This window comes from Pseudorasbora parva, chromosome 6 (assembly GCF_024679245.1).
Source record: "Pseudorasbora parva isolate DD20220531a chromosome 6, ASM2467924v1, whole genome shotgun sequence".
Classification (NCBI taxonomy): domain Eukaryota; kingdom Metazoa; phylum Chordata; class Actinopteri; order Cypriniformes; family Gobionidae; genus Pseudorasbora; species Pseudorasbora parva.
Window position 1 is genome coordinate 40,259,573 of NC_090177.1, and position 109,771 is coordinate 40,369,343.

The window sequence follows — 109,771 nt, forward strand, 5'->3', positions numbered from 1 at the left end:
ATAAGCTGTTAACCCAAAAAACGAGCATTTAAAGACATAAAAGTGCATACAAGCAATAGACACAGATCCGCGACATGCGAGATTACACTGAGAACTACACCCACTGAAGGGGAAAGTGATCAGAGACAGGAAATATAATATATAAACTGACAAAACATGTTTACTGCACACATAGGCATACTGAGGGTCAGGACCTTTTTTAGCTTGTTTGCTGTACACCTTGTCACATATCAGCTTTTAGACATTGTTCTGTTTTTTGTTATAAGTGAAAAAAGACGAGGCGACTGCTTCACCCCCCCCCCCCCAGTGTGGGCGTGGCCTAAATATGCTCTGTCTCTATACCAGCAACAACAAAACAAGACAATCTCACGCACTGAACATGTCAGAAACTGTCAGTAGCAGTGTTCATGTTCACTCTAAAAAATGACCGTGATTTTAACGGTGTAAGGTAGTAAAATTCTACGGTTAAAAACTGTTATTTGGTAAACAGAAAGTTTCCGTAAGAAACAGTACAGGTTCCGTACTTTATACAGTGAATAACTGTAATAGATCTAACCTTATGCCTGTAAAATTTACAGAAAAACAATGTAAAATCCCAACAGAATATTATTAGAACCCCAAAAACATATATTTTTTTGTTTAAATCACAATGAACTTTTGTAAACTATTAAACAGAATATTGTGTTATATTTACAACAATATGTGATTATAAACAAATTTGTTTGTTAAACCTACAAATATTGGTATCAACAACAGAGAACTACTGTAATACTGTAAAAACTATTTTGTTACTTTGATATCTAAATATTGTAAAAATGTACGTTTTAGTCAGTTGTTCTTAGAAATGTAAGTCATTTTACTTTAAGTTTATGCACTTAAAAAAATGTCTAAACATGTATTTGAATTGCATATAAATGTTCCATGCATTTTGATTATGTAATTTTGACAAACAAATTAATAAACTTAATGAAAATCTTATTTGTAAATCAAACATAAATGAAACAGGTAAGATTCTCAGATGAGAAGCTCACTACTGAGTTAAAGTACTATTGAACCAGTGTTGAAGTTAATGAGATAATTAAGAGATGATTGAGCATTAATGATGAACACCTGATGATAATGAGCAGAATCACTGAAGGAAAGAGAAACACGAGAACTACGACTGACTTCAGCCACAGCTTTAGATGAAATCAACTGAAGATAAAGAAGACATTAAATCTCTGAAGATCTCATCAGAGGATTAAACAACTCCACAAACAGCATTACCAGCTTCATGCATTACTAACCAGACTGACTTTATTGGTGTAATTTATGTTTTAATGAAAATAATAGTTTTATTTGAAGTCACCATGATGGTGAGCAGTGTTTGCTTTAGTTGGGCTCTTGACCCTTGACTCTCCAACATTAGTTTTCTGGTTGCTTTAACTGTGGTTATAGCACTATTGTTATGGCATGGAAAGCAAAGCAAAGCAAAGACATGGCCAGGTGATTTGTCTCTTTGTTCATGATGCTATAATCATCATCTATTGATCACTGGTCTTGCTCATAGTCTAATGTCCTTGTTATGTGTGTTAATTTTGCTTTATTCATAATACTGGCCAACTAGCTATTTCGATTTACAGCATGAGTTTCAGCAATGTTGTGGCAATCTAATAATATGCAGAGCTAAAAAATAAAATAAAAAAGTGTGCAAAAGGTTTTAATCTATGGCAATTATCAGACACAAACAGATATCAAGAATCAGTGTATAAATCTCAACAATGGTGACAATCAATGAAAAGCTTCATGCTGCAGGGCATGCTGGGTACCACCAATCAAAACTCTCCCATGGGTCCCAGCATGCATTGCGGCATGAATAAATTATCCATCTGACAAATTTTCTTTGATTCTTACTAGTTATTTTTTTACTTTTGCTGGTTTTCTTGTGACGTTTTATAGTAGCTTGTTTCATGTTAAGAGTAGATGTTTATCTGAATTTTTTTTTTTTTGCTTGTCACCATTGTAGAGATACATATACTGATTCTTGATGTCTGTGTGTGTCGAAATTATGCTGTAGTTTAAAACTTTTTTTATAAACCTGCATATTGTTTGATTACGACAACCATACTGAATATTGTACTGCGAACCACATGGCTATTATTACACATACGACACATCACCTTTATAACCAGAGCATTAGAATCTGAATGAGCTCAGTGATTCAACCACTACATGACGATTATATCATCATCATTAAAGAGCCAAATCACCTGGCCATGTTTCTTTCTTGGCTTTCCATGCTTTAACAAAAGTGCTTTACAAACACAGTTAAAGCAGCCAGAAAATTAATGTGAAAGAGATAAGGGTCAAGAGCCCAACTAAAGCAAACACTGTTCACCATCATGTTTATCATCAGGTGTTCATCATTAATGCTCAATCATCACTTAATTATCTCATTAACATCAACACTGCTTCAATGGTACTTTAACTCAGTAGTGAGCACACACATGAACACCGGGAAGTGTTAATTTAACATGGGCGTTTTTCGGTGTGCTTTTCCATAATTCTTAACTGTTTAATTTACGTATAACTGGCATATATCAATCACATTCAGTTTATTAATACAATTACACAAATCTTACCCGTTTAATCTGTGTATACTTAGAAATATGAATCACATTAAGTTTATTATTTTGTTTATGTAAAAAAAATCCAAATCCATTGAAAATTTATATGCAATATAAATACATAAATCTAATGCTTTTTGTTTCCTTTTTTCTTTTAGTCTTTACATTTTGATGTAATACTTACTGGTTTTATATTTATATTTATGTAAAAAAAAAAAAAAAACAGTGCCTCCTCTAACCACGCCTAATTTTGAATTTCATAGTGCGCATAGTTTCATAATTCTCTGGTAACAGCAGCTGCCAGCGTTTTCCCGTAAAAACAACAGTTTTTCCCCATAAAATTTACGGTAAAAAAACGGCAGCTGTGGTTGCCAGAACTTTACCGTAAAAAATACGGCAGTTACGTTTTAGGTTTTACGGGACAGCACCATATAATTTAAAGGTTTATAATTTAATTATTACGGTTAAAAACCATTTATTTTACAGGTTAAAACTGTATAATTTACAAATGTTATACATTTTATTTTATTTAACAGTAAAACACTGTTAAATTTACAGTTTCACGAAGTGAAAAAGAACAGGTCATTGTGTAATTAACAGTGAAAAACCGTAAATTGAAATTCCCAGAATTCCCCACATGACATTTCGCATTTGATGCATTTTCATTGAATTAACAATGTTTCTTCTTAGTTTTTTCTAATCACTTATGTACATTAAGGTTTTATTTTACATCTAATGTTGTTAAATTAATGTTTATTGCATTTTTTTAAAAGCCATATCTGTTACCATGGTGGTGTTTGGTGTTTAGTGTTTGTGTGTGCACCTTCTATATGTTAATATTGTCTCTCCAAAAGCTGCGTGTGATGAGCTTTGATTCATCATGTGATTCTCATCACCACTGTCATTGGTGGCTGTCAATCTACATCAAAGGTACATAACAGATATTAGTGGTAATTTAATATTATTTCAGTTAAATATTTATTTACCGTAATTGTTTATAGTGCACTGTGTAACAATATAAACGTTCAAATTATATGGTTTTGAAATGTAAAATAAACAGTTTTTAGCCGTAATTACCGTATTTTCCGGACTATAAGTCGCTCCGGAGTATAAGTCGCATCAGTCAAAAAATGCGTCATGACGCGGAAAAAAACATATATAGGTTGCACTGGACTATAAGTCGCATTAGGGCAGAGCTGGAGCCACGCGCATGCGAGCACGCGAGCACCCGCGCGCGCATGCGAGCACAGGCCTGCTCGCGTGCACTCGCTCGTGCCCGCTTCACTGCATAACCTGAGCAGAAGAAAGAAAGTTTGAAGTGAGTGAGAAACTTGTAAGGGACTGGCGAAAAGCAGAGGTTACTTTAACTGTGATGAAGAAGAAAAAGAAATCTACTTGCGGACTGTAAGCAAGATGGCCAGAGCTGAAGGAACGAGTCCACAGACGATTGAACTCTCTGCCGGGAGAGGCGCAGCCGCGCGAGACGAACGCTGTGAGACTCGTTCTCCGCTGCATATTTTACAACATGCGTTTGTGTTTTGCAGAATAACATTTTCTTTATGGGGGCATTTTGTTTGTGTTCAGTCTTTCTAAGTTGTTGTCTATAAGTAAATATTAGGCTACAGGAGCAGCATAGAGCGCATTCTCGCGGCTATATGTTTATTCTTGTCAGTCAGTATGAACTAAATTTGATATATAAGTCGCACCTGACTATAAGTCGCAGGACCAGCCAAACTATGAAAAAAAGTGCGACTTATAGTCCGGAAAATACGGTACCACATTATAAACCTTTAAATTATATGCTGCTGTCCCGTAAAATCTAAAACGTTGCTGCTGTATTTTTTATGGTAAAGTTCTGGCAACCACAGCTGCCGTTTTTTTACCATAAATTTGATGGGTATTTTTTTACAGTGTACAGTTTTGAATGGTAAAATAAACGGTTTTCAACCGTGATTATTACATTATAAACCTTTAAATTATATGTTGTTGCCCCGTAAAAACGAAAACGTAACTGCCGTATTTTTTACGGTATAATTCTGGCAACCACAGCTGCCGGTTTTTTACCGTAAATTTTACGGGGATTATTTTTACAGTGTTCAAACCAGAGTCTGACAATGATAGAGAGAAGTGACAAAGTGGAATGCTACAGGACGTTTCTGAATGATCAATTAATGTATTCAATTCAATTAATCAATTAATGTAGTCATGTTCCGTCATTTTAAAATGGCTGTACAACACGTGGGAACTGTTGTAAGATGACTACAGAGCCAGAGAATATATGCTGCATGAAGAGAACAGGTAAAGTTGAGTTTTTTCTTGCTTTTATGACATGATACTATTGCATTTGTGTTGCGTGCTGTATTGCAAAAATGTGAAAAGACTGATGTGACAGCTTGACTCCTAAATGTATGAATGAACATCCTGGACTGGAGCCTGTTTGTTCAAATGTGTATTCTCTTCAGGACGCATGTAATATTTGGCGCAGTCGTTGTACAACTCCAGCTGGCAGGGCTTCACCGGCTGTGGGCGGAGCTTCTCCCTACAATGACATCATTATAGGGGAGATTCAGAATCAGCTCATCTGGAGAGACAGCTTTTGATTTATGGGTTAGTGAGTGTGTAATTAACATTGTAGGCTAGTTGTTCTCACACACTGTGGACATGTGAATGTTTTTATAACTCATTTGTTTACATTATATAAAGCAGGGCTATTCAGATCTTACCCTGGAGGGCCAATGCGGTGCAGAGTTTAGCGCCAACCCTGATCAAACACGCCCACCTGTGATTTTCTAATGATCTTGAGGACATTGATTAGCATGTTCAGGTGTGTTTGATCAGGGTTGGAGCTAAACTCTGCACCGCATTGGCCCTCCAGGGTAAGATTTGAATAGCCCTGATATAAAGCTTCATTATAAAAAGTTTGCATAATTAAGGGCGTGGCCACTTTGAGTGACAGGTGGATAGCCGATTGTCTGCTGTCTGTTACCCTGCGTCTCAATTCGCATACTATTCATACTAAATAGTATTCGAAATTGGATTAGTTTGTCTGAAATCGTAGTATGTTGAAAAGTTTTCCAAAGATACCCGGATGGTTTACTATTGCCAGTCCGAATTCTAACGGCTGATATTACCCACAACCCACTGCGAATCGGACGAGGATTCGATTAGTTCTACAAAGGTGGATAAAAAGAGTTAAAAAACTAAAAACATGACGGATGTTCGAGCCCGACGGTTAAGTAGAGCGGTTTAGATAAAGGGGTTTGAGTGACCAACTATCAGAATTTAACCTGACAAAAATATTTATTCAGTGTAGTCCACATTATATTTCACCTGCAGCAGCACTGAGCACTTTTATAATGACACGTTTGGCCATTAACTTTTAACACTAGAAGTCCCAGAGAGCAGCCATTTGGCTTTTCTACCTATAAAACCCGCAGGACAGCCGATGGGCTGGAAGGCTTTAGACTAATATCCTTAATCAGCTGTGAACAGTTGCTTTTGTTATGTAAACAATGTGGGGCCATGCTGAGCCACTTCAGGGAAACTTGAATCTTAGGGAGCCATCTTAGGGAGAAATCAACACACATGTTTTTTTTTCCTTTGTTGCTGATAAAAATAGTACAAAATAAAATAAAGAAACCAACCAAAGACACCAATAAAGAAACCAACCATTTCATACAACACGATTTTACCATCCAGCTAGGTTCATCATTGATTACCCCTTCAAAGTCGGTCAGAAAGCTTGGAGTAATATTTGATGACCAGCTGTCCTTCAAAGACCACATCTCATAGACGGCTCGGTCATGCAGGTTTGCATTGCACAACATCAGGAAAATCAGACCGTTCCTTACGGAGCATGCAACACAGCTTCTTGTCCAAGCCCTGGTCATTTCTAGACTTGACTATTGCAATGCGCTTCTGGCTGGACTTCCATCTTGTGCAATCAAACCGCTGCAAATGATCCAGAACGCTGCGGCACGTCTTGTCTTCAATGAGCCCAAAAGGGCTCATGTCACACCTCTATTCATCTCTCTGCATTGGCTACCACTCGCTGCCCGGATCAAATTCAAAGCTCTGACTCTTGCTTATGGATCTTCCACAAGCTCAGCACCCGCATACTTCGACTCACTCCTACGAGTCTACACCCCCACCAGAAGCCTTCGCTCAGCTAATGAGCGGAGGCTTGTGGTACCATCACAGAGAGGCATGAAATCCCTCTCCAGGACTTTTTCTTTCATTGTTCCTGGTTGGTGGAATGAACTTCCGTCCTCCATACACACGACAGAATCACTCGCTTCATTCAAAAGACAGGTAAAAACTCATCTCTTCCATGAGCACTTAATCTTAGATAAAAAAATAAACAAAAAAAAACCCTCCCCTCTATTTCTCTTTTCTTATTCCCTTCTCTGGTTTTTTCTACTCTGAGCGGTATACAAATTTTGGTATTTAGTGCACGTTTTGTGTTTTCTGCCTCTTCTTGACGGATCGCTTCCTGTACTCCTGAGTTGTAAGTCGCTTTGGATAAAAGCGTCTGCTAAATGCATAAATGTAAATGTAAACCATTTGCACACATATTTACAAATAATATTAAAAAGTGAGTGAGTACGTTCCAGCAATCACTCACAATCCTGGCACTGCCATGGTATCTCCCGTCTGCATTTACCACATGTGAATCTGTAGCAGTGAACACATCGCGCAGTGGCATGATTGTTCTTGCATTGGTGTTTGACCTGACACATGGCTCTTTTTCCAGGGCTAGGTGTGGAGGGTTGTGTCCGAAGCAATTGTTCTTTTCTTGCCTTCTTCGCACACATATGAGAGTTAGCCAACTCTCTTGCAAGCTCCACCAGGAAGTCCATCCATCTTTCCGCCCTTCCGGTGCATGCTTGATACAGCACATGTGCATTCAGTGCAGCCATGTCAATCATGTTATAGAACACGGCAACTGGTCTGCGCCGTGTCCCTGTGCGGACAGTGTACTCCCGCACAATCTGGTCCATCACATCCACGCGCACTTTGTGGTGTTGTAAAGGGTGAGAGTGTTTGGCTTCCTTTTGGTGGTATCATCAGTCTAAAACATGCTGTGCATGCTGCTAAGAATGTAGACAGTCTTCTTCTGTTTGGCGCATACGCCGTCAGCGTAAAATTAGAAACACATAAACATAGAACCACAAAAGACCTTCAAGATACCTGAGTGGTGAATTCATTGCGATCTGTGTGTCTAGCGGATTGAGGGGTTTCCCGGCAAATCTTGTTGACTGTGCCGAGGATGGTGGTTTTCCGGCTAAGAAGTTTATGCGCAAGTGACAGCGATGTGAAGAAATTGCCCATGGTAACATTTCTGCCCATGCCCATGTGAGACATGGTCAATCAAGTTCTCTGCTTTTAGCAGCCCTCCCTCCCCCACACATACAAACAAGCCACCAGCAACCATTCACACACACACCCCCAACCCCCCTGCAGATTGCTCAGGTAATGACCATATTTACACATGAATTGATGCTAATGATAGCCAAAAGACTAGCCAGTTAGCATCCACTTGGCTAAAGGAGGGTTACAAATCTCTGGGACTTCTAGTGTTAAAAGCATCATTATACTTAACCCTCTGGGGTTCTTCATTTATGGGTCACACTCAGGACCTTCGGGTCTAAAAGGACCCGGAGGGCGGGATTAAGATAAAAACATTTTTGAGTAAAATCATTGAAATATATTTTTGTTCAATAATAATTTTTCTTTTCTTTTTTGGTGTTTTGAGATAATTTTATGATTTATAATTAATATTAATGCAATAACTTTGACCCATTTTTTCCCACTGAATATAATTTAAAAAAAAATCTTTTTTTAAAGCTGTATTTTATTTTAGATTCAAGCCTAGGCCTCATGAAAGCTATTTTTTTTTATTTGATTGGTGCCATCTGGTGGACACATTGAGCATTTTTATCACGCAATAGCACATTTTTACCACTATAGTTGATTTACCGTGTGTGTGTGTGTGTGTGTGTGTGTGTGTGTGTGTGTGTGTGTGTGTGTGTGTGTGTGTGTGTGTGTGTGTGTGTGTGTGTGTGTGTGTTTTGCGCTCTTGATGTTTTAGAGATTCACCCCTTCACTGTTGAGTCCTTTTTTTCTGCATCCTGGCTGATTTGTGGATTATACAGGCCCTTTTAAAAAAAAATTGCATATTGTGATAGTTCATTATTTTCCATAATGTAATGATAAAAATTTAACTTTCATATATTTTAGATTCATTGCACACCAACTGAAATATTTCAGGTCTTTTATTGTTTTAATACTGATCTAAAAAAAAAAAAAGCATATTTCATCCGACCAATAAAAGAAAAGTGTTTTTAATACAAAAAAAGTCAACCTTCAAATAATTATGTTCAGTTCTGCACTCAATACTTGGTGGGGAATCCTTTTGCAGAAATGACTGCTTCAGTGCGGCGTGGCATGGAGGCGATCAGCCTGAGGCACTGCTGAGGTGTTCTGGAGGCCCAGGATGCTTCGATAGCGGCCTTAAGCTCATCCAGAGTGTTGGGTCTTGCGTCTCTCAACTTTCTCTTCACAATATCCCACAGATTCTCTATGGGGTTCAGGTCAGGAGAGTTGGCAGGCCAATTGAGCACAGTAATACCATGGTCAGTAAACCATTTACCAGTGGTTTTGGCACTGTGAGCAGGTGCCAGGTCGTGCTAAAAAACCAAATCTTCATCTCCATAAAGCTTTTCAGCAGATGGAAGCATGAAGTGCTCCAAAATCTCCTGATAGCGAGCTGCATTGACCTTTCCCTTGATAAAACACAGTGGACCAACACCAGCAGCTGACATGGCACCCCAGACCATCACTGACTGTGGGTACTTGACACTGGACTTCAGGCATTTTGGCATTTCCTTCTCCCCAGTCTTCCTCCAGACTCTGGCACCTTGATTTCAGAATGACATGCAAAATTTGCTTTCATCTTAAAAAAGTACTGACCACTGAGCAACAGTCCAGTGCTGCTTCTCTGTAGCCCAAAAGTGTCTTGACCTGGGGAATGTGGCACCTGTAGCCCATTTCCTGCACACGCCTGTGCACGGCGGCTCTGGATGTTTCTACTCCAGACTCAGTCCACTGCTTCCGCAGGTCCCCCAAGGTCTGGAATCAGTCCTTCTCCACAATCTTCCTCAGGGTCCGCTCACCTCTTCTCGTTGTGCAGCGTTTTTTGCCACACTTTTTCCTTCCCACAGACTTCCCACTGAGGTGCCTTGATATGTCTTTCTGTGTCTTCCCCTCTCGCTTGAGGGTGTCAATGATGGCCTTCTGGACAGCAGTCAGGTCGGCAGTCTTACCCATGATTGTGGTTTTGAGTAATGAACCAGGCTGGGAGTTTTTAAAAGCCTCAGGAATCTTTTGCAGGTGTTTAGAGTTAATTAGTTGATTCAGATGATTAGGTTAATAGCTCGTTTAGAGAACCTTTTCATGACATGCTAATTTTTTGAGACAGGAATTTTGGGTTTTCATGAGCTGTCTGCCAAAATCATCAGTATTAAAACAATAAAAGACCTGAAATATTCCAGTTGGTGTGCAATGAAACTAAAATATATGAAAGTAAAATTTTTATCATTACATTATGGAAAATAATCAACTTTATCACAATATGCAAATTTTTGAGAAGGACCTGTATGCACAAAAAACTCAACAAAAAATATTTTTGCCAATTTCCCATTCATTTCCTATGGGGTCATTTTTCACCCGAAGGCCCTGAGTGTTACTATTTTTTTTACACTTAGAATTTTCAAATCCTGTCCCCAGTTTTTTTGGATGATCATATACCAAGTACCAATAAAGTCACCAAGTTTCATACCATTCGGATGAAGCTACGATTTTTAACATTTCTTTAAAAAAAAAAAATTTGGGGTCAGAAATGACCGAAGAACCCCAGAGGGTTAAACTGCAAACACATGAGGAGAGTCTCTGCATTAAAGACACACACATGGCAGATCAACGAGCGGCTGCATTTCTCTCCGGTACGGCAGGAGATTAAACTGAATGTGGAGGATTTGAACTGAGTCCATTAAAGATGACGAAGTCGTAACTTATGTCCGAAAGCTGGCATACTCTTCTGCTACACACTCCAAAGTATATTCTTCACAAAAAGAGTACATATTTTAGGACGTAAAATAAGTAGGAGAATTAGGACGCAGCACTAGTCATCGTCACCTCAGCTCCGCCCACGTCCCGCCTCTTTTCCCATTTTCTGTTATCCGGGCGTGACGCGCTGCCACTCATCTCTACTTTACGCTTCAGAATGACTCTCAGACACTACGTCCATATTTTTTACAGTCCATGGTTCAAAGTTCACCTTAAAGTGAATTTTACATAATATGTTGAATTTAAAACATGTCATTAACAGGACTTTTAAACGATAAGAAATTACATTCAGAAATAACGTTACTAGACCCGTCTTTGTTTTGTATTTTTGTTAGCTGTGGATACACATGTATGACTTTTACAAACAATTCAACAGATCCTCAGATGGGAAAAGCTATAGAAGAATGGAAAGACGGTCTCAGTGAAGGTGGTTGTGAATGTGTATAGATGTGTGTTAGTTACAGGGTCGGAGAACGACACCGTTCCTCTGTCGTAGTTCAGCTGAACTCTGACCCGCTCGAGCTTCTGTTGGACAGGAAAACCCGACTCTTCAAACAGCCTTTGCTGCACACTCCACACACCAGTTTCAAAGAAATCACATCCCTTCCTCTGGTTGGATGCCGTAGTTACTCCCAGAGCCCAGGACGAACTGTCTTTAACCTCCACGTCCCAGCAGTGTGTTCCCGAGTTAAACCCCTCTGAGCCCAGGACACAGGAATGCTCGTCGAATCTCTCTGGATTATCAGGAAGCGTTTGGCTGTCTGACCTGCATGTCAGACTGGTCAGATCATCAGACAAGACGAGATCTGGATGAGCTGTATTTGGATCCAGAATCACAGGAGCTGATGAGACACAATCAACAGGTGCTTTAATTCAGATATTCATATGATCAAGAGTGATATGAACTGTATAATCACTGAAATTAGGAACACTCTGAAACATCATATATACATATACACACACACACACACACACACACACACACACACACACATATATATATATATATATATATATATATATATATATATATATATATATATATATATATATATATATATATATATATACTCATATACATCACATATATCTATTCAACTCAAAGTTTAACTGAACTGAACTGATTTAGAAATGCTTTTGAAATTAAAATTTTGCGTTTCCTTAAAGGTGCACTATGTAGTATTTTTGCAGTAAAATATCCAAAAACCACTAGGCCAGTGTTATATATTTTGTCCAGTTGAGTACCTACAATATCCCAGATGTTTCCAACTATTTGTAAATTGTGAGAAAATTGCTATTTTAACCGAGGAACCGGGACGTCTGAGGGAGTCACCTGTCAATCGCGTGATAACTGCGCTACCCTCGGTTTTATTCTTGCGAAGCGCTTTTCTCTTAGCAGTGTGAACAAGTCACAGCAGCGCCGAGCGAACACACAGAGGAACGTCATAACATCATTTTAAACACACTCAGATGTGTCTGATATGATAAACAGAGCTGCGTTACCTTATACTCATGACCAGAAAAGCGGAAGTGCGCGCCCCCCCGGCGACTGTGTCCCGTCCCGTCATAATCAGTGTTGGGTAAGTTACTCTAAAAAAGTAATTTATTACTAGTTACTAATTGCATCTTCAATAGTGTAATTAGATTACTGTACAAATTACTCTCTGCAAAAAGTATTTAATTACTTATTACTAATTACTTTTTAATTACTTTCTAAATCAACCCTCGAGTTAAGCAATTCAAGGTTCGACATGAAACGTCTCTTTCAAATACATAATATAAAACTACAAAAAATTACTCTTATTAACTGACCAAAGTATTACAAATTTGAGAAGGATACATAAAAACATGCATTTTAAAGTTAGACTATAAATGTTGATGTTAAGTCCACTATTGAATTATTGTCACATGCCTGTCCTGTCTTGTGTGCACATGTGGGTTTTGTCATGTCTCCGGTCTACTGTCAACCCCGCCCTTCTTGTTATCTGATTATTGGTTTATTTGCCCCACCTGTTCTCCCTCATTATCTGCCTTGTTTGTTCCCTTATAATCTCCTTGTGTTTGTCAGTCTGTGTTGGATCCTTGTGTAATGTCTGCGTCTTCCGTCCTCCCCGTGATTCTGTTGGTTTGTTTAAGTTTATATTTTATTAGTCTATTATGTGTTTTTCCCCCTCGTGGGTTGTTGATTTGAGTTTTATGTTTTGTTTTTGTAAATAAATAATCTTTCTCCTGCATTTGAGTCCTCGCACCAATTTCCTGTTTCCTCGTGTCCGTGACGTGACAGAAGGATCCAACCATCTGAGGACTCAGCAGGACTTGTTCTTTGTTATTTGTTTTCCTTTTTTTTCTCCCTTGATGGAGTTCGGGAAGAGACTGCGGGTGATGCGACACCTCAACTCGAAGTACATCCGGCAACAGGGGTCGGATGTACAAGAGTTTGCAGGACTGTTCCTCAAGGAGGTGGAACATCTTGGGCTCAACGAGGCAGAGTGGAAGGAGACTTTTAACCTCTGCCTCGACATGCCCCTCTCTCCAGGGGTGATGGACAGGATGGGGAATCTGGGGTTCTGGGAGTTCGTCTACTGCCTGGGCCCCAGTCCTTCCATGGTGTGTGTTTCGGTGGATCGTGCTCCGGTGGTCCCTTTGCCGGTGGATCGTATTCCGGTGGTCCCAATGCCGGCGGATCGTATTCCGGTGGTCCCAGTACCGGCAGATCGTGTTCCAGTGGTCCCTGCTCCGGTGGTCCCGAAACAGAGGAGGAGGAGAAAAGCCCCCTCCGTGCCTGCTCCGGTGGTCCCGATTCCAGGGGTTCCAGTACCGGTGGATCGTATTCCGGTGGTCTCTTTGCTGGCAGATCGTATTCCGGTGGTCCCAGTACCGGCGGATCGTGTTCCGGTGGTCCCTATGCCGGTGGATCATGTTCCGGTGGTCCCTGTGCCGGTGGATCATGTTCCGGTGGTCCCTGTGCCGGTGGATCGGATTCCGGTGGTCCCAGTATCGGCGGATCGTGTTCCGGTGGTCCCGATTCTGGAGGATCGTATTCCGGTGGTCCCAGTACCGGCGGATCGTGTTCCAGTGGTCCTGAAACGGAGGAGGAGAAGGAAGTCTCCCTCCGTGCCTGTGCCGGTGGATCGTGTTCCGGTGGTCCCTGTGCCGGTGGATCGTGTTCCGGTGGTCCCTGTGCCGGTGGATTGTGTTCCGGTGGTCCGTGTGCCGGTGGATCGTGTTCCGGTGGTCCCAGTTCCGGTTGTCCCTAGGCCGGTGGACTCTGTTCCGGTGAACGCCGCTGGGCAGGAGATGCCTCCCAGGTGCCCTGCTCTCACCGTGCCTCCCAGGCGTCTGGCTCTCACCGTGCCTCCCAGGCGTCTGGCTCTCACCGTGCCTCCCAGGCGCCCTGCTCTCACCGCGCCTCCCAGGGGTCCGGCCCTCACTGCGCCTCCCAGGCGTCCGGCCCTCACCGCACCTCCCAGGCGTCCGGCCCTCACCGTGCCTCCCAGGCGCCCTGCTCTGCCCGCGCCACTGAGGCGCCCAGCTCTGCCCGCGCCGCTAAGGCGCCCTGCTCTGCCCGCGCCGCTGAGGCGCCCTGCTCTGCCCGCGCCGCTGAGGCGCCCTGCTCTGCCCGCGCCGATGAGGCGCCCTGCTCTGCCCGCGCCGCCCTGCTCTCCGTGCGCCGCTGAGGCGCCCTGCTCTCCGTGCGCCCCTGAGGCGTCCTGCTCTCCGTGCGCCCCTGAGGCGTCCTGCTCTCCGTGCGCCCCTGAGGCGTCCTGCTCTCCGTGCGCCCCTGAGGCGTCCTGCTCTCCGTGCGCCGCCCCGGCGCACTGGCCTGCCCGCCCAAAACCAGCACCCTGCTCTGACCACGCCGCCCTGGGTGCCTGAACTTTGTGGGCCACCATGGCCTCCTGAAAATTTTGTTTTCCCTATTCCCTTCTTGTTGACCCTTCCCTTGTTTGTTCCTTCCTTCTCTGTTTCCCCTGTTCCTCCGGTCCCGCCCTGGTCTGTCCCGCCCGTCCCGCCCTGGTCTGTCCCTCCCGTCCCGCCCTGGTCTGTCCCTCCCGTCCCGCCCTGGTCTGTCCCGTCCGTCCCTAGTGGAGCGTCTGGTAGCCGCTCCTTAAGGAGGGGGTAATGTCACATGCCTGTCCTGTCTTGTGTGCACATGTGGGTTTTGTCATGTCTCCGGTCTACTGTCAACCCCGCCCTTCTTGTTATCTGATTATTGGTTTATTTGCCCCACCTGTTCTCCCTCATTATCTGCCTTGTTTGTTCCCTTATAATCTCCTTGTGTTTGTCAGTCTGTGTTGGATCCTTGTGTAATGTCTGCGTCTTCCGTCCTCCCCGTGATTCTGTTGGTTTGTTTAAGTTTATATTTTATTAGTCTATTATGTGTTTTTCCCCCTCGTGGGTTGTTGATTTGAGTTTTATGTTTTGTTTTTGTAAATAAATAATCTTTCTCCTGCACTTGAGTCCTCGCACCAATTTCCTGTTTCCTCGTGTCCGTGACGTGACAATTATGCATAATTATATATAGTATTTAGTTCAATTACATCAGAAGTAACTGTAATTAAATTACAGAAAAAATAAGAGTAATCCCTTACTTTACTTTTTCAAGGGAAAAGTAATTAAATTACAGTAACTAATTACTTAGTAACTAGTTACACCCAACACTGGTCATAATAAACGTCCCGCTGCTCGTGAGCCGTGTGTTTGTATAACAATCGCTCCAGCGGCCGTGCTCAGCTCCACAACACTCGGTCCTGCTCTGCTTCACTACAGTAACGTTAATAATCTCATCCATGATCATGATTTCTGCCCGAGTCCTATTTTCCACCGGCTGTGAGGTGAAGACCACATGTCCCAAGATACTGCGCTTAACCCTGGCGTCATCAAACTACGCCTTTTTTTTGAATAGGCGCCCTACAGTGAATGTAAAGTTGCATAGTGCACCTTTAGCAAAATCCTTATTTTAAAATAAAGAAAGAAAATGTATGGAAACTGCTAGCCTGACTTCCCCATTCTCAGCTCTAGTCAGAATATGAGTCTGATGCTCCATTGGGCTGTGATTATGGGCCGTGTTTCAACCAAACCAGAAAAGACCACAATTGGACAGACCTACAACCAATCAGAGCAACGGAGCGACGCATAGTTGTCGACAGAGCTCAACTGCACGCACACTGGAAGAAGTAGAAGAGGATGAGTGTAAACAATCTTTGCTGGTGTTGTAAAATAATTTAAGGAAACACGGAGTACTTACCAACACGATCAGCATTTCTGAGAGAGATAGTAAAGGTGAATGCAGATATGAACACGTTCTCCAAGTGTTTAGAGAAACTAATATTTCCTCCCCATGCACACAACATTGTTATAAAAAATGTTGTTGTTTACATCAACCCACAAAAATATGCCATCAGACGCCATCATAACTATGCCAAACCTATGGGCCGCAGTGTAGGGAGAAGGATAAAACCATGCAAGCCAATCAGAATCCTCAAAATCAACAACAACGAATAGCACAAGCAACTTCCTGTTCCTTTCAAAACAGCAGACATGTGGAGAGGTTCGTTTGTGTGGACGGACAGCGAAGTGGAGTTAAAAGCGTTTGCACAAAAGCAAAAATGAGTTCCACTTTAACAGCATCCATGATTAAACAAACTCTAATCATAGGGCGCTCACATGACGTACGCATTTTCTGGCGTATAATGTGACATTTGAGAAACTAAAACCCTGTTTCTCTAAGTTCACTCGACAACACATAACCGGCGTTTTCAGAAATCTCCACTTTGGCTGGAGTTTTTAGAAATAATCTTTTTCTGGGATAAAAACGGCCTTATTGTGTAAATGACAGGCCAAAACGCAGGGAAATATCTGTGTTTTCCCATCGTGTAAACGGGGCCTGAACTTCCCGACCTCAGATTCTGTGGGCGGAGCTAAGTTCGGCTGACATCCAGGTTACGAAATTGCTGTTTGTGAATCAAAGAAAAAAATCTTACTAATCTCAGTTCTTTAAATATCTGCAATTATTAAATGTCATTATTTTAATAATCATTAATGATATAATTGATTTTAATATACATACAGTCTTGTTCAAAATAATAGCAGTACAATGTGACTAACCAGAATAATCAAGGTTTTTCGTATATTTTTTTATTGCTACGTGGCAAACAAGTTACCAGTAGGTTCAGTAGATTCTCAGAAAACAAATGAGACCCAGCATTCATGATATGCACGCTCTTAAGGCTGTGCAATCGGGCAATTAGTTGAATTAGTTGAAAGGGGTGCGTTCAAAAAAATAGCAGTGTGGCATTCAATCACTGAGGTCATCAATTTTGTGAAGAAACAGGTGTGAATCAGGTGGCCCCTATTTAAGGATGAAGCCAACACTTGTTGAACATGCATTTGAAAGCTGAGGAAAATGGGTCGTTCAAGACATTGTTCAGAAGAACAGCGTACTTTGATTAAAAAGTTGATTAGAGAGGGGAAAACCTATAAAGAGGTGCAAAAAATGATAGGCTGTTCAGCTAAAATGATCTCCAATGCCTTAAAATGGAGAGCAAAACCAGAGAGACGTGGAAGAAAACGGAAGACAACTATCAAAATGGATAGAAGAATAACCAGAATGGCAAAGGCTCAGCCAATGATCACCTCCAGGATGATCAAAGACAGTCTGGAGTTACCTGTAAGTACTGTGACAGTTAGAAGACGTCTGTGTGAAGCTAATCTATTTTCAAGAATCCCCCGCAAAGTCCCTCTGTTAAAAAAAAGGCATGTGCAGAAGAGGTTACAATTTGCCAAAGAACACATCAACTGGCCTAAAGAGAAATGGAGGAACATTTTGTGGACTGATGAGAGTAAAATTGTTCTTTTTGGGTCCAAGGGCCACAGGCAGTTTGTGAGACGACCCCCAAACTCTGAATTCAAGCCACAGTACACAGTGAAGACAGTGAAGCATGGAGGTGCAAGCATCATGATATGGGCATGTTTCTCCTACTATGGTGTTGGGCCTATGTATCGCATACTAGGGATCATGGATCAGTTTGCACATGTTAAAATACTTGAAGAGGTCATGTTGCCCTATGCTGAAGAGGACATGCCCTTGAAACGGTTGTTTCAACAAGACAATGACCCAAAACACACTAGTAAACGGGCAAAGTCTTGGTTCCAAACCAACAAAATTAATGTTATGGAGTGGCCAGCCCAATCTCCAGACCTTAATCCAATTGAGAACTTGTGGGGTGATATCAAAAATGCTGTTTCTGAAGCAAAACCAAGAAATGTGAATGAATTGTGGAATGTTGTTAAAGAATCATGGAGTGGAATAACAGCTGAGAGGTGCCACAAGTTGGTTGACTCCATGCCACACAGATGTCAAGCAGTTTTAAAAAACTGTGGTCATACAACTAAATATTAGTTTAGTGATTCACAGGATTGCTAAATCCCAGAGAAAAAAATGTTTGTACAAAATAGTTTTGAGTTTGTACAGTCAAAGGTAGACACTGCTATTTTTTTGAACACACCCCTTTCAACTAATTCAACTAATTGCCCAATTGCACAGCCTTAAGAGCGTGCATATCATGAATGCTGGGTCTCATTTGTTTTCTGAGAATCTACTGAACCTACTGGTAACTTGTTTGCCACGTAGCAATAAAAAATATACTAAAAACCTTGATTATTCTGGTTAGTCACATTGTACTGCTATTATTTTGAACAAGACTGTATATATATATATATATATATATATATATATATATATATATATATATATATATATATATATATATATATATATATATATATATATATGTAACAACAACGACTCATGAGTTTAATGTCTCGGGGAATAATTAACTCAAAAGGGATTTAATATTCAATATTCATGAATTTATGAATATAATTTGCCAGTTGTTCATTACGTATTAAAATTTTCCGATAGGGAAAATTGTTTAATTAAATACAAGTAACCCTTTATGAAATTGCCTGAAATTATCCTACTAAGTTTGTCCTGCAAATTAGTTATAGACTTTTCAAATCAATTCTCAATAAAGGGATTACTGCTTTACGAGCGCATAAGAAACATTAACTTTACTGATCAGGATAAGTTCAATATTTCAAATGGTCATACAGTTTACTTTACTAACATAGTAGCATAAGCAGTTAGGTAACGTTTAGATCGCAAGTTTCATTGACTTTGTGTATGTGGCAGAATAACAGACTCAACTCATTAAATGTCTTTCGGAGGTTTAATAAACACAGACTAAAAATAACACTACAATTCACACAGAAAGTACATACTAAATATGCAACAAGAGAGTAGAAGTATAGATATTAACGAAAGAATACATAAAAGAGAATAATGAATAGACTGAAGTTAGAGAGAGATAAAAGAGAGAGAGAGAGAGACAAAGAGAGTGAGAGAGAGAGACAAAGAGAGTGGGGGAGGGTAAGAAACAGCTTTCCTTCAGTTCAACCAAATACAACCTTCACGGAGTTAATTTATCCCAACGGGAGAATAACACACCCTCTTTACAGCAGTAAGAAATAGAATACTTGCATTCTTTTTGGTTTCGTTTTGGCTTCTCGCTTGTGTGCATGTGTGTCTGCGTGTCCGGCGGTCCGGCGGTCCGGCGGTCCTTTCCGAGGTTGGGAGGGAAGCGGCTGTTTGCTTTAGCGATGCTTCGTGTTCTTGAAGATCGGATTGTAGAAGAGAAGATTTTTGGAAGAGATGAGGCCTGCTTGGAGGGCCTGCATTGGTGGCATGGCTTAAGTGCCAGCCCCCCCCCCCGTGGGTGTTGGCTCCCACAGGAGAGAGTTGAAGAAGTGAACAGAGCGGAGTAAGAGAACAAGAAGAAGAGGGAAGAGGCTGTCTTCACTGGTCTTTTTAAGGTCTGGAAATAGTCCCACCCTCCAGGGTTAGACTTAACCAATGAGAGTGTTGGGATTTCCCGGCGGGAAATTCCTCAGCAGAATTTATAGCTCTTTGTTTGAAGGTTCGACTCAGTGGGTCTCTGAGTCTTCATACTATAATTAATGCAACAAACACACACTGCATTTTCTGAATAAGTGATATACATGGAAGTGTAAGTCGTGAAGTGAGCATTAATTTGATAGGAGACATGACATATATGAGGTTATCGGAACTAGTACTTTGTTAAGACAACGACAAAAAGATGCAAAATACCATACAGAATAAACATTTTACAAGACAGTTATGTGTTTACATATAATGTCCTGGGGTGCATGTTCATTTATAGATGGTTTGTCTATAATTTGAGGAAAAAGCTCTGTGTCTCTGTGTCAAAAGCTCTGTGGCCACATTCTTTCCGGCCATAAAACACCTTATCAGATGGTTTCCAGGGTGACTGAAGAATCCTTCTCTGTTGTGTTGGGGGAAGGTCTGTCCATCAGCACACTTTCAAAACATATTTGTTAGATGTAACTGGCGATTGTGTGTTTGATTCGCCTGAGTCGCTACATAATCCCCCCTTTCGCTAGTTGTTGTCCCTCCTATGGACAACAACGAGCGATATCAAAAGTTCAGGAAGATCAGACACACCATAGCCATGTTAGGCTCCAGTTGTTTGTGTCTCCTGAAGTGATGTTCGTTCCACGGCAGATAAGGCAGACAGTAGCCCAGTTCAGGTCTCTGTGCTTGTGCAGCAGGTGTCGAGGCAGCAGGTGCCCTGACGGTGCGTCACCTGTCATCCAGAAGTCCGTTTGTGTGGTGCAGGTGTGCTGTGGGCTTTCTGCAGCCCTGGGTGGAACCATGTTCCTCGCAATGGCAAGTCAGTCCTTTAGGTCTCCTGCCTAGGAAGATGGACTGTGCATCTTGACACTTTTATGTCCTATGCTGACTAGGAACTTTTCAGAGGGTGCCTCGCATTGTGGCCAGGCTGGGTGCCTTCTGGTGATCCACTTTGGTTTCTCTGTTTCAAAGTTCAAAGTCATTGGGGTTTTGAGAATCCCTTCAGAGGCGGCCTTGTGTTCGTTAAAGGCCTTCTTTCTCAAATCACATGCATGACATAGTGTGGGGCTTGGCAGTATTGCCTACAAGGTGACTACCTGGTGTTGGAGGAGAAGGTTCTTGAAGCTGGTATAAGGTTAGGCAGAGGGCTTGGGCTCCTCCCCCCTTTTGCGTTTGTGTGCAGGGCTGGAGGAGCTTGCGCTGCTGATGTGAAGTTCAGGAGAGTACGTCTTTCTTTTAAGGATTCATTTGCAGTTGGTGATCAGCAGTCCAGGTTGCTCTCTCAGTGCGATGCCCGAGGTTGGACCCGGTGTGATGATGTCTGGTGGTGGCTGGCCTCTGATTGTCTGGAGGCACAGGAGCATGATCACGGCCGCGTTTCTTAGGCATTTCCAGATCTGTTGCATGGCCTCAGTAGTGAAGTGGATGCCTCTGTCTGAGTTGATTCTCAGTGGCAATCTTGACAGGAAAAAGATGTGATTCATCAGGTGGTATGCCGTGGTCTGGGCGGTGTCGTTGGGTGCTGGTTGACACTCCACCCACTTGGTAAACTGGCACACCACTGTGAGAAAGTACTTTTTGCCTTTTGTGGACCTGGGCAGGGGTTCTACCCGGTCGATTTGTAGGTTTGACCATGGGAACGTGGTCCCTCTGTGTTGCAGTGGGGCTCTGTGGTTCGGGTTTGCTGGTTGGAACCGGCAGCGAACTAGCCCTTCTCTAACATACTCTGCCGCATCTTGATGCATCCCAGGCCCATATGCCACCTGTTTCAGTGTGTCATACGTGGCTCTGGTGCCGTGGTGTCCCGCACATGGTGTGTTGTGGGCGTACATTAGCATCACCCCCCTTTGCGACCGTGGCACTACAAGCTGTGGCGCTGTGTTGCCATCGGGTGCACACCAGAGAATGTTGTCCATAATACGCATCATGTGTCTGGAGTTATGTAGATGCTTGTGGCTAGAGTCATCAATGAGCTCATAGTCGGTGATAGGGTGGTTGGAGGGGTCTGAGAGGTGGTCAAGAATTGTCTTTATTGCAGTGTCAGAGGTTTGCATATCCGCAATATCGTTGTTGGAAATTTGCGGAGTTAGCGATAGCAGCTGCAAGGCCGGCATTGTAGCCGGTGTCGATCGCTTGCTGTGGGTTAGCACTGCAACAATGGGGCTGGATGTGGGGTTCGGGGGTGCCCACATGTCGCCGTGTGTTGTGTTTTTACTGATTGCATTGCACAGTGGTAGACTTTTGGTTGAGTTGTCTGCCCACAGTGCAGGGATACTGTTCGTTGTGATAACGTCATTCAGCTGTAGGTCATTCATGACCTGGGGGCAGACGGCATCAGAGTCTTTGGATAGCTGAAATGTGCAAAGTAGCGAACTTGAACTTGGCTTTGGGGCTGAGGCTGTGTTGTCACAGTGTGCCGCAGGGGGTCCCGTGGCCTTTGTGACCTGGCAGTTTGGCTCTGTGGGAGTTCCCGTGACCTCTGTGACTTGACAGTCTTGCTCAGACGGTGTGTGTGTCTGAAGGGGCAGAGGGTCACGCACCTGAGCCCAGACTTTCAGCTGTTTGAAGTCCAGTACGGGTTCGAAGCGGTCCAGCAGGTCTTTTCCGATGAGAAACGGATAAGTGTTCATAGGGGAGATATAGACTGGGTGTATCAGCCTCATAGGTCCAATTGTCAGGTGGATGGAAGCTACGTGCTTGAGCTGGATGTCGTTTTGGCTATACGACTGCACATTTAGCTTACAAGTGTGAAGGTTAAGGGTGCGATTTTTCCTCTGTGCTTCAAATCTGAGTCTTTCAAACAGTTGGGCGGATATAAGCGTGAGGTCGGAGCCAGTGTCAACTAGGGCTTCGAGCTTAAATTCCCTTTCCATAGTGATAGTCAGATAGAGTTTTCGAGCCATCCCCTTCTCGATTAGGTTTCCCAGGAGTCTTGGTGTGGGGACCTGTGTGTTGCTTGATAAGCCGTCTGGATATGTGTCAAGTGTCTCATTATGCGTGCAAACAATCAAAGCAGCGCTTTCTGGTACGCTGGGCTGTCCCATGATGCTGTCTTGATTAGAGGCTGTTGCTGTCAGCTGTCGTGTGGGTGTGCTGCTGACGTGTGGGGGTGCAACAGTTATTACACTAGTCCGTGGTTGGAGGACATTGTTCAGGGTGGATGATTCAGTTGCAGGAAGGGCGGGAAGGTTGATTTCAGGTATCATGTCTAGTCGTGCTGTACCTGGTCCGTCCTTCTTGTCTTCCTTGTGAGGTTTCTGTCGGAGGAGCTCTTTCAGGATCTTTATGAGCTCTGTAACTTCAGAAGCAGCTACACTTTCTTTGCCAGACGTGGGTTCAGGTCTGGGCCTACCATTGTCCCGTCGAGAGTGGCCTCTTCGCTGGCTTTCTGGGCGAGGCGGGTCCCAGGATCCTTCAGAGCGATCGCTCTGGTACCGTGGACGGTTGCCATTATGACCACGCTGCCCCCTGCTGGCTTGGAGTGGTTTGGACTCTCTGTTGACGGGTCGGTAACTGTGGTTCTGTTTGGCGCCCTCTAGGGTTAGCTCTGGGTGGTGCACAGAGACAGGGCAGATGGTGGGCTGTTTTACAGTCTTTTCAGAAATGGTTTTCTGTTTGACGTAAGCTTTGTGAGCCAAGTCTCTTAACTGTGGCGTGCCCATGCTGCGCGGGCACGCCAGCACCCCCAGGTGGTAACTGATGGTAGGGTGCAGGTTTCGGAGGAAAAGAGTTTTGAAGTTGATGTCCTCTTCCATGCCTGGGTCGTTACGTGTCCCGAAGTAGGCACGTCGCAGTCTGTTATAAAAGTTCTGTGAGGTCTCACGTCGAGCTTGCTTGAGGTCCATGGCAGTGATGAACCCCTGGTCTGACTCGGGATCGGAGTACTCACGAATTAGAGCTTGTCGTAGATGCCAGTAGTCCGCTTTGATGGCCTCTGGTTGTCGATCCAGAAAGCTGCGTACGTCACGATTAGACGTGGCCCTGAGCAGGTACAGTCTGTCCCAGTTGTTCGCGTGAGCGACAGTTTGCAAGTAAAAGTCTATGTCTTTTAAGTATGCGTGGACGTCGTGTCCTCCTGCCGGGTCTGGGCTGAAGGTAGGAATATTTCTGGCCAGCTTGTCAAGGTTCTTTGAAGCTTCGTGGCTGTTGACCTTGACTTCCTGGAAGGGCGTCCTTTCCTTTGCTGCTGACGGGGATTCGTGGAGACTGGCAGGTGATCTTTTAAACAGGGGGCTGTCGTCCCCCTTTGTAGCTCTTGCTTCGTGGCTAAAATGTGCGGAGTAACTGGTCAGGGGAAACTGTGTGTTGTGTGTTTCCCCCTTCCGGTAACGTTGCACTATATATGATTGTCTCAGTTCTCTTTGCACCATGTCAAGTTCATTTTTGAGCTCGTGTCTTTGCTGGATGAGCTCGTCGATCTCGGCTTGTGCCGACTGCAAATGTTTTGCATAGACTTTAGCTTTAATGTCTCTGTTTTTAAGTTCATCAGTGGCTCTCTCCAGGAGGGATTCGCCACGCCGAAGCTTTTCGTCGAGGTGTTTCCTGGCGTCTTTCTCTGACTGTATTCGTCGGTCGGTGTCACGACGGAGCTCCTTCAGGGTCTTTTGAAGTCTTTCTATTTCTTTTCTTTGTTCTTTGTCTGTTTCGTCATCTTTCTCTGTGTCTAGAAGCTGATCTAGACGAAGCTGGGTGAGGGCTTGGTCTCTCCGGGCCTCCTTGGCTTGAAGCTTTAGCGTTGCTGCCTCCTGTTCCAGGTTGTCGTAGCTCCCTTTGCTTAGACGTGCCTGTGCGATGAGGACGTGGGCGAGGCTTCCGAGGATCTTGGCCACTTCCTTGTTGGAGTAGCTGTGCGTGGGGTCGTGTGTCATCAGCTGGTCTAGCTCGGTGTCCAGTTGTTCCTGGTTCAGCTGTCCCAGACTTCCTTGACTGGTGGCCGTTAGCGCTTCCAGCCATGTCGTTAGGTGGTCCCACGGGACGGCGGAACTGGGTGCACGGAACATTACTGCGGACGAAAGAAACACAGCACACACACACACACAGAGAGAGAGCCAATGCAAGCTTGTTCTAAGCTAATGAGCTATCGTACGGATAGCTGGGAATTTTGGCTAACTGATCTAGACAGTTAGATAATTAGACAATTCAGACAATTAGGTGGGCGGTAGCCCTGGGGGGTCACTTGGTGAACTGCTGCTCGGTCGTCCCGGGACTATTTAATTCTCCTTGGGGTCTCTTGGTGAACTGAAAGAAACACAATCGGGATAGTCCAACAGTGAGGATAGGAAAGAGCACAGTGGAAACAAACACAAGATGAATTGGTCTGTAATGAAAGGAATGTCAGCGTGCGCGCCGGGAGTGTTAGGGAAATTAATTGGCTAAATGCTCAAGATATACTAAAATTCGGCTTGTACTATGGGTTATCCCATTTAGCTCATCCGGGGTGAATTGAGGTCGCTTAAGTGGAAGATTAAATATCAAGAGCAATTTAGAAAAAGGCAAAAGTTTCTGTCAAGTAATGATAAAACAAAAGCACTTTTGATACTGTTTGTAATTACCAGACTGAGCTTTATTCCCAATGGGAGGGGAAAAGAAAACTTTTGCAGAGAGAAAAATAAAAAATAAAATAAAAAATAAATAAAATAAAAATAAAATAATAATAATAATTTTTAATTAAAAAAAATTAATTAAAATTAAAAATTAAAATTAAAAATTAAAAATTAAAATAAAATTATAAATAAAATAAAATAAAATAAAATAATAAAAAAAATTAGAAGCTCAACTTAATTCAAATTAAATTCAAAGCAAGTTTAAATGAAATTTAAATAAGCCTGTAAGGAAAATCAAATAAAAGAAAGCCAATCAAAAATCTTATCCTATAATGATTAATCTCTAAGTGGGAGTTATCCAAATAAAATAATTAATCAGAAAGGGAGTAGGGATTTAGTGTTGCGCTGACTTAACAGGGTATAGCCACACGGTGGCGTCCTTCCTTCCAATTTGACTGTCTGTGACTTAAACCTAATTTCACTTTGGGTTAGAGGAAGTTATGTTTCTTTTTAAACTTCAAATTCGAATAAGGGTGTTTAATCAGCGAGAAAGGAGATTTGGTTGTTGCTAGAAAAATTGTATAAATGAAACTGTGTACAACAGTAAGCAATAAACAATTTATAGGCTCAAACTTATTTTGTTAAGGCAGAATCACATAACGGAGAGTGAAACTATCCGAATTTATCCACACGATGGCGCTATTGCGCCCGCCCTAGACTAGAGTTAGTTAGGCGGAAATGCTCACCAGATGGCTTTGTCTGGTTCTAGAGTCGCCCTCTGGCGGGTTGCAAGCGGCGTTGCAATTCTTGAGTCGCCTCTGGCGGTTTGCAAGCGGCGTTGCAATTCTTGAGTCGCCCTCTGGCGGTTTGCAAGCGGCGTTGCAATTCTTGAGTCGCCCTCTGGCGGTTTGCAAGCGGCGTTGCAATTCTTGAGTCGCCCTCTGGCGGTTTGCAAGCGGCGTTGCAATTCTTGAGTCGCCCTCTGGCGGGTTGCAAGCGGCGTTGCAATTCTTGAGTCGCCCTCTGGCGGTTTGCAAGCGGCGTTCCCTACACTCTACTGGCTTTTGCACTCATTTAAAAATGACTGCACTTTATGTGCACGAGCAACGAAACGGGTGACAAACAGGAATTTATCTTCTGCCTATTCACGCATTTTACATGGACTCCAATAGACATTTATCAATATGGCTGACGGTTTTCAGCATTTTTGATTCAAATGTTTTAGGTCTCAGGTCTTTGGTTAGCTAAGCCAGACTTAAACCAGGAGTTATCGTTTATCTTAACGATATAATAATTATTCTGAGGCCCCTTATATTGTACAGGAGAGTCTCGTCCTGTCCCAATCTTCCGCACAGATAGAAACTTTTTGTAGTTCAGATCAAGCGGGATAACGCAACGTACGTGTCTACAGACATCATCAAAATCTCATTATTTTGATGGAACACATAATATATTGCTCGAGTCAAATGTATGGATTTTCTACAATACATTCGTTTGGAAATCACGCGGATAAAACCTATTGCGCCTACGGCCTGCAGAGTTTTTCGGAGATCACGCGGATTTTCGTACCGTTCATATTTTTATTAATATAATCCGGCTACTTCAACATTTCTCAGCATCTGTTTATGCTTGGGTTCGCCTTGCGCGTACCGTTCAATTCACAAAACAACACCAAAACAAAACGAAACAAAAACGCGCGTGCAGGTTATTAATACTCCAAAAATACACAATGAATAGAATATGAATATCACTCACACATACACAAACGTTTGAAACTTGCCCGCATTTTTCTCCACCAAATACATAGTGCGAGAATACTAATGAGTTTAATGTCTCGGGGAATAATTAACTCAAAAGGGATTTAATATTCAATATTCATGAATTTATGAATATAATTTGCCAGTTGTTCATTACGTATTAAAATTTTCCGATAGGGAAAATTGTTTAATTAAATACAAGTAACCCTTTATGAAATTGCCTGAAATTATCCTACTAAGTTTGTCCTGCAAATTAGTTATAGACTTTTCAAATCAATTCTCAATAAAGGGATTACTGCTTTACGAGCGCATAAGAAACATTAACTTTACTGATCAGGATAAGTTCAATATTTCAAATGGTCATACAGTTTACTTTACTAACATAGTAGCATAAGCAGTTAGGTAACGTTTAGATCGCAAGTTTCATTGACTTTGTGTATGTGGCAGAATAACAGACTCAACTCATTAAATGTCTTTCGGAGGTTTAATAAACACAGACTAAAAATAACACTACAATTCACACAGAAAGTACATACTAAATATGCAACAAGAGAGTAGAAGTATAGATATTAACGAAAGAATACATAAAAGAGAATAATGAATAGACTGAAGTTAGAGAGAGATAAAAGAGAGAGAGAGAGAGACAAAGAGAGTGAGAGAGAGAGACAAAGAGAGTGGGGGAGGGTAAGAAACAGCTTTCCTTCAGTTCAACCAAATACGACCTTCACGGAGTTAATTTATCCCAACGGGAGAATAACACACCCTCTTTACAGCAGTAAGAAATAGAATACTTGCATTCTTTTTGGTTTCGTTTTGGCTTCTCGCTTGTGTGCATGTGTGTCTGCGTGTCCGGCGGTCCGGCGGTCCGGCGGTCCGGCGGTCCTTTCCGAGGTTGGGAGGGAAGCGGCTGTTTGCTTTAGCGATGCTTCGTGTTCTTGAAGATCGGATTGTAGAAGAGAAGATTTTTGGAAGAGATGAGGCCTGCTTGGAGGGCCTGCATTGGTGGCATGGCTTAAGTGCCAGCCCCCCCCCCCGTGGGTGTTGGCTCCCACAGGAGAGAGTTGAAGAAGTGAACAGAGCGGAGTAAGAGAACAAGAAGAAGAGGGAAGAGGCTGTCTTCACTGGTCTTTTTAAGGTCTGGAAATAGTCCCACCCTCCAGGGTTAGACTTAACCAATGAGAGTGTTGGGATTTCCCGGCGGGAAATTCCTCAGCAGAATTTATAGCTCTTTGTTTGAAGGTTCGACTCAGTGGGTCTCTGAGTCTTCATACTATAATTAATGCAACAAACACACACTGCATTTTCTGAATAAGTGATATACATGGAAGTGTAAGTCGTGAAGTGAGCATTAATTTGATAGGAGACATGACATATATGAGGTTATCGGAACTAGTACTTTGTTAAGACAACGACAAAAAGATGCAAAATACCATACAGAATAAACATTTTACAAGACAGTTATGTGTTTACATATAATGTCCTGGGGTGCATGTTCATTTATAGATGGTTTGTCTATAATTTGAGGAAAAAGCTCTGTGTCTCTGTGTCAAAAGCTCTGTGGCCACATTCTTTCCGGCCATAAAACACCTTATCAGATGGTTTCCAGGGTGACTGAAGAATCCTTCTCTGTTGTGTTGGGGGAAGGTCTGTCCATCAGCACACTTTCAAAACATATTTGTTAGATGTAACTGGCGATTGTGTGTTTGATTCGCCTGAGTCGCTACATATATATATATATATATATATATATTTCCACTTCTTGTTTCCTTGTTTCCGTGAACAGTACTGTTCAAAAGTTTGTGTTCAGTAAGGTTTTTTTTAATGTTTTTTCTTCAGCAAGGGTACATTAAACTGATCAAAAGGGACAGTAAAGACATTTATAATGATAAAAAAGACTCCCATTTCAAATAAAAGCTGTTCTTTTAAACTCTTTATTCAAAGAGCTTTGGTGAGCAGAAGACCCGAGCTCTAGCATATCTTAGCCTACACAGGGGACCATTGAATATTGTCTTGGGGACTTAGGCCCCGTCCACACAAAGCCAGCGCTTTCGCAATCTGATCTTTTTTTCCCCCTCGTTTCAAGAAATATCTGCGTCCACACGAGATTACCGGAAACGACTAAAAACGATGTAGAACATGCCAGGCCAGTGTGTGGCGCTGTAATTCTGCCTCAGAAATACACTAAAAAGGGAGAAGAAGAGTTGTGGCTAGCAGGGGTACAGCAGTGGTCGGAGGTGAGGCAAAATCTCACAATAAAATAACAATAAATACATTTGCTACTTAACAGATGTGCTTTATTAACGTCTACACCTACCCCAACCCAAAACATACCCTTCCAATAATGCAGATACGGTAATTAAATGAGGCGATATTGATGTGCGCATGCCCAGTGCCCGTAGCTTTATCCCTTAACTCTTTCACCATGCTGGACGTAGTGTGAGGACATCACCGTTTCAGAAAATATAAGGATTCGCTGCACACACGAAAACGGAAGATGGTCGTTTTCAGATTTACCCACTTTGGGACCCGGTTTCAGAAAAATATCGGATTCATGCTTCTAAAACGCCGGAACCGTGTGGACGAAACGCTGATACGGTACAAAATTTATATGTATACAGCTAAATGCGTCTCCATGTGGACCTTGGAGTCAAAATATTTGAATCACTTTTCTAAAGACTCACTGTTTTGGACAATGTCTTGCGCCTTCTTCCAGACTCTGAAGGACAGGTTGCCCACATGACGCGCCACATGAATCAAAGCTCCAGAAGCCATCTGTGGATCCGGCTGCGATCTCTGGACTCTGGAAGAACATTCAGGAGTCAGAACGGCAGTGGTTTTGGATCAGAGGCCTGAAACACCAGCACATTACTCACCTCTCCATTGTGACTGGAAAGTTCTGCAGAACAAACAGATAATTTATTACCTCCTCCAATGATAGGTAACAGAATCAAGATCAATAATCTGAAACGAGACCTTTAGAAACTGGACTTCGCTGGCTGTCATCATCTCCTCCATGTCTCTGAGAGTGTGTGAAAGAGCTGAGAGGTGCCTGTTCATCTCCTCCAGCTTCTCCTTCATCGTCTGCTTCTTCCGCTCCTCTTCCTCTCTCAGTGCAGTGATTGCCAGTTCTTCTTCATCTCTGAGAAACTGATGAAGCTTCTCAAACTCCGTTTTAATCTGACAGGCTGTGCGCTCAGCTTGAGACTGAAAGTGAATAGCATTCACTTAATAATAAAAATTAATAATACATCTGATATGTAATGCACTTTTCTTACATATTAAATGTTATGCAAAAATATAACACCCAAGTTAATAAACTACTGCCTTAAATAAGTCTTAATCCACTTCATAAAACATTCTCAACACACTTGAGTACACTTAAATCGTTTCTTAACACACTTGAGTACACTTTAATCGTTTCTTAACACACTTGAGTACACTTTAATCGTTTCTTAACACACTTGAGTACACTTTAATCGTTTCTTAACACACTTGAGTACACTTTAATCGTTTCACACTTGAGTACACTTTAATCGTTTCTTAACACACTTGAGTACACTTTAAACGTTTCTTAACAGACTTGAGTACACTTTAATCGTTTCTTAACACACTTGAGTACACTTTAATCGTTTCACACTTGAGTACACTTTAATCGTTTCTTAACACACTTGAGTACACTTTAATCGTTTCTTAACACACTTGAGTACACTTTAATCGTTTCTTAACACACTTGAGAACACTTTAATCGTTTCACACTTGAGTAAACTTTATACACTCTGCTATAGTCAAATTAAGTTTACTTTAAAGTACATGTAAGAGCCAAATTTCAGAATTTATATTTTCATGTTTATTATGGAAATTTGGTATAATATTGAATTAGTATATTAAGTTAGTTAGTACATTGAATTAGTAATTTACTGTTGAATATATTTCTTAGGTTTATGTGTGTTCTTACGGCACATGATCAGGGATGTCATTTTTGTAGTGCACTTAATAATTTCAGAAGCACTGTGGGAGAACACAGATCTTTTGACTGTTTTTCATAATTGCAATAAAGCATAAATTGGCTCACAAATATAGTATCTTTACAAATAAGTTGTCGAGAAGACGTCCCAGCCTAAAATTTGATGTCCATCCATGGGCGTCAGAACCATTATTTGTTCGCAAAACCACTTTTTTCGACCAATGATGTTGGACCAACTCACTTTTATCGTCTCTAATTCAGCACATGTCTGTTTGCCTACGCCTAACTGATAAACACTTATTATTAACATGTTAGACGCTTTATTTCCACTTTTCTAACATTTTCTTAATATTTATTTTTAAATAAATGCCTTTCCGATCTGATATGTGATGGAAAAAAGGGAGTACAGCGAGTTCGGCAAAAGGCGGATTCGAACCTTTTGACGATTTGCGTCAAAACTAGATGCCTCTTATTACACGGCTCTGTGAAATACTTGATTCTGATTGGTCAATCGCGCATTCCAGCGGTATGTTATTTCCAGATAACACCCGCTCATATGGGTACTACGAGTTCCCTTTCGAGAGAGGTTCCTCGTATTACGTATGGGAAAAACTCCTTTTCTCGAGAATATGAAGCAAAACTTTAATAAAGGTATCCATGTAAAGCGCAGTGCCGCTGAACGGCCATAGCTCAGCGCGAGGAGCGCTCTGATTGGCCGGGCCACGGCAACTGCAGGAACCTATGGTGAGGCGGCTGAGAGGAACGAGCCAATGGGGGGCGTTCCAGAAGCCCGCCGAAAAAAGGTGCTTATATTTGCATACAGGAGGCTATATAAAGCCCTAATTTCGCCATAGGTGTCAGATTTTATCTCCTTCAGCGATACCTTCGCTGACCTCCGGAAGAAGCAACCGCCGTCGAAAAGGCACCAGCGGAACCTGCAGCTGAGGACGACGGACTCCCTCTCCGCCTTCTCTGCCGTTCCAGCTACGCCATCCGGCGATCGTATCCTTTTTACTCTCTCTCCTAAAAGAGCGCGGGGCGTTGTTTCAAATGCCTCGCATTTCCTGCGGCTCTTGCAGAGCTCCTCTCCTTGGTGGCGACCGTCACGTCATCTGTGTAGCATGCCTTGGACGGGACCACGCGCAGCTCGCACTCTCTCAGGGCGGCTGCCCCGAGTGCGATGAGATGGCGCTGCAGACCCTTCGGGCTCGCCTCGCCACCTTCGACCAGGTCCCTCCTCCTGCCGCTGGGCCGCGCCGCAAGAAACGCCGCGACCAGAGACTGCCGGAACGGTCTGGCGCCTGCACGCCCGATGACTCCCCGCGTGCCTCGCCATCGCCGGTCACCTTCACCCAGGAGGAACAGCGTCCCTCTCATGCAGCAGCCTGTTCGGTTTCCTTCGGTGGCCCGTCGCCAGAGGATGATGAGGACAGCCTCTCCACAGCCGCTTCTGGTAGCGAGTGGTCAGCTTCTGTCTCGGAGCCCCCCGCTTCGACGCAGACCGCCACGAGCGCCAAATCTAATGTCGACGCGGAACTCATCCGCGTGCTCTCCAGGGCCGTGGAAGACCTCGGGCTCGAGTGGTCCCAGCCCGATGAGCCGACGCGCAGCAGATTGGACGAGTGGTTCCTGGAAAGCCGCCGCCTCTCTTCTCCTCAGAAGCCCGCGCCTTTCTTCCCTGAGGTACACGACGAGCTTACGAAGTCGTGGAAGTCGCCCTACTCTGCTCGCGCTAGATCTGCCTTTTCCCCAGCGCTCTCCATCGTCGACGGCGCTAAGGAAAAAGGCTATGAGTCTCTTCCCCCCCTCGAGGAGGCTATCGCCGCGCACCTCTGCCCGCCCTCCTCCTCCAGAGGATGGCAGTCCAGGGCTCAGCACCCGTCCAAGCCCTGCCGCACCACTTCTGCTCTCGCTGGCCGGGCATATGCCTCCGCTGGCCAGGCTTCCGCGGCTCTTCACACCATGGCTGTCCTTCAGGTGTTCCAGGCCAGACTTCTCCGCTCCTTGGATGAGTCTGTCCCCGACTCCGAGGTTCTGAAGGACCTTCGCAGCGCGACGGACTTGGCCCTTCGCGCCACTAAAGCCACTGCACAAGCCATCGGGAAAAATATGGCTAACCTGACGGTCTTAGAGAGGCACCTTTGGCTGAATTTGACCGAGATGAAGGACGCGGATAAAGCCTCCTTCTTGGACGCCCCCATCTCCACTACCGGTCTCTTCGGCCCGTCAGTCGTGGGTTTCGCGGAGTGTTTCACCGAAGCGCAAAAGGCTTCGCAGGCTATGAGGCATTTCCTGCCTAAGCGCTCCAGCTCGTCTTCAGGCCAGGGACGCTCTCGAGGTAGACCCCCGCCTTCTCAACCCGCTAAGCCGGCTGCGCCACCTTCCCGGCCTCGCTCCTCTTCTGGACCGCGCCAACGTTCCCGCTCCGCGAACCGCAGCAGTCGGCCTGAACGCCGGGGACCTCGACCCAGGCTTGTGTTGAACCCCGAGCCTCCGAAGCCGTCCTAGCCACAGGGATAAAAAGGAGATGGTCAGGTCTCGCCTCGGCTGGACCCCCATCTCTCCCTCCCGGTCTCCCAGTTCCCTGCACCCAGGTGACTGCCGACCTCAGTTTAGCAGCCAACGAGCCCGTTGTCAAACGCACTCGCCTGCACACAAACGCTGTTATCACGGCGATCCAAATAAATCTCAAAAAGAGCTTTTTCTCTGTAGTAAATGTGCCCACACATCAGTCTGCACTCCTACACTCATTCACCCCTCCCACCCATGCTATAAATGTCCCGGCGCCCACTCCACAGTGCACGCCGCCACACATAAGCACTACCCCCTCTATGTCTCAAGCACAAAATGGCAGCGCTACCGAGTTCCCTCTAGTAGGCGACCCTTATCCGCGCCGGCTCCAGCCGCTATCGTGTCGGGCTCAGGCCTGGCAAGCCATGCCCGGGGTATCAAATTGGGTTATGAACATAGTAAAAAGGGGCTACTCGCTACAGTTCGTTCGCAGGCCCCCGCGCTTTCGCGCCGTGGTCGAGACCTCGGTGAGAAGCAGCGTCAGTCACGTGCTTCGCACCGAGATTTCGAAACTGGTAGAGAAGGGAGCGGTGGAGCCCGTTCCCCCTTCCAAAAGCGAGTCGGGCTTCTACAGCCGATACTTTCTCGTTCCGAAGAAGGACGGAGAGCTCAGGCCCATCCTAGATCTAAGGCATTTGAACAAAGCTCTAATGACTCGCTCTTTCAAAATGCTAACGGTGAAACAGATCCTCGCGCACATTCGCCCTGGGGACTGGTTTTTCACGATAGATCTGAAAGATGCGTACTTTCACGTGCAGGTAGCCCCCCACCACAGGCCATTCTTGAGATTCGCCTTCGAGGGGCAGGCTTATCAGTACACGGTCCTGCCATTCGGCTTATCCCTGGCGCCCCGCACGTTTACGAAATGTATGGACGCGGCATTAGCCCCGCTCAGGCTGAAAGGGATGCGGGTGCTCAACTACCTCGACGACTGGCTAGTGATAGCCCAGTCTCGAGCAGAACTACTAACACACAGATCCTGGCTCCTCAACCATTTAGACTGTTTGGGTCTCAGGATCAATATCGCCAAGAGCTCGATGTCACCCACTCAAAAGATATCTTTTCTGGGCATTGTTCTAGACTCGAGACTCATGAACGCGCGGCTAACGACACAGCGCGCGCTATCCGTCCAGAACATGGCGACTTCATTCAAAGCCGGAACTCGCGTTCCCCTGAAACACTTTCAGAGAATGCTCGGCCTTATGGCCTCGGCATCGTCAGTGCTCAGGCTGGGACTGCTACACATGCGCCCCCTCCAGCGTTGGCTACGCGCCCGTGTCCCTCCTTATGCATGGAAATGGGGCCGTTTTCCCGTCAAAGTGAGCCACAGCGTTGTCAAAACTTTGGCTCCTTGGACGAGGACAGAGTGGTATCGGAGGGGCGTGCTTATGGGCACGGTTACGAAGTTGAAAGTGGTCTCGACAGATGCCTCCACTCGGGGGTGGGGAGCCCTGCACGAGGGCAAGCCGATCTCTGGCCTGTGGGCAGAAACAGAAAAGCGGCTGCACATAAACTGTCTAGAGATGAAAGCGGTCGCCTTATCGCTGAGAGCTTTCCTTCCACATATAAAGAACCACCACGTCTTGGTTCGTTCAGACAACATGTCGGTGGTAGCGTACATAAATCGCCAGGGCGGCCTGAGATCATATTCCCTTCACCGCATGGCGAAGCATCTCCTTTTATGGGCAGAGCACAACCTGAGCTCCCTGAGGGCGGCTCACGTGCCAGGTATTCTGAATGTGGGTCCGGATATGTTATCCAGGGGAACCATTCCCCCAGGGGAATGGTCTCTTCACCCGCAAACGGTTCTCTTAATTTGGAACACCTTCGGCAGAGCGAAAGTGGATCTCTTCGCCTCAGAAGACAACACTCACTGCCCAATATTTTTCTCCAAACGCAGGGATGCCCTGGCCCATGTCTGGCCCAGCCTCCCGCTATATGCTTTTCCCCCGATCGCGATGCTACCACAAACCATCAAGAAAATCAGGGAGACAGCATCCGCGGTGCTTTTAATAGCCCCGCTCTGGAGGAACCGAACGTGGTTCTCAGATCTGATCCAGCTGTCAGACACAGCCCCATGGCCCATTCCGCTGAGGAAAGATCTCCTCACGCAGGCGAAGGGGGGGATCTGGCATCCCAGCCCCGAACTATGGGCCCTCCACGTATGGCCCATCAACTGGTATCGGGAAACCTCTCTGACAGAGTTATGAACACTATAGCGGAAGCTAGAGCCCCCTCGACGAGGCGGCTCTATACTCTGAAGTGGTCAGTGTTTTCTAACTGGTGTGCCGTCCGAAATATCGACGCACGCTCATGCGAAACAACAGAAGTGCTCGCTTTTCTCCAAGAGCTACTGGACGCGGGTCGTTCCCCCTCCACGCTCAAAGTTTATGTTGCCGCCATAGCAGCTAACCAGGCTCAGGTTGCGGGACATTCACTAGGGAAAAGTGAGCTCATTGTACGTTTTCTTAAAGGGGCCAGGAGATTGAACCCCCCTTGCCCCCCCTCGGTTCCTATTTGGGACCTCGCGGTGGTTCTAGACGCTATGAAGGGTCCCCCCTTCGAGCCTCTCCAGACCGCGACCATAAAGCTTTTATCACTCAAAACCGCGTTTCTGCTGGCTCTGGCCTCGGTTAAACGTGTGAGTGACTTACACGCACTCTCAGTGAGTCCGTCCTGTCTCGAGTTCGGGCCCAACAACTCCAAAGTTGTTCTTAAACCGAGACATGGTTTTATACTGTTGAAGAAATTTTTATAATTTATGTTTGAATTCACACAGAAGTCAACATCTGTCTCTGCCATACAGAAACACCTCAGTATGGAGTCACAGGACAGCTAGTTTGGAGACACCGGGCCTTAGGTGTCGTTAATTAAATCACAGCCACAGCCACATAGATTAGATCTTCACACAAACAAATTCTCTACTACATTTACATCATAAAATGTATGCCAGCCACACCTCACATTCCTATGCACAGTCATAAACCCTCCCCATCACCACTTGAGGCCTTGACACAAACACTGATGGAGGAAGACAAGGGGGGGAACCATCGTGTCCCTTGTTTTCTTATTCGAATTAGTTACAGAAGGGTGGGGGGGAAAGGCATTTGCTTCATCTTTCCTTTTGTTTCTGTAAAACACTGACACAAGAGTATAAAAGGTTGGACCTTCTTTTGTCTCCTCAGTTCACACTCGACGCAGGCATTGCCTGGTTGATTGTGGATTCATTCTTGCAAGGATTAAATCTTTATAAAGACACGATTGGCAAAGGTTTGTCTCTTATTCAGAAATGCAACGGAGTTAATATAATTTTGCCTATACATTTGGTGTCAGAAGTGGGATTCCTTGGATGTGTCTTCCGGACCCTGAGAGCGGACGGTGACCGATCATCCTGGACGTTAGAGTCACAGCCTTACCCCGACTGATTCAGGGAGAAGGGCCGGCTGCTCTAGGGGTCCTGGAGGGCCCAACCACTGGAATTAGAGAAAACGAACCCGGGGTGGCAACGGGACGCTTCTGGTAAGAGACAAACTTAAAAATTTGGGGAAGAATTTTAAATAGAATTTGGTTAAATTGAAATTTTAATTGATAGGGATTAACCATACTGGGGGTCTGAATCTGTGGCAAATGCATCGTGAATTTATGTGTTTTACGGGGTGAAACTGAAATCACGAGGGCGAAAATCGGGCGTTTGGGTTAACGTCCGTCCCGTCTGGTCTGGGTGAAGGATCAGTAAGGACGCTAGGGTTAGCGTCCTCCCGTCTGGTCTGGGTGAAGGATCAGTAAGGGCGTTTGGGTTAACGTCCGTCCCGTCTGGTCTGGGTGAAGGATCAGTAAGGACGCTAGGGTTAGCGTCCTCCCGTCTGGTCTGGGTGAAGGATCAGTAAGGGTGCTTGGGTAAGCGTCCTCCCGTCTGGTCTGGGTGAAGGATAAGATCTGTACGGAGACGTCCGACAGATTACTAGCGTGCACGCGAACAGCCACAAACTCAGACTGCCAATATGGGGAAAATCCCAAAGCAAGCTAGCAGAATATGATACACCGGTGTTTTTGTCAAATGGGAAAATTATATGGCCAAAAATGCATGCAAGGTATAGAGAAATTAATTGAATTAATCATGATTTCCAAAAGAGGGAATGCTGTGTTTCACCAGGCTGAAAGTGGTCTGTTGGAGAGAGGAGATTAATCAAAGGGCTGTTGTGGGGGATGTGTGTGAGAAATGCAAAATAACAGTGTTGAATGAAACTGATAGCAGGGAAAGGAAAATGTTGTCTGATCACACAGAAGCCACAGCTGTTTAAAGATCGCTGGTGAGTATGAGATTAAGCAATGGATAACAATTTATGATAACTAAATTAGAGCTAAAAATTTGAATGGCATGATGAGTAACTTGATTAGTCCGAATAAAGATTTTGAGACTAGAGAGCAAATGCTGTAAGCAGCTCTGCTCTGAAGATAGCAATTGAAATAAATAAGCAGAACGTATTAAGAAAATGGCCAGCAATGTTTAAATTATGTTTAGAAAATTATATGGCAACTTAACTGGCTACAAATAAATTGAGAACAAAAGAAATTCAAATTTCTAGGTGTTAATGCTTATTCATGGGTTGTAAAATGGGTGGAATGCCATTAAACCCTGAAGGAAAGATCCCAGTAACTGAGGGATTGTATAATCTGATAACATTAAACCCTGAAGGAAAGATCCCAGTAACTGAGGGATTGTATAATCTGATAACATTAAACCCTGAAGGAAAGATCCCAGTAACTGAGGGATTGTATAATCTGATAACATTAAACCCTGAAGGAAAGATCCCAGTAACTGAGGGATTGTATAATCTGATAACATTAAACCCTGAAGGAAAGATCCCAGTAACTGAGGGATTGTATAATCTGATAACATTAAACCCTGAAGGAAAGATCCCAGTAACTGAGGGATTGTATAATCTGATAACATTAAACCCTGAAGGAAAGATCCCAGTAACTGAGGGATTGTATAATCTGATAACATTAAACCCTGAAGGAAAGATCCCAGTAACTGAGGGAATCTGATAGCTAAATGTGATTTTTGTTTTGAAAAAGCAGATGAATGATACCATTAATTGCAAGACATTGTATGTTTTATTGGACCAGAGCTCTTCTCTGACTGTCCGAGCGATTGTCGCTTTAGACACCGCCTTACAGACTGGGAACCAGACTGAAATGTCGATTGCTGAATAAAATGTGTGGTCAGCGGGGCATTTTTGCACATAACTGTGTCCACTCACCCATAAGGTGTTGAAAATGTGGCAAAACGAGACCACCAGACTAAATTTTGAAAACGAAACTAAATAAAGAATAAATTAAATAATTATTTTTTGGAAAGAAGGAGTTGTGATAATTTTAATTTTAATTATGAGATAAAATTAAAGACGATAAAATATGTTGCAAAGATACATACATTTTGATGTAGAGGATTTAAAATAAATATGCTCTTGCTCTTCTCACTTTTGCAAAACTTTGATAATGCTTATTTGACTGAAATTGGATTGTTGAAATAACTATAGGTGAGTTAATTTGTTGGAAAACCTAGAAGCTGATGTTTTGGGTTGATTATTTGAAAATATGATCTCAGTCCAAGAATAGAGTTAAAAGGAAAATGTCTGATGTCTATTTGGAACCAATTTTAATTCATAGCCAGATCTTACACTGAGGTAGTGTGAAGAGTGAAAAGTTTGTGAGAATGCAGTGTGCCAGCCCTGAAGGCCTCAGAGTCTCTCTCTCTTCCCAAATTAGCTCAAAGCTGATATGTGGACTAATGTCACAGTATGTCATAGGATAAAGACACAAGGCATCAGCTGACAATCATAGAGACAAAGATTTATTAAAAATAAACGATTGCCAATGGGAGGGCAATGATAAATATTCATGAAGAATATTTCAAATTTTTCAAATATAGTCTACAAAATGAACTGAAATTTGAGACTAATCTGTTATATGACCAGTAACTTCCATGCCTGCTCTTAGCCACCACCATGTACAGAACTGATGGCTTTGGTCACAGAACATTAAATTGTTATGACCAAATGTACTGAGTATAATCTATTAATTTTAATGATTAAGTTGTGTTGTAATTAACCTGTCTCCATGTTTTACCAATAGTAAGCAGACCAAACGGCTCTAGTGACTGAATGCACTTTCCCCAAAGTTCCAAAACACAGCCGATCCTGTTGAGGGTCAAAGAACTCAAGCGGGGAGTGGGCACGAAGTGATTTTCCCAATGACGGGTAAGATTCTGTGTGGCCTGACGCAGAACAACCTAAGCCAGGGGGATCACGCTGACACTCAAGCTCCGCCCCCAAAAGGAGGGTGGAGTCTATGTGAGGTGTGTAAAGTTGAACAGATGTCTGTATGAGGCAATCAGACTCACTGTGTGGGGGGAGCTGTGTCTTGTAGGGGCCGAGAGTCCAGACAGAGATACAGCAGTCTGCCCCAAAGAAAGGTTCTTCAATACCGCTCACCAAAACAAAACAAAAACCCGCATATATTGTGTTTGAATGCCAGGGAATGCCAGGGAGCACCCTGAGGGAAAGTTATGATGGTAAGGGGCATTCAAGAGCCAGCTGAGACCATGAGGTGATTGTCATTAACTTTTCTGGAGATCAGAACAAAATGTATTAATTGGTATCAGTAAAACTGTGTGATATTGAACTAATATGTCTCTATCATAGTTTTAAATCCTGCAGGTCATTAGATATGGCAGAGGATAATTCAGAGACATGGTGATGGCTTTGAGATGAGGACGAAATTTGAAGTTTAAAAAGAAGGTCTGGATAACAAAGGTATTTAAACTCAAGATAACTTGAAACAATTTTACAGAATTTAATACTATAAGTTGCTCTGAGTTAAAGTCTCAGAAGCTGTTGAAAAGATTATCTGTGTAAGAGACAGAGAGAGATAAAGTGAGAGAGAGAAGCTGCTTGTGGAAGCAGGGATGGCACAGTGTCTGTTAAAACTGAGACAGAAAAATAAATAAATAAATAAATAAATAAATACATTTGGAATTGGCTGACTTCTAAAAGACAACTTAAAAGTGAACAGACATGATTTGAAACTGGTTGAGAAACCAAGTAGAAGCAAATTTTGAGAATGAGCAGTTCATATTTATGTGTCCTGATTAAGGTAGTGTTTTAGCACTACATATAATAAAGTTAAACAACAAACTTTAAAAGAAGCTGATTATTCTGAATCTGATAAAGAAGATGATCCAGAATTAAATTGGGACGAGCTTTAAGTGGATTGATATCCAGCTCTGTCTATTAAGGGTAGTTATGACTACTTTTGTCATTTATGATGTTGAATTACACTCTGGATTAGTAAATGCTATAGATTTAGAGGCAGAGACAAGGTGACAGATTGGCTGAAGTCACTATTGAAATTATCCAGAGACTCCATCGCATTCATGAAATGCTGGAGGGTGAACAAAGGAATAAAACCTCTAAAAATAAAATAAAATAAAAATAGTAAAAATAAAATAAAATAAAAAAGTTTAAGTTGTATGTTTCATAAGAAGGAAAGCATGACATTTGACTTATAAACAGAATTACAATTACTGTAAGAGAATAATAAAAATAAAAAGGACTGTGATGCTCTCTGTGTGACTGGGATTGAGATGAGGTAAAAATAGGGATTGTTTTAAAACAAGTTTAAAAGAAATTTTGGAATTATAGTACAAATTTGAATACTTTCTTAAAGTAATTTGTATGACAGCAGGGAGCAGGTGGGGTAAAGTCTAGAAAGGTGGAGGTTTTGATATGGAGAGAAGAGGAATGAAGGCAGCAAGACAGCATACATGTGTATGAATGAGAGGAAACCAAGTGGAACAGTGAGGTTTACAGGGAAAAGAGAAGTAGGGGAAGAAGTCTGTGCAGGCAGGTTGGAATGGGTGGAGAAAGGTGTCAAGTCTGTTGATTGATAAAAGAGGAAGGAAAGGTGTACGGGACAGTTGTGAGAGACCAGCGATGGTGTATGGTTTGGAGACAGTTGCACTAAGGAATTGAGCTAGATGGAGGAAGATGATTCGTTTTGACAACCCCTGAAGGGAACAGCCGAAAAGAAAAGAAGATTAAATAATATAAAAACCATTTGTAAGTTCTTGGTAAAATTATGATAATTTTGGAGTTTTAATTGACAAAACATTGGATGAAAAAAAATTTACTTTGAAGGAAATCCTAATTATTATATCATATTATACCTTATTATATCCTAACTGATAAAGAATTGGGTATTGAATATGATTAAACATTAATGTCACAAGAGAAAGATGAGTGAACGAGCTAATTGAATGTGATACAACCACATAATTATGTCGTTCTGATAAAGTTTTCAACATTAATACATTTTGATTTATGTTCATAAGAATATGATGTACAGTGAGAAACTGTACAGATCTAGATATAAACATGAATTTGAGGTTGAGGATAGCGACCTCAGACATTTGAGCTTTAAACATAAGTCATGCATGGGCAGAGGAGTCATCTGAACTGTGGACAAAGCACAAACATAAACTGAAGGATGTTTATATATACATATATATAGACTTAAGGGCTTAGATTAATTATTATCTATATATTACTTATTTTTTTTGTTGTTCAATTTGAATTGGACCTCTATTGGAGTCTGTGATGATTTGGATTAATCAAGAGAAACAATGATTGTTTCTTCCTTCATGTTTTCTAAAAGTGTGTATTTGGTCTCTGAGGAGGGACTGAGGATCTGTCCAAGGAATGTTTGATGTGTCACTAAACAGTTGATAGCAACAAGGTGTCGTGTGCTGGATTTTGAAGGTTTCACACCCCTTAAATGACAGGAGTGCAGTGACAGTGCTTACTCACTTAGCCCGGCTTGCAGATATGAAATATAAATCGTATATTTACTTTCACTGAAACACGAAAGAATCAAGATAAAGATTGCCTGGTTAAGACTGAAGCCCTGACTGAAGCATGTTGATGAAAGGTACAAGTGTAACAATATACACACAATTATGTTTTGCGTTCGGAGTTGCGCATGATTTTGGGGCATTGGGAAAACACTGGAAACCGTCTCGCCATTTTGCGAATTGTGTCTGTTCCTCTAGACGCAATTTTTCTTGCCTGGCCGGGTTGATATCTGTAAATGCGCAGCGCACACTAATAACAAAGATTTGATTTCAACAGGAAACGCGAGAGCAGATGAGGCTGCAAAGGCCGGGGCAGAGCAGCAGTCAAAGGAACCATAATGTCTTTTGATATATGTGAAATTAACAAAAATGCTTTCACTTTACAGAGTATGGAGACCTTCGTGATGGCAAGCCTTGTTTACCCCAAAAATGATTCGATCATTACCCCAAAAATGATTCGACCAGGCACCCAAAGGGGGAATTATATGAAATTTTTTGAAAACTAACACTGCATGAAAAGTGGGATTTTCGTCAGTAAGCGGCACTGTAGATTGTCGTGGAAGATCAGGTTTACGACTGTACACGGCAGTTTGCAGGCGACACCGAAAACTGCCGTGAATTGTCAGAAATTGACGTGGGCCTTGCTTGGCAGTTGTCCCCCCCAAGACCCCCCTTCCCTTAACTCCAGGGGAGGCTTTAACATGTAAATGAACATGCTGTGAGCTATACAAATGCAAATCAGGGTAGCAGGAGTTTTAACCCATGTGACATTTTTCTAAAAGGTATGAACTTCCTTCTAAGAAAATCTCTAAGATAGATCAGGCTCAGTATAGCCTAATTGTAAAATCTTAAACTTAAGCTTGAATTTATATATTTGATGAAAGTATTCTAGATTATTTATTGTGTGTCATTTGCAATCAGTCCCCGTGAATTCAGTGCGACTCGCAATTTTGACCAATCACCGCAACTTTTACCAATCATTGTGGTCTCCTGCTAATAAGCCGCGTCATACATCAGCAAACTTTATATATCATATATCATTGCCTGTCAAAATTAACGTGTTAACGCAAATTAATTTTAACGGCACTACACACACACATATATATATATATATATATATATATATGTGTGTGTGTGTGTGTGTGTGTGTGTGTGTGTGTGTGTATATATATATATATATATATATATATATATATAGTGGCTAGTGGTTTTCCAAAGTTACTAGCCACTCAGCATTTTCACTGGCCACAATTTTGCTGTTTGGAAATTACATTGTATATGTTTAAAGTTGACTTTGGCATATATAAATTACTTGATTTTGAATCATTTTACTTAATTTAGAAGATTTAAAACCCTTTCAAACTTTCAAATGCAGAATGACCCCCCAAATCTTGTATATCAGCTGGGATGTGCAGGTGGGCAAGGGGTGGGCAATATAATAGATTATAATAGAATATAATAGGCTAATATGAGAAAGGTAATATGACAGGCTATGAGTTATTTTAGTTAGGATATATATATATATATATATATATATATATATATATATATATATATATATATATATATATATATATATATATATATATATATATATATATAATTTAAAAAATACCCTAAGCAAATTACAAAAACAATAGTTATTAAAAATAAAATAAAAATTCCGATATAATACGACACAATGTAATTTATTGAATGTAATTGTCATTGGATACGACTTTCATCGAAAAGAATGTAACAAAATGTGGGCGTGGTCTGTGTTGTGAAATGAAACCACATTAAAAATTCCCTTAAACTGCGTTTGAAACATACAGCAAAGCAGCGACAGAGGAAAACACAGAGCCTGATATTATGCAAACATTTACCAATAATGTGGAAAGCGTTTTAAATCTGTTCAGTGGAAAATCCGCTGTGACGAATCTGTCCTCGTCTAACATCTGCTGTAAATCCAGGTAAAACTAGCTGCGTGCACGCGCCCGTGCGCCCGTCCCCAGATAACATTATCCCCAGTTGATCCGTAACACCGGCGGGAAGAAACAGCTGAATGCAATCAGTGGGCTATCTCGTCAGCTTGCTCAGTTTGCTGCCGATTTTAACGAGCATTTTACTTTAGTAATCTCCAGGTTGCTGTCCATAGATGATAGGTTGCTTGCTTTGGAGTCGAAAAACTGTGTGGAAGATACTAACTTTAAGAAGAGAAGACGAGTGCCTAAGAGAAGACCAGTCCTAAGATTGCGGTAAGACTGTTATCTAAGCTAAAGTAACCTAAAGCAAAGCTTTTTAAGTAGCACAAGCTGAAATTAGCCTTGTAAAAGAACAAATGTAAGTTGCTTTATAAAAGTGTTTTCTTTTTCTGGTCATTTTACAGGAAGCAGTACGCCGTCTTCACAACTTCGTCATAACACTCATTTAATTGTTTTCCAGCTGCATGTAAGACATAGAGACAGTACGCAGGAGGTACAAACATCCAGTTCTTGAAAAGCTGCGAAGAGTTCAACTCGGAGTCGATTGAGAAGAAAGAGGGTAAGATTTATTAGATTAGATCCGTTTTTGGTCAGTGTGACTATTTTTCAGGTGCATTTTACGCAGTACATCGCGCAATACTTATTGTCTTTATTGTTTGTTTTTACAGCTGCTACAAGCAAGAAAGAGTGTGTTAGCTGAGGATGAGGTGGGCCTTTGGAAGTGCGCTACCATAGACCTGATGTCTGATGATGAAGACGGCATCGTTCGCGCGGTGTCTGGATGGACTGTTCGCCGAGCTCTGTGCCACGCTGCAATCGAGATTAGAGGCGATTCCAAAGAACAGGGCAACGCACGACAGACGTCTGAAAAATGGACTTAAAACAGACAGAATGGCGCTAGTTACCTACAGCTCTGAAGCGGAAAACAGAGACTTCATGGTGCTGTAGGATTTTGGGCTTCTCGTGAGCTTCCTATTGTTGTGTGGGCAGATCTCAAACGTTTTGCATTTGGTTGTGTGTTTGTGTTTGTTCTAATAAAGCTCTTTCTTTGAATAAACTGCACGTCCCTGGCATATTTTCCTTTCCTCAATAAATGAATGTCCTTGATGGTTATAATAGCGTAGTCCATAGGATAACAATGACATGAATATAAAACATAATAGCATATCACATGAATATGAATATATACAATTAAAAAATAATATGCAAATCATAATTTTATATATATATGTGTGTAAAATTATTATAATTTGGGGGTTTAAATTTATTAATTTATTACCCAGGTTGACCAATAGTAACAGATCTGCCAACCAATCACGAGTGATATTTCTTGTTTCAATGTAGTAGTTTCAACCAATACTGAGTGAGGAAATTCAAGCCATTCCGGCAAATCGCGCCGCCCAGAGCTGCTATTCATATGCTAATTAGAGCCATTAGCGCCGGCGCCAGCATGCCTCCGCAAGCTCCACATACGTCATGGTTCGTTTCCGTCAATATGTGGCACAGACGAACGCGACGTTCACAGGCTGTAAACTGACGTTAATTGTCGAAAATCAGGGAGATTTCCGGCCGTTTACGGGGACGAAAATCCCACTTTTCATGCAGTGTAAACTGTCTGCGGTACAGTATTTGAGTATTTGATGAACATTTTTGAAAAACAACAACAACAACAACAACAACAAAAAACAACAACAACAGAGGCCTACAGCAAATCTGAGACCATTTGAAAAAGTTTTTCGGAAAACCACCATTCATAGGAATGGAAGGGGGGTAAACAATAGCTTACATCAATAGAATTGCGAATTATTGCAAAAGAAATGTCTTTGCTGTTTGTCTAAGATCTGTGTGCAGGTTAAGGGACCCGATATGGTGATATGGGACCTTAGAGCTGGAATGCGTAAAAGTGGCTAGAGCTTTTGTCATGCTGATGATGACACAAATGGCCGTCAAGGTTGCTGAGAGAGAGAGACGTGGGTGTATGCGAGCCATTGCAGACTGGGAGAAGGAGCTGAGAGGAGAAGAGCAGGAGGCACACGTCTGTGCGGGCCGAGATCAAACACAAACATCACTTGGCATTATGATCTGAGGAGCAGAGAAACTGGCAAAACGTGGCGCTGAGGCAACCATTTCTCAAGTTAGAACCTATTGTAAGCCAAATGAATCGAGACGCGCGTAGAAGGTGATTGGACAGGATATAGAACCATAGTTGTGCCATCTGAAGAGAGGTGGTGCCTTTTCATTAAGAGAGCAGAAAAGACTACAAGCACATCAAAGACCAATCCTCCTGACTTTCTGGGCGTACAACTGTGGGATTCATCTTGGCAACTAAAAGGACGGAGCAAGCAAAGCCGTGACAACCTTTCCGAGCGCCTGGACTGTGAGGCTTGAAGAGAACAACATTAATACACATTTTAAATTTTTCTTGTGAGTTATCAAAGAATGATAAAAGGGGGAATTGTTGAAGAAATTTTTATAATTTATGTTTGAATTCACACAGAAGTCAACATCTGTCTCTGCCATACAGAAACACCTCAGTATGGAGTCACAGGACAGCTAGTTTGGAGACACCGGGCCTTAGGTGTCGTTAATTAAATCACAGCCACAGCCACATAGATTAGATCTTCACACAAACAAATTCTCTACTACATTTACATCATAAAATGTATGCCAGCCACACCTCACATTCCTATGCACAGTCATAAACCCTCCCCATCACCACTTGAGGCCTTGACACAAACACTGATGGAGGAAGACAAGGGGGGGAACCATCGTGTCCCTTGTTTTCTTATTCGAATTAGTTACAGAAGGGTGGGGGGGAAAGGCATTTGCTTCATCTTTCCTTTTGTTTCTGTAAAACACTGACACAAGAGTATAAAAGGTTGGACCTTCTTTTGTCTCCTCAGTTCACACTCGACGCAGGCATTGCCTGGTTGATTGTGGATTCATTCTTGCAAGGATTAAATCTTTATAAAGACACGATTGGCAAAGGTTTGTCTCTTATTCAGAAATGCAACGGAGTTAATATAATTTTGCCTATACAATACCCAAAGTGCTTTCTACCCCTTTTAGAGCACAGGTTATTACTCTGCTTCCTTTACCCGCATCTCAGGGTGAACAGGACGCGAATCTACTCTGCCCGGTCAGAGCTTTGAGACTGTATCTGGAGCGCTCCTCCCCCTTCAGGCAGTCGGACCAGCCGTTTGTCTGCTTCGGCGGCCGCACTAAAGGTTGTGCTGTCACGAAGCAAAGACTCTCACTCTGGATAGTGGACGCTATCTCGCTGGCTTATGAGTCTAAAAACCTGACTTGCCCTATAGGCGTTAAAGCCCACTCCACTAGAGGCATGGCCTCATCTTGGGCTTGGTCGTGTGGCATTTCTTTGGAAGATATCTGTGCGGCGGCAGGCTGGGCCTCTCCGTCCACTTTTATCAGATTCTATAAATTGGAGGTTCCAGCTCTACAAGCAGGGCTTCTCTCCATCTAGGCTCTATCTTGACCCTGGTAAAACAGATTGCCTTTAGTTTTGGCCTGTACACATCAGTCCTTAAGCACTTTTCATTTATCATAAGATCCGACTATGTCCGATCAGCTGTTCAAACGAACCGACTCTTCCGGTTCTTCATCCCCCCTTATAGCCGCCTCTTCGGTGTCTCGGGGGTTATTTACATGTGCTTTGGGCATGCTGGGTCAGTCAGCACACACGGCGCTTTACATTGTGTTCCCATACGTAATACGAGGAACCTCTCTCGAAAGGGAACGTACTCGGTTACTTTCGTAACCTCGGTTCCCTGAGAGAGAGGAACGAGTATTACGTTCCGTGCCGTGTTTATGCTTCTCAGGTATCGCTTCAGTCGATCTAAAAATCTGACACCTATGCCGAAATTAGGGCTTTATATAGCCTCCTGTATGCAAATATAAGCACCTTTTTTCGGCGGGCTTCTGGAACGCCCCCCATTGGCTCGTTCCTCTCAGCCGCCTCACCATAGGTTCCTGCAGTTGCCGTGGCCCGGCCAATCAGAGCGCTCCTCGCGCTGAGCTATGGCCGTTCAGCGGCACTGCGCTTTACATGGATACCTTTATTAAAGTTTTGCTTCATATTCTCGAGAAAAGGAGTTTTTCCCATACGTAATACTCGTTCCTCTCTCTCAGGGAACCGAGGTTACGAAAGTAACCGAGTACGTTATCTTGACCGGTACAAGTTCTATGCTTAACCCTGGCGCCATCTTGTGGCTTAAACAGCCGTGGGTTACAATGGGAGACTTCAAGGCAGGTTTCCTTTATAATGTTTTTAATATAGATATTTTTCTTAAACAAACGCATCGATTCGAATCAGAAGGCTCTATTAACCCATCGGAGCCGTGTGGAGCACGTTATTTGACGGACAGCTGCATTTTTTATGGACTTCAAACACAACTACAACTACTGCTGGGATTAACGTTAGCCTGGACTTTTTAAATATAACTCTGATTGTATTTGTCTGAAAGAAGAATGTCATAAACACCTATAATGACTTGAGGGTGAGTAAATCATAGGCTTGGTTTCATTTTTGGGTGAACTAACCCTTTCAGCATTCATTTCAACATTTAGCAGCAATAGATAAAGGCTTAAAGCAGGTTGGAACTGTTTTTCTTCGCGGAAGCTTTGCGTAAGAGCTAATAAAATATTTAATCTCAAGACAATATTTTGTGTCTAATAATTATTTATTTGAGACTATTAGCCGTGTAATAAGCGGGATAATGTCCACCCAGCCGGATATTATCGCAGAATAAACCCCTTCAGAGTGATGCTCCGCTTCGCGTCGGGGTCCTGATCACTCTGTCGGGGTTTATTCGGCGATAACAACCGGCTGGGTGTATCCCTTACTTATAAAAGGGTTCAGTGATTTTTGTAATTTTTTGTAAACTATTTTAAGACCGTTACGAAAATTAAGGTTGACAAATACAAACATGACATGTCTATGAAAACATGAACATATGACTACAAAAAAGAACCGCTAGATTATGATGAATAAATGTCTTTGAAAAGGAAACATCAAAATGACCGTCTCAAATAATTTTTATTTGAGCTAAAACTGTGAATACTCAACCAAACGCACCCTATATTAGATTATTCAGATATATGTTTATTACAACTTACATCAGCACAAAAGGACTGTGAATGCGCACGTGAACTTGGCCATGCTAGTTTTTTTACAGGCTATGGTTTGAAAGGGAAACTCATTTTGAATGCACTCTTCCTTTAAAGGGGTACTTCACTGCTGGGAAGGTGAATGTGTATTTAAATTGGGCCATTTATGTAGAAGAAAGGTCATTATGTTATTAGAATTGTATCAGTTAGTGCCTTCTAGACTGAAAAGACAGAAACTGTATTTTTGTCTCATATGGATAAAAGACAACAACTCCCTGAATGCACTTGCTTCGCTGCCCAATGAGGCCCCTCCCACCGGTTACATTACTCGCCCACCTCGCACCACCCCACCGTTTCGATTTTTATAAAGTATAGTATCGGATGCACTTTTTTGACCTTCAACATCTCATTTACCATTCAATGCCATTATAATGTTTGGATTAACCAGGATTTTTAAAATTTTATATATTATTTTATACATACATACATACATACATACATACCGGTATGTGTGTGTGTGTGTGTTTATATATATATATACACACACACAGTTATGCAACAATACAGTTAGTCCACGGTTCAATACATACCTCTGTTTTTAACCACGGTTTTTCGGTTTGTTTTTTTGCTATTCTATTCTTAGGCGACAGGAACAGAAAAAGGTTAATGAGAAAATGTTTTTATTTCAAAACTCTTTCTTTATTTTACTTAAAAGACTTGAAAACCCTTACTTAAACTTAAAACTTTACTTTAAAAAACCCTTGTACACATTCCTAGTGTATTGTATAATATAAAATAAATATTTATAAAGATACAGTGGCAGCTCAGAGATGTACAGTAGCATTAAAGTATGAATTTGAATGAATACATGTTAGGCTAAAGTTAAAACTACAGTCTTCAGTATACAATATTGATTAAAAGCTACTGTATTAAAAGTCTTTTTTTTTTGCCTTTTTTTATTAAAATCATTTTAGAGGTGAAATGTCCCTAAAGGACAGTGTGTGCTACTGCTGTCAATTGAAGACCTGCTCACATCTCATATATCGACGCACGCGATTTACTTTCACTTTAGATTTAACCGACTGCGTTTATATGTTAACCTTGTGTGTATTTGACAGTAGGCCTATTAGCGCAGTAAGACTGTCCAGTAATCACGCGTGTTTGACAGATGTTTAGTGCGCGCGCTCAATGCAAAACAGTGGATGCATTGAACAGCCCGTGCCTTGCCGGTTAAATATATTCACGCAAATGAAATGTTTAACCAGCAAGGCTTTAAAACGCGGCTAACACCCCTTAACTTTAGTGCATATGATTGGATATTTGCTCCTATCAGCACGAGGGAAATATTTCAAACGGAGAGAAATTGAAATAATTAATTAAATTCAAAACCGGAAAAAAAAAGCGCAATTCACCAGCGCGTATTGAACTGTGGATGCCGTACTGAACGGTTCAATATTATATTGAGTATTGTGACAACCCTAATATATATATATATATATATATATATATATATATATATATATATATATATATATATATATATATATATATATATATATTACACTGATTGCAATAGTCTGAAAGAAGAAAGTCATATACACCTAGGTTGACTTGATTATGGGATCATTTTCATTTTTTGGTGAACTATCCCTTTAATTGTCATGTTAAGTAAACATGAGTTTGCACTTATGCATGCAAAAGTAGCCTACTTATTTTCCCACAAGGATTAACCTGTTAAATTGACTTTAAAGAATTCATTGAAAACTGGGATGAAGAGTCATGCTCATGAACCAGAAGCAGATCGTCTCATATCACTTTCAAAACACTTAATCAGGAATTATCATAATAAACTGGACGAATGCATGAAGTGGTGTACAGAGATCCTGGCCACACATGTAATGATTCCGTATCCTCACCTTGATGTGTTGAATCGTTTTCACACACTCTCCTTTCATTTTCTCCCTGTGTTTAAGTTTCTCTTTTAAGAACCTCAGGTCCTCCTAGAATTAGAAAAATAGAAAATAGAAAAAAAAAAAAAAAAAAAAAAAAAAAAAATATATATATATATATATATATATATATATATATATATATATATATATATATATATATATATATATATATATATATATATATATAGGCATATAAAGAGAGCAGCAGAGAGAAATACTGAGTGCATGAATGTGATGATGTCTATGAGATAAGAGACATGTCTTCTTACCTTATAAGATGAAAGCACCTCAGCGATGGGTCTGAATGTGTGTTTGGCATGTTTCTGTGAATCCCTGCACACCACACACACAGGCAGCTTGTCCTCCAGGCAGAAGAGCTTGAGTCTCTCGCCGTGTAAGCCGCAGAGCTCCCCGGCCTCAGAGCCTGCAGAACGGCCCTCGCTTCTCCCCTTCAGGAACGACTCGCACAAGTTCTTTAACACCAGATTGCTCGGAGGATCGTCCCGTGAGGATCTTCTCCTGCACACAGGACAGTCCCTCGTGCTGTTGCTTCTCCAGAACTGCTGGAGACAATCTCTACAGAAACTATGACTGCACGACAGAAGAACAGGATTCTTGAAGATTTCGCAGCAAACTGGACACGACAGTTCCTTTGCAGGGAGAGAATCCATTTTCACTGTTTTAGAGCACCAGCGAACGAGTATATAACGAGAAATATAGCCTATATATATTTATTCAGAATCACATAAAACCCTGCTGTCTATTTAGAAATAAACGTCTGAAAGCATTTCTCGTCTTCTCTTACACTTAGAGAGACACTAACTGAGAAAAAAAGAGTCGCTATGACAGAAAGTAAAAACACAGAGACAGTCAAGTCCGTGCACGTTTTTAATCACCCTTGGGTGTTAAAGCAGGTCAGAATCAGAATTTCTCTCCTGTGACGTGGCTGGACGAGCGCAGTTTTCCTCCATGTTTTGAACCGAGGTCAAGTCGGGACACAGAACTGTTCAAGGGGGTGGGTCCTCAATAAAAGGCTTGGCAAAACCAATGGTATGTACCTTGGCTTAGATGTATGTACGAGCAATTTAACAAAATTAGATGGCGCAAACAAACGGAATCACACCGTTAATACAAGACTGACTATTGTTAAAGCTGCATTCCTTAACTTTTTGTGGTTAAAAATTATCAAAAATAATTGTAGGCTATCCAAATAGGATCAACATTTATAAAATATTTCTAAAATAACAGGTTTAAAACATATTTAAACGGCTCATATTAAAAAAACACACACATGCAAATAAACAACCAACAAATAATTATCTTACAGTTTTTCTCGATTGCTTAAAGCAGCACTAGGTAACTTTTCAACCTTCATAATATATTTTTTAAGACGGTAAAAAGAATTTTAAGACTCTTGTGATGATAAATCGACTTACAATAGGTTGAATGACACGTCTGCCATAGCCTGATGGGGTCTTTATCGTTTTTAATCGTACTTTTAAACTTCGGGTTTCAGGTAGTAACCCGAGAACAAAAAGAACGTCCCCAGTTACGACTGTAACCTTAAGCCCCGTTTCCACCACAGGAACTTTACCCAGGAACTAGGAACTTTGGGTGGTACTTCGTGTGTTTAGACCGCAGGAACCAGGGTATAAATGAAGTTCCGGGTAAATATTTCCCCCTCCAAACGGCCCTGCTCGCGAGGTAGTACTTTTTCAAAGTTCAGGAACTTTCGAGGGCGGGACTTGGGCGCTGAACATGCTGATTGGTTGAGCTCACGCAGCATTTTTAAGTTCAACAGGCATTTTTAAAAGCCTTTTGCGAGGTTCGTTCTGCGTTCAATAAATATCAGTCTTGCTCTCTGTCTGGTGGCGGGCGGTCGTCTCAGCCATCTCACGTTCAATGTCCGTAATAGCTGATAATAATATATTGTCATTTTAAATCTAGCTTTACAAGCTTTCTGAATATGCTGCATGCTGCTGAATCTGCATATTAGTGCTCTTTTCTGTCGTTGTTAATTACCTCGTAAACCTATACATAACCAGCAAAAGCAGCACAGCTTGAATCTCTTCCATACTCGTTATTAATTTTTTTTCACCATGTAAACGACCTGACCGATTACTTTTAAGTGTGTGTCCTTACATGACGTGGCGGCGTCACGGCGCGCGCCGCGCTCATGTTGACAAGAGAGGAAAGTAAATTTTTCTGAGGGGTAAACTTTTTATTTCGTGAGTTATGAAGATAATGTTGGAGTAATGACACAACGTATATTGCCCCGGGCAGTTTTTACTTTAACTGCGCCTGACAGAAGATTTTTTTCTCTGGGATGATTATTACACTTTACAACAAATAGATATAAATAATACTGTATTAGTCCTGGTGGCCGTTAAGAGTTGCTATGGCTACAGTAATCACATTCAGCTGCTGGAGAAAACAGCGGCGACATTTTTGATGCGGCAGACAAACTGCATGTGACAAAATGATTGCGATTGAAAGTCATCACATGTAAACATCAGATCGGTTTAGATAACGTCTCATGTAAACAGTCCTTTCAATCGGTACACTTAAAAATGATTACATGTCCTTCACTGATTTGGAGGAGCAGTCGCGTGCAGTCCTAACGTTACATCACCGGACTAATTTGCCTAATCTTCTCGGAACTTTATCGCGGTCGAAACGCAGACAGCTGCAGGTCTGGGGGGGAGAAAAGTTCCTGTAAAAAAGTTCCTGGTACAAATTGTTCCAGGTAATTTTGGTGGAAACGGGGCTTTAGTTCCCTGAGAACAGGGAACGAGACGCTGCGTCAGCTGACGCTATGGGGAACGCCTCCAGCGTGACCGGTGTCTGAAACGTTTATCCAATCACATCAGTCCTACTGACCGGCGACAGCCTCTGACGTCATCGACGTGCAACCAGGAAGTATAAAAGGGCGCCTCGCAAACACAACCGCATTCAATTCGTCTGAAGGGACTGTTCGCAGGCAGGCCCCGAGGCATGGCAAAAGTGACGCAGCGTCTCGTTCCCTGTTCTCAGGGAACTAAGGTTACAGTCGTAACCGGGGACGTTCCCTTTCGAAAGGGAACTCGAGCTGCGTCAGCTGACGCTATGGGGAACGATATACCCACGCCGCCATGCCGAGGGGAGTGCATGCCTACTGGCAGTGACATCTGTCAGGACAAGCAAATTCAACTGAAATGCCTGAACCACTCCACCTCTGGTCACATTAGGCTGTCAGTGACAGCATTCCCTACGGTCATAGCCCGAGCTGTGGCCTTGGGGCACCTTCATGTACCCTACCCCGGCCGCTCAAAGGCCTGGAACCAACCTGTTCGACAGAAGGGGTTCTTTTAAGGGAATGTGGCTAGGGGACCCGAGAGCGCCCCAGCCAGTCACTATTCGGGGAGAACTTCACCGAATGCCACCAGGGAGGCTTGATCTGGCGTCACTATGCGGGACGCTTCCGTCTGCCAACCCAGTCTGTTAACAACAGAGCCTCTGGAAACTCGCCTCCGGAGAGGCATCAAGCTGAGGGACTGCGAACTGGCAGTGTCCGCCTCAGGCCGGAACTCAGAGACGGGCTATCCAGGAGAACAGCGCTCAGCGTAGTGCTTTCCCACCCTTGCTAGCGAGGGGAGTCAGCTGCTCGATCCTAGGATCTACCGAGCACATACATTACAGGGGTGCTCAGGAGGCCTGAGAAGGCCTACGGGCTGATCTAACAGGGAGGCCCCGAGGGGCCTACGACCAACTGACCAGGCCCAGGCGGCCGTAAGCTCACAGACAACCCTCATAAGAGGGGAGCTCTTAAGCCTGCCTGGTAGGTACCATGCTGTAGGCAACCTATGCAGGTCCCTGTCCTGTAGGGACCGCATAGCAGCAGTGTAAACTCGTCGTGCTAGAGTATCCACCCGCCATCAGGTGCTGCCGGCTAGGACCGAAGCCTGATGGCAGGAACCACTAGCTGTCAGCTTGAGTTCCAGTTCTGTGTCTCCTTCCAAGGAACCCGTTCCCCCAGGGAGGCCCCGCAGGGAGGCCCCGCAGGGCCTACTACTTGCCAGGCTACTCGTAGCCGGCACTGCGGCCGGGGAACGACCTCAGGGAGGCCTGGTGAGGCCTGCTACCTGATAGCAGATCATGCTAGCCGCTCTGGCTAGCAACCATGCTCACTGCTCATCCTCCGAGAGGCCTAGCGAGGCCTAATCCCTGTCACCCAGTGGCCGAGGCCCTGGACCACCCCCTCAGGGGAAGCCAGATGAGGCCTGCTGCAACCCAGCAGGCCCTCAGGGAGGCCTGGTGAGGCCTGCTACCTGCCATCTGGTGACTGGAGCCCAGGAACTGTTATCCAGCGCTAGTTCCCTGGAGTACCCCCTCAGGGGAAGCCAGATGAGGCCTGCTGCATCCCAGCAGGCCCTCAGGGAGGCCCCGCGAGGCCTACTACCTAATCCAGTGACTGAAGCCCAGGAACGACCCCTTGGGGGAAGCCAGACGAGGCTTACTGCTACCACGGCAGGCCCTCAGGGAGGCCTGGTGAGGCCTACTACCTGCCGTCTAACACCTGAAGCACGGGAATACCCTCTCAAGGGAAGCCCGGCAAGGCCTGCTGCACCCCAGCAGGCCCTCAGGGAGGCCTAGGGAGGCCTACTAACTGGGCTTGTAGCCATGCCAGCGACGAATGCTCGCTGGCAGGTCGGATGAATGCTGGCCGCTCCACGTCGGGCTGACAGTGGCTGTCTGCTTGGCTGACGAAGAACTAGTCGTCCAGTTACTACCTGGGGACTCATCCCCTGGGAGGCCCTACGGGGCCTGCCTGTTGACGAGACACTGCTGTTTGTGACAACAAAAGGGAAGATTTTTTTTTTTTTTTACCATCCCGCACACGGGCCCCGATGTCGTCACTCCAACTAGAAGGCCTGTCGAGGCCTCCTGTTCAGAGTCTACTGCCTGGACTGTCCGGGCTGGCTGCTCACAGCTCACAGCTGGCTTCATTCGGAGGCTCACGGGGTCCTCCCTGCGAAGCCCAGTCTCCTCCGGCAGAACCTACAACACAGACCTAATTGCATCGCCAAAGCGGTGTACTCAGCACAAACATGCTCTTACAACCCCTTTAAGTGAGGGGAGTTCACCTTACCACACCAGCCCTGTGGAGACCGCTGCTATTTCCAGCGGCCGGCCGTTTACTCCAAGGCGTCAGCCATGGCGATGCTTGGCTTCCCAGGGGAGCATCCAACGCTGGGCCCTCAAGAGGCACGCAGGTTGTGCGTGTCCCTCACCCCGAGCCCTATGAAAGGTGGAGCAAAAACACAGGGCAAAATTATTGCAATATGCAAATAATGGTTACCACAGTCCCACATCCCTTGGATGGGATAAAAGTATTTGGCCCAAGTGACCCACAAACCTTACTTACCGCCTTACAGGCTAAGTTGCAAATCTATAATGCTCTCACCTTTTCCCATCTGCATTACCGCACCCCCGAGGGCAGACCCGGGGGCGGGCCCTGGCCAGGCGACTCTCACATGAGAGGAGGCTGAATAGGGGTTATCATCCTGTAAAAACACAGCCTAAGCTAACTGTGCTCTCTTTTTGTAGCCTGACCATGGCATGCCTGTATACCAGTCTCTGCTAAGGCTGGGAGCACCCACCCTAGCAACTTAACGTCCCAAGCCCATATCTCGAGGGTTGGGTACACATATGCTTCGTTCGTGTGTTAGCCTACTCACCCCCGCGCTTACTTACGTCCGCAGGGGTTAACGCTACAACACTTGCCCTCCGGTGGCCCGGAGCTTTTAGCCGAACCGCTAGGGACACCCACACTCGCTTAGTTTCTCCTCTTGAAACATATTTCCGCGAAAATGAGCGGTAACCACTCTCAGCGCACTGAGAGAACACACCACAGTAACATGTTTACTTTGCTGGCTTAACGTGACGGCTACTCTCCACTAGCGAGGCTAGCTCTCACCAGCCGTCTCACGGCTTCCCTCAATAGATCGTTCCGGCCACCAAACGGGGAAAAATCTGTCACAACACACCCTCGGCGGGGAGCACACAGCATTTTAAGAATATAAAACGTCCCTCATACTGAGGGCTTACCCGCTGTCCACCGGCGCGTGATGTCATCCATGCACAGGCATATACTCACAGCATCCAGCGTGCGGACACACCGCCCGAGGGTTGTTTTCCGATGAGGCGTCCAACGCTGAATCTCCCTCTACGACCCCTCATGCCCACTCAGGGAAGCGGTCGAGTTTACTCAGACAACTCCTTTCCCACGAGGAAAACGCCACTTTTCCGCTTCTAGTGCTACATGATAACTTCTCTATAAGCTCATAAAAGAAAGCACCCCAAACCTGACGGGGGCGCCTGCTCACCAGACCAGACGGGCCGTCAGAGTCTCACGTCCGCTCATCATTGGCCCCGCCCGGCCTGATGTCAAGCGCCGAGGGAAAGGGTGGAAGGAAGGGCTCACCTACTACCTCCGCTTCGCCCTCGTAGGTGGGGTTTCCCCCCGCCTACGCTGGTTCCGGTCTTCGGCACCGGCACCCTTCCTCCAGTTCCGGGTGTCCCGCCTCTTTTGCGCCCTACTCCGCCATGGAGGGGGCGCCCGAGAGGCCACGCTCGCACGCTGGTCTTGTCTCCGGTCCTCAGACCGTGACGTACCAGGGACACCCGCCTGCCTGGGCGCGGCCCCGGACCTCAGTGGGATGCAGGTCTTAAAAGCCGCTGAGCGCGCCTTCGCCTCTCTAAACCTTCCCACCACCGCCTCGACGGAGGTGCCGAAGAGCTCAGAGGGCGAAACCGGGGCATCGAGGAGAAAGGACCTCTCTTTCCCCCCGATGTCCGCAAGGTTCAGCCACAGATGTCTCTCCGTGGCCACCATAGCCGCCATCGACCGTCCGATGGCGACTGCTGTTTGCTTGGTGGCCCGGAGAGCTAAATCCGTGGTGCGGCGGAGCTCAGCCATCGCCTCAGGGGGTAGGCCACCCTGGCGTTCCCCCTGATCGAGGTCCCTCAGCAGGTCGGCTTGGTAAACCTCCATAACCTCCAACAGCTCCCCGTACACGGGGCAGGATGGCTGGGAGGGTTCGGCCAACTCCTCCTCCGGCGGCCGCCCTTCGTGATCTGGCCCTTCGCCGAGTACAACCTCCGTCTCTAGACGGCGGGCCAGATCCAGCTGGGAGCCCCAAGACATGAGTCGCCGCTCAGCCTCGGCCGAAGCGGGACCACTCCCAGCCGCTGGACCCCCTTCCCTCGAGAAGAGGGCCAGACGAGAGCGGAGCGTCTTCAGCGACAGACGCTCACAGTTCGCACAGGAGGCACTTTCCTCAAGAACCTCCCGTGCGTGCTCCTCACCCAGGCAGAACACGCAGAGTGTATGTGTGTCCTCAGGTGTGAGGAACCTGGGACACGGGTCTGCACACTTTCTGAAGCCGTGCTTCGTCTTGTGCGTACGCTTCGACATAATGCTCTTGTTTTTGACTCAGACAAACAGTCCCTGAAGACGAATTGGATGCGGTTGTGTTTGCGAGGCGCCCTTTTATACTTCCTGGTCGCACGTCGATGACGTCAGAGGCTGTCGCCGGTCAGTAGGACTGATGTGATTGGATAAACGTTTCAGACACCGGTCACGCTGGAGGCGTTCCCCATAGCGTCAGCTGACGCAGCTCAAGTTCCCTTTCGAAAGGGAACTACAAAATTCGACTGCTTTACGGCATATACGTCACTTCCACCAACACACACACTTCCTTACATTCGGACATGCGAGCCCAACTTTGTTCGTCGGATAATATAGTCATTTCCGAAGCAGTACAGAAAATGCTGAGAAAATAAGAAAGAAAAGGTTTTGTTGGAGGAAAGCAATAAGAGGAAACGAAAAAGTGATGGGATTAAAGGCAGGACGAGGATCAACATGTGACCAGCGTTTGCTCGTCGGCGTGAGCTGAAGGAGGCGTGCCCGACCGATGCTGTCCTGCTTGTTACGGTGAGCTACCACTCAAACACTGAACTGAAGTATCATATAGATTCTGTAAAACTGTAACCAATACACTGTAAAAAAATTGTGCCGTAAAATAACGGTAATCTACTGGCAGCTGTGGTTGCCAGCAATGTACTGTTAATTTACAGCCCTCTACTGTTTATATACAGATCTCCTTTATTTTACAGTATTTTACCGTAATAATACCATGAAATGTTACTTTTCATTTGGAAAACTGATCGCTTCAAACAGTTCTCATTTTAAAACTAGTATTTATAGGTGTTTGTATCGTAAAACTTAATTTGAGTCATTTCACATGTGTAAGGTGTAGAAGTAAAATAATTTAGAAACATGACTTTAACTTCAATTTTTGCGGTTCATTGAGCAATAGCACACACGTATGTGATAAATTACTCAACAAACGGCTCATAACTGGATCAGCAAACACAGTCACTGCCGTTAAATAAAGCATCAGGCAGCATATCATCAGTGTTTCTCTGCTCATCCTGGACTGAAGCACAGGCTCTACTCTTCAGCACAATGGTAACCCACAAAACTAATGAATTCACCTGAAAGATCTCTTCTATATCATCTTGTGCAACAATACATAAACACAGGTCATTTTAATATCTACTCTCCTTATTAGTTACTGACTTTGCCCAACTTTTTTCTAATAACTTTCACTAATATTTCAGTGAAAATATATTGATTCATCTGGTAAATTTGACTGTTACATTTTACAGTATATTACTGTTTTTCATTGATTTAACAGTAATCTACTGGCAGCTCTGGTTCCAGTAAAGAGCCGTTTTTTTACAGTACTTTTCTGTAAAGGAATTTACAGTTGCTTACTGTTAATTTACGGTTCCCTCTGTGGGTTTTTTCATCTAACCCCTTTAACCCTTTTAACCCCACAGCAAAATCTTCAGTTTTAAATGAACACTGAAGAGTGTACACACTACAGAGTGTTAGAGTAATTGAAGCATTGATGAAGTTCATGAGATAATTAAGAGATGAATTAACTGATAACTGAGAACACCTGTTAACAAGAATCACTGAAGGACAGAGAAACACAAGAACTACAACTGACTTCAGTCACAGCTTTAGATGAAATCAACTGAAGATAAAAGAAGACACTAAATCTCTGAAGATCTCAGCAGAGGATTAAACAACTCCACAAACAGCATTACCAGCTTCACACATTACTAACCAGACTGACTTTATTTCTGTCAGACGACTACAGAAGCTCTTATTGGGAATTATCAGATCTTTAGGTGTTGATGTTTAACTGAAAATATTTGGTCACCCTTATCGTGATCAGAGTTTGCTTCAGTTGGGCTCTTGGCCCTTGACTTTATAATGATAGTTTTGCTTTATCTGCTATAACTGTGTGTTTCTTAAACACATTTGTTTTAGCAAAAAAGCCAAGAAAAAGAAATGGTCAGAAGTTATTGACTTTGTTTTGCTATAATTGTTAGAGGTGGGCAGATCGATACTAATATCGATAATATCGATACCAACGTTGGTATCGGTATTGATCGATACCAACGTGAAAATATCGATACTTAAGTTTCAGTTTCTCTCGTTTTGCGACCTGGCCGTGTTTGTCAAAATGCTACTGCTGTCAGAGAGCAGAGGAAGCTCTCACGAGAGTGCTGCTCGTGCTCGACACTGCTCTCCTCCCCCCTCCTGTTTTGTACCGTCACGTGACTCACCACTATAGCGCTACCACCAGCAGTCAGGCGCGCGCGCCGCTCAGCCGCGCATTTTAATTTTCAGCATTATATCGTATTACAAGGAGAATTTGTTTTACATTTTTTATGTTTATTGTGAAGTAAAACTTTGTGACTGTTTATTTAAGAAAAAAATCCTGAAAAGAAGTGCACTAAAGAGGAGAAACATTTTTTGTTAACATGCTACTTGAAAAGAGAATGTTTTTACATTTTTTATATTTGTGAAGTAATCATTTTGTAACTTTGTTTATTTAAATAAAGCAGAAGCAACCAAAAGTTGTTTCTGAACAAAAGCTTTTGTAGCACTGATTAATAACTCAAAATGCAAATCACAAAAACAAATTAAAAGTCATGAAAATTCATTTTGATTTAGGTTGAAGACGCATCCACCTTAATTATTAAAAAGTATCGGTATTGGTATCGATATCGGCGATACTGGCCCTGTATTTACTTGGTATCGGATCGATACCAAATCTAGCGGTATCGCACACCTCTAATAATTGTAATAGGATGTTTAGTTTGTTAATCTGTCCAGTGTTTCTTCCCTAAACAAACCCATTCTTTTAAAAACACATAAATTTACCCTTATTTGATGTTATTAAACTGTGACCCTTCTGAAATGATTAGGAATTAGTTATGAATGATTTATAAAGTCATGATTTTAAAAAATTGTTTGCGCTCTGCTGTTATTTCGACTTACATAGACATGAAGAATCAGCATATGAATCTCAACAATGGTGACAATCAATAAAAAAAAACCGAACAGATCAACTCTGAACCTCACAAAACACTACTTAAAGTCAACACAACAACAGCACCAAAAATAAAGGCAAATAATAAGAATTAAAGAAAAGAACCAGGCTGTTCAGCAGCATAATTTATTCATGCCGCAATGCATGCTGGGAGTTTTGAGTGTCACCATGGTTGAAATTCATACGCCGATTCTTGATGTCTATGTGAGTCAGATTAATTCAGATGTTTTGACCACAAGCTGTTTCCATGCTCTTCAAATTATCTGGTTGTGTCAATACTGATGTTATAAAATTATAGGGTTCAAGTTTTACAAAAAATTAAGCATCAGCTATATGTTTATAGATAAGACTTGTAAATTATTAGTGAATTAAACCATTATTAAATAGTCAACATAATCTACTCATGTTTTTTTCTCAGCTTTGTTTGCTATAACAAATGTATTGAAAACACACCGTTACAGCAGCGAGAGAAAAACTAATGTTATTGTGTCAATGTTCAAGAGCCCAACTAAAGCAAACACTGATCACCATAATGGTAACGTCAGAAGAAACAATCAAACATCATCTGATAATTCTCAATAAGAGCTTCTGTAGACGTCTGACAGAAATAAAGTCAGTCTGGTTAGTAATGTGTGAAGCTGGTAATGCTGTTTGTGGAGTTGTTTAATCCTCTGCTGAGATCTTCAGCGATTTAATGTCTTCTTTTATCTTCAGTTGATGAAATCATGTTTCTCTTTCCTTCAGTGATAACAGCAGGTGTTCATCAGTGTCTGAATTCACTCTCTTCTTTCCTCTCTCTCTGTGGAGTGGTCTATATCAGTGAACTAGTGTAGGGAATAGTGAATAAGGGGATAGGGAGTGATTTTGAACACAGCCTCTGAGTGTCGACTTTAAGCGTGTTAATTCACAGTATATTACTGTTGGCTATTTTCTCGAAAATGACAAATATTACCCAGAATGCATTGGTTTCTACGGTATATTACTTTTTTAATGGAAAACAGCATTTTACTGTCAAAATGTGGCCATTTTTTTACAGCATTTTTTTACAGTGTAGTGATGCGCGAGTCGCCTCATAACCCGCGGAACCCGTATGTCTATTTAATGGTCGCGGGTGTGGGGCGGGTTGTAAAAATATTTACAGTGGTGCGGTGCGGGCCAAATAACTTCATAAAAGCGTCCCGCGGGTCGGTGCAGCACTAACAGTTCCCCTGAACACTGCAGGAGGAGTTCTTCTGGCGTCGCGTGTGAAATGTCTTCATCCCAGGTAATGTTACAGTCAGTGGCATATGCTTCAGCATGTCATATGAATATAATTTCATGGTTTTATTTTTTTCAAATGCCAAATAATCACCATGCTCACGTTTACAAGCCAGCGTCATTATAGTAGTCTACACTGTAAATAATTGTGCCGTAAAATAACGGTAATCTACTGGCAGCTGTGGTGCCAGCAATGTACTGTTAATTTACATCTACTGTTTATATACAGCTCTCATTTTTTACAGTATTTTACCGTAATAATACCATGAAAGGTAACTTTTCATTTGGAAAACTGATCGCTTCAAACAGTTCTCATTTTAAAACAAGTATTTATAGGTGTTTGTATCGTAAAACTTCATTTGAGTCATTTCACACGTGTAAGGTGTAGTAGTAAAATAATTTAGAAACATGACTTTAACTTCAATCTTTGCGGTTCATTGAGCAATAGCACACACGTATGTGATAAATTACTCAACAAACGGCTCATAACTGCATCAGCAAACACAGTCACTGCCGTTAAATAAAGCATCAGGCAGCATATCATCAGTGTTTCTCTGCTCATCCTGGACTGAAGCACAGGCTCTACTCTTCAGCACAATGGTAACCCACAAAACTAATGAATTCACCTGAAAGATCTCTTCTATATCATCTTGTGCAACAATACATAAACACAGGTCATTTTAATATCTACTCTCCTTATTAGTTACTGACTTTGCCCAACTTTTTTCTAATAACTTTCACTAATATTTCAGTGAAAATATATTGATTCATCTGGTAAATTTGACTGTTACATTTTACAGTATATTACTGTTTTTCATTGATTTAACAGTAATCTACTGGCAGCTCTGGTTCCAGTAAAGAGCCGTTTTTTACAGTACTTTTCCGTAAAGGAATTTACAGTTGCTTACTGTTAATTTACGGTTCCCACTGTGGGTTTTTTCATCTAACCCATTTAACCCTTTTAACCCCACAGCAAAATCTTCAGTTTTAAATGAACACTGAAGAGTGTACACACTACAGAGTGTTAGAGTAATTGAAGCATTGATGAAGTTCATGAGATAATTAAGAGATGAATTAACTGATAACTGAGAACACCTGTTAACAAGAATCACTGAAGGACAGAGAAACACAAGAACTACAACTGACTTCAGTCACAGCTTTAGATGAAATCAACTGAAGATAAAAGAAGACATTAAATCTCTGAAGATCTCAGCAGAGGATTAAACAACTCCACAAACAGCATTACCAGCTTCACACATTACTAACCAGACTGACTTTATTTCTGTCAGACGTCTACAGAAGCTCTTATTGGGAATTATCAGGTCTTTAGGTGTTGATGTTTAATAGAAAATATTTGGTCACCCTTATCGTGATCAGTGTTTGCTTCAGTTGGGCTCTTGGCCCTTGACTTTATAATGATAGTCTTTCTTTGTCTGCTATAACTGTGTGTTTCTTAAACACATTCATTGTAGCAAAAAAGCCAAGAAAAAAAATGGTCAGAAGTTATTGACTTTGTTTTGCTATAATTGTAATAGGATGTTTATATTGGAGTTTGTTAATCTTGTCCAGTGTTTCTTCCCTAAACAAACCCATTCTTTTAAAAACACATACATTTACCCTTATTTGATGTTACTGGGACCCTTCTGAAAATATTAAGCAGTGATTAGGAATTAATTATGAATGATTTATAAAGTCATGATTTAACAAATTGTTTGCTCTCTGCTGTCATTTAGACTCGCATAGAGATGAAGAATCAGCATATGAATCTCAACAATGGTGACAATCAATAAAAAAAACGAACAGATCAACTCTGAACCTCACAAAACACTACTTAAAGTCAACACAACAACAGCACCAAAAATAAAGGCAAATAGTAAGAATTAAAGAAAATAACTAGGCTATTCAGCAGCATAATTTATTCGTGCCGCAATGCATGCTGGGAGTTTTGAGTGTCACCACGGCTGAGATTCATACGCCGATTCTTGATAAATGGACTGCATTGATGTCTATGTGAGTCAGATTGATTCAGATGTTTTGACCACAAGCTGTTCCCATGCTCTTCAAATTATCTGGTTGTTGCAACGATGTTATAAAATTATAGGGTTCAAGTTTACAAAAAAATTAAGCATCAGCTATATGTTTATAGATAAGACTTTTAAACTATTAGTGAGTTAAACCATTTTTAAATAGTCTACATAACCAACTAATGTTTTTTTCTCAGCTTTGCTTGCTATAACAAATATATTGAAAACACACCGTTACAGCAGCGAGAGAAAAACTAATGTTATTGTGTCAATGTTCAAGAGCCCAACTAAAGCAAACACTGATCACCATAATGGTAACGTCAGAAGAACCAATAAAACATCATCTGTTCATTCTCAATAAGAGCTTCTGTAGACGTCTGACAGAAATAAAGTCAGTCTGGTTAGTAATGTGTGAAGCTGGTAATGCTGTTTGTGGAGTTGTTCAATCCTCTGATGAGATCTTCAGAGATTTAATGTCTTCTCTTATCTTCAGTTGATGAAATCATGTTTCTCTTTCCTTCAGTGATAACAGCAGGTGTTCATCAGTGTCTGAATTCACTCTCTTCTTTCGTCTCTCTCTGTCGAGTGGTCTATATCAGTGAACTAGTGTAGGGAATAGTGAATAAGGGGATAGGGAGTGATTTTGAACACAGCCTCTGAGTGTCGACTTTAAGCGTGTTAATTCACAGTATATTACTGTTGGCTATTTTCTCGAAAATGACAAATATTACCCAGAATGCATGTATATATGTAACATTTAGGACTGTCCATTGTTTACTATAATTGCTCAACATCTTTAAATGAGTATTTTTAAATGTATTTTTCTTAGTACAAATTCATTCTTGAAAAGTGGAGGAGCTGCACCTTTTAATTTGAATATTTTAGATAAAAGTTCCTCCAAATACATATTAATGTTGAAAAATGTCAATAACAAACATCATTTTAGATAAAACTATATTAAACATTATTGAAACAAGAAATTTAAAATAGAAACATCAACACCACAAGAAAATAAGAAAATGCTAAACTTGTCGAAAAGAAACATTAAATCTGGATAAGACAAAGTATGAAGCATATTGTTTTATTAGAGACGAAATGTCTGAAACATGCATAAGAGGTGATAAAAAGGTAATAAAAACATTTGGGGTTACATAAAAACATTATATTAACAAAAAGAAAAATGCTTATTTGCTTAAATTCAGTCAATATTTAGTTGTAATTTTCCTTCATTTTGTAATAAAAGAATAGAAAAAAATCATTAAAATGACATTTTATTCTGAGATAATGCAGAATTAAAACAATTATTCCGAAATTATAAAAACATAACATCTCAAATGAAATAAAAACGCATTAACAAATTGTCCTTGTGAAAACGTGAGCTCTTGAAACAACATTAGGAGTACAAAATTGTAAAATAAAGTAGTGAATTACTACACTGTAAAAAGTTGGTTTCACTAAAAAACGTAAGTAACCTGGTTTCCTTAATTTTTAGTTTATTGAAATTAAAATTTGAGTTGATACAATGAAGGAAATTAGTTTAATAAATAGAAATTCAAAATATTGTATCTGAACCACATGTCATCACACATAAAACACACACAATTACCCAATATGCTTACAAAATCTTTTAATAATATTTGAATAAAGGTTGTCGACTCAAAATGAACTCCAAATTTTAGGGCAAACAGGTAACTTATTTTTTAAATATTTTTTTAAAGTGTAGTTAATGTAACAGTTCAAGTTTATGTGCGCATTTGTGTGAAATGTGTATATCTGAATAATCTCATATATTATGTACAGGTAAGTTAGTTAAGTTTACTTGTGTTCATTCAATTAAATCAGGTCGATTTCTTTTTTTGAATTATAAGAAACAACCACATACTTATAACACATTGTGGTCATTTTTAAATTGATTTAATTGAAAATTCAGATGTTTAAGTGTCATGCTGTTTCTCATTGATATGTTGTCTTTATTGTTGATAACAAATAAAAATAAAACGTTGGTAGCAACCTTTTTCATCAGTAATTTCATTGACAAAATTAACAGTGTTTGGAGAAATTTACACAAAAGACAACGAGGAGTCAATAAAAACCCTAAATCCAGCACAGAGGGGTTCGGTGAATTTGGAGTGAAATGTGTATATGTGTGTGAGTGTGTGTGTTTTAGCGATGCTGTAGAAGGACAGAGTTCCACCGGGACAGTCCAGATACACTCCTACTCTCTTAGAGGGGTATGAGTCAGGTATGTCAGTGCTGTTTTTGTTGTGCCAGACAGTGAAAATGTCACCAGAACAATCAAGGCTCCAGGACTTTTCATTGAATCCAAACCTACAATCGTCACTTCCTCCTTTCCTGCTCATTTCTTTATGTGCCACTGCTATAACAACCCCCCTCCACCCACTCCATTCAGCCTCCCAGTAGCAGCGTCCTGATAGACTCTCTCTACACATAACCTGAGGAAAGTAATCAAATCTCTCTGGTTGATCAGGATATGACTGCTGCTCCTCCAAACGTGTCACCTTTCTGTTCTCCTCAGACAGACGGAGATGAACGTTTACTGTGTTTGGATCCAGTGTGAGATTACAGGCATCTGACCACAAGAAGAAACATTAGAGGAATAACATTTAGAACAAAAAGCAATAGCAAAAGGTGTGTGTGTGTGTGTTCGTGTGTGTGTGTGTGAGTGTGCGCGCGTGTGCGTGCGTGGTTGTGTGTGTGTGTAGGTTTAGGGGTAGAGGCAGTTTAAGGGGATAGAAAATATGGGGTGTACAGTAAAAAAAATCATTACGCCTATGGAATCTCCCCGCAACTTCACAAACGTGTGTGTGTGTTTGTGTGTGTTCATGAAGACTTACACTTGTGTAACCCTGCTGTAATCAATACCTCCCCAGCATGATCCACACTATAAAAAAAGATCACATTCAAGTTATTTCTTATTTCTATGTATTTTGATACAAGAAAATACATAGAAATAATCAGCAGAGCATGTTGGTAATAATGACAAAGTCATAGGTTAAATTCCAGAAAGATGGGAAAAAAGTAGATAAAAGTAAAAGTTTTCACTCACACACTTGTTACTTATATAACACATATCCTGTAATGACTGTACAACGAGCTTTTCATTTTTCAACACAACACATGACCACTAGCATTTCTATCATTTTAGTCTCTTGACTCATAATGTAAATACACATAATGTAATAAAAATATCATTATTATTGTAATAAATAATAAAATGTTAACGATGTAATTTTCTTAAAAATGCAATAAAATCTTGAGTAAAAATGGTAATTACATTATGTGCTCAATATTTTCTTTTGTTTTGAAAATAATAATTTTTGAACATTTTATTACAACAATAATGATATTTTTATTACATTATGTGCATTTACATTATGAGTCAAGAGACTAGAATGACAGAAATACCAGTGGTCATGTGTTGTGTTGAAAAATAAAAAGCTCTTTGTAACAACGTTCGTAGATATGGGAAGTAAGGAGGAGGGAACCGGCGAACATTCAAAGCATTTAATCAAATAAATAAATACACAAAATGAAAGTAACGTGGGCAGCCGCTCACGGACGACTGCCTGCAAACAGATAATAAAACATAATCAAAACCACAACATTAACTCCAGGCCTGGTCCTCTCTCGTCCTTGACTGGTGTCGTTCGTCCTTATATGCCTCCAAGCTCCCTCATGAGAGGACTCGAGACCTGTGTGCCTCGCAGGTGTCGCTCATTCGCCATCACATACCGGTCTCGCTCGCTCCTTCCACGTCTCTCTCTCATCCACCTTGTCACACTCGCCTTCTGGATGATATTTTCTCAGCTGTCGGCGCGAAAGTTTTTGAATGTTGGAGCTCCGAAACGCCACAGACATCGCAAATTTGCGTCGCGGCTGATGTGAATGGTTTTGACACGAACCATTCGCACGCAAAATATTCACTTTTTCACTTCACTTTTTCATTATATGTCCGGTGTGAAAGGCCCTTACAACTGAAATATGCTGTATTAACTCAGAAGACAGTGGATTACATGTCATAGCATCCACACACATTCACATACATTTCTTTACACCCAACATAAACACAGCAAAAGGTGAATATTAATGCCCAACATACTTGAGATTCTCCAATCTACAGTGTAGATCATTGAGTAAATCAGAGAGCAGCTTCACTCCTGTTTCTCCTGGGTTATTGTAGCTGAGATCCAGTTCTTTCAAGTGTAAGGGGTTAGACCTTAGAGCAGAAGACAGATAGCAACAGCCCTCCTCTGTGACCATACAGCCGGACAATCTACAAAGACACACAAAACACTTTTTACAGTCTCTAGTCTGTGTGAGACCAGAGAATATCATCAACATTCTAGGTAATGTCACGCAGTACACAAAGTTACTGTAGATGTGGTCAGCAAGTATGTCTTCTTACAAACTTTAGCAAGTTCTCATAATTTTCTTACAAGCCATCTTAAATGTTTAGACAAAAGTTTCCGTTTCATACTAATTTCTGTCATATACCTTCCAACCTTCAATAAATGGCCCATTGTTTATTTAGCAGATATTTTATCCATCATTCACTACAGATTCATCTAGAGTAAAGCTTAGCTCTCAGACACACTTTAAACATGTATCATATCAAAAGACACAGAGAGAGAACAGGATATTTCAGTGTCATTTTACATAAATGTACATGCCAACAAACACTTTGATATGTAAACTAAAAATTAACTTCAGAATCTAATTTCCAATCCAAATCCAAGTAATGTTCTTTAATACCTCAGTATCTCTAGTGTGCAGTTTGGACTCTTCAGTCCAACACAGAGCAGTTTTACTCCTAAATCCTGTAGGTCATTCTTACTCAGGTCCAGCTCTCTCAGTGAGTTTGATGATTGTAGAATTGAGGCCAAGCCTTTGCAGGATTGATCAGTGAGATTACAGTTGCTCAATCTAGAAAAAAAGCAACAAAAACCAAAAGGTCAAATATGTTAAATTAATAAATCTCACAATCAAATAGGAGAAATCACTGGAGAATGTAAAGAATTACAGAGCAAGTTTTACAAAACAGAGACACAAATTAGATCAAAACTATAAATACATTAAAAACCCTCCTGTATGGTTTTTCTGTCTGGCCATTGGACAAGTAGAAAAAGCCATAGGAAAGACTGACTGACTAAGACGGATCCCCAAGTTGTAGTGTTCAGTAGTAGTAGATATTTCTTTATCGTGCAAAGCATGCAGGACAGAGTCTGGAAGATAACTGCGGGTTGATCAGTCCAAAAGCACCACTGAATAATTGTAGGGGTTAATAGGAATGTTAGAGCCACTAATCTCCCTCTCCCTCTCCCTGATCATTTGGGTAAAGACATTGCAGACCTCTGGATTTGTTTAAAAGCAAGGGTTGTTGGTGGAAGGGGATAAAGTTGCCTTATTGTGACTTTGCTTAAACAATAATAGTCAATGGAGAATTGATACCTCTATCCTCCCCACAAAGATGTACAAAGACTTGGAACATCGAATTAGGCCAGCAGCAAATGAGAACTGAATGTACTTTTCCATAGTAGTAGCTTCAGGTCCAGAAAGTGGGGCAAAATGTGAAATACAACAACACTGACATTATGTAAAAGGGGTATAAATCAGGGGTGGGTTGAGGTCCCCTGTCCTGGGTTAAGCTCAAACTGTCTTAGTTTGGTTACAAATGGTAACAGAAGAGTACTCTTTCTCAAAAATATTGCTAATGATTTTCTTTTTTTGGGTGGGGACTTTAGTTGGGACAGAGAATTACAGATTAGACAGAGATTATACAGAACCCAATGCAGCTTCAAGTTATATATGAAATGAATTAATTGAGACAAAAGGCTTATGTGATTTATGGAGGGATCTAAATAATAATGTAAGACAAAACATGTCGGTACAGAGCCATACAAGTAGCCAGATTGGATATGTTGTATTGCTTTAGGCAGCATTTGTGTTAATGTTGTGTTTAATGTTGTGAAAAGTTGTTTTATTATTCCAACTGTATTTTTTTTTTTAAAGATTGTCTAGTCACATGTAATGAATATAAAGTGAAAGTGCATATTGGCATTTTACCACTTCCCTGTTAAGCGATGTGAATTTCAGAGATGTTTTTTTTCTTTTTTTCTAGAATAATTTTAAATTGGCCCGCTTGAAAGAGGTGGGCCAGAGCACGGTTCAGTTGGACTCGGGTGTGGTTTGCATGCAGTGTGAGCGCTTACTGTGCTGGAGTCCGTAATCAAAGCTGCAAAGTCCTTGCTGCCCTTCAGCTGGTACCTTGCAAACCTCCTCATACAAGCAGCACGATTACATGAAAATTTTTGCGCCACTACGGCGACACCTCTGTTTAACAACAGGCTGTGGGAGGGCTGTGGACCACCGTGGACCAAACGACACAAAATGATCCACAAAGAAAACCGCTCTTCCTGTTTATCCTGAAACCGTTGCACCATAATAACGTAAGCGTGTGCCGGCATGAATGCTGAAACCCTATGTGAGTGCAGGCCAGAGGGGGAGTGGGGAGGGGGGACAATCGTACTCGGGCCCGGTTTATGGCAACCATGCCTAGTGTGAGTACACCCTAAGTGTCTTTCGGGACATCACTAGGTCAATTATTTATTTTTAATCTGAAATAATGGAGGCACAAGGGTTAGCAGAGGTTAGCAGGGAAGGAAGCGACATCGAGACACTTAAAACTTAAAGCTCAGAATTAAAAGCACAATGGGCTCTGGTCTGATCTCGCTTCCAGAATTTAATGCGAACGGATGGCCCATCTAAAGTTTGTCTTTAGTCTTGAATTGGCAGTCGTTATATTCACTCCTTTAACAATGGGCAAGAATTAACAAAGATATCTGATACTAGAAAACAATCTGTACAGTTCTATGACAAATTGTATAGTAGTGAATATAGAAAGGAAGAGTCTGTTATCTGTTGGCTTCTATGAAGGTCTGCCAAATGTATTGGAGGACTCAAAGGCAGAGCTGGAGAGTCCTCTTTCTGAAGAGGAGCTTCTGACTGCTCTGAATGGTACAGAGAGTGGAACAGCTCCTGGGAAAGGACTCCCTGCTGAGTTTTATAAAGAATTTTGGGCTGTGCTGGGCGAGGACTTGCTGGCAGTCCTAAATGAATGTCTGGCTGATGGCTCTTTGTCTTTGAGTTGTAGGAGAGTAGTAATCACATTGCTACTTAAAAAAGGGTGATTTGCAGGAGATAACAAACTAGCAACCTGTGAGTTTGCTATTTTCTGATCTTAAAGTCCTTTCTATGATGATAATGTCTGTATAATACAAGATGTTTTATATATTTCAAGTCTTTTAGGGTTAAATTTGGTGTTTATCTCTATTGACCAAGAAAAAAAGCATTAAATAGAGTTGAACACCTGCATCTATGGGACACCCTATATAGTTTTGGTTATAGTTCTGGTTTTATTGGTATGATAAAAGTGTTGTACCAGGACCCTGAAAGTTTAATGAAAGTCAATGGGGGTTTGAGTGTCCATTTAAAAGTTAGTAGAGGGATCAGAAAATGTTGTGTGTCTGGTATTCGTAGCTATTGAACCAATTCTGAATAAACTAGGAAACAAGATTAAAGGTTTAATGTTGTATCACAATATACTGTACCTCAAATTTCAGCTTGTGCTGATTATGCAATGGTTATGATAAATGGGCAACAAGACATTAACCAGCTCTGTTGAACGCTTCAGTTCAGCTGCAAAAGTTAATTGGGAGAAGAGTGAAGCACTGGCTGTTGGGAAATGGGAGGAAGGGCTACCAAAATGACCTAATCGGGTGATTTGGAAGAAGGAAGGTTTTAAATATCTAGGAGTACATCTTGAGAATTCAAATACCCAACAAACTGGGAAGGAGTGACTGAAAAAATAGAAGGACAATTTAAATTAACGGGCCCGATCCGATGGCACCGCCACCCCGGTGGCTTCAGGGCAACTGTGCATGACAGGCAATATGCATTTAAACAGGATAATATTTGAAAATCGCTCAAATATGCCCTCTCTCTCTCGCGCGCGCGCGGATGATCTGAAAACAACAATAAACAAGTAAGCTGCATTTCAGCAATCTCCATTTGAGATGTTCTGCTTAAAGTGTCATTCAGTCTACATTTGAGACTTGTCTTCATCAACGATATTGCATGTTTATATAAGGTTAGTCACAATGTAGTCAGATGGACACGCCCTCCAGCAAAAACTCAAGATCTTCACAATTTAATGTCACAAAGGCCTTTAGATTAGACTGTCAAATATGATGTTGAAATAATTAAATCTCTTGGAAGAGTTTGTTAAAGTACAATGTCTGGCAATGGCAAAAACTGCACCAATTTACCAAAGAAAATTCTGCATTTTGCATTTGTTACTCAGTCAGAAAACCCAAGTAAACATTACTTGACTGGTTTAAGTAACATTTTGTCAAAGCAAAAAAAAAAAAAAACAGGTGGGCGGGCAAAAGGTTGAGGCATTTCTTAATAGACTTTTGCGTCATTTCCTCCACTTCTGCAGTCATTGTTCTTCTTAGTTGCATTCGCTCATTTTCCATTCATGTTGAATGTTATTGACAATACAACTAAATACTTTGGGAGAGCGTCACATAAGATGACTTCATAAATTTAAGTTTTATAAAGCAATAAAAGATATAGAAACTTTTAAACTACAGTGATGTTAAAATTTCTTTTTGTTGTACGGTTGTGGAGGAGGAGTTATTTTTTTGATCTTGTGTGGATTTGAAATTGGTGTAATATTTACGTTTTTGTTATTATGATTGAATAAAGTTTGTTATTAAAAAAAACTCAACAAAGAATAGATTATGCATGCCACTCTTGGACATCATGTGGAATTAAAAAAATGTTTTCCCCCTGAATAGAAGCACAGGCTCTAAGGCAGAGTTGTTCACTTTTCTGCAGAGCTGGACATTGCAATATTGCCATGTCTTAGGGGGCATTCATTTAAGGTGGTAAGAGTAACAGGGCACTCAAGATTAGAGAATGGGATCAAGTGAGATCCACAAACAGATCCATGAAATTGCTGGAATAGGCCACCGAATAAACCATAAACCTTAAGGAGTTTTTCTTTTCCAGAAGAGAAAGAGGCATCCAGGATGGTGGTTTGGGAAGTTTCATAGTCTGCTCTAACACACCTTTCTTCAATTATTAAATGTTCCCGAAGAACATTAAATGTTCTTTGTTAGCTTCAAATGTGTTTGATTAGGGTCGAAAATAAATGTTGCAGGAAGGTAGAGCTCTTATGACTCCCTCAAAACAACACAGAACAAGACTGTATTTTGCACGTACCTGGTCCTATCCATTGGTGGTTGCATACGTAGTAGGCAATTTTTCTTACAGTTCTACTGAAGTGGTCTCCTACTATTACTCTTCTATTCTGTAACATGGCTTACAACATCCTAGGTAAGGAACAGGGCAGAAGGCATTTGTGTGCACGTTTAATTTCATAACAAATACCTCAGTTTTTCTAGTTGACATTGTGGACTCTTCAGTCCAACAAAAAGCAGCTCCATTCCTATATCCTGCGGGTGTCTCTCTCTCCGGGAGTAGTTTAAAAATTGTAAAAAAAGAATTTCTGGATTCTGCAGGTTATTATTACTTAAATCCATCTCTCTCAGGGGGCAGTCTGGTGATTGTAGAACTGAGGCCACACTTTGACAGCATACATCAGTGAGATTGCAGCCTGCAAGTCTGTAACATAAATGAAATATATAAGCACAAAAGGTCCAGGGCACATAAGGAAGACAAAATGTGCAGCTTTGCTTTTGAATCTATTTGATATCATTCCTTGTTGTTTATACTGTTAAATCGAATTTACTCATCACAATGTTGTCTAATATTGCCAATAAAATTAAATCTGACATCTTTAGCTTTAATAAATCACCATTGCAACGTGTTCAAAATTTAATAGCCTGTTAGCCTGACATCTGTGCATCCCGGTCTCCTGTTTTTCTTTCTAACGCCTTATCCAAGTCCATCAAACAACTCTGGGGAGTTGGATTATTCAACAAACATGGTGAGTCATGCCATCTTTTCCTGTTATTGTCACTTGCACTGGCTGTCACATGTTTAGTATAACCTTCTCAGTCAGCGAACAGGCCTTCACATGTGATAAATGCAGGAAGATAGTCAGGCTGATACAGAAGATTTCAGAATTAGAGACACGCATCCAAACTTTAATTGAGAATAGTAAGAATGCAAGGGCTTTAGACACTGCTTTGAATGTGACTAGCTTAATGAACTGTACATTGTTCGTTTCCGGCACCAGAGATAAAAAAACAAAAATAAAACACTCTTCCGTTACGATTAGAACATTAAACAGGTTCTCCCCATTTAGTGCACACCCACTGAGGATCCTGTTGAAAGTGTCATAGTTATTGGCGAGTCTATTACACAGAATGTAAAAATAGAGACACCAGCCACCATAGTCACATGTTTACCGGAGCCAGAGCGCCTGACATCAAAGTAAAATAGCTGGATAATGCTAATTGTTAATTCTCTAAGATTATTATTCATGTCAGCACTAATGATGTTAGATTTTCTATCAGAGTAAGCACTGGCTGCAGATAAAGTACTTATTGTTGGTGATTGTAATATATCCATGTAGACAATGAAAAAGACACATTGGGATTGGCATTTAGAGACATTCTAAACTCTACTGGAGTTAGACAACACGTCAGGACCCACTCATTCCTTAATCATACTTAGACTTAATATTGTCACATGGAATAATGGACTGCATTTATGGACTGCATTTATATAGCGCTTTTATGCAAAGCGCTTTACATTTTTGCCTCACATACAGCCATTCATACACCGACGGCGATGTCAGCCATGTAAGGCACCATCCAGCTCGTCGGGAGCAGCTGGGGTTAGGTGTCTTGCTCATGGACACTTCGACACTTGGTCAGGTGGAACCGGGGATTGAAACCTTCTGGTTTGTAGACAACCTACATGAACCACTGAGCCACTGTCGCCCCATATTGAAAATGCTGCCACGAATAAATGTTGATACCATTGAAATTATGCTGCAGAGCAATGATATCTCAGATTATTACCTAGTATCATGTATATTTAATTTAACTAAGGCCCCAAAGCCATCCTCTCGCTTCAAATATGGCAAATATAACTTGATGTTGCAACAGAAACTATTGACTCTCTCTACCAGCAATTTAGACACAGTTGCTCTGTGGCGCTTAAAGAAGATTAAAGAAAAGAGTCAAACGCCAGGGTACAATGAGCAGACCCATGCCCTTAAAACAGCAGCCAGAAAAATGGAGGGCAGCTGGAGGAAAACAAAACTGGAGTTTTTTTTGCATTTAGTGGAAAGAGAGCATGATTGCATAAATAAAAAACCTCCTTGACGTCATGTGCGTATGACGTTACCGTTATCACGTGAGCAAACACAACCTGAGCGCCAGTCTGAACTCCGTCTCCAATATATATGTGTGTTTTAATAAACAGTTAGGTCCAGTCTAACGATTCTGATTGGATTATGTTGGTAATAGACACTTTCCTAGAGCTAAAATAAGTGTTGTGCCTCTAAGTGCTTTTGATCTTCTTTTTGCTTTACATAAAATGCGGAAAATACTGGACATTTGCCACAGATTTGTCCCACCACCTACAACGCAACCGAATGCTTCAAGCGCCTCCATGGTCGCAAAAAGTGCTCTTTTTTAACTTTTAAACAGGAAATGACGGAATTTTACCATACATTTTTACAGCAGGTCTATTCGAACGGGATTAGTATTACCCGAGGTAATTTTTCCGGACCTTTTTACAGAAGGTTAAAGTCTCGGTAATCTTTACTGACATTCTCCGTAATGATTACCGAGATGGCATATTCGGACGGGACTAAAATCACCGAGAACCTCTGGTAATAATTACTTTACCCCCACGTCCCCATGTTAAACTAATCCAGTCCGAATAGGGCTTTAGAAGATAACAAAAATACAACCCTAGGTATTTATTTGATACAAACAATTACTCTAAAACTCAATCAACTGCAGGGGGTCCCCTTATGAAACAAAAATATATTGCAATATATTTGAAAATATCATGCAATATATTCACATATGTGGGATTTAATATTTATATTTTCCAATATATTTCAATATATTGAAAGCGCCAATCATTTGTATATTTTGCAATATATTGCATGAATATATAATATATTTTATAATACCATCAATATATTATTCCATATATTAAAATATATTTCAAGAAAATATATTGGTAAATATATTTTCCTTTCGTAAGGTTCGATCCTTTTATTTAGCACCTAAACTCTGGAACAGTCTTCCTAACATTGTTCAGGAAGCAAACACACTCTGTCAGTTTAAATCTAGATTAAAACGCATCCCTTTACTATGTCATACGCATAAAACATTATCAATTTATATTATTCAACAATCAATTTATTGTTAGGCTGCATTAACTAGGTCAGCCGGAACCGGGAACACTTCCCATAACACCTGATGGACTCGATACATCATAAGAGAACAGCATCTACACTAATATTAGTCTCTTTGTTTATCCCGAGGTTTACTGCAGATCCGGGCCAAATCAAGATCAAATGGTGGACCAAAGCCTGGACGCAACCAACCTATCCCTGAGTGTCTGCCGAGACCATGTCGACTAGACTCTCCCCTGTGAAGGCCTCACCGACAGGACATCTAGCACTGATCCTCAACAAACCCGTCTCCTGTGTGATGATTCTGATCTTCAATCAGATGAAACTGGACAAATACTCTGAATGTTCGGATTTAACATGACTTCTGATTTGTAATGTTGCCAGAATCATAATCATACACTGCTTGTTTGTCAGCCAGAGAAGAACTGGCACTTCAACTGAGCCTGGTTTCTCATCTCCATCTCCATCTCATTCTGTCACCTGATGGAGTTTTGGTTCCTTGCCACCATCGCCTCTTTTGCCTTTGGCTTGCTTAGTGTGGGACACTAAATATTCAACTATATTACTGAACCACCCACATTGACACTATATGATAATTGAAATGAGCTAGATGACATATTTTTCTCCGGAGTGGCTGTACAGCCAAATCAAATTCTGTTGCATTATCCTAATACACTTTATCCAGCTACACTTAAAGTTTCCCATTAGCTCCGTAATATGTTTGTGATCGCCTCAGTCACCTTTAAAACTTATATGAAAACCTATTTCCCCATATTTTAGTCAGCATTATTCAGAGCATTCTTCAATCCATAGCAGTGCCACTATCAAAATGTATTGATAAATTATAATATCTGCATCTGTGTAGTTCTTTGTCTACATAAATCCAGTTTACATAATTGATTCGGTAACAATTTAAGACGGTTTGCCATCCATCGTAAAAAATCTAGGCGTATGAAATTCCTTTCATGTAAATGGCATTAGACTTTGTGATTTTAATCTTGCTACACACTTCAGTGCAATAAAATTGCTAAAATTGTATGCATTTATTTTATAATAAATCCACAATCAAAACACATGAAAAGTAAATAAACTATAAAAAGGAAGTGGAAATGGCAAATGAGCTAATGCGTGGTTCTCCTCTGCCATCTGTCATTTTCATGTTAACGCTATATATTGTCACATACCTGTCCATGTGGGTTTTGTTAGTATGGCCATTTGTGCTTCTGTCATTGTCTGATCCCTCCCCCTTGTTATCTAAATAGTGTTTGATTTCTCCCACCTGTGTTCCCTCGTTCCCTGCCGCATTTGTTCCCTTTTATAAGCTCCTGGTGTTTGTCAGTCTTGGTCAGATCGTTGTCATGTTTTCGTCTCCCGTTCTCTGTGATTTCCAAGTTGGTATGTTTTGAGTTGTTTTGAGTTATGTTTGATTATGTATTTTGCCCCCTCGTGTGTTTTGTTTTGAGTTTATGTTTTATGTTGTAAATAAATCACCTTTCCTTGCACTTGAGTCCTCGGACCATTTTCCTTTGTGTTTGTGACGTGACAGAACGATCTGACCATCGGACTCAGCAGAGAAGGTCTCCCTCGGTGCCAGTTCCGGGGGTCCCAAGTCCGCGGGCCCCGAGTCCAGACATGGCCTGGAGGGCTGTAATGGGAGGCTTTGTGGTGGCAGTCCTGCATGCTTGGGAGAAGAACAGGGTGTCATCCACAACTCCGGTGGTCCCAGTTCCGGTGGATTGTGTTCCGGTGGTCCCAGTTTCGGTGGATCGTGTTCCGGTGGTCCTGGTTCTGGTGGATTGTGTTCCAGTAGTCCCGGTTCTGGTGGAACGTGTTCCAGTGGTCCCTGTGCTGGTGGATCGTGTTCCGGTGGTCCCAGTTCCGGTGGTCCCGAGTCCAGACACAGCCTGGAGTGCTGTAATGGGATGCTTCGTGGTGGCAGTCCTGCATGCTTGGGAGAAGCAAAGGGTGTCATCCACAACTCCGGTGGATCGTGTTCCGGTGGATCGTGTGCTGGTGGTCCCTGTGCCGATGGCTCGTGTTCCGGTGGTCCCTGTGCCGGTGGATCTTGTTCTGGTGGTCCCTGTGCTCGTGGATCGTGTTCCGGTGGTCCCTGTGCCGGTGGACCGTTTTCCGGTGGTCCCTGTGCTGGTGGATCGTGTTCCGGTGGTCCCTGTGCCGGTGGATTGTGTTCCGGTGGTCCCTGTGCCGGTGGATCGTGTTCCGGTTGTCCCAGTTCCGGTGGTCCCGAGTCCAGACAGCCGGTAGTGCTGTAATGGGATGCTTCGTGGTGGCAGTCCTGCATGCTTGGGAGAAGCACAGGGTGTCATCCACAACTCTGGTGGATCGTGTTCCGGTGGATCGTGTGCCGGTGGTCCCTGTGCCGATGGCTCATGATCCGGTGGATCGTGTTCCGGTGGTGCCTGTGCAGGTGGACCGTGTTCCGGTGGTCCCTGTGCCGGTGGACCGTGTTCTGGTGGTCCCTGTGCCGGTGGACCGTGTTCCGGTGGTCCCTGTGCCGGTGGACCGTGTTCCGGTGGTCCCTGTGCCGGTGGATCGTGTTCCGGTGGTCCCTGAGCCGGTGGATCGTGTTCCGGTGGTCCCAGTTCTGGTGGTCCCGAGTCCAGACACAGCCTGGAGTGCTGTAATGGGATGCTTCATGGTGGCAGTCCTGAATGCTTGGGAGAAGCACAGGGTGTCATCCACAACGCCGGTGGAACGTGTTCCGGTGACTCGGTGCCGGTGAAATCTCCTCTCGCACCACCCAGGCATCTTGCTCTGCTCCTGCCCTGGCCGCCTGAACTGTGCAGGCCATCATGGCCCCTTGAACTTTTTATTTTCCCTATTCCTCCCTTGTTTACCCCTCCCTTGTCTGTTCCTTCCTTGTCTGTTTCCCCTGTTCCTCCAATACTGCGCCCCATAAACATTAAAACATCTGTTTTATCTGAATTAAGTTGCAGGAAATGACTATTTATTAAATTTTTTAATTGAATTCCGTCAATTCCGTTAATCTTGTGAATTGGTAAGTTTCGTCAGGGCGTGAAGAAATATAGAGCTGAATATTGTCAGCATAACAATGAAAACTAACGCCATGCTTCCTAATGATATCTCCCAGTGGTAGCATATACAGGGTGAAAAGCAACGGTCCTAACACTGAGCCTTGCGGTACCCCATACTGAACTTGTGATTGGTGTGACATCTCTTCATTTACTGCTACCAACTGATAACGGTCAGATAAGTATGATTTAAACCATGCCAATGCAATTTTACTAATGCCAACATAATTTTCGCATCTATTCAAAAGAATGTTGTAATCGATAGTATCAAATGCAGCGCTAAGATTGAGTAACACTAATAGAGAGATACAACCACAATCAGATGATAAGAGTAAATCATTGTAACTCATTAAAATCATTTATTTCTAAAAAGGAACATAATTGTGAAGACACAGCCTTTTACAGTGTTTTTGATAGAAACGGTAGATTCGAGATTGGCCTGTAATTGACTAATTCTTTAGGATCAAGTTGCGTTTTTTAATAAGTGGTTTAATTATAGCCAACTTAAAAGTTTTCGGTACATAATGTCAAGGATGAATTAATGATATTAAGCAGAGAATCTATGACCTCTGGAAGTATCTCTTTTAATAGCCCAGTTGGTATAGGGTCAAGCATACATGTTGTTGATTTTGATTATTTAAAATGTTTAGCCAATTTTTCTCCTCCTATATCAGTGAATGAGTGTAATTTTTCCTTAGTGACACTGCATGGTTATAATTTGTTTCCTAATATTATCAATCTTACTAGTGAAGAAGTTCATAAAGTCATTACTGCTGTGCTGTTAACAAATATCAAAAGTTGAAGCTTTATTTTTTTGTTTATTTAGCCACTGTATTGAATAAATACCTAGAGTTGTGTTTGTTTTCTTCTAAAACAGTTGAGAATGTCTAGCAGTTTTATGGCCTTTCTGTATGCAATCATGCTCTCTTTCCACAAATTGCGAAAAACCTCCAGTTTTGTTTTCTTCCAGCTGCGCTCCATTTTTCTGGCTGCTGTTTTAAGGGCCCGAGTGTGCTCGTTGTACCACGGCGTTGGATTATTTTCTTTAAGCATTGGGGAGCAACTATGTCTAAAGTGCTAGTAAAGAGAGAGTCAATAGTTTCTGTTGCAACATCAAGTTCCTCTTGGCTATCTGCAATGCTGAGGAGATGGAACTGATGAGGAAGATTAAGGAAAAAGCAATCTTTAGTCGCAGCGGTTATAATCCTGCCATATGTGAAATGTGAGGGGATGGCTTTGCAGCCTTAGTTAAATTAAGTATACATGATATTAGGTAATGATCTGAGATGTCATCGCTTTGCTGCAGAATTTCAAAGGTATTAACATTTATTCCATGTGACAGTATTAGATCTAGAGTATGATTACGGCGATGAGTGGGTCCTGATACCCGTTGTCTAACTCCAATAGAGTTATGTCTATTGAATGTCTCTAAATGCCAATCCCAATGTGTCTTTTTCATTGTCTACATAGATATTAAAATCACCAACAGGTAGTACTTTATCTGCAGCCAGTGCTGACTCTGATAGAAAACCAGCAAATTCTTTTTTGATAAAGTCTGTATTGTGCCCTGGTGGCCTGTATACAGTAGCCTACACAAATGTCAAATGGGATTTATCATTTACACACAGCGTTACATAGAGCACCAAAACTTCAGAGGAATTATATTTGAAACTAGACTTCTGAGTAAGACTGAAGATTATTTTAAATTACAGCAACACCTCCCCCTTTACCTTTCAGATGTGGCTCATGTTTATAACAATAATCTTGGGGGGTGCACTCATTTAAAGTAGGGATGTCCCGATCCGATCACGTGATCGGAAATCGGGCCCGATCACGTGATTTCAGACTCGATCGGAATCAGAGGTCACATCCCGATCAGGACTCGGATGTATATTCCGGGTTGCCGAGTAAACGGTGCGCACTTGCACCGCGGTTCATCTCGCATCTGATGACGCATCAATATGGGTTGTAACTTGAAAATAATGGATTATGTATGTTTCTGTAGATGGATACACATGCTGGCTCCTTAGTGATACATTACTACAGCACTAATAAAAGAAAAACGTGGGCAATACGGTCTATCTGTGTAAACTTTGTTCAATGCATGCGAGTGCTGCCGTATGTTCGAATATGAGCAGTAATTTTCACCATCATCATCCATTCGCCAGAATACGCGAATGAGAACGCGCGCGCTGATCTGTCTTTGTGCATCATCCGGAAGCGCGCACTCGTCTCACAGCGCGCATATATTGAGTTCTCTTTCAAGTCTTGTGCTTAAACGGACAAACTCACACAAGAAGTATGTCAACATGTCCATCTTGATGAGTATCCAAGCAGACATAGTCTGAATATGCCTTAAGAGGACTTTATATAGTCGAGAAAGACGACGCAGAGCCTTCCATTAGGTCTTAAAGGGGCAGTAGCCTTTACTGCTGTCTGTTTAATGTCAAACAAAAGATAAGGAATCACTCACTGCTCTTGATTGAATAGCTTTTGTGAGAATTATTCTTTCATTTAAACAGTTAAATATGCAGCTATTTTACATTTCATTAGCCTACTTTATTCAATTTCTCTTCCTAAAAACTAATGTTAGACCTATAAAAACCTGAAAAGCATTGGTAATTACACTTCAATCAAATTACACTTCAAATATTTTTTCCCCAAAGTTAGTTTATGTCATTGTAGGCAGTTATCATCACGATGATTTCATTTCAAGTGTTTTCTTTTTTTAAATAAGTTTAGTTTTAGTTAGTTATTTGATGCTATAAAACCGGCTGTGATGTCATGATTGACAGCGGAGATCGGCGGCTTCTAACAGACTAACAGACTTTTTTCGGGATTTTTGGGAGCAGATTATTTAATTTCCATAACTGTTTATTTCACACCAACATAATTAATTGTTCTGCATCTGTGAGAGTATGGGTGTGCTTTTGATATTGCCATTGTACTTCCTGCTCTGCGCAACTTCGGTCCCAGACTTTTTAATATTTAGGCCTAATGTTCCACTAAAATCCAAAAGTGAAGTATTTTTTGTTATTTATTACTTGATTGTTCAAGCTACCTCACAGAAGTGCTCTGTTTGTTATAGAGTTGTTGAATGTTAAAATAAGGTGAATAAAAAAAAAAAATAAGGAACATCCTGGTTCGTTTTTTCGCTCTTCTTTATTCTTTTTTTATGTATTATAGAAGTATCGGATCGCGACTCGGTATCGGCAGATACTCAAAATCAAATGACTCGGACTCGAGGGCAAAAAAACCTGATCGGGACATCCCTACTTTAAAGTAATGTAGTTGTCAGGTTTTAGCCAGGTTTCTGTCAAACACAGCACATCTAGGTTATGGTCTATAATCATATAATTTACAATAAGCGCTTTTGGATCGAATATTCAGCAACCCGACCTTTTTACATTTGTTCATCCGTATTATATTTGTTGTTTATTTGTTGGACATCAATAACATTTTTACCGTTGAATGGTTTTGATGTTTTTTTGTATATACTAATCCAGGGAACAGACACAGTCTCTATGTGATAATATCTAGGTGAAAGAGTCTCTATGTGCTGGGATTTAGCTGACTCTGGTGACGTGACACAGCTAGCAGATGGTTGGTTTAGCCAGTTTGTTTCCTGACTTTTGGTCCCCAGTGAGTCAAGATTTAGGTCTAAGACACCTGTCCACACCTGTCCACAACCTCAAACAGTCAGACTTAAACTTCAGGCTGGGAAGACTGAATCTGCAATAGGAAAACAGGTTGGTGTGAAGAAATCAACTGTGGGAGCGCGTATTAGAAAATGGAAGGTGAGACCACTGATAATCTCTCTTGATCTGGGGCTCCATGCAAGATCTCACCCAGTGGGGACAAAATTATCACAAGAACGGTGAGCAAAAATCCCAGAACCACACAGGGGGACCTAGTGAATGACCTGCAGAGAGCTGGGACCAAAGCTGGGACAAAGGCTACCATCAGTAACACACTACGCCACCAGGGACTCAAATCCTGCAGTGCCAAATGTCCCCCTGCTAAATCCAGTACATGTCCAGGCCCGTCGGAAGTTTGTTAGAGAGCATTTTGATTATCCAGAAGAGGATTAGGAGAATGTCATATAATCAGATGTAAAAAAAATAGAACTTTTTGGTAAAAACTCAACTTGTGTGTTTGGTGGAGAAAGAATGCTGAGTTGCACCATACCAGTTGTGAAGCATGGGGGTGAAAAAATCATGCTTTGGGGCTGTTTTTCTGCAAAGGGACCAGGACGACTGATCCGTGTAAAGGAAAGAATGAATGGGGCAATGTATCCTGAGATTTTGAGTAAAAACCTCCTTCCATCAGCAAGAGCATTGATGATGAAACGTGACTGGGTCTTTCAGCATGACAATGATCCCAAACACACCGCCCGGGCAACAAAGGAGTGGCTTCGTAAGAAGCATTTCATGTTTCTGGAGTGGCCTAGCCAGTCTCCAGATCTCAACCCCATTGAAAATCTTTGGAGGGAGTTGAAAATCTGTGTTGCCCAGCGACAGCTCCAAAACATCACTGCTCTAGAGATATGCATGGAGGAATGGGCCAAACTACCAACAATAGTGTGTAAAAAACTTGTGACGACTTACAGAAAACGTTTGACCTCTTTCAATGCCAACAAAGGGTATATAACAAAGTATTGAGATTAACTTGTGTTATTGACCAAATATGTCAGGGTTCTGTCACTTCGGTCTAGCTTTCTCTTGGTTTGGTGACAGAGTCCTGACACTTCTGTATTTTGTCTTGTCTTGTGTGAGCACACAGCTTTGAGCATGCTCAAGCTGAAGCTCTTCTGTCCCTGTCGTTTTCTGTGTAGGGCGTGGTGTTCGGGTCCCAGCACTTCTGTCTAGTTGGGTTTCGGTTTTGTGTTGGGATTCGGACATTCATGCTCCTTGTGTTTTGTCTTCTGTTGTGAGTGCACAGAATGAGCATGCGCTCATTCTTGTGCACTGTGTTGTTGTGTGTGTCTGTGTGCGCTGTCCTGTCTGTGTTTTGTGTTGTGTAGCATGCAGCTGGTGTTTTACTTGCTGCATGCTTTCTTGTTGTCGTGTTTGTGTGAACATGCAGTTTTCATTAACTGCATGTTCATGTCACGTTTGGTGTGAGCACATGTTCATGTGTTTCTTTGTCCCATGTGCTCTCATGTCGATTGTCTAACCCCACCCACCTTGTTTCCTGATTATTGGTTCATTTGCCCCACCTGTCTTTTCCCATTACCCTCGTTTGTTTGCTCCCCATTTAATCTCCTTGTGTTTGCAGTCCTGTGCTGGATCGTTGTCAAACTTACCTCATGTTTCCCTGCTAGTCAAGTCAAGTCAAGTCTTGTTTTCCCCCCTCGGGGTTGTTTTTGTTTATCTTGCTTTGTTTGATTTTTATAATAAAGAGCCCATTCATTCTGCAATTGAGTCCTCGCTTCTCATCCATTTAACCAACCCTGACAAAATACTTATTTTCCACCATAAATTTCTGATAAAATCTTTAAAAATCAAACAATGTAAATTTCTGGAATTTGTTTCATTCTGTCTCTCATAGTTGAAGTGTACCTATGATGAAAATTACAGGCTTCTCTCATCTTTTTAAGTGGGAGAACTTGCACAACTGCAAGCTGTTGAAATGCACCTCTGTCAAATTCAAGTCACTGTTTCTTGGCCAACGTTATCAAACATTAAAGTGAATCAATGTATAACATTCACCCAACAGGATATTCATAAAACTACCTTCTTTAGTGCTATGCAGAAGAAAGTAATTTTGAACAACAAGACAACTCTCATTTTGGTGTAAAATAATTTCTTTAGCTGTTGTGATATTTAAAACAATTATTTCCTTTAAAAACATCCCCAGATTCTTTAAATGACTGTACATGTAAAAGAAAACAATGTCAACTTGATAAAGGATTTACATTATTGAATACATTTTGAAGTCACATAAAATACTCACAGAGCTTTTCTGCAGTTGTTCACAGCTGGTAAGAGTCTTCTCCTGCCCTCCGCTGATGTGTTGTATTTCTTCAGGTTCAACTCATCCAGCACCTCCTCTGACATCTGAAGCATGTAGGCAATTGCTGAGCAGTGAGCAAGAGAAAGTTTATTCTCTGAGTGTTTGTCTGATCTCACAGTGTTCTGAATCTCTTTGTTAAGATTCTGATCATTCACTTCCAACAGACAGAGGAGAAGATTGATGGTTCTGTCAGCTGAGATATCTTCAGCTCTGATTGTGTATTTGATATATTGAGTGGTATTCCTGATGCTCTCTGAGCTGCTCTCTGTGTGTGTCAGAAAACCCTGCAGGAGTCTCTGATTGGACTCTAGTGAGATGCCCAGCATGAACCGCAGGAAAAGATCCAGGTGTCCATCTTCATTCAACAGGGTTTGGTCAACTAAGAATTCTAGCAGCTCACAAAGAGAGATCTTCCTAGAACTGAACCACTTAAACTGAAGTTTCAGTGTTTGCATGCTGTTAGCGATATATGAGTAAAACACATAGAAAGCAGCAAGAAACTCTTGAAAGCTCAGATGTATGAAGCAATAAACTTTCCTCTGAAAAATCACAGATTCCTCCTTAAAGATCTCAGTGCAAATCCCAGAATACACCGAGGCATCAGTGACATCTATGCCACTCTCAATTAGGTCCTCCTCATAGAACATCACATTGCCCTTCATCAGCTGTTTGAAAGCCAGCTCAGCAAGTTTCACAATCATTTTTCTGTTTGACTCCAGGAGCTTCTCCGGATCGCTCTCTTCATACTTTTGATTCCTTATTTTTGTCTGAATGAGCAAGAAGTAGATGTACATCTCAGTCAGAGTTTTAGGGATTTCTTCACTGAAGTCTTGTTTAAGGATGTTTTGAAGCACAGTGGTTGAGATCCAGCAGAAGACGGGTATGTGGCACATGATGTTAAGGCTTCTTGTTCTTCTAATGTGTGAGATGATTCTGCTGACCTGATGCTTGTCACTGATTTTCTTTCTGAAATATTCCTCCTTTTGAGTGTCATTAAATCCCTGGATTTCTGTCACACGACTGATGTATTTAAACGGGATCTGACTGGCTGCTGCTGGTCTGGAGGTGATCCAGATGTGAGAGGATGGAAGAAGATCTCCTTTAATGAGGTTTGAGATCAACACGTCCACTGATGAAGTCTCAGTAACATCAGAAACTTTCTGTCTGTCTGACAACATCAGAGTAATTCTGCTTTCATCCAGACCATCAAAGATGAATATAGCTTTACACTCCTCATAAATCTTTGAGTCCAGATCCTGAAGTTCGGGATGAAAGTCTAACAGAAGTCTGTAAAGACTGTACTGGTGATCTTTAATCAAGTTCAGCTCTCGAAATGGAAGCACAAACATGAAATCTACATCCTGATTGGCTTTTCCCTCAGCCCAGTCCAGAATGAACTTCTGCACAGAGACAGTTTTTCCAATTCCAGCGATGCCTTTAGTAAGAACAGTCTTGATTTGGTATTTCTCCTCATATCCTGGTTCAGGTGAGGCTTTAAAGATGTCATTGCAGTAGACTGGAGTGTCTTGTGAGTGTTTTGTTATGGCTTTTTTCTCCATCTGTAGCACCTCATGTTCTTCATTCACTCTTTCACTCTCTCCCTCTATGATGTAGAGCTGTGTGTAGATCCTGCTCAGCAGGGTTTGATTCTCTTGTAATTTGATTCCTTCAAATAAAGTCTCATACTTGTTCTTCATTCTGGTTTTGTGAGACTCTTTTACTCTGTGCAGGACATCATCTGCTGGTGGCTGAGAAACCTGCAGCAGGGTGTGTGTCTGCAGAGCTGCTGCTTTGTTTTCCTGCCTGATGTGGCTCTGACAGTTGGAGGAATTGCAGCTCAGATCATCTCCCTTGCCACTATAGAGACAGGAGAAAGAAATAAGACAAGACAAAAAAATACCTAACATTATGAGATTTTTATTGTTGGTAAGAAAATCAGCTCATCAAAACATGGCATCAAGTGTTAAGGAAGCCTAGAAATCTAGAAGCACCCTAGCGGCAGCAAATTTAATCTGCCCGCAAGTGTCGTCTAGCAACTCTCAATACCCTTCTGAGCTGTATTCCCCTAACTCTTGCCAGACCAATCACATCGTGTATAGAGTCGGTGGGCGGGGCCATAATGACGACGGCCGAGTTGCGTTTGCGTGCTTCTAGTAAACACAGAAACTGGCGAACAGCGGTGGTCTTTCGAATCAGCTTTGACCGCGAATCGCGATTCTGGAAGACTTGGAGTTAAGCTTTTCTCTGAGAAAAGAACAAAGAACGGCACTGAAGTCATTCTTAAGAAGGGAAGATGTGTTCGGAGTTTTGCTGACCGGATACGGCAAATGTTTAATCTGTCAACGAGCTCCGTTTCACCTTCGTTGCTCTGGTTGGTGTAGCGCTATCCTATCGGGTGCAGAGGGAGTTTGAAAGACGACCGTTTATCCGCCCCTCGGATTGAGCTGTCAATGGAGAGTTTCCAGACCAAACATCTTGATGTGGCTTTTCAGGGTAGTGTTAAGGTGCATGAAGACTAACAATTTATTGTGTAATGTTATATTCATTATTATTATTTATTAATGTTATTAATTATTTGTATAATGTATTTTGTGAAGTCAGGCTGTGTCTGTATAAGTGTCCCGAGGAGAGACATTGGATGAGCTATATTTGGTACAGGAATGTGTGTACATTTAGCATGTTTTCCGCTAATGCATTTGTTCTATGATATACACGTCGACTGATGTACAGTATTCTTTATGTGGGAAGTAGATTGTGCCACATGTAAGCATGATGTATACATACTATTTTAAACACAGGACGCATGTTTCTTCACCTTCTAAAGAAATCTCTTCCTAATGAGTTTCTCTGTTAGTAGTATATAACATCCAAATTGGGTGTACTGCCCCAGATGAGAAGAGAAGAAGACAGCAGATAGAGGGACAGAGGGAGGATGGGCAAGGGAGAGAGTAGAGGAACGGAGGAATGGAGAACACATAGGCTACAGCTAATAATAAATTAGAGATCTTGTGATCAAAATGACTGGGTTCCGTTCCTCAGATTCAACCATAATGAGGACAAAGCTTAATTTTAAGATCAACAGTAAGGTTTTATAGTTTCTTTCTTCTCAGTACAGCAGTATTTAAATCCCAGAACAAAATGATATCTTCATGTTAATACTCACACATTGTCAGAAGGCACTATTCCATTACTGAGATTAGGAGGGTGACAAATGGAGTCACTACTCTTCATAGACACACAGCTGAATACTGGAGATGTTGTTCTCCGTTTCATTCTAGTGATATAATTAGTAAAACCTAGAAATAATTCAGGCACTACCTGCAAAAGAAAACCATTTGTTATGTTATTATAAATCAGTTTCTTGTTTCCAGTAGAGCACAACAGTGACCACTCCCTTACTCAAGTATTTAAGCCGCGTTTCCAAAAATCTAATATTTTCAACTCACTTGTATAAATATACACATTATTCTAATTAGAGACCGTTTGAAAAATGACAAATCATATATATGATAATAACTGTGAATGTATTTGTTTCATATTTAATTGTCAATACTTATGTCTCTTCCCTGTGCATTTGTTAATACCAGACTTCCTGATATCCATATTTGGCATCAGCAAATGTCATAAATTACATCATAACTCCTGTTTTTGTGCATGAGCTCCCTCTGATGCTCAGGCTGAAAGGATAATAGTATAGTGAGACAGGAGACCCAGTGTTGGGGGTAACGCATTACAAGTAACTCGAGTTACATAATCAGATTACTTTTTCAAGTAACAAGTAACACATTACTTTTAAATTGATAATACAGACATTATCAGGGGTTGAGGCAAAATGCCACTGTTTAACACAATGGTGTTCATAAATCAGTTCAGTGATTCAGTGACCCAGTCATTTTGTTCCAAAATGAATCAGCCATTGTGAACAAATAAGTTGAATGAATGCTTCTATGACTCATTAAGACAGTGAATCTTCTGTCGTGAAATCTTGATGGTCCTTCATCCAGCCAGAAATGTCTGTCAGGCAGGTTGCAATTGCAATACGAACACTGTTGGATCATCTGATTGAAAAAATGGTTTATGAACAACCTGGTAAACACAACCTGGAGAGGACACGCTGTGTGTAAATCATGTCACGACAAATAAAATATGCAGGGGGTATACCACTAACTTGAGAAACCATGTCAGCCGTTTTCATCCTGAGCTGTTAACACCTGTCAGTGCCAATGTGGACCCAGCTTAGCCAAAAAGCCGCATGTGACAATAACGGCACAATACATTAGCGAGGACTAGAAGATTTTGTCACGTGCTGCAAACGAGAGCCTCTCACGGGAGCTCATCTGCAGTTCTATGATCTCATGTCATGGATGAATGCAGCTATCAGATGAAGATGTAGTGCTTGTGACAGATAATGCGTTGAACATGATCGCTGCAGCTCAGTTCGAAGCATTCCCTCTCGTAAAATGCTTCGTGTATGCACTGAATCTCCCGGTTAAAGGGGCCGCGCTCTCCAGGCTTTTGGGCAGAATCCCTGAATGCAGTGCATCTAATATCGAATTGAACTAAATCGATGACATGATAATCGTAATCGAACCGAACCATGAGACCAGTGTAGGTTCACACCCCTAAAATGTATAGTTATGAATCTTCATCATTTCTGAGGGAAATTTGAGGCCAATAAACTCTGTTTCTGTTATCGTTACTTGACTTAACTTGACTTGTTTGGTTTGTGTGCACTGTGACTTGAGACTTGCTTGAGTCTTGATGGTAGGGACTTGAGACTTACTTTTGACTTAATTACGTGTGACTTGCTCCGAACTCTGCTATGTATAACACAGGATATACACCTGGGAAAGACAATTAAGGCGGAAAAAAGGCACATGAGACAGAAAACAGGAACTACTCTATAACAAAAGTCCATAGATGAATTCAGAGAACATATGACAATTTTTTAAAATTTGAATTGTAAATGCATCATAACCACAGAGATGGAAACATTTATGGCGTAGCCATGTGTACTCACTAGACTGACCTACAATCCTCCAGAGAGCTGGGCCAGTTGCGTAATCTGGTTAGGCTAGTTTTACAAGTTAGCCATCCATTTCTTTTTTCTACAAGATGGGAAAAGGTAGATTGGTCTGATTCTGAAAAATAAGACTGATTATCAATTGCTTATCCCTGATAGTTCGTCAAATTATGTTTATTTTACCCATAAATTAAGTAACCCCATTATAGAACCCCATAGGAAAATCTTGAGGGATCCAGTGGTGAATTAGTCTTGGTAGAATATTTTTACTAATATGAGCTAATAAAATAGTTTAGTGAATTATTATTGTAATGTCTTCTGTACGTCCTGCAAGTGACTACAGGTGATCTGATCACTGTATATAATTCACATGAAAACATTAGATATCCTATAAGAACATTAAACAATCTTACCGTGAATTATGGGCTGTTCTCTCTCTGAAATGGCAACTTTTGGTCTGTTGGTGAATGTAGCAAGAGATTTGGTCCACCCAAAACACTACCGTTTTGTAGTAAGTAAACTCAACCTTCGCACACCAAATTCTACCTGCACACAAAGAGATATGGAAACTGCAGAAGCAGGTTATATGAGCTGTTATGATTAGATCAGTCTAAAGCAGGGGTGCAACTCAGCTCCTGGACGGCCACGGCCCTATAGAGTTTCGACCCAACCCTGTCGTGAATTCATTTGAAAGGTGACAGCTATTATGGGAGTGGCTTATGCAGATAACTTAAAAATTAAAAGTTAAATGTATTTGACCTTTAAGAAACTTTAATTAAGGCTGTCACGTAACAAATCTGCTTCACAGGTAAAACTAAATCCCTTCTCATCACAAAATTGAAATAAAAAATGTATGGTCTGTACAAAGTACACAGCAAAAACTCCAGTGTTAAAGCTACACTGTGTGATATTTTCCCCCATCTAGTGGTGAAACGGTATATGACCATCCAGTGAATAATAGTTTCTGTTCCTCTTAATTTCGATTTCGTTTCAACTCCTACGGTGGCCGATTTAGTCATGGCTTCCAGTTCGACCCCTTCGGTGAGTGTTGCTTCAAGTGATGAGGTTACTTTTGAAAACTATTACAATTTGCAGTTATTTAATTTGCCAAATGATCTATGATCAAATTAATCTATGTAAAATGAATAATAGTTTTAGGTTTTCGTTATTTTTTACCATTTCATTGCTAACATCAGCTATCGGGTTCCAGACGAATGCAAGCTATTCTTAGTAAAGGAACTTTTTTTATCAGTGCTATTGTTATTCTGTATATTATATGACACCACTAGCGTAAGGCAAACAAATTATAATGCAATTCAAATATTAATCTCATGTTATCCGTCATAGAACACGGATTTATGTTATAAGGTAAACAATACTTTTTCATCATTGACGCGAGGAAAACTATCCTAGACGTCGTTCTAGTGTTATGCACAGCACACCATGATATAATTAGCCAAGCAACAATAAAACTTCCAATATACACAAATAGGCTGAATTAATATTACCTGTCGAGAAGAAAGCAGGCAACGTCGGCGTTCTTTTTAAAATCGTTGCTCCTCATGAGCTCTTTCCATCTTGGAAAGGCCACTCCAACATTTACTTTTGTCTTGTTGATTTGCCTGTTGCGTTGCCGTCTTAATTCTCTTTTCCACTTCCTTGGCGACTCTGATACATATCCCGCAATGTTACTAGGTCCCCGACCCGGGTCGAATTTGGTAATCAATTCCGGGACGTGGTTGCTTTCACACAGAAGGTGACCCGGCAATGTTCCGGGAATATTGCGGGTCCGACGTGCATTTAGAAAGGGGCTTAAGAGTGATCCTCCATCATCATATAGCAGCCTCAAGCAATCCTCCTCTTCACATGCGACACGGTGCCATCGAGTGTAAAAACGCGAAAAGCGAAGCTTGAATTTACGGGTATGTCCCTCTTTGGCAAATGTACTTTCAAGATGGAGGAGCAACATGGCCACCGCCATCCGAACCCCTAACACTTATGCATTTTCAATGGTATACTATAAAATTACGAGAATGCATTATTACTTGAAAGAAGTAAATATACATTAATGAGCACATATATTTTTGAAAGAACTAAGTGATTTTAGCTAAGAATAAACTAAAAAAGTTACACAGTGTAGCTTTAAATTAACTCTCCTTAGAGTTTATTTGGCTCCACACTCAAGAGTGTTAAAAGTAACTCTGAAGAAGTGTTAAAGATGACAAAGACTAATGTTATAAAGTCAAGAGCCCCACTAAAGCAAACACTGATCTCCATAATGGTGACTCCGACAAACCGTACATTTTATTTCCTGTTTCCTTATAAATGTGCAAAAAATCTTCTTTTTTTTTGTTTTTTTGTCAGGTGTGTGATTTTTTTTTTTTAATGTTATGATGTTATTACGTTGCTGTATTGCCGTCAGCCAATCTTTGCATTGCTGATCATGGTTTCGATTAGTGATATATCTGCCCTTTCAGAATCGAAAATCCCGCATCTGTTAAATCATAATCTCAGATATATGAAGCGAGGTACAAACAACGGACCCCAGGAACTGAGTTCTTCACCCCTGGTTTAAAACAAGGAGTGGGGAATTGTGATTCTGGACAGCCATAACCCTTGCGAAAAAGAAGTTTACATCAAGTTAATTTCATGAAGAATATTTAATGTTCAAGTATATTTTGAGTATACTTTATGTAGTAAGTATACTAATATCAATGTGTACTAGTAGTAAACTTGTGAGTGTACTATTTCAATACTGCTTGGGACTAAATTTGCCGCCTTTTAGTATATAAAAGTATACGTTTATGTGTACTATAATTGTAACAGTAGCCTACTCAACTTTAAGTGAACAAGGTTTCTCATTTGTACTGCATCTGTACTACTAGTGAACTTATAAGTATATTATTTTAGCATTTTCACGAGTTCACACTTATAATTTATAGAGAGTAAATTTAAATGCGTATTTGGCGTGCTGTCCACGGGAGGGCCTCAAGCTCGGACTTTGGCCTGAACCCAGTGGTTTAGAACTAAAAGAGAGCAAAATGTGGAGAAGGTGGAGGGATGCTGATAAACTGTCAACAAAATGGAGGTATAAGACGGCTGGGTAGGCCTATATATACACCTCTTTTGTTGATTAGCTGTAGGCTACTCTCCACCTGTGTCAATTATCTGAACGAGCTCGTCCCGAACCTTGTTTAATAAAAACATCATTTAATACAACTAGTAATTTTTTTAGTTTATGAAAGTACACTTTTTAAGTACACTAGTTTAGTGGTTTATACTGAAACTGACCTGATTGAAGCCCTGAGGTCAGTAATTTTGCTTTATTTCTCTCCCTCTTTAGAGCTTTCCCTCAATGCCGCCGATTCCTCGAGTCCGTCGCACTAATGATTATTATTATCTGAATATCTGCTCGAAACCACTGCGGGCAGTGGGAATTCTCCGCCGAAGCAAAAAGATCTATCTCTGCCTTCCCATATACCTTCCATTGGAGCTCCACCACCTCTGGGTGGAGTCTCCATTCCCCGGGCCTCGGTCCCTGCCTCGACAGGCTGTCTGCTTCCTGATTCAGGACCCCTGGGATATATACTGCCCTGATTGACAGCAATTTCCCTTGGGCCCACAGGAGGATCCGATGCGCCAATTTGTCCAGCGGACGGGACCTCAGACCCCCCTGATGATTTATATAGGCGACCACCGATGTGTTGTCTGACCTGACTAACACATGGTGGCCCCTGAGGTCGGGCAGAAACTGTTTCAATGCAAGAAACACTGCGAGCATCTCTAGCCGATTTATGTGCCAGTGCCGCTGATGTTCCTGCCATAGACCCTGGGATGAGCGACCACACATGGTCGCCCCCCAGCCCGCGAGAGAGGCATCTGTCGTTAGCGTTACGCGACGAACATGAGCCCCTAACACGGGACCCTGAGATAGAAACCCCGGGTTTTTCCACATGACCAGAGCACGTAGGCATCGCCGCGTGACTTTGATCGTGCGGAGAGGATTTCCCCTCGGGGAGAACCCCTTTGTTTTGAGCCACCACTGCAGTGGCCTCATGTACAGTAGGCCAAGAGGTATTACGTTGGACGCTGCTGCCATGAGACCTAACAGTTTCTGGAACTGTTTCACAGTGACGGCCCGGTCTAGCTTCTGCTCTTTGACTGCTGCCAGGATCGATGCTATGCGTGTTGGCGATAATTGCGCCCGCATAATTACCGTATCCCAGTTCACACCTAGAAAAGTGGTTCTCTGAGCCGGAGAAAGCACACTCTTCTTGGCGTTCAGCCTCAACCCCAACTTCGACATGTGCGCGAGAACAGCATCTCGATGCTGAACCGCCATCTGCTCTGTATTCGCTAGAATCAGCCAGTCGTCGATATAATTCAGTATGCGGATGCCCTGCAGACACAACGGCGCCAGAGCTGCATCCACACACTTGGTGAATGTGCGGGGTGACAGTGCTAGACCGAAAGGAAGTACTCGATATTGGTATGCCTCTCCCCCGAAGGCAAACCTGAGGAACTTCCTGTGATGTGGAAGGATGGAGACATGAAAATACGCATCTTTGAGGTCTATGGTGACAAACCAATCCTCCAGTTTGATCTGCGACACAATCTGTCTGAGTGTGAGCATCTTGAACTTGAGCTTGGCCACTGAGCGATTTAATAGACGCAGATCTAATATCGGGCGTAAGCCCCCATCCTTCTTTGGCACGATGAAGTAACGGCTGTAAAACCCAGACTCCCTGCTGGGAGGAGGAACCCTTTCTATAGCCCCTTTTTGCAGGAGTGTCTCTACTTCCTGTGCCATTACCAGAGCCTGCTCCGGGCCCACCTCTGTAGGTAGGACACCGCTGAAAGGAGGTGGCCGCCTTTTGAATTGAATGGCGTACCCCCTTTCGATTATCTGCAGGACCCAACGAGATATGTTCGATAGACGTTTCCACTCGTCTAGAAAATCTACTAAGGGAACCAGCCTCTCGAGGCTGGCCTCTGGTGTACTTTGAGCAACAAGCACAGTGCCCTGAAGCGGCGGACCGGCAGGGAACAACTGACTTGACTGCTCGGGGGCCCCCCGAGGGGGGCGCAGACCACCCTCGGGTGGCCCGCGGAGACCGACTGCGGCCCGGCATTGCGGCGGGGTTGGCAGCGCGGCCCCCAGAGGGTGCCGCAGGGAAACAGGTACCGTTGGCAGGGGTAAACACCGTTTCCCTACGGGGGGAACCACCCTCAGATCAGCCCTGCCCCTCGAAGGCCTCGTCTGAGAGCGCCGCCCCTTGTCCCCGCGCTGAGGGGGAGTTCGGGTGGCGACGCTCTGTTTTTGCTTTGCCCTGTGCGAGGCGCTCGTACTCGGTTTGGGCTGCTTGATGTCAGCAGCAGCCCCAGGGACCTGGACCCGGAGAGGGAGGAACTGCTTGAGCGCCGCAGCTTGCTTTTTCGACTCCTGGAACCTCTCGGTGACAGTATGGACTGCGTCACCGAAGAGGCCTCCAGGAGAAAGCGGCGCATCGAGCAGAAAGGCTTTCTCCCTCTCCTTGATGTCTGTGGGGTTTAACCAGAGATGCCTCTCCGTGGCCACCAAAGCTGCCATAGAGCGGCCCACACATCTGGCCGTCTCCTTGGTGGCCCGGAGAGCTAGATCAGCGGAGGAACGCAGCTCTGTAATAATATCTCCCCCCACGACACTACTATCCAGATCCCTCAGCAGGTCAGCCTGGTACGCCTGCACGATTGCCATCGTGTGCAGGCATGCAGCCGCCTGACCCGCTGCCGAGTACGCTTTGCCCACCAGCGCCGACGTTGTTTTTAAAGGTTTGGTGGGCAAAGTCGGGGCTTTAAGGGACAATGCCGAGGAAGGCGAGAGATGGCTCGCGAGCGTCTCCTCGACCTTTGGCATCGCCCCATAACCATACTGTTTCAGCCCAGCGATCTTACTATAGACCGAAGTCTGTGGGCTGAAAACACGATATGATGCCGGTCTCTTCCACGACCTTGCCACCTCAGTGTGCAAGTCGTGAAAGAACGGCAAGCCCCGTCGCTGAGGCTCTGAGGCGCGAGAAGGCAGAAATCTCTCATCTAATTTGCTTGTACGCTTTCTTCCTGCCTCATATCTCTCGGCTGGCTCGAGAACCTCAGAACCTCAACGAGCTCCTCGCATGCAGGGGACTGAAGTGGCGAGTCTTCAGTCTCGATGCTTTCAACGTCCACCTCCTCAGAGCTGGACATTTGAAGCACCGGCGACTCTATCAGGGGGGAAGAAACCGCCATGCGTGGTTCCATGCCCCGAGAAGAGCCGCTGGATGGTGCAGGTGAGGGCAGAGATAAGGCAGCGCCCGTCTCTAACCCCTCTGCAACATCCAATTGTGATCCCCACGACTGCAGCCTCCGCTCCGCCTCGGCGGCAGCGGGACCAGAGCCGCGGGGAACACGAGCCGAGGCACCCTCCTCAAAGAGTGCCCGGCGGGAGCGCAGCGTTCTCAGTGGTAACTTCTCACAATGCTCGCAAGCAGCCCCCTCAAGGGCTGCCTGGGCATGCTGCGCTCCCAAGCAGGCAACACAGAGAGAGTGTGTATCCCCACCCGTGATGTAGCGTGGGCATGGATGAACACACTTCCTGAAATTGCTGCTATCGCTCGCCATTTTCTATCTATTTTATTTTCTCTTTTTTTGTTAATATATATATGGAATATTTAACAAAAGGGTGGAAAAACTCTTGCAATAGACAGACAAAAACACCAAATAGACAGACAGGTTCACACAGATCGCTTGCTGAAGGCTCAGAAGCTAGTTCCTGTTTGTTTTCACGGACGCTTTATAGCTTCCGGTCGATGACGTCATCACGCCGACGATCAATCTTTTTTTTCGATGGAATGGTTCTACAGGCGCTTCACGACTCATTAACGCAGAGGCGTTCTCACAGCATTTCTATGTAGCTCGAGTTCCCCGAAAGGGAACTCAAATACACCATATATCATGTGTGTATTTTCTTCATGTTTAATCAAAGCATTTATATCTCCTTTTTATTCAACACACACACACACACAGCTCTAGCTTCACATTAAGGATTTCCTGAAAACGTCATTATACTTTATATACGTTATTATAGGCTGTGTCCGAAACCTGGAAAATGCTGCCTTCGGAGGACACATTTGATGGCAGGAAGGTGTAGCGACTCAGGCGAATCAAACACACAATCGCCAGTTACATTTAACAAATATGCTTTGAAAGTTGTGCTGATGGCAGACCTTCCCCCAACACAACAGAGGGAGATTCTTCAGTCACCCTGGAAACCATCTGATAAGGTGTTTTTATGGCCCCGAAAGGAATTTGGCCACATGAAGTTTCAGACACAAAGAGCTTAAGACACAGAGCTTTTGCCTCAAATTATAGACAAACCATCTATAGATGAACATGCACCCCAGGACATTATATGTAAACACATAACTGTTTTGTAAAATGTTTCTTCTGTATGGTATTTTGCATCTTTTTGTCTGTGTCTTAACAAAGTACCAGTTCAGATAACCTCATATATGTCATGTCTCCTATCAAATTAATGCTCACTTCACGACTTACACTTCCATGTATATCACTTATTCAGAAAATGCAATGTGTGTTTGTTGCATTAATTATAGTATGAAGACTCAGAGACCCACTGAGTCGAACTTTCAAACAAACAGCCATAAATCTGCTGAGGAATTTCCCGCCGGGAAATCCCAACACTCTCATTGGTTAAGTCTAACCCCAGAGGGTGGGACTACTCCCAGACCTTAAAAGAGGTGCTCGGATGCCCTCTTCCTCTCCTCTCTCTTCTCTCTCTGGCTGAACCAACACGTCATCGTGGCTGGCCCTTGAGCCATGCCACCAATGCAGGCCCTCCAAACAGGCCTCATCTCTTCCAAAAATCTTCTCTTCTACAATCCGATCTTCAAGAACACGAAGCATCGCTAAAGCAAACAGCCGCTTCCCTCCCAACCTCGGAAAGGACCGCCGGACACGCAGAGACACGCAGAGACACGCAGAGACACATACGCACACAAGCGAGAAGCCAAAACGAAACCAAAAAGAATGCAAGTATTCTTATTCTTACTGCTGTAAAGAGGGTGTGTTATTCTCCCGTTGGGATAAATTAACTCCGTGAAGGTCGTATTTGGTTGAACTGAAGGAAAGCTGTTTCTTACCCTCCCCCACTCTCTTTGTCTCTCTCTCTCCCTCTCTCTTTGTCTCTCTCTCTCTCTTTTATCTCTCTCTAACTTCAGTCTATTCATTATTCTCTTTTATGTATTCTTTCGTTAATATCTATACTTCTACTCTCTTGATGCATATTTAGTATGTACTTTCTGTGTGAATTGTAGTGTTATTTTTAGTCTGTGTTTATTAAACCTTCAAAAGACATTTAATGAGTTGAATCTGTTATTCTGCCACATACACAAAGTCAATGAAACTTGCGATCTAAACGTTACCTAACTGCTTATGCTACTATGTTAGTAAAGTAAACTGTATGACCATTTGAAATATTGAACTTATCCTGATCAGTAAAGTTAATGTTTCTTATGCGCTCGTAAAGCAGTAATCCCTTTATTGAGAATTGATTTGAAAAGTCTATAACTAATTTGCAGGACAAACTTAGTAGGATAATTTCAAGCAATTCCGTAAAGGGTTACTTGTATTTAATTAAACAATTTTCCCTATCGGAAAATTTTAATACGTAATGAACAACTGGCAAATCATATTCATAAATTCATGAATATTGAATATTAAATCCCTTTTGAGTTAATTATTCCCCGAGACATTAAACTCATGAGTCGTTGTTGTTACATGTATTTGGTGGAGAAAAATGCGGGCAAGTTTCAAACGTTTGTGTATGTGTGAATGATATTCATATTCTATTCATTGTGTATTTTTGGAGTATTAATAACCTGCACGCGCGTTTTTGTTTCGTTTTTGTTTTGTTGTTGTTTGGTGAATTATGAACGGTACGCGCAAAGCGAACCCAAGCATAAACAGATGCTGAGAAATGTTGAAGTAGCCGGATTATATTAATAAAAATATGAACGGTACGAAAATCCGCGTGATCTCCGAAACCCCCTGCAGCCGTAGGCGCAATAGGTTTTATCCGCGTGATTTCCAAACAAATGTATTGTAGGAAACCCATACATTTGACTCGAGCAATATATTATGTGTTCCATCAAAATAATGAGATTTTGATGATGTCTGTAGACACGTACGTTGCGTTATCCCGCTTGATCTGAACTACGGAAAGTTTCTATCATTGCGGAAGATTGGGACAGGGCGAGACTCTCCTGTACAATATAAGGGGCCTCAGAATAATTATTATATCGTTAAGATAAACGATAACTCCTGGTTTAAGTCTGGCTTAGCTAACCAAAGACTTGAGACCTAAAACATTTGAATCAGAGATGCTGAAAACCGTCAGCCATATTGATAAATGTCTATTGGAGTCCATGTAAAATGCGTGAATAGGCAGACGGAAAATTCCTGCATTCACCCGTCTTGTTACGCGTGCATCTAGAGCACCAGTCATTTGTAAATGATTTGCAAGAGCCAGTAAAGCACAGAACGCCAGGGCGACCCAGAAATTGCAACGCCGCTTGCAAACCGCCAGAGGGCGACTCAAGAATTGCAACGCCGCTTGCAAAACGCGAAGGCGACTCAGAAATTGCAACGCCGCTTGCAAACCGCCAGAGGGCGACTCAAGAATTGCAACGCCGCTTGCAGCACGCCGGAGGGCGACTCTAGAACCAGACAAAGCCATCTGGTGAGCATTTCCGCCTAACTAACTGTAGTCTAGGGCGGGCGCAACAGCGCCATCGTGTGGATAAATTCGGATAGTTTCACTCTCCGTTATTTGATTTTGCCTTAACAAAATAAGTTTGAGCCTATAAATTGTTTATTGCCTACTGTTGTACACAGTTTCATTTATACAATTTTTCTAGCAACAACCAAATCTCCTTTCTCGCTAATTAAACACCCTTTATTCGAATTTGAAGTTTAAAAAGAAACATAACTTCCTCTAACTCAAAGTGAAATTAGGTTTAAGTCACAGACAGTCCAATTGGAAGGAAGGACGCCACCGTGTGGTTATACCCTGTTAAGTCAGCGCAACACTAAATCCCTACTCCCTTTCTGATTAATTCTTTTATTTGGATAACTCCCACTTAGAGATTAATCATTATAGGATAAGATTTTTGATTGGCTTTCTTTTATTTGATTTTCCTTACAGGCTTATTTAAATTTCATTTAAACTTGCTTTGAATTTAATTTGAATTAAGTTGAGCTTCTAATTCTTTTATTTTATTTTATTTATAATTTTATTTTAATTTTTAATTTTAATTTTTAATTTTAATTAATTTTTTTTATTAAATTTTTATTTTTATATTTATTTTATTTTATTTTTATTTTTCTCTGCAAAAGTTTTTCTTTTCCCCTCCCATTGGGAATAAAGCTCAGTCTGGTAATTACAAACAGTATCAAAAGTGCTTTTGTTTTATCATTACTTGACAGAAACTTTTGCCTTTTTCTAAATTGCTCTTGATATTTAATCTTCCACTTAAGCGACCTCAATTCAACCCGGATGAGCTAAATGGGATAACCCATAGTACAAGCCGAATTTTAGTATATCTTGAGCATTTAGCCAATTAATTTCCCTAACACTCCCGGCGCGCACGCTGACATTCCTTTCATTACAGACCAATTCATCTTGTGTTTGTTTCCACTGTGCTCTTTCCTATCCTCACTGTTGGACTATCACGATTGTGTTTCTTTCAGTTCACCAAGAGACCCCAAGGAGAATTAGATAGTCCCGGGACGACCGAGCAGCAGTTCACCAAGTGACCCCCAGGGCTACCGCCCACCTAATTGTCTGAATTGTCTAATTATCTAACTGTCTTCATCAGTTAGCCAAAATTCCCAGCTATCCGTACGATAGCTCGTTAGCTTAGAACAAGCTTGCATTGGCTCTCTCTCTGTGTGTGTGTGTGTGCTGTGTTTCTTTCGTCCGCAGTAATGTTCCGTGCACCCAGTTCCGCCGTCCTGTGGGAACGCCTAACGACATGGCTGGAAGCGCTAACGGCCACCAGTCAAGGAAGTCTGGGGCAGCCGAGCCAGAAGCAACTGGACACCGAGCTAGACCAGCTGATGACACACGACCCCACGCACAGCTACTCCAACAAGGAAGTGGCCAAGATCCTCGGAAGCCTCGCCCACGTCCTCATCGCACAGGCACGTCTAAGCGAAGGGAGCTACGACAACCTGGAACAGGAGGCAGCAACGCTAAAGCTTCAAGCCAAGGAGGCCCAGAGAGACCAAGCCCTCACCCAGCTTCGTCTAGATCAGCTTCTAGACACAGAGAAAGACGACGAAACAGACAAAGAACAAAGACAAGAAATAGAAAGACTTCAGGAGACCCTGAAGGAGCTCCGTCGTGACACCGACCGACGAGTACAGTCAGAGAAAGACGCCAGGAAAAACCTCAACGAAAAGCTTCGGCGTGGCGAATCCCTCCTGGAGAGAGCCACTGATGAACTTAAAGACAGAGACATTAAAGCTAAAGTCTATGCAAAACATTTGCAGTCGGCACAAGCCGAGATCGACGAGCTCGTCCAGCAAAGACACGAGCTCAAAAATGAACTTGACATGGTGCAAAGAGAACTGAGACAATCATATATAGTGCAACGTTACCGGAAGGGGGAAACACACAACACACAGTTTCCCCTGACCAGTTACTCCGCACATTTTAGCCACGAAGCAAGAGCTACGAAGGGGAATGACAGCCCCCTGTTTAAAAGAGCACCCGCCAGTCTCCACGAATCCCCGTCAGCAGCAAAGGAAAGGACGCCCTTCCAGGAAGTCAAGGTCAACAGCCACGAAGCTTCAAAGAACCTTGACAAGCTGGCCAGAAATATTCCTACCTTCAGCCCAGACCCGGCAGGAGGACACGACGTCCACGCATACTTAAAAGACATAGACTTTTACTTGCAAACTGTCGCTCACGCGAACAACTGGGACAGACTGTACCTGCTCAGGGCCACGTCTACTCGTGACGTACGCAGCTTTCTGGATCGACAACCAGAGGCCATCAAAGCGGACTACTGGCATCTACGACAAGCTCTAATTCGTGAGTACTCCGACCCCGAGTCAGACCAGGGGTTCATCACTGCCATGGACCTCAAGCAAGCTCGACGTGAGACCTCACAGAACTTTTATAACAGACTACGACGTGCCTACTTCGGGACACGTAACGACCCAGGCATGGAGGAGGACATCAACTTCAAAACTCTTTTCCTCCGAAACCTGCACCCTACCATCAGTTACCACCTGGGGGTGCTGGCGTGCCCGCGCAGCATGGGCACGCAACAGTTAAGAGACTTGGCTCACAAAGCTTACGTCAAACAGAAAACCATTTCTGAAAAGACTGTAAAACAGCCCACCATCTGCCCTGTCTCTGTGCACCACCCAGAGCTAACCCTAGAGGGCGCCAAACAGAACCACAGTTACCGACCCATCAACAGAGAGTCCAAACCACTCCAAGCCAGCAGAGGGCAGCGTGGTCATAATGGCGACCGTCCACGGTACCAGAGCGATCGCTCTGAAGGATCCTGGGACCCGCCTCGCCCAGAAAGCCAGCGAAGAGGCCACTCTCGACGGGACAATGGTAGGCCCAGACCTGAACCCACGTCTGGCAAAGAAAGTGTAGCTGCTTCTGAAGTTACAGAGCTCATAAAGATCCTGAAAGAGCTCCTCCGACAGAAACCTCACAAGGAAGACAAGAAGGACGGACCAGGTACAGCACGACTAGACATGATACCTGAAATCAACCTTCCCGCCCTTCCTGCAACTGAATCATCCACCCTGAACACTGTTCCCCAACCACGGACCAGTGTAATAACTGTTGCACCCCCACACGTCAGCAGCACACACTCACTACAGCTGACAGCAACAGCCTCTAATCAAGACAGCATCATGGGACAGCCCAGCGTACCAAAAAGCGCTGTTTTGATTGTTTGCACGCATAATGAGACACCTGACACATATCCAGACGGCTTATCAAGCAACACACAGGTCCCCACACCAAGACTCCTGGGAAACCTAATCAAGAAGGGGATGGCTCGAAAACTCTATCTGACTATCACTATGGAAAGGGAATTTAAGCTCGAAGCCCTAGTTGACACTGGCTCTGACCTCACGCTTATATCCGCCCAACTGTTTGAAAGATTCAGATTTGAAGCACAGAGGAAAAATCGCACCCTTAACCTTCACACTTGTAAGCTAAATGTGCAGTCGTATAGCCAAAACGACATCCAGCTCAAGCACGTAGCTTCCATCCACCTGACAATTGGACCTATGAGGCTGATACACCCAGTCTATATCTCCCCTATGAACACTTATCCGTTTCTCATCGGAAAAGACCTGCTGGACCGCTTCGAACCCGTACTGGACTTCAAACAGCTGAAAGTCTGGGCTCAAGTGCGTGACCCTCTGCCCCTTCAGACACACACATCGTCTGAGCAAGACTGTCAAGTCACAGAGGTCACGGGAACTCCCACAGAGCCAGACTGCCAGGTCACAAAGGCCACGGGACCCCCTGCAGCACACTGTGACAACACAGCTTCAGCCCCAAAGGCAAGTTCAAATTCGCTAATTTGCACATTTCAGCTATCCAAAGACTCTGATGCCTTCTGCCCCCAGGTCATGAATGACCTACAGCTGAATGACATTGTCACAACGAACAGTATCCCTGCACTGTGGGCAGACAACTCAACAAAAAGTCTACCACTGTGCAATACAATCAGTAAAAACACAACACACGGCGACATGTGGGCACCCCCGAACCCCACATCCTGCCCCATTGTTGCAGTGCTAACCCACAGCAAGCGATCGACACCGGCTACAATGCCGGCCTTGCAGCTGCTATCGCTAACTCCGCAAATTTCCAACAACGATATTGCGGATATGCAAACCTCTGACACTGCAATAAAGACAATTCTTGACCACCTCTCAGACCCCTCCAACCACCCTATCACTGACTCTGAGCTCATTGATGACTCTAGCCACAAGCATCTACATAACTCCAGACACATGATGCGTATTATGGACAACATTCTCTGGTGTGCACCCGATGGCAACACAGCGCCACAGCTTGTAATGCCACGGTCGCAAAGGGGGGTGATGCTAATGTACGCCCACAACACACCATGTGCTGGACACCACGGCACCAGAGCCATGTATGACACACTGAAACAGGTGGCATATGGGCCTGGGATGCATCAAGATGCAGCAGAGTATGTTAGAGAAGGGCTAGTTCGCTGCCAGTTCCAACCAGCAAACCCGAACCACAGAGCCCCACTGCAACACAGAGGGACCACGTTCCCATGGTCAAACCTACAAATCGACCGGGTAGAACCCCTGCCCAGGTCCACAAAAGGCAAAAAGTACTTTCTCACAGTGGTGTGCCAGTTTACCAAGTGGGTGGAGTGTCAACCAGCACCCAACGACACCGCCCAGACCACGGCATACCATCTGATGAATCACATCTTTTTCCTATCAAGATTGCCACTGAGAATCAACTCAGACAGAGGCATCCACTTCACTACCGAGGCCATGCAACAGATCTGGAAATGCCTAAGAAACGCGGCCGTGATCATGCTCCTGTGCCTCCAGACAATCAGAGGCCAGCCACCACCAGACATCATCACACCGGGTCCAACCTCGGGCATCGCACTGAGAGAGCAACCTGGACTGCTGATCACCAACTGCAAATGAATCCTCAAAAGAAAGACGTACTCTCCTGAACTTCACATCAGCAGCGCAAGCTCCTCCAGCCCTGCACACAAACGCAAAGGGGGGGAGGAGCCCAAGCCCTCTGCCTAACCTTACACCAGCTTCAAGAACCTTCTCCTCCAACACCAGTTAGTCACCTTGTAGGCAATACTGCCAAGCCCCACACTATGTCATGCATGTGATTTGAGAAAGAAGGCCTTAAACGAACACAAGGCCGCCTCTGAAGGGATTCTCAAAACCCCAATGACTTTGAACTTTGAAACAGAGAAACCAAAGTGGATCACCAGAAGGCACCCAGCCTGGCCACAATGCGAGGCACCCTCTGAAAAGTTCCTAGTCAGCATAGGACATAAAAGTGTCAAGATGCAGTCCATCTTCCTAGGCAGGAGACCTAAAGGACTGACTGGCCATTGCGAGGAACATGGTTCCACCCAGGGCTGCAGAAAGCCCACAGCACACCTGCACCACACAAACGGACTTCTGGATGACAGGTGACGCACCGTCAGGGCACCTGCTGCCTCGACACCTGCTGCACAAGCACAGAGACCTGAACTGGGCTACTGTCTGCCTTATCTGCCGTGGAACGACCATCACTTCAGGAGACACAAACAACTGGAGCCTAACATGGCTATGGTGTGTCTGATCTTCCTGAACTTTTGATATCGCTCGTTGTTGTCCATAGGAGGGACAACAACTAGCGAAAGGGGGGATTATGTAGCGACTCAGGCGAATCAAACACACAATCGCCAGTTACATTTAACAAATATGCTTTGAAAGTTGTGCTGATGGCAGACCTTCCCCCAACACAACAGAGGGAGATTCTTCAGTCACCCTGGAAACCATCTGATAAGGTGTTTTTATGGCCCCAAAAGGAATTTGGCCACATGAAGTTTCAGACACAAAGAGCTTAAGACACAGAGCTTTTGCCTCAAATTATAGACAAACCATCTATAGATGAACATGCACCCCAGGACATTATATGTAAACACATAACTGTTTTGTAAAATGTTTCTTCTGTATGGTATTTTGCATCTTTTTGTCTGTGTCTTAACAAAGTACCAGTTCAGATAACCTCATATATGTCATGTCTCCTATCAAATTAATGCTCACTTCACGACTTACACTTCCATGTATATCACTTATTCAGAAAATGCAATGTGTGTTTGTTGCATTAATTATAGTATGAAGACTCAGAGACCCACTGAGTCGAACTTTCAAACAAAGAGCCATAAATCTGCTGAGGAATTTCCCGCCGGGAAATCCCAACACTCTCATTGGTTAAGTCTAACCCCAGAGGGTGGGACTACTCCCAGACCTTAAAAGAGGTGCTCGGATGCCCTCTTCCTCTCCTCTCTCTTCTCTCTCTGGCTGAACCAACACGTCATCGTGGCTGGCCCTTGAGCCATGCCACCAATGCAGGCCCTCCAAACAGGCCTCATCTCTTCCAAAAATCTTCTCTTCTACAATCCGATCTTCAAGAACACGAAGCATCGCTAAAGCAAACAGCCGCTTCCCTCCCAACCTCGGAAAGGACCGCCGGACACGCAGAGACACGCAGAGACACGCAGAGACACATACGCACACAAGCGAGAAGCCAAAACGAAACCAAAAAGAATGCAAGTATTCTTATTCTTACTGCTGTAAAGAGGGTGTGTTATTCTCCCGTTGGGATAAATTAACTCCGTGAAGGTCGTATTTGGTTGAACTGAAGGAAAGCTGTTTCTTACCCTGCCCCACTCTCTTTGTCTCTCTCTCTCCCTCTCTCTTTGTCTCTCTCTCTCTCTTTTATCTCTCTCTAACTTCAGTCTATTCATTATTCTCTTTTATGTATTCTTTCGTTAATATCTATACTTCTACTCTCTTGATGCATATTTAGTATGTACTTTCTGTGTGAATTGTAGTGTTATTTTTAGTCTGTGTTTATTAAACCTTCAAAAGACATTTAATGAGTTGAATCTGTTATTCTGCCACATACACAAAGTCAATGAAACTTGCGATCTAAACGTTACCTAACTGCTTATGCTACTATGTTAGTAAAGTAAACTGTATGACCATTTGAAATATTGAACTTATCCTGATCAGTAAAGTTAATGTTTCTTATGCGCTCGTAAAGCAGTAATCCCTTTATTGAGAATTGATTTGAAAAGTCTATAACTAATTTGCAGGACAAACTTAGTAGGATAATTTCAAGCAATTCCGTAAAGGGTTACTTGTATTTAATTAAACAATTTTCCCTATCGGAAAATTTTAATACGTAATGAACAACTGGCAAATCATATTCATAAATTCATGAATATTGAATATTAAATCCCTTTTGAGTTAATTATTCCCCGAGACATTAAACTCATTAGTCGTTGTTGTTACAAAGGCATCAAGCTGCGTCCGAATCTAATGTTTGCTTCACTTCCTGTCTCCTGAGATCCTTTCATCTGATCGATTTTTGAAGGCAGCGTACATGTGTCCTTCGCTGCCTTTGGTATCCCACAATCCTGTGCTTTCCATTCAGTGACAGTTGAGCTGGGGAAATAAGATGGCGTCCAGAAGTTGGGTTCGCGGGTCAGTTTGTGTGTAAATGTACACTTCTAATGTCATTTCTAGCGAGAAATCACTACTGTAGTAATTAAATATGTGTTTAGTTCTCACCAAAGCTCTCTCTATTTTGCTGTAGATCATTAAACTGTTCCACTGCCTTAGAAGTATGTCCATAATTAGTTTCATGAGATGCCTTCATGCACAAAACACTGCCTTACAAATCATTGTCCGATGAGGCAGCGAGGCAACGAGTCAGCAGCCTTGTTGTGCGTCTCAATCAGCTCCCTAGTTCAGTTGTCAGGGCACTGATCAGGGAGTCAGCCCATTGACTTGATCAGTGCCCTGACTAGTGGAGTAGGGAGCTAAATGAGATGCAGGGTAGGTTTTTCGGACGCAGCCATGATGATGCCTCTCTGAGGTTTCTGCTCGAGGGCGCCCTCTGACCTGTTTGTGCTTAGTGCCCAGCAGTGCTCACTCCATCCTATTTTGGTTTAAAAAAAATAGGAAAAATAATACTTAAATTATAAATGTTTATGACAATCCATATGTTTTGCATACTGCCTGACAAAAAAAAAGAGAAATTGATATCACAGATTTTAATATTATTATTATTATTATTATTATTACTACTACAACTATTATATTTTATAATAAACCCTTAGATATTTCTAGTGATTTTTATTCATAGGCTGCCAGCATGTTAACAGCT

At 42.6% G+C, this 109,771-nt stretch overlaps 2 protein-coding genes and 1 long non-coding RNA gene across 3 annotated transcripts; 1 reads left to right on the plus strand and 2 right to left on the minus strand.

Annotated features, from left to right (window-relative positions):
- Positions 1-10,669: 10,669 nt before the first annotated feature.
- Positions 10,670-52,438, minus strand: trim35-39 (tripartite motif containing 35-39). The gene is made up of 6 exons (XM_067446925.1): positions 51,748-52,438; positions 51,443-51,526; positions 29,960-30,190; positions 29,860-29,882; positions 29,668-29,786; positions 10,670-11,575 (listed from the first exon to the last, which is right to left on the minus strand). Exons 1-6 carry the CDS (start codon positions 52,147-52,149, stop codon positions 11,103-11,105), a joined length of 1,332 nt encoding a protein of 443 aa, XP_067303026.1. The 5' UTR covers positions 52,150-52,438; the 3' UTR covers positions 10,670-11,102.
- LOC137079014 (uncharacterized) lies at positions 44,169-45,715 on the plus strand. The gene is made up of 3 exons (XR_010905392.1): positions 44,169-44,672; positions 44,804-44,958; positions 45,068-45,715. It is a non-coding gene; the product is annotated as an uncharacterized lncRNA (long non-coding RNA).
- Positions 52,439-67,112: 14,674 nt separating the features above from the next.
- On the minus strand, positions 67,113-88,416 carry LOC137079417 (NLR family CARD domain-containing protein 3-like). Its single transcript, XM_067447377.1, has 7 exons — positions 86,652-88,416; positions 74,830-74,921; positions 74,688-74,766; positions 69,987-70,157; positions 69,334-69,507; positions 68,069-68,115; positions 67,113-67,803 (listed from the first exon to the last, which is right to left on the minus strand). Exons 1-7 carry the CDS (start codon positions 88,406-88,408, stop codon positions 67,274-67,276), a joined length of 2,850 nt encoding a protein of 949 aa, XP_067303478.1. The 5' UTR covers positions 88,409-88,416; the 3' UTR covers positions 67,113-67,273.
- Positions 88,417-109,771: the final 21,355 nt, after the last annotated feature.

What these genes read in the sequence shown, in the direction of transcription:
- trim35-39 (XM_067446925.1), bottom strand. Translation starts at nt 52,149, where the DNA reads ATGGATTCTCTCCCTGCAAAGGAACTGTCGTGTCCAGTTTGCTGCGAA. An exon ending in AAACGATTCAACACATCAAG is followed by an intron (nt 30,191 to 51,442) that starts GTGAGGATACGG and finishes ATTCACTTTCAG; the next exon opens with TCTCAAGCTGAGCGCACAGC. An exon ending in TTTCCAGTCACAATGGAGAG is followed by an intron (nt 29,787 to 29,859) that starts GTGAGTAATGTG and finishes ATGTTCTTCCAG; the next exon opens with AGTCCAGAGATCGCAGCCGG.
- LOC137079417 (XM_067447377.1), bottom strand. Translation starts at nt 88,408, where the DNA reads ATGAAGAACAAGTATGAGACTTTATTTGAAGGAATCAAATTACAAGAG. An exon ending in AACAACTGCAGAAAAGCTCT is followed by an intron (nt 74,922 to 86,651) that starts GTGAGTATTTTA and finishes TTTATGTTACAG; the next exon opens with ACTTGCAGGCTGCAATCTCA. An exon ending in TACAGCAGGGTTACACAAGT is followed by an intron (nt 67,804 to 68,068) that starts GTAAGTCTTCAT and finishes TCTTGTGGTCAG; the next exon opens with ATGCCTGTAATCTCACACTG.